General features: G+C 37.4%; 3 protein-coding genes across 5 annotated transcripts; 1 reads left to right on the top strand and 2 right to left on the bottom strand.

Moving 5' to 3' along the window:
- Positions 1–25,108: 25,108 nt before the first annotated feature.
- FANCF (FA complementation group F) lies at positions 25,109–29,697 on the bottom strand. Its single transcript, XM_014882451.2, has one exon. It carries the CDS (start codon positions 29,627–29,629, stop codon positions 28,553–28,555), a length of 1,077 nt encoding a protein of 358 aa, XP_014737937.2. The 5' UTR covers positions 29,630–29,697; the 3' UTR covers positions 25,109–28,552.
- A 15,657-nt stretch (positions 29,698–45,354) lies between these two features.
- On the top strand, positions 45,355–112,683 carry GAS2 (growth arrest specific 2). 3 transcript variants are annotated; one of them, XM_088175599.1, is made up of 8 exons: positions 45,355–45,427; positions 53,944–54,105; positions 61,361–61,485; positions 75,971–76,112; positions 84,936–84,999; positions 89,133–89,277; positions 92,465–92,572; positions 111,350–112,683. In XM_088175599.1, exons 2-8 carry the CDS (start codon positions 53,964–53,966, stop codon positions 111,566–111,568), a joined length of 945 nt encoding a protein of 314 aa, XP_088031725.1. In that variant the 5' UTR covers positions 45,355–45,427; positions 53,944–53,963; the 3' UTR covers positions 111,569–112,683. The 3 variants fall into 3 exon arrangements, with proteins under 3 accessions (XP_088031725.1, XP_088031727.1, XP_088031726.1); XM_088175601.1 differs by having other exon boundaries at positions 45,391–45,476; XM_088175600.1 differs by lacking the exon at positions 45,355–45,427 and adding an exon at positions 45,719–45,858.
- Positions 112,684–116,529: 3,846 nt separating this feature from the next.
- On the bottom strand, positions 116,530–121,522 carry SVIP (small VCP interacting protein). Its single transcript, XM_014882520.2, has 4 exons — positions 121,326–121,522; positions 120,396–120,446; positions 118,069–118,182; positions 116,530–117,288 (listed from the first exon to the last, which is right to left on the bottom strand). Exons 1-4 carry the CDS (start codon positions 121,386–121,388, stop codon positions 117,274–117,276), a joined length of 243 nt encoding a protein of 80 aa, XP_014738006.1. The 5' UTR covers positions 121,389–121,522; the 3' UTR covers positions 116,530–117,273.
- Positions 121,523–123,106: the final 1,584 nt, after the last annotated feature.

The raw sequence follows: 123,106 nt of genomic DNA on the forward strand, positions 1-123,106 counted from the left end.
ATCTGGACTTTTACATTGGGAGCTCTTTCATGTTTATGAAAGGCTTTGGGAACCACAGTGAGAGCTCTGGTGGGATTTCACAGCCAAGAAAATGATGATTTCATTTTGTTGCTTTCCCTGTTTATCTGCAGATTCAGGCACCTTTGCCAATGTGTGCTGGTGTTTTCCTCCTGCAGTGCCTTTAATTCTCCCACCAGCAGCAGCCCTCCTCAGCTTCAGGGGCAGGCAGAGACGGCAGCAATCTGTACAAACCTTGTAAGCACAAAGTCCTTCACCAGAACATTTTGTTCTGATGGATATCCAAGACTTAGAGATATAAAACCTACAGGGAATAATCTGAACACATTTATCTTCTCTGCCCTTTTGTTCCACACTCCTCCTTGCCCGGGTTCTTCTCCTTCATCAGAATTTCTCAGCTTCTGTGCTAGTGTTTGTACCTCAGCTTTCTCTGATTTATGTTTGTTAGAAATTACATTAATTAATGTATGTTGTGCTTATAATTTCATTTTATGTGATAGACCTAATTTGTTTATTTCTAATTTCATAGTTTGTTAAATTTGTCTACTTTGGTTTTCCACAGTCCATTTTCACAGAACTTAATGAACCCTTTTGGATCCTGTTCAACTATACAGCACACTTACCATTACCAGTCTGAAAATATTTTCAGCTACTTCATTCAAGTTATTAGACCTTTTCACCAACTGAAGAACAGCTTGCTTGCTAACTTCTTCTTTCCCCTTGTGATTTATTCATTAAATTCTCTATTTTAACAAATAAGTCTTTTGTGAAACTAATAGCTGCATCTTCTAAATGTATTTTAGAAAAGTAGGAATATCTGTTGAGACTTTCCTTATATTAAACAAAAACCTGCTGAAATCTAAGTCAGTCAGTCACTGAAGTGACATTTATTTTCCATGACATGATGATGATCATGTTCCTAAAACAAGTTCCCAGCAATTTCATATTCAAAATCCAAACCCCATATCCTGTAATATTCTCTTAAGGTTTCTTGTGTTAGTGAATAGTTACGTCATTGAATTTCCTATAATAATCACAGAAAAGGAGAGCAGAATTTAGGTATAATAAGATTAGATGATTTTGATAGTTAGAATAATATATACTCACAGTTTCTTTTGCTTACATTTGGCTAAGTAAAAGCACTTCTGCCCTAAGCTACGAATTATGTGAGTGTCATTAAGCAAACTAAAGAAATCAAAGGCAATGTGCATTAGAAAGAAGATATTGCAAGTTGTTCATACCCGACACCTTGTTCAGAAAAAAAAGTGAACAGAGTTCAAGATGTCACCAAATTTCTTCTTGAAACCTACACAGACTGGTATTATGACTCTTTAAAAAGTAAGTATCTAAAAGCCAGGCCTTAATCACAGGCAAAAGTACAACTACTCACTGTGAGAAGGAGAAGTAATAATAAAACCTTTTAAATTCAAAACATTATATACCTCAATCAAAGCCCATCTTGTTTTTTTGCTGTGTAGCTACTGAAAATTGTCACAGCTAAAATCAGAGCATGTTTTCATGCTATTCTAAATGGTTTTACATGCAAATGTTTGCCAACAGCAGTAAAGATTCCCCCTACAAACAGAAATTTTCCTTGCAAATGACACCATTGTACCTGCTAGTTTATACATGTGTACTTCATTACTTCAAACCAGAATGAAAAAACAATGCAACTAAAATATTTGAAAGGTATAACTTGAAAGTTTTAAACTCAAGGAATTTGAAACAGTTCTGTTTTGCACTAAAGTAGGCAATTCATATTTTATCACAACATCATGAAGTGATTACCACCTATATCACAGCATCAAGACAATAAAATACTCTAGAAGTAACATAAGTGTGTGCTACAGCCAAGTTTTAGACTGAAACCTCTTAGCAGTTTCAAGGCTTTAAAGACTACCTTCTGAGAAGAATGCTGCTTGTAAAATTCTAAGGTTTCTTTCCTAAGCAAAAAGATTTTGGCAAAAAGTCACACAGGATTGTCTGTAGATTACTTTTCTGCACTGCTCACTAGCTAGAACATAAGATAGCAGAACAATTTGGGTTTTGGCCTCATAAAATCTGAAGCAGCTGGGGCAGGAACCTCAAAAAATCAGTTTTTATAATGAGAGAAGCATCTCTGTTTCCATTATCAGTGGTACTTCTAGAGCAACAATTGCTTTTCAAGATGTTGGTAGTCTGATCACATAAATGACTTTTCTGAAAGTCTCAGACAGTCTTTGAAGGACCTGAATTAATCTTGTGAATGCAGGCACACAGCCCACCTCTGATAAAACCAAACAAACAATACAAAACAAAAAGCTCTTGCTCATTCTTTCCAATAAAAATGCTGCTCCTAGATCTGTCAGCCACACAAAACAGTCCCTTAATACTTTCTAATAACTCTTTTTGAAATCATCTTAGATTCAGGCTAGAGGGTTGGGAAAAATACCTTTTTCCACACTCCAGCAGGACAAAATGTGCTATGTATCTGGATTGCAGTGGGTGTCATCAGAAAAAGAAAGGCTCACGAGCTTACATTAGTGTTCATTATGCTGGACTTCCACTATTCTGAATGATCAAGAAACTGTAAATTTTGCCAAGAAATGTTATGATATATCTCAATGAAGCAGTTTCATGATGGGCAGGATCTGGGAAGAAGCCCACATCACCTCAGAGACCAGAGGCTGCCCAGTGTCACAGAGTGCCACTCCTCCCTGCTGATAAACATCCACTGTGAAATGGAACAAAGCTCCACTGCCCATTGATTCACATCCAAGAGATTTCTACAACGAGTGCAACATTTTTGCCAGTCAGCAGGTGTCACAGAAGTCGTCAGAAAACAGCTGTGAGTGTAGGAATAGCTTCTAGATATGCTGTACAGACCATCATGGAGACATCAATATTCTGGATGATTCCTTCATGCAGGCATTATGACCAGCTCTGTGGAAGCCTCCCATAACCTGTAGCCAAAGTATGCATGCCCTGACAGATTCAATTGTGCTAAAAGTAGCTCCTGTGCCAGTGACTATCATTGTAGGGAGCCCCAAATAATCCCTCACCTTCTATTTCACCCGAAGCCTGTGCCCAGCAAAGCAGCAACTCCATACTCAGCACTTGCACTTTAACTTCCTGCCAGTCACCTCACACCAGAAGTCAGTGAATTTCTACAGGTCCTAAGGCAGATGAGGTGCCACTACATTATAAGCATATATTCTGATAAAAGAACTGTGTCAGGGCAGCAGAAAACATTACCCAGAGCACTAGCACAGAAGTCTGTGAGTACAGAGGAACTGTGATTTTGAATCACCACCTCAAGAAATCACTGGGATTTAAAATCTTAGCAAAACATAGTAACCAAAGTGCAATTAGAAGGCAAGTTTATTTCTTAAGTACTAACAATAAACTAGTGGACCAGTTCAGGTAACAATGCAGAATCATTAGTGAGCTTAAACCAGATGGTATCTCATTTTTAGCTATAGGCAAAATGCCAAATGACATGACTAAATAGAGAAAAATCCCTACAGTATTGAATTTTTGCGCCTATTGAGCATGGAGACTGAAAGGCAGGAACATTTTTAATAACCTTTCTTTGACAAGCTTAAAGCCATTTACTGCTGAAGCCTGTCTTCGACATAAAGCCAAGAGAATAGGCCTCTAGAGAAAGCTCACTGCTGTACAGCTTCACCTTCCAGCAAAACACATTATGCAACAAAGACACATAATACTTACTTCCATTAATAAAACAGACTCTTTTGCTGCTATCACAGCAGTGACCTTTCCATCCAGGCTTCTATAGTATTTATTGGCTGGAAACTTATTTCTACGAATAGCAAGTGTCTGATTTTAAAATTGAAAATCTTTCCTCTGTTTCAGGGAGCAGCATTTGCAAAGGCAATGCCATTCTTTCAATGAAAAAGGAAAGGTAACCAAAAGTAATGAAGTGCCACATACTCAGTGGCATTTAAAAACAATACTGATACTGGTTTTACTGATACAGCAATTTTCATCAGAGAACTTTATTCAAATGCAAAGGTCCTCCACCTGAAAGTATTCCAGACATTAAGATTTCACAACACTTTGACAAATACTTATATGACAGATGGGTAAGTTAATTAAATAGCAGGCCAGGCTCTGGACTTCATTCTGGACTGTATTTTGTTCCTTTGACACTAGGAAGAGGCCAAAGAGCAGCTCAATATCTCTCCCTCTTAGGATTCATGTGTCACTGAGGTGTCTCCAGGTAACCTAAAACTGGCACCCACCTAGCACTCACCTGAAGCATGACACCATGGGGACACTGGAGCAGAGCTACCCTAGGGCAGCAATTTCCCAGCTCATTCCAGGCCTGTTCCAGGCTGGCAGGAGGAGGGCTGGATGAGAACACCATCAGGACTGCAATGATACAGGATGGTTCTCAGAACAGGCTACAATGTGCACTAGAACTTGAGATAATTTTTGTCACTTTTTGCTCTTATAAGGCCACTTTAGCAGATACAGGCAACAATTTCGAGATTTAGGGCAAAAAGATGATCTTTTAATCCAGATATATCCCTTCCAACCCAAACTGTTCTATGATTCTATGACTAGAACATTCTTGCACAGTGCTTCTCTGGTGGAGCTACAAGAGCTCAGCAGAGTCCTACAAAAAAAAAAAAATCTGACTCTTAAAAATGTATGCAGAAAAATATAAAAGAGAATCAACTGTGTTTAGGGAGTAAAAAGCTAAGAAAACCATGATGAAAAGAGGTAATTTTGTAGACCAGAAGGCAGAATTACAAAAAAAATAAGAGAAAGATTGGAGAGAGTCAAAGGACTGTGATTCTGCCATTTGAGGGAAGGCTGAGAGTCTTTAGAAAAGAAGGCTAAGAGACCATGTTCCAGTATTTCAAAAGTGAGTAGAAAGAAGATGCAGCCCCCTCTGTAGGAGGGGTAAAGGACACAAGTTACTCCTGGGAGATTCTGATTAGACACAAGAATGAAATTTTCACAACGAGAACAATCAGACATTGGAATAATTTCCTCAGGGAAGTGATGAGTTACCCAACATTGGACAATTAATGTTCAGCTGGACAGGCTGATGTGCCATCTTGTCTCAACAGTGTTTTTACCCAAAAGATTGGACCAGATGATCCTTGAAGTCCCCTTTCAACCTGGTTTTCCATGAAGTAAATTTTGAACAGCATACTAGGTTTTTTTTTGTAATGTCATATAAAGAAGGATTAATTTAATGTCTATTGATTTAACTGGAAATCAGTATTGCCAAGTTCTGTGATTTTAATCAAAAATCTTGAATTACTTAGTGATTCATTGTTAATTTGTTTCTATATTTTTAATAAATACTAAATTCATATAGTTATATCAAGTGAGAAAATTTGGTTTTTTTAAAGGACCTCAACCTCTGAGTATAGGGAAATATATCTAAGAAACAGAAGCCTTAAGGCTCTAGCATTGAAAGGGAAGTTGAAAAAAAGAAAATATATCAGTTTAAAATACTTCAGTGTTTCAGCCAAACTTATGACCATGAGTTTAGATTATAACCTGCAAATGCTAAAGCTGCAACTATTGAGCATTGTAATAATTATAATTGGAACAGAACTCTTTTTTATGCTTGGCTTTTAATGCATTTTTTATGTACTATTAATCATTCTACAAATATGGAAGAGGGAATCCTCAAAATTAATGTGGTAAAATTGGGAGGTTTTCCCAGTACTGGGTCTAGCATCACTCAAAGCAACATTAATATGCCAGCAATATCTTTGTTCCTTTGAGCTCCAGTCATCAACAAAATTTGCCAACAAATTGTGCTTGTGCTTTAAAGGTTTTAGTGAGGAAGGACACTCATATAAACATCGGGCATTTCCCTCTTGCATTGAGGATTCCAACATGTCTCAGCTCTTTCATTTTCCTTTCAGCAGCCCTGCTATAACATCGATGAGCTCCCAGGTGTTATGTTCCTTTCCATAAGGACACGAGGGCACTGAGGCTGCTTTCATTCAGTGAGTGAGTGTTTCATTTGACCCTCACTATGTTAATAGGAAACCCAAACTGTCCCCCACCCCCTGCCCCATTCACCTTCAAAGGAAGGAAATACCACTGTAGTAGTTATCTTTTTTTTTTTTTATAGGGTTGTTTGTTTCAGCTATACAGAGTAAGCTTCCTTGATTCTGCCAGCCTGGATCAGAAAGAGCAACACGTTCTGCTTTTCAACGTGAATGAAAGGGACTTAAAATACTATTAGACATTGAGGCAGTAGCACCTGATGTAGCCCCACAAATGTAAGTATGTGCACAAGAAGGATGGTGAAATCAATTCAAGTTTTTCCACTCCACTATGCTATTGATCACCTTCTGCAGTGGAAACTGTAGCAGAACATTTTCAGATTCAAATGACTCCTTTATTTTATTGCTACTGATTTGACTTTTGATTCATTAAACTACATAGGCACACTGAATTTCATAGGATCATTTTCAGAAAAGCTCTTTAAAGAAACCACCTTCTGTATTTAAAAGCATATTAATAATAAAAAGCATTTAATTTTTCCAAAAATACATATTATACCGTGCATGTTTATGATGTATTTAAATTTCTCAGTATTATTCACAGTATGTGTTAACTTATGTGTTCATGACTACATTGCCTTGTGATTGAGATTTTGCTGTACCTTAGCAGAATCTCAACATAATTTAGGTGAGAAGGTAAAAGAACCTTTACCCATCATCTAGTCCAGGCAATCTGTCATGGGCAGGGACATCTTTCACTAAGTCAAGATGCTCAGCAAACATTAAAACCAGAAATCAAGGGCAAAATGAAGCCTCTTTAACCTGATTTTGGATAAGCTAAGCTTCACAGGACACAGAATATCCTTTAACAGTGGAGTATCAGAACAAGTTTTGGCATTAGGTCTGAAAGCTCATCAGACAGCACAATAACATTGCTGGTATCCTAGAATGCAGAAAACTAGGTGTCAGCAATGCCTGACAGCAGACCAAACGCCCTCCCTACCCCAGCAAATGTCCTGCTCCAAAGAGCGTTTATTTGAGGATACAATGCTGTTCCAGAAAGCGAGCCTGCTTTATATAAACTCCTTTCTGGAGGCAGCACTTCACCAGTTGAAACTCGGCTCTGTTTAAATACAATGGGAGGTTTTGTCCCAGGCAACTTGCAGAACAGGTGAGCTGATGGAATGCTCTCGGTGCTTATGGGTTCCAAAGTTCCTCGCAGTTCTGAAGGCTCTGCTCTTCTGCATCTTTCCCTTTGAAGCACTTCCCAACCTCCATTAGCATTACAGCAGAGTAAAGAAATTATCACTGCCTGCTTTACAATTATAAATAGGCTACTGCTCTCCAGTCTTTATAGCCCTCTAAGATGCAGCTGCAGAATATTCCCCATCACATTAGGAAAATTTAAGAAAAATCATGTAAATTGAAGCCTTAAAAAAACCCAAAAAACCCAAATCCCACAACAACAAAAGAACCCCCCCCCAACCAACCAACCAACCAACTAAAAATTCTTGTACCTCATAGAACTGGAAGGAACATAAAGGCAGCATGGCTGTTGCCAGTGACCTCCTGAACAGTAGCTTTTAGAGAAAGAGCAGGAAAAAATAAGATGAAAGATGGGCCAGGCTTGCATCCACCCCAAAAGCTGGTTATTTGACTTGGCAAGTAAGAGGAAGCACGACACAAACTTTGCAAAAAATTTAATGCTTTAATCAGGAACTACATAGAAGAATTTTGGTTCCTAGGGAACCCCATTTTCTTGTGATCCCATCATCCTTCCTTCCAATATAGGAGAACATAGTCCTACTTCTAATGATATTAAAATTACAACACAGAGATAGCCCTCGTATTTTATCCAATTTTCTACATAACAGGCATTCAGATAAGAATTTCAAATATTAAAGGTATTGCAATTATCTATTTTTTCTTGGGTAATATTATAACATTTATTTTTCCTCTTATTTAAATGCCTCCACTCTGATATATTGAACTCCTGAGGTTACAAACAGAGCTTTTGCAGTAAATTTTATCTTTCCTCTTCAAAATTTAAAGGATTATTGAATTCTTTTATGCCTTGCTGGTTTTTTTCCCCAAATATAAAAATCTATTGGTAGTGCATTTCTTGGATAATGCTACAACAATGGGAAAGGCTTTAAAATAAAGGTATTTAACAAAGTGCTTCACTACCCTATTGTTCTGGAGGCTCCAAAAATTCAGACTGAAGAATTTAACAATATTAGAGTGTCTTCTCTAGAGGAATTCAAGATAAATAATTTTGTATTACTTGGGGAAAATGAACCTTTTTTATGTTCTTGGTTCCTGCATTAATTCTTTTCCTTCAAAAACAATTGCATGAGTGCATGCTGTCTAAGATAGTTCTCAGTGGCCAAGACCTGAAATGACATGAGTTCTGTTCTTGGCCTCCTGAAATATAAATCTGCATTAAAAGATCATTCAGTCTGTTCACTCAAAGTATAAGGTCTGTGACAAAGGATTCAGTTGTTTATCTGGTAACTGAATTAAATATCTTGTATTCCCTCAAAATGTCCTATTGAAGCTATTACCTTAGAGTGATAAAACACAGCTTCAATCCAAGCTTCAATATCATATTTATTTATCAATTCGATTATAGATGGCACTAAAACCCTCACGAATCTTGAACCTAAATTTTAACTTCAGTTTTTCTTTACTGAAAAATTATGTGAACTATTTCACATATACTCAGCGTTTTCCCAGATCAAGCTGAAGTTATGATGTACAGTTCCATTCTTAATATAAATTTGCTATTCTTTCCTCTGAAAAAGTTGAATTATTGAATTTTTAGTCACCTGCACATTTTACTATTGTGAAAGAATAAACTACACCTTTAGTTTAACCAACACACAAGATAAATCAGAATAGGAATACCGAAAATAAGAATTTTTTTATGCCTAACAAATCTTAAATGATCAGTTCAGAAAACTATAAACACAAATGCTAGCAAGCGGGTTTTTGTGGATTTTCTGACATTACTATGAATGTGTACTGAATCTGACAAGATACACCCAAGCCCACTTGGTGTATATAAAATATAAAAAATATTTTCCCCAATATTTTAGCAAAAAGGATTGTATCATTAATCAATAGTCATTTTGTAACACTTGAGGATTCTAAAGCATGTTGTAATAAATCAATTTGGATTCACAGCTCTCTAGGGAACATAGAACTTATTACCAACTTTTTATAGGTTAAGAAAATAACAAACCAACAGATATATTAAATAGTGTGTTACAACACACAACTAGTTCCTACAACAGCAGAAAATGCAAACTTCATCTGTATTTAAAACTCGTTTTTCAGGATATAATTCAGGCACTTTCAGAAAAGGGTTAGTGGCTACCACCCATGCTTATGTAAGCCTTTGCTCAGCTCTGCTGGTTACCATAAAGGCTTGCCACACAAAGTTATTTTTTGCCATGTGTCCACAGCTCTGGAAGACCAAAGTCCCACATCAAGAAAGAGCTGTCTGTGTAAAATGTCTCTGAACAATCACAGTTAATAAATTGCCTCAAACCAATAAGGGCACAGCATGAACAAAAAATGTACAGGTGTGGAACAGATCCTAGCACAGGAGGAGAATCAAACAAGTGGTGAGTGGAATTTTCTCTACATTTGGCAGAATGTTTATAGAGAAAACACCATGGAAAGTGAGGAAAAAGTCAGAATACTGAATGTATTTTCCAAGTACCTGTGCCAAGAGTAGTAAAAATTTTGATTATTTACTTTATAATGCTTGTCATCTGTGTAAGACCAATGGCAGGCCTAAGGCAATCATATTAGTTTTTAAGCATTATTATGCTGCAAGCATGAACCATTACTCTTTCTTGTTTACTTCAGTCTAACAAAGTAATCTTATCAATATGATAAATGATACTATTTATCTGTAAACTATTAATAAAAAATCATTATATCTATTAGTGGACCTATAAATTAATGAATCCATCAATAAATCCCTCCATTTAATTATAAACTATGGATATATACACAGAGCAACTTGAAATATTTCTTTAATTAATAAACATAATGTTTTTTTAAACCAGAAAACTAAAAACAAAAGCTAAATATGAATGAATATTTTTGGCTCTACACTTGTTCTTGGTGCTAGCACATTTTGTCTCACCAGTAAGAGGTTTTGGAAGGGAAGATAGGATGCTGGAGCAATGTCTACACAAGGTAAAACCTAATAGGCTGGGCTGTGTTTGAAAGTGTCCTATAAAGATAAGATCTACCTCAGAACTTTGACTAGCAATAAAGAAAAAACGCCCTAGTTTTCCTTAACTGAAGGAAATTAAATAAAAAATGAAAATAAGCACAAATTTGGGGTTATGAGACCTGTCTATTTGCATTGTCTTTAGTCAATAGGTGCCATATGAATAGGAGAGAGAGGTCTGTGATAAAGCCAGAAGGGAAAAATGACTATTTGCCAAAAGACTGGACATCTATTAGCAAAAGTGATGTGATGTGTAAGTTTCTGTAGGAAAATGAGCCAAATACAGTAAAACCTAAATGAAATTCTGCCTATATCAGGTGACTGACTGGCTGATAGAAGAAGGTTTTCCATATCTATATTGCCTACAATTCATTTCTGTAATTCTGCAGATGATATATTGTCAATATCAAGAATTATGAAGTAGCATTAAACCCAGAGATGAACGTTAGGTGAAGGAACAGCATTTGAGGGAGACAGGGAAGCAGAGTTTGCTAGCAGATATCTTGAGTCTCCCAGATGTCTGAAAAGAAAGAATACATCATCAGTCAAAACAAAAGCCAGTTCATGAACTGTTAAACCAGAAACTGAATGCTCTTGACTTCATGCCAGAGAGGATGTAGTTCATCACAATTCCACATACTTAATCTCTATCATTGCACTCAATACTGTGAAACCTTAGAACAACCCTTCTGCCCCAAGGAGTTGATTATTAAAATTAACAAAAAGCAAGTCAGGTAGACAATGAAGTTCAAAAATAACACACCATATTTTATGACATAGATGTATTAAATAAAATGTAATTTGATATTCAAACTGAGCACTAAATTATCAGGGATCTTAAATATGCAAAAATGAAGAAATCTGTGAAATATTAAGATTCTAAATATTTTCTGATGTAGAAATGTGCCAGCAGGCAACTCCAAGCAAGTGATACATGCAATTGCTATTGATTTCAGCTATGCAAGGAATAACTCACAGCTGCTTTCAAGATATCCACCCTTTTTTGCTTTTCTAAATGCACAAGAAGCCACGGTCTTAGTGTACAGAGACCTTCGAGAAGCATTCCCCATTTCGGGTGTTACCACTGAAAACTTTACCAGGCCATCCCGTAAGGAGAGAAATGATTTATTATGGTATTCTCTCGAAGAGGCAGCCATCCTAAAGGTTTCAATGAACAAAATCTGGAAAGTACTCTGTGCTATAAATAAGCCCACAGCTATCATTTTCTTGCTCCTTCATCACCTCTTGCTACAAATCCACTGCAGATATAAGCATTTTAGATGGTGGCTCTTTACAACTCAGAGAAGATGATGACACAAGATAGTTTCACAGATGTCAGACTACCAGCTATGAAAGGAAAAAATATGGTGGCAATTGTGGGAAAAAACCCCAATATCCACAGGCCCTACATTACTAACATTAGATTACTTCAACAAGTAAAGAATTTCAATCTATTCAGAAGTTTTCCTTGAATATAAACCATTTGTAACTGCATTCACCCAGCTGCATGCCAGTAAGCTCATAATTTTAAGATATTTGTAAAAACACAGTGCAGCTGGGAACCTTAAAATATTTATAATGCAGCCGAGAGACGAGAAGTTATGAACAGTTATTTGTAAAGCTGCAGCCTAAGCAGAGAGATGCCAGGCAAATATCCTCAGTGACTGAGTACCTGCCCAGTGGCTAAAGGAACGACTGCAATGTTTGACATCTGGAAGACAAAAGAAATTAGTCATCTCTTTCAAATAGGCTCAAAAGTAAAAATTGCTAGGATCTTAAAAATATTTAAGGCATTTTTTTAAATTAATTTTTGTTCATGATTTTATTAAACAAACCGCAAAAAGAAGAATGAAGTTAACCTTTTTTTTTTTTTTTTTTTTTAACTTCATTGACTCGTTTTAGGACTGAGTTTGGCCACCAGACTTTAGCAGAGTAGTAGAACAAACATGACAAGAGTCAACACAAAGAACGTCCTGCCATGCATTGCCTTGCTGGTTTCTAATATAAAAATATTGCTTGGAGTTGAATTGTGAATGGGACACACTTATGCCAGACAGATACATACTGAACCTCTGGTACTTTAGCAAATGATTTCATAGGAGAAATTACTAAAAAAGGGCTCTGAATTACATGGAATACTGACCACAGTACATCAATACTTATTTCTAATAGCCTACTAGTGTGATGTGTAATTTCTGACATAAATTACCATAAGCTTTTTCTTCCAAACTTTAAAAAAATGCCCCAAAAGCCTGAGCTAGAAAGTTAAACAACGATTTCCTGGAAATGGAGAATATGCAGGTAAAAATGCAAAATGACGAGGTTTGACAGGAACTGCACCACAATTTGACGTGCTCTGGTAAGCGTCCTCCCACACACATCCCCAGTGATTTAGCTCAGCAAGTCCCTTCATTTTTCACTTCCAAGTGCCAAACTACTACAGAATAAATACTACACAGATTTTCAATTTGTCATTTTTTTTGTGAAAGAGGGAAAGGTCTACTATGCAGCACATAAATGCCAGAATCTCAAAATAAAATCTCTGAATATTGCTGACATATTGCCACTTTTCAAAATATGAGGCACCCAAAATTCATCACTTGCTCTCAAAAACCTTTCCCATACGTGCTCATTAATTGTAATACCAATCATAATTTACCAACAGAACTGATGAGTAAAAAAAAAAAAAAAAAACAAACCAAAACACCTAGAGACAATAACATATCACAGTGCTGAAAATGCATTTCCTGTTGTTGAACAGTTTGGGACTACAAATTTTTCTGCAGAATGGTAACCAAGATATAGAGACAAGTGCAATTATCAGCTATCAATATATAAAATTACTTTCCAGATGGGCTAATAGTGTCTGACTGGTCTGGTAAATTGTCTTAGATAAATGCAGCTTATTTTTTTGATGAAAACTGCTGTGGACTTTCTATTGAGTAAAATCTCTTGTAGGATGAATATACAGATGCTTGTGTCCCACCTTTTTCTTTTTGTCTTCATTCATGTTATTATGGTACAAGTAGCAGAGGGGGCTTGTCCAGCATTATTCTTCCCTCAGAATATCTAGGGCTTATCCTTCAATTTTACTTTATTTTCAATAGATATTGAGCTCTCTTCCATTTACTAAAATCTCTCTTCACAGGACAGCGTTGTCACTTTTCTGATGTTCACTAAAAATCTCGATGCCTTTCACTGCAGGACTCCCATGTTGGCTCTACACCAGATCTGACTGGTCCTGGCCCAGTTTCTCTCACCAAAAAAGATGTTTGGGGAGGGATGATAGGAGAAGACTTTGGGGCAATGTCTACACAAGGTAAAACCCAGTAGGCTGGGCTATATTTGAAAGTGTCCTATAAGGATGAGATGTACCTCTGCAAACGGATGTTAAACAAGAAATATACTAAAAAGCATCTTCAGATATTATGTCACAGCAACCTTAATATATAAAAAATTATCTTTTATGATTATGTTAGCTCAATCAGGTTACCATAACACAATTCAAACATCCAATTAAAAGGAAGGTCAGCACCACTGAACCATACTGTTTGTCTATATGTGCCAGTCTAAACAGTTTTAAATAGCCAGTCTACTTTTAACTACATATTTTGATCCTATTAAATTTTATTAGAACAGAACAACAGAAAGAGAAATATTACTTCCAGAAGTAATGTGTTTTAATGCTTGTCCATAGAGGAGGTGCTTAGAGTGGTACTTCTATAGAAGTACAGCTAAACTTTTAAGATCATACCAGTGTAACTACCCTAGGTTAATATTTTGATTTCAAAATAAAAGTAGCTTGAAATTATATATTTTTTAAATAAGTGACATGAATTAGAAAAAAATAAGAATATATCTAAGGGAGAATGAAAGTATGTGAAAAGAGATTGTAACATTTAATTATACTGAAATAACTATACTGAAAATTTACATGTTGTCTTTAACTGCTGGCTTTTGTTCTCAGTAGGAGTGTTCATACTGTAAGAAATACTCTGCAAAAAAAAGTTCTTTTAATCTGTGCCAGTAAATGGGGTCAGCTGAAGATCTCCATGTAATATACTTCATTATCATCTTTTTACATGAGATTTGTTCTCATGAGCAGTATTAACTGTGCAAACAAAAGGCTTGTGGAAAGGGCCATGATTTCTCCTGGAGTCTGAACAGCCATTGTGCAATGAACTCCAGTGTTCTCCCTCAATTCAGTGAGTAGTGAATGTTACACAGGGTGTTATCAGTCCACCACTCACCAAGACCAGTTCAGACAAAATTAAACATTATTTTTTACTAATAAGTAGAAAAAAGGATACTACCTGAAGCCTACAATGGGCCAGATCATTAACCAGTACAGCTGTAGCCTACCTGTGTTTGTTGCATTAGGGGTTGTTTTTTTAACAGGTGAAAACCTCTTCCTGCATCTGTAATATATGATTTGTACATAGTACATTTAAGCAGACTTAAGTTCCTGTTAAGCCTAATTAATCTGCACCAAAGTAAGCTACATCTGCACAGCACAGCTCTTTGGGACAATGTGCATTTTTATTCTCAATATTGAAAGCACAGAAAGTTCAGTGCTTATTAGGTTCCTGTTTATAACATTTTCATTGACACTTCTCTACTCCATAGCAGCCTGGACATCCTGCAGTCATCTCATGCTGGTTTGTGTCCCAGCAGGACAGGCCTTTCTGAAGCCCTCCAGAATTCTGATCTCAAACCTGTTTAAAACAGCTGCACACTGCCAGAGCCTTCTCATCAAGGCTGCCCATAAAGCAAAGAGAGAAAACACTGCAGGAGTACCCTAAAGGCTCATTACATTATGGCACCTGCATACAAAGGAAATAATTCGGAAATTTTAAAAAAGCAAACTCTTTCAATCTGCCAATACCAGGAGGAAGCCAAAAGTTGTGATTAGAATTGAGGAGAGAAACTTTTTATTGTAGATTTGAAACAAATAACAGTGAATACTACCCACAAGTCCCACCCATGCCCAATGGGCATAATCCACCAGAAGAGAATCCATAATGATCCAGCATTTAACAAACCCATGCTGAATTACGGGGGCAAAAAACCTAACAAAATGAACATTTAGAGATCTCTTAGAACATGGAAAGAAAACACAGATGGCATAAAATGCATAGGATTCCTCTGGTGTGAGTAAGAGGGATTAGCCCCTCTGGCTCACTTTGCTCAGGAATTGGCTCAAAGAATACCATAAAATTATGAAGAAGTGCAGAGACTGTTTCTGAAGATCACCAACAGGCAGGCTGGCTTCATGAAAAACTCAGCAAAGACACACTCTTGTAGCAAAGCAAAACAGCTTCTTCAAAACATGATCCAGACTACAGCACTGAGGGTGCTAAACCCCTGCTTAGCACAGGCTGCTGCTCTCCTCCACTTCCAATGCAAACCAGCACCCACCTTCCCAGCACCCAAAATAAGCAGCATTCCAGCACAGATGGTACCTGTGACAGCAGCTACAAAAAGCTGAATGAGTTTCAGCTTGTTCATGAAGAAACTGCTCCTGACTTTTTGTTCATTTGTTTTCAAAATGCAATTCCTTTATGTTTGCACATCTAATAGTTAAATACTCTTCAGTTTTGGATTTGAAAAAATATTTTTCAAGTGTTGAATGCTTAATAAAAACTTAATAATAAAATTATATATACCTCGGTATCTTAATGTTAATAAGTGCAAAAATATTCTTTGAAAAGTTATAGAATTTATAAGGAAAATATTATGAGTTTAATAAAAGAGCATTTAATATTGCATAACTATATCCCTGTAGGCAGGTAGGAATATGCAGCACTGACTGCATGGTCCCTCCATTCTGCTTGAGGGATTCTCATGTTACATACAGCATTCCAAATGCCTTGGCCCTTCTGCTTCTTAACCACTGCTGAATACCTCTTTGTTTTCCCTAGCCAGGGAGAGGAGTTTCTTTTTAAAGTAACTAAGCTCTCTAAATTAGGGTATGGGTCTTCAGGAGTACAAAGAACTGTAAGAATGCTTGCATTACTATTTTTAAAAGAAACATGCAAATTTTTCAGATACACATTTTCAAGACAACATTTTCACATATCCACACAGAGAGAGAGATTTGTAAAGAGCTCCTGGGGGGAGCTCTTTATTTGGGCACTCCAGAAAAGCAGAAGGTTTTTAAACAGTAAGAGCAGTGCTCCCACTGCTACTACATCTCTTCTGCAGAGCAGCTCAGTATTATCCAGCTTTTCCTTTCTTCATCTGTTACAGATTCTGTTTGGAAACAGAATTTTTTTTCTGCTTCACCCTCTTGTTACATTACAAAGAGTGGCAACCTAGCACAAAGTCTTTAGTTTTTGATTCGTTATTATGATTCAAGTATCAAGTTAGGAATAAGATCTTGTCACAGAAATAATTTCAGGTAACATCCTTATGAAAGCCAAACTTCGTAAAACTTAGCTATCAATCTTCCAAAATACACACAGTAAAAGTTAATTAACTCTTTATGTCATCTTAAAACAAGCAGAAAAGGAAACATTTTAATTAAAGAACTTGAATATTCAAATTCACCATAGGTCTTGCAGAAAAGGGGGAAAAACCCAGCAAAATTACTGTTCTTGGTTAGGACAGCAAGGACTTAAACAATATTTAACAGGACTCAACTTTCATTTATCTTTGAAATAATGAATACTAGAATAATCATTGTCATAAAGATTTCTATAGTAGCTGGTAAAAGCAGTATCATGAATTGCCTAGTACATTTTTATTCCTTAACTCTATGTATGTTGACTTAGTGGCCTGAAATAACTGTGGTACCAGTCTCATTTTCCTGCCTGTATATCCACATTTGCCTGCCATAGGGTTCTGAGTAATGGGCCAGAAATTCTGTCTCAAAGATCTGCTGCAGCTCTGCTACCTCAAAATCCTTGGACATTCTGTGAAACCGTGCAGCTTTACTCCATTCTGCAGGTCAGGGCAGCCAACAGACAGATTACCATGACTCAACAGCATCAGGATTCCACTTCTTATTTAGGTCTACATATTATTGTTTCCTGACACACAAAAACAAAATACAGGAAATGTAATGAAAGTTGCTTGCTGTTATTGGGCAGAGGACTGGGAGGCAGACTCTGAACAATTAATTCCTTTCCATACTGGTCTATACCAGTAACAGCAGAAGAAACAGGGTTCATACTTAATATTTCTTTTCTTTGAAGCATCAGTTATTTTACAAATGGGAATTTCAGAACAGATAATAGTATGCATTTCCTATTAAATTAAAAATTTAATTAAAAATTAAAATTACAGCACAAAAGGAACTGATAAGCCTGCTTGCTGACTTACAAAGCATTCAGGGCAGGACAAGCAGGAGCAGTCAAACAGAATAAAAGATCTCAGGCCATTTTCGTGAAGGAACACTCAAGAAATCAGTGAAAAGACCACTAAGTTTCCATGAGGATTTTCAAGTACACTAGTGAAATGGATTATATTTCTATGTGAATGAATTATATTTCTATAGGTTTATTCTCCTTAGATCTCTAGCACCAACAATTCTTTGCTCTAAGAAAACTTACAACAGGAGTAATGGTTTAACTCCAGCCAAGCACCACACAGACTCTTACTGCCCCACCAATGAGATCAGCAGGAGAATCAGAAGAGTAAGAACTAGAAAATGCATTGGTTGAGAGAAAGACAGTTTACTAGGGAAAGCAAAAGCAAAGTAAAACAAGGAATTCATTCACTACTTCCCATGGGCAGGCAGGTGCTCAGCCATTTCCAGGAGAGCAGGGCCCTTCATGAGCAATAGATCCCTGGGAAGACAAATGCCATCACCCCAAACATCCTCCCCCCTTCCTCCTTCTTCCCCTTTTTCATATCCTGAGCCTGATGCCAATGTTCTGGAATATCCCTTGGGTCAGTTGGGGTCACCTGTCCTGGCTGTGTCTCCTCCCACTCTGCCAGGCACTCCTGACTTCCTCAGCAGCGTGGCTGTAAGAAAAGCAGAGAAGGCCTTGGCTCAGCAATAACAAAAACATCTCAGTGCTGTCAACCCTGTATTCAGCACTAATCTAAAACACATCCTCATACCAGCCACTATGAAGAAAATTACCTAAGCCCAAAACAGTACAATAGGATGGCAAAACCTGTCAGTGTGGTTACACACAATGTGAGCCTTGTTCCCATTTCATTTGTGTAGAATTGAAGGTTTGGGGTTTTTTTTCTCTAAGCTGACAGTTATTGCAGGAAAATATGAACAAAATATGCTGTTGCTGACACTACCCACTGACAGCATGGAAAAGTTTCAGATTCTGTTTACCTAAGAACTCTGTGTGGGGTGTGTTTGTTTAGGTGTGAGAGAAAGCTTAATTAAAACAGTCTATCAGCAAATGCATCTAGTGGTATTAAATTCTGCTACGAGTTTAAAACAGTTGTAAAGGTAGGAGGAGCTCACTTTCATGAGGTTACACCTCTTTCAGTTGTTATAGCACACTAATGGTCAGAAAGCAAATTTTAAAATATAAAACACATTTTAACATGAATTAAGAGTTATTATCCAAAAATGTCATCTTTTAACTAAGTTCTAAAGAAAGCAAATAATGTTGCTGAGTGAAGCACAGATAAATCAAATTGTGCAGAGTGATACAGGGAGTTTGTGGCAATTGTCCCCTTGATGCAGGTATTTATACTTCTGGGTTTGATTGCAAATCTGTCTTTGTTTAAATAGGCAATTAAGATGTTTGGAATGTTTCACGGAGGTTCAAAAGAAATTCTTAAGAAAAAGCAAATAGATATTACCAACGAAATTGTTCATCACATGCACTGTTGTAGACTTTATCTTGGTGACTTTCTTATTCCTTTGGCACCCCTGAGGTAAAAGGTAATTAACTTCATATGAAAAAATGGAAAATGGTAGCGTTTCCACCACAGTGAAATGCTGAAATCTGAATGAATGATGAAGCCTTTAGAATTAGTGGCCACATTACTGTAGTGAACTGAGAGAGTGACCTGCCCTCAAGGAACAGGGAAAAGCAGTAATGTTCATGTCCCATCTGTCAGGAAGGTGTAGGAGACATTTGTTACATAATGACTGTCCCATTCACTGAAATATTATGGGGATTAGAAAATATCTTGTATAATTTATATACACCATCTCTAATCTGGAACCATACATTACACTTCCCTCAGCTAGATTAAGCTGACATTCTGAACCATATGCATGGTTTATGTGGGTAACATAATACTTTCAAATCATATCTGCTATGAACCAATAAAATTAGTATGGGGTAGTTAGGCAATAGCCTCATAACAGCTAAGCAAACAAAGGTTTATAAAATATTTCTCTCCTAATTTTTCATGGGGAAGTCATTGGTTTTAATTTTTTTTCCTTACCTTTACTGATGAAAAGCAGCATTAAAAAACAGTTCTGTTACTACCCAACATGCTGGTCTTCTCAGGCATATATACAATTTGAGTCTCTGTCTTCTGCTCAAATATTGATTTCTATGCTTCAATAACTGAATTTTCAGCTAATATAGAATTCCCACAGAGCTATGGTAAGTTACACTGACTTAGAATTGAGCTTCTTGAAATAGAAAATGTGGTCATTTTAGACACACTTTCTGAGATGGCATTTTACTGTTACATAAGGGTTTTTTTCTGTATGGATATTTTTCAAAATACCTTCACTGATTGACTTCCAAAACAGTTACTGAACAGTTTAATTCCATTAAGGCTTTGTCTCTTTGGGTTTTGGGGGCAAGAGGGTGCTTCCTCTTTTGATAGTATCCCACTAGTACAAAACCGTTGGCACTCTGACTTCGAAGAACTATAAATCTATTAAAGAAAATGACAGGACAAGAGGATTGATTGTTTCTGTTATATTGGGATTGTTGGTTTCTGAGATGAGGCACAGCAGTGAGGAGGCCAGCAATGCACAGCTTCTTCATCCATTTGGGAATTGGCACTAGGTGGGAGTCAGCCTCACTGGTATCCCAGGTCAGGAAGCCATCAAGTGAAGAAGAGTTGTACCCCAACCCTAGACCATGGGAAGCATTTGTTTAAGTTGTGGTGACCCCAGAGAAACGTTTCACGGAGTTATGGGAAGATTTGATAGTCAAATATCACCACTCCCACATCCAGAATGTTCTCCCTTCCTTGTGTTCCCATTGGCCCCAAGCTGGTGCATTGTTCCACCCCACCTGCCCCACTGGACCCTGCTTTCCCTTACCCCACCTCTGCACCACTTTCCCCTATACCCATTGGACCCCACCTCAACCCCACCCCTCTCCTACCCCATATTTAAACCCTGCACCTCCCTTAATCTCTGTCTTTGACCACCAGCTCCTAAAGAGACCTCATGCCCTTGGTTGTTGTAATCGAATTTTCGAGCCTCGTCTCACTTTTACTTTCACTGTTATTAAAGTGTTTTATGTTACTAAGCCATGGTTGTCCCACTGCTCTTCTTTTATTTTGCCACTGATCCCCTGAATATCTGAGAACCCTAAAAAGGATTGTCAGGGATCACCCTGGACCCCTCTAGCCCTAGGTGCTGTGTTAGCTCAGAGGTGGCTTTGGTGTATTTTCTGCAGCCAGCTGTGCCTTCAGGAGGAGCAGCCTGGCTCCTCTTCTGCCACAGAGCACAGTCCTTTCTGTTGGCTCTGCTTCCAGCCCAGTAAAGCTGAGCTCCCACAGACCTACCAGCTGTGCTGCAGCTGCAGGATGTGGCCTGGCCTGGCCTGCCCATTCTTTGGGGTGCTTTTGTGGCTGTGTTTTCACCTGGGTGGGATGCCCTGCTATCCTGGCAGGTCTGATCTCGGGATGTGCTAGGGCAAAGGATGTGGGAACACACGGCTGAGGCAGGAGATATGTGCAGCCTTTTCTCGTGGCAACATCAGTGGTTTATGTTTTGTTCAAGTACAGCATTCAGTGTGCATTTTCTTTATTCCTAATCAACAGTTTAGAAAAGGGATATACATGATGATTAAATGAAAAGCATTGGAAAGGAATGGAGTTTTGCATTACTCCTTTGCTAAGATGCAGAAGATGGGCTGTCTTAGAGAATTATTGATGTAGTCATTTCAGATGGGTAACATCTGGACAGTAACTTTTAGTCCATTTTCCTCAATCAGCTTAGATTTATTCAAAAAACACATTATTGCAAGATTTCAGATAAGATGATACAGTTAATCCATTTCTTAGGCCAACTACATGGGATGTAATTTGGTATTTTTCCTCACCTCTGATACCTTCTAAAAGGAGTAAGAATTTGTTGACTTGTGGTCATCATACTCAGTGATGGAGAAATAATATGCTGTCATTTCTAGTGCAAAAGTCAAGCTATTTATCTATAAAATCGTTGTCTTGATTTGATATTGCTTATAATTTGTTGAGTCTTCTGAAATAGCAATAACCATGATAATGCAGCTGTGTCATGTGATTTAACTTTGCAAACTAAATGTAAAAAGGACTGAACAAAGTTCGTGGTGAAAGGCATTTGGAATCCATGAGCTCAAAGAATTTAGATCAGTGTATCTGTTAAATGGTGGTGAAACAAAAACACATGCAAGTGTTTAGAGCTCATGCTTTAGTACAATGCACAAATACCCAGAGAAGAGGGCCAGTTCACTGAAGCATTACAAATCAAAATGCAATCACTTTCTTGTGCTTAACGTGCTCTATAAGGAACTGAGAGGTTAATGAGCAAGGTGGCTTTAATTGCTTTTTTCTAAATACCTGGCTCATAAAATAAACATACCTGCCTTTAAAAGCTCCATATTCCAAAATTTCTATAGTAAACATTCTCTGTTGGAATTTTCTTTTCATGGAATTGGACTATAAATAGGGATATAATATCTTTAATACATTGCAGACACCATACTCTTTTCAAATATCCTGACTCTGCTAGAGGCTGTAATGACAACAGTGAAATATCTTAGATACCACGGGGACCAATTTGTCAGTGCCGTGCACAGGGTCCAGTATTTTCCTATTGTAATTAGTGGCAAGTGCATGCTCACCACTACCTGAAAGTTCCTGTAGTAATTCCAGATGTCCAGCGACTAGTGGAGTGTGCATGGACATATGTTTGGATAATGAACCTTCTTAAATTGCTCCTCTTAGTCCTTTGCAATTTATTTCATTTTTCCAACAGTCTTGAACTGGCAGTGTCAATAATAGATTTTGGACATCACTGAACACAGAGAAGAATTATTTTTCCCCTTCTCAGATTGAAAAGGAACAGCAATTGTTATATGTAGAAAGCCATAGGACAAAGAAAATCTTAGAGGGCTTGACACACATGCAAGGTGTGAAGATGAGAATTTTATTCACTTAAACAATTTTTTTTTTCACATAATAAATTTCTTTCATAGGAATGGATGGTCCCACACATTTGTATGGTCTTCAAAAAATAAGTCCAGTGTTTCTTCTTGCTTTGGAGGGGATATTGTCCATTACATTTCACACCAAAATTCATGCTCTATCTCATGCTCAATTACAGCCAGTGCCACAAATACAATTACTTTCAAAAGGAAGCACTATTAAGTCTGATCCAGATAAAACCTTTCTCACATTTACTGGATGTACTCCAGTAGTCTTGAACAATGATCACATCAAACTGCAGCTTTGTCATTATGAGCCACGTGCTCCACACTACACTCTCGAGTTCTACACTATGCTCACTGCTCACACATCAGGCTCACCAGCTGTCAACCAGCACACCAAATTTCATGGTGGGGAAGTGTACACACCAGCCCTTGCTTTTTCTTCCTCATATTTCCCTACCAGGCCATATGTTTAGTCCTATTAGCCAAAAAACCTTTGCTTGAAATAAAAAAGCACACTTTAGGAACACACAAAGTCTCTGCAAAGGATTGCAAGTAAGTAACGAAAACAACAAAAGGTGTTGATAAATTATTCCATTAACTTGACAATCTTATCATTACAGAAAACAGAATCTTTCTTTTAACTCTTTCAGGCTTTCATTTCCTGCTACTGGATCTTATTTTTGCTTTTTGGATTAAATGATAGTTTGATGTACTGTTTGCAGGTGGAGGGAGTTATCTCCTTACTGAATTTTGACTCATTGAAAAATACGGGACAGTCCTTGACTGCTTCAGTAGTACTAAGAAATTCTAGTTTTGTATTCTAGAAATTATTTTCTGCATTATGATCATCCTAGTGTTCCCTTGATGCATATTATCTTTGAAGTTGAACAAGATTTTGTACACATTTATGAAGAATAAAAGGGAAGGTGCTTTTGTTGCATCAGGGAGAAAGCAAACCTCTTAAAAAAACCCCAAAACACTGGCAAATTGGAGGCGAATTCAGTGCTCAAACTAGTTTGAAGTAAATAAGTGATGGGTCAGATTATTTCACTGGTATAATTTCAAAATGCCATCATCTCACTCAAAAGTGTGTAGAAGATCTAGACTTTAATAAAATTATGACATTTTCTTGCATATGACTTCCAATGCCTGAAAATCCCTGCAGAGCTGAGAAGACCCTTAGTTTCCTAAATATATTTTATATTTTTGCCCTAAACCCAAAGCTTGAACAAGGCAAATTATAAAATACCTGAAGTCAGCGACTTTCACCTTAACATTAAGAATGATGAGTCTGTGAGAGACAACAGTACACGAGTTTTTGTCAATAGCATAATGATTTAAAAGCCTTTTCTCCAGGGCATGGCATCCTTTCCTAGCTGAAAGGGCAAGCTTAGGCTATTGCAACCTTAAACAGCTGATGAATGACCTTGTTGTCACGCTTGTTTTAGGGATTGATCATGTCCAATTAATTCCTAGAAGAAATCAATTGTTCTTACCTAGCCCATTTACATTAATAAGAAAATATTAATGACTCCACTGCCTTTAAGTATTGAAAAGTGAGGCTGCATTCACATTTCAGCCTACTGATCATTAAAAAGAAGTCATTATCTCCTCATATGAGAGCAAAACAAATACAATTTTTTCCCAGATATTCAGCATCAAAACCAAGTATTTATCTAGGTATTTAACTGACAACTGAATCATATAGCAAATAATCTTGCATTGTTGGCTTATTTTTATGGGTGTAATATTTATTATGTATGGTAGAAAGAACATGATAATTTTCTGCCATTGCTAACTTCACTTTGAGAGAAGAACTATGCACAGGAACTCAAGACCACAATTATCACTTCCCATTCTGAGTCCAACAATGATACAAACGTGCAGGTGAAAGCAGTACACATTTCATTACTATTATTATTATTTCATTAATTTCATTAAATTATTCTTAGGAAAACATTCAAACAATCTTTGTAGTGGGATTTAAAAGTCACGATAATTGCCAAAAATCTAAATTGCACTTTATCAAATCCTGGGATTAGTGTGTTTGTGAGCTACACTACGAATAGCCCATGTTTGAGCAATCATCCTGAACATTCTTCCCAGAGAAGAAATATAATAGGAAGGTCTAGCTCAAGACAAGATTGAGAATTTGATTGCTACATTTTTCTGTTCAGTGCATACTGCTATGATTTCTGCTAAAATGTACTAGTTAAGTGTTACAGTAAATTGATCACATAATACTATGGAATTTCTAATGTAATAGAAAAGGAATTTAAGAGCTGCATACCTAATATTATTAATAAAATGGGCCTGTGGATAGAGACAGTTAGAGGATATGGTTTATATTATTACCTGATCCTAGATTACATTAAAGAGCTATTAAAATTAGAATTGCAAGGACAAAATAAACTTTCAATAGGAATTTTCAGCTGGGAACTTCTGACTAACACAACTATGGGTGTTTACTCCCTGCAGCTCTTCTGCTTCTAGGATGTGATTAAAATATTCTCCTACACATGAGAAGAAAAAAAAAAATCATCCTTCACACTCACTGAAAAGAACATTAAGCCTTTATTCACATTTTGGGAAAGGGCTGGGGGAAAGGAACGTGTGCAAAAAAATTCATGCTAATGCATTGGCACAAACAAGCCTTGCATATTCACCTGAATAGTACCAATTTGCTAATATTGTTTTCATAAATGAACAATTTATTCTACATCATTTATCTTTATTCTAGTTCTGCATACATACTGCAAAATACTAGAATATTTAATTTGCTTTCTTCTAGATTTTGCTTAGTACAAGGGAACAGACACGTCACAAGAAAAACAAGAAAAAAGGCAACTTTGTATCCAGACATCTTATGTAATTTGTGGAGTTACAGTTCTGTTTGACAAGGGGTAAATTGTTTCTGCTTTCTTAGACAAAAAAAAAAAAAAAATCAAACATCAATAGCAGGAAAATAGCTTAGCTGTTAATTGGGCAAGCAAGATCCCCCTGATGCATTCCACAATCCTTACCAATCTTCTAAAACACAAGCACAGCAGTTTCTTCAATCATCATTTAATAAATAGCAGAGATCTGCTTCTCCTTATTAAGAAAAAAAAAAAGGAGGAAGGTGATTATGGAAGAGGCCTTAGCCTGTCATTTACAGTATCTTGCTTCTCGTGATAGTTGAGATTGTCGAGTTTGCACATATGCAAATACACTGAGGGAGGAGGTTACAGACATCACACTTTTTCCTTTCCTGTTTACACTTTTATTAAAAATGGAGTTCCAGGAAAAATTCCTCATTTGCACAGCTACCTGGAGAACTCGACAAGCATGCTGAAAAATAGGGAATGTGGACCAGTGTATTTGTTCAATTAATACCATATGGATTTTGGAATTTGGTAATCAGGGATCTGGCATCTCTTTATAATGTATTTGGAATTGGAACATTTTTGTGTAATTGCTATAACCAGGTGTTTTTGTCTCACTGAGGTTAAACTACCTTTCACTATCCCTGTTTCTATAAGGAAGACAGAATTAGAAATCAGTATATAAGGTTCATACTGGCCTGTCTCTTGTCTGTCTATGCCCATGATTATTTTTTTACTTTCTTAATAAAGTCACTGATGGGCCTGTTACTTCCTAGCTATGCCAGTAAAAAATTCTGTAGTGGCACTTATTTAATAAAAGGTGTAATAAACATTACTTGAAAGGAAGACATATGTCTTCATGAACTGAATTTTATAACACAAAGCTTAAGTTTATCAAAAAGCAAGACTTGAAATGCTGCAAGAAACTACCTACAAGGATCTGAAAGAAATAATTAAGAGACTTAATTTACAGCGAACGTATATAAGTAGGAAGCATATCTAACCTGACAAACAAAACTAAGACTTAACTCTCACTGAAATTTGTCGCAGAGATTCAGGTAGGGAACAGTAGGTTTTAATAGTTGAGGTTTGGTTTGATATTATAACATTTGTAAGGTTATTGCAATATTTGATAATCACCCTTAATATATATCTGGGGAGAAGCAAGTAACTTTGACTAGTATCTTTGGGTATATTATTCATCAGGAACCTCTGATAGTAGAAAGTATTCTAACACACAAAAAAGATATTATGCCTGTTAAAAGCGTTAAGAGCAAGCTCAAGTGCAGAGTTTCCACACCAAATGCCAAAACTACATAACACAGGGAACTGTGGCTAGACAACATAAATTCAAACTTCATGCTTTACACTTCTAAGCAGTTTTAAACACTGACAGATTTCAGACAGATTTTTAGACAGATTTCTTTTTTTTTGGCTACCACAGAAATACTGACTCAGTCGGGAGGTCCACTGACATTGGTGTCTTTTAAGACTGACCACAAGTTCCAGAAGGGGCAATAACTCCATTTAGGACAGAGCAAGACAACTGCCACAGTTGTACTTTTAGAATATTTTCATCCGCAGACCTCCATAACTTCATTGTCTCACTGATGTGACATAGCAAGGAATACAAAGAAAACAGTTGTATTTTTGACAGGTTAGTAGCATGTTCTTCTAACTATATAAAGGTTGCTACCCCCAAGTATCTCTTCTGTTTTAGAGCAGCTGAAGAATAAGACCTTATCTATGTCTGTAATTATTTCCATACAAGTTCAAATAAGCATAATTTCTTTTCCCAGAGAAACAATATTCAATGCTTGTACTAACTGCTTCCATTTCAAAACCACAGGATTCTTCCCACTCTAGTTCTGCCATAGTTATACACACTATTTCTTGTCATAACACAGACTGCTACTCAAATTAGCTTCAATACAGTTTATACATTTAATAGCTTGTTTGCTTTCTTTAAGCTTATAAGCATAATTGAAGAATCTTCTAACCCCTCCTACACAGCTTTTGCAACAAAAGAAAGAGATGTCTCAATTGATCTTGAAACTGTAAAAATATGGTCTACAGGAACTCTGAAAGGTCCTCCATACAAAAGATTGAGTAACTTTTTGGCAGTAGTTACATATGTTTGCCTCATCTTCCTTGACTATTCTCTTTTTACAGTGCTCACTTTTGGTAATACTAGTTTACAGAGCTAAATATACACATTACTTCTGCATTACAGTACCCATTTTAATGAAAGTGGAAAGGTAGAAACTACACTGGTCAAGTTTTCCTCACAGAAACAGATAAAACATGACATAACAAAAGGGGAAAATATTATATATACAATACATATTATACATACAATTACATAATATTTTGTATATAGACAAAGTTTTATATATACAATAAATATTATACATACACGTAATAAAAAAGTTTGCTGTTCACTTTTTTGCTTGACAAAGCAATGAATCGTGTAATAAATTATGGAAATGGGAAAAAACCCACAAAGAACATTCTACATTTTACTGGCACTTTCTTAGGAAGTACCTGCACATTATCAAATAATATAGCAACTAATAGTTTTATTTCAGAACTTTTGAAGAAGCTTTCCAGTTGGTTTCCTCTCACTTTCTTCACTGACCATGGGGCTAAATCATGTGCAAGAGCTTTAGATGCATCGAAGTGGCCACCAGATCAGGCAGCCCAATGAAGACAACCACTATAAAGGAACCCTGAATTTGTGTTTTCCACATTTAAAACTCCGGCCTCCCTTTGAATTTTTGCTCAGCTTCCAACATTTAGAAAAATTACTACAATGACCATATCTGAACTGTCATATTTTCTAAACAGAAAACTACTCCATATTTGAAGCAGAAAGGATTTTTTCATTTTATTAGACAATTAATCAGCAAGTACTGAAAAGGAAGACCTTTACTGTGTTGGCCAAAAATGACAGCACAATTAGAAGAAAACACCAGACCTCCCTGAAAGACTTCAGAAACAGATGCAGTCAGAATCGTGATCAGTCTCAATTATGTTTGGTTTTCAACCAAGTGTAGTTGTCTTGTGTTTCACATCAAATAGTTAACCAGATTTGTTTGATTTTTTAAGTTTTCACGTTGCTTTTGTGCTCGTGCACTAGTAGCGTACTTCCATCAGTAAGTCAGTCCACACACTTATGCCACAGACATTAAAGTCTCCATCTTGTGTCCCCAGGAGTTTCAGAGCAGCTTGGGTCTGTTCTTTAAGCAGTGCGGATCCCTGACAGAGGCAGCTGAAGCGCTGCCTTAATTCTTCCCATGACAATTCAGCTTTGTCAAGGCAACTTTTAACCCACCGTCCTTGCAAGGGGTCATAGATCAAATGGCTTCCCCAGAGGGTTAAGAGGTCCAAATAAGCTCTGCTCAACTGGGAATAGTGACCAGCTAGGAAGGCAAGATGGGAAGCTGGGAGGCAAAGGCAGAAGGCAGAAAATCGCTCCTGGCTGTCCAGCAGCCAGGAAAGCAGGAGCCCGGCGGTGCATCCGTCTCCTGCAGCACTCGCCTGGTACCCGTCCAGGCTGCTCCCATCCCGACTCCCGCCTCCGGCCGGCTCAGTGCCAGGCCCCTGCTTCAGCAGAGCCAGCGCCGCCGCCACCACCTCGAAGGCGCGGGGCTGGGGCAGCTGCTCCAGAACACCGCACAGCCACCGCAGCTGCCCCGCGGCCTCCCGCACCTCCTGGCCCTCCTCCCGCAGCCGGCTGAGCAGCAGCTGCGCCTCTGCCCGCGGCCGCGCCTCCGGCCCGGGGGGACGCCGCGGCGGGCGGCGGGGCAGAGCCAGCAGGCAGGCCGCGGCCTTGCGGCGGGCGAGCAGCTCCAGGCCGCGGGGCTCGGGGCCGGCCCCCGCGCCGGGACACTGCAGGAGGCCGCGGAGCAGGCGGCGGCAGGCGGCGGGCGGCAAAGCGCGGTTCTCCAGAAGCGCCAGCCCCAACAGCTGTGGGCAGCGGCCCAGCGTGGAGAAGCCGAGCAGAGGGGACGGCTGAGACCGGCGCAGCCGCCGCCCCACGGCCTCCCGGAGCTGGGGCCGGCTACGGAACCGGTCATAAAGATGCTGGAAATAGCGGGCCCACTCTAGAGCCCTGTCCAGGGTGAGGGAGTCCCAGTCCCGTACCAGCGCAGAGCGGGACACAGCCAGCAGCGCCGACAGCTGCTCCACCTGCCCCAGCACAAGCTCCATGGCCCAGCCTTGGCGCTGCAGTTTGAGCGCGGTCCTGCCGGGAGCCGGGGCCGAGGCGAGGCGCGGAGGGACGGCGTTTGTAACTCCATTGGCTGAGCCGCACGTCAATCCGATGCGGATCGAGCTTTTGTTAAAGGACTCGTCACTCACCTTCCGGCCGATCACCCGGCCCGGAGCCGGAATTAAAATGATAAAAACTGAGCACGAATAATTTTTATTTTTTTTAAATAAAGTAAATCATTCTCCTCTAGGCCTTTCACCATCTTTGGTGCCCTCTTTTGGACGCTTTACAGTCGTTTTATTTCTTTATTATATCGTGTCTACCAAAACCACACCCAGGAGGCGAGGTGAGGCCGCCCCAGAGCAGAGCAGGACAATCACCTCCCGCGACCGTCCCGTCTGTCTATGCTAAGAGACACAGAACGATATGTAGCATAGTATTCCTAACCATCAAAATAAACCTCTTCAGGAGCAAAGCCCCCCTGCCCCATCTTTGGGGGTACATCCCAATTTCAGTGGTAGCTCAGGCCCTGGAAGGCAGCCGTGGCCAAGCTCAGCAGGGAACAGGGCTGCCCATCACTGCACACAGCTCAGCGTTGTGCCAGGGGCTGGGCTCACCGTAATGCCCCACCAATTAATGCCTTCATAGCTCATTAGCGATTCCCCAGGGCACCAGGCCTCCTCTGAGTACCTGCGCCAAGCCTCTGCTCGCCTGTTTTATGGTGTGTTTGCATGTGTGTTTCATGGTATGTAAACTATACAGTCTGTCTATTTTTACCGAACAAGAAGTGAAACTTACAATGATACCTTAAAGAAAATCATACAGAATTATCACTTCATTACACAGTCTGAAAAAATAAACTTTGTTATGTCTTATTGAAAAACAAAGAGGAAAATAGAAGAGAGAACAGGGTGTATTTTCAATGTTAGGCTAGAGCACACATTTACAATTGTTTAGATGTTTGCTATATGCTTCTCCTATGATAGTATATACCGAGGTGGCCAGTGTTTCTTGTGTTGTAGGTTTTGTTTCTGTTTTGTTGTTTTGTTTGTTTTTCCCCAATAAAGTCTATTCTGTGTTGTTTTGTTTGTTTGTTTGTTTTTTAATTTTATCTCCAAAATGAGCATTAAAATAAGAGTTTTCAGAGTATTCATCTATGGTTGTGTTAAACTATAGTAAATGTTCCTCCATTACAGCTTTTGATTGATAACATACATGGCAAAGAAAGTTGATGAGGAAGTAAGAGAAGTGTCTGTTAGATACAAAAATCTGGGAAGTAATTTTCACAGCTCCCTGAAAACAAGCCCACTTTTCAGTGGAACACTGCAAAACAGTTTCACAAGCCTTGCATTTAATATGAATTACTGTGCTGTTTAACTAAGCTGAGAAGTCAAGTAAAAGATTCATATGAAGTTTTATGGAACTAGTGAGTTTCTTCACTCTGCTTATGGAGCCAGTAAAATTCACCCTGGCAGGAAATATCAGTTTTGAAGCAAAATTGGTCAAGGTAGCCAGAAGTCTGGATTTCATTGTTATATTTTCCTTCCTCTCAGAAGTCATGTTGGCTATAAAATGGTTATACTATTTCTCCTGAAGATAAATTTAGGACATTGTCTGCTCATTCTAACTGGTATTATAAAACTCCATAATGGTCTTTCCTTAGATAAGGAGGTGTTACTGTAAATTATAATAATTGATACGTTGAGAGAGAGATGTATAATCATCTTCTATATTTCTGGCACTAATATTCACTTTCTAACTGTAAGGAGATTTGTTTAGCTGGCTCAAATTGTTTGTTAGGCACAAGTTTGCCACACTTGTTATCTTACATGTAGTGAAGACTCCAAACTTGTGAATCATTCTTGTAAAATTTCTTTCTATTTCTGCAACAAACTCTGTAGAAAATGGAGGTTATTAGTCAAGCCACTACCTGGTAGACTATTTCACCCCATCCATATCTTCTGGTGATATACTTCGATTTATTTTTTTTGTGTGCCAATTTTATCTCTCAAGATCATGAAAAAGAGCAAGGCTGTGGTGGGCTTTTGGTATGAGGACAGATCAAATTGTGTAATAAAGGTGTTGAACCTACTAATTTGTACATCAGCATGAACCTCGGATTGTACAAAAGGGATAGGTGTCATCAGTGGGATTTCCCCTGAAACCTTTGAGTCCTGCCTGTAGTGTATCACTGCATTAGTAGCAATGCCCATTTGTGATTGCAGTAACTGGTGTCAATGGCTAAGCATCAATTTTGCAATGCACTAGAGTGAAAATTGATTGAAACTCAGCATGTTGAAAGCATGCTATATATAGCATGTCACTGAGATAACCTAAACCTCACTCTAATTCACCTATGTCTGGCTATACCAAAACTGATTTGTTTTTAGGTATAAAAAGACGATTTTGCTGCCTGGCTTTATTTCTAGTTTTGATACTATAAGTCAGAACTATACTAGCAAAACTGCTAAGCTAGGGTATAGCTCTTCAGTATCATAGACTTAAACATAAGTGTAATTGAATAGCAAATGGAGCACCTTTTTCTATGTGAATAATCAATTAGAAGTTAATACAGACATTTGGAGTTCCCTTGCACCACATGAGCCTTGTTAACTGATCATGTATGCCCTCCAAAAAAACAGTTGCAATTGTTATGTGTGTATTAGCTACAACTAGTTTTGCCTGATGTTGTTCAAGTTAATGCATTTTTAACTTTTATTTGCTGTGGGATAAGAGCATGCATTAATTTTGCTCAGCTGATGAATGGTAAAGTATTGAGCTGTGTGCTTTGGTCACTTGCCTTTGTTTGTGATGCCCTTTAGAGAGATTTAATTTGCTGCCTGTTGTGGTGGGCTTGATAGGTCACAGCATGTAGAGATTAGTTTGCCTACATGCCTTCTTCTCCTTTAAGCCAAGAACACTCTTATCTACTTATCTTAAGTACTTTTCTTATAGGATCAGGTGCACAAATCCATCCTTCTGAACCATTCTTCCAGCTTGAATCCAACCACCTTTTTTTTGGGTACCTGTCTTAAAGAGCTATCTGTTTTAGAGATGATTTTATCGGAATCCTCTGAAAATAACATTCTATAAGACTTGAGGCTGGCTATGCTAAAGGTTTGGAATTTTGATAAGTAATACTTTAGTACATGTATGAAGTGAAGCATACTCTGACTAAGCTCAGTCTGGCATCACAGGTTTAATATTGAATGACAAAATGTCTGTAAGAATATTGGAAGAAAAATAATATGAATGTTTAAGAATAACAACTAAAAATTCTTTCCTACTTGTAGATTCTGTGTATTTCCATGACACTCCAATTGCTGTCGTGCACAGGAGTTCAGGGAGATTTCATAAACACATTTTCATGTTGTATTTGGTTTTATTTTTCATTTACATAAAAAGATATATAAAACTCTATGCAAGACAACTATGTATAGAGATATTTATATGTATATCTCTGGGCTCTAATAACAGAAGTAATTTGCATTACTCACTTTCATTGCCTTAATATCCTGAAAACATCTCAGAATTGTCAGATACCACTCCTTTGCTGCTCTATACAGTGTCTTTACAAATAATATGTCTGTGTATTCAGAGAGAGCTATACTGAAACACATATATGCACATGCTGGGTAGACATTTCTTTTTTTGAGCATTAAGGCTTTTACATATCTGTTGTTTCCATTTTCATGTCTCCAAAGCTTTTATGTGAATTTTTCCAGCACATTTCTCATTATTCTCTCAACTTTTACTCTATTGAATGGCTGTGGCTTCCAGACGTATAACCTTAAAAGTCCTGGGAGAATTTACATAAAGACAATAAAACCAAGGAAATGGAAACCACAGAATGTATACATGATTTTTTTTTCAGTCTTTGCTAAGAAGCTCATTGGTTAATATTTACAAACGAATCTGATTTTCCATTTTAACATCCTTTTCACTGTGAAGCAAATGTGAGAGAGTGGGACAGTAAGAATCATTCTTGAAGAGGAGCTTATATGTGAATCTCATTAAGGTTAAAAGATTTTACTTTTCTCCATCCTAGTATATCAAGAACATCCCATTAACTAAATCATATAAATGTTTGAATCAAGCACATGTTAATGAAAAGCTTTGAATGGATTTTTCTTCCTGTTTAAGAAAACTGTAAGGATTTGTTTGTTGGTTTATTTACGTAAACATATATAAAGGAATACTGGATTCTGTTATCTACACTCATGACATCCTCTAAAAGCAGATCATTGAAACTCATACAGCCACTTCTAGGATCAATAGTACAGTAAAACTGTTTTGGTTTCTATTGAGAGCTGCTTGCTAATAGCAAGTTGTGTACCTAGCAGTTGAAGTTTTTTCCTAACTCCAGAGTTTTAAACTTAATGGTGTTCTTTAAGAAGTTTTTTTCCACTTTTTACTGAAAACAAAGGTATTTAATTAGTAAGAAGGCCCAGAACCCCAAATGTTTTGGTGTTGCAGTTTCTATAGCAGTTAGGTTTGTGTATTTCCTGTTAATTGCATATTATTTTGGTTGACTTGATTCCTAGTCCAGTGCACTCTAAGGGTGTGTGTAATGGCAAAGATTGGAGCTTTTGTGTCTATCCAAAAAGCATGGCAATATAGGTAACATATGTATGATATGCTAGTGCATAGCTGGTCCTGAAATGTTGCTATTAGCTTTCTCAATTAACAGTGTTGCTTCATACTTGCAGAATAAAATAACAATGGGCTAAAGGAAAGGGCAGCAGAGGTGAGATTCTGGCACAAAGGATATTTGCATAGCACTATAAGACAGCAAAAGAAAATTATTGTGCAGTTTCTACCTGTGGATGAGGTGATGGGTGAAGATGAATTCCTAGAACTAAAGGAAAAGTCTAAAAGTCTGATTTAATAAAGGGTTTTTTAATTTGGGGTTTTCTGAGGGGGGGGGGGCTTTTTTTGTTTTTGTTTTTTTTCTTTTTTATTAAAAAACAGTAGCACTAGCACAGTATTAAACATGGAAATAATAAAATTCATATGAATTCCATTTGTTCTAACAAAAAGAGCAAAACCACTACTCTTAGTAGAAACTACTGTTGAAAGTATCCTCAAGTTTCTTGGTATTATAATAGCTTTTTGTATTTTGAGACAAATATTTTGGTAACTTCATCAAGGAATAATTTCTCAGAAATGCACTTGAGTTTTATATTCTGTGTGGAGAAAACGACATGAAGCAATGAAAAAATACTGTGTCTGGTTTTCTGTCTGTGAAATGCTGATGCTCATCAGCATTTGAAAGAGTGTGAAGTTCTGTTAACTGACAACTTACAACCCTTGAGGGCTGGAATTGGTTCCCTTGCATTTTGTAGAAAGAATTGGATCTAATAATTCTTAGAAAATGGACAATATGGATCAAGTCTTCCAGACAAAACTTGCCGATGATTGACTGTTCTAAACCACCTAAGGGAGTTAGGCACCTCGCCACAATAGCAAGTCAATGGGAACCAGATGCCTAAGGGTCTTGAGAGCTCTTGAAAATTTCTATATTAAGAGAGATGATTGTGTCCAAGTTAGGGATCTTCATTCATGCAGTGAAAGCATTTTGTGCATCTGGCAGCAGTCAGGATTTATATGGGAAAATCAACAGTTTGTATTCTGGGTGTAACTCACCTGAATTCTGCAGTGGATAGATGCTATGAACTACAGTACAGAAATTATTTATCCAAGGAAATTGGATAAATACTTCCAGAGCATTTCCATGGAAGTAATCTGAGTGATTTTTTAATTTCAGAATGCAGTGTGGTTCTATTTTCTTCAGTGGTCTTTGCTATGAAAACAATGATTTCTCTATGAATGATAGGTTAGAATTTTCTACTAAATGAAATGATGAAATAAAATTACTTTGGCTAAATCAAAATGTTAGTTTACATAAAATCAGTATGGTTTATCTACTCTATTCAAAGGACTTGGGAAAGAAGAAAGGGTCATGTCAGTCCCTGTCCTGTTGACAAAATTGAGATACATGTCCTGGTTCAAAACTACCATTTCTCTTACTCCTGTGCAAAGAACCACAGAAGACATTGAACTGGAAATGCAGAGACTACCTGCTAGGATGCAGTGGTTCCTCAGAGAATAGGCTTAGAATGGGCTGATATTCAGGACAGAAAATGTTTTTTTCTCCTTTTGCTTACAATATATTCAGGGTGGTTTGTTTATTTTTCTGGATTTCTGATAGAATTTTTTAAATTTTTCTGAATTTGTTATGACCTGCCCCAGAAGACCAGGGTAGCTCAAATTCTTGTTAATAGATCACTTGGGATGGATTAGAGTGAAACTACCCTGAATAATCAGTGTTCATATATTTTTCTATCTGTATGTGTGTGTATGTATGTATAGGGTTTATTTTAGAACAGTTTGGTTGCCATGAAAAGGAGGTATGTAGCTGTTTTGGTTATTATTATCTATTGTAATATAGCAATATAAAGATAACACTTCAAAACATGTATAAAGAAAAAAAAGAAAGCATAAGAGAAGAAAGATACATAGTCACCACCCGTGGATCAAGCAAGGAGGCTTGATCGTTGCATTTTCATTGTCCCTTGGTCAAAGTGATGGTCACAAGTTTGATACATCCAGAGTGGGGAAAGTCCATGAAATACAAAGTTCAGTTGATTAGTACAGGCTCAGATCCAGGTGGGAGTTTTGCACTGTGTGCTGTAACACTGTGGATCACAGGACACTTTGGGGTTTTTTACTTTATGACACTTCTAGGACATGAAAGCTGCCTCTCACTGCAGTGTAGGTGAGCCAGTTATGGCCCATCAGAGAGATAAATACATTCAGGTCTCTGTTCTGCATGTGATTGTGGTGGTGCTTCTCCCAGAGGGGTTTTCACACCTCAGCCAGTTATGTAAGGGAGCAGATTGGCATGATGAAAAGCACTATCCCACCTTGAAGGATCTGCTTCTTATCTCTTCTCTTATTTGGCACGAAACCCAGCTTGTAGCTCCCAACTTGTGCACCTTCTGTTCCCCTGGGCAGTTACTTTGCACATCCTCTGCAAAAACACCTGTTGCTTTTGTAAATGGCTGGTTTTTTTGAGTCATTAACTGATGACATTCCAGTCTCACAGCATTTCTTGTGATTTTCCTTTTACAGTATCTCGTGGAGAAGCAGACAGTGAACTTAGCCTATTCACAGGATAAAAAATATCATTATATATTCTACTTAGGCTACCTATTTATTGTTAGTTTTTATTATCTAGTTTTTATTATCAGAGTAATAAAAATTACAGTTAGCCTAAGAACATTATAATTTTTATCTCTGTCCAGGAAGACTTCATGTATGTTACAGCAGATGTGTATCACCAGTTATGCCATGATAGATCACTGAATAATTTTGTTTACCATACTTCTTTTTCTACAGATGAAAATTTCACATCCATAGCTATGAGGATGGAAATAGAGGTCCTTATGATGGATTTAGACCCTGGCACTTGTGTATATCAAGACTGCAGTATTTCACATTACTGTTTTTCCCTTTGTTGTTGTTGTATGAAGTCTGAGGGCCACAAATGCACAGTACTATATTTGATAGCAAATTCCATATGGAATTACTAGCATCTCATACTGTCATATCATTCAGATAACCATTCTAAATATTTATTCCTAGTTGTTTGGTCTACTTGGTTCCTATTTCTTCTCACTTGTCAGACCTACAATATTTTGTACAAGTGGGGTTTTTTATTGAATTATTTCTTGATTTAATTATTTTGTGGGCTCTTTGCATGGAATTGTGGCAGATGAAGAAATAGAAATGTCCTTAAAGATCACACAGAATAAGTTTTAATAATGGAATTATGACTAGTCTTATTTGTAAGCATGGCTATAATGTTCCCAAGGTTAAAAAACTACCTTTCTTCTCTATCTTTCCTCGTTGTTGGTTTGGGACACTTGATTCTGAAGTTTTTCTGCAATTTGATCTTACTAAAAGTTTCTCAATGTCATATGTCATTAATGTGGGAAGCTGGGTACCAGTCCCATCATTGCTTGTAATTCAGGCTGTAACAGGCAGCAGGAAAGTTTCAGCCACCTCAATTAGGAAAACATGCCCAAGGCATTTGGCTATAGCATAAAAAGAGATGCATCAGGCTCTCCCAAGTGGAAAACTAAATGTGTATATTGTTGAACAAAACCAACTCCTTATTTTGACATTGATATGGTTAACAGAATAAAGAGCCAGTCCCAATGAGGGAAAGGATAAACTGGAAAAGGATGATCTGTGGATTGCAGGTACTGAAGTAACATCTTGAAAATATAAACACTACTCTTTGTTAGCAATTAGCTATTCCCTTATATGTTTCATATTGTAACACTGTGAACTGGGAATTTTCTCCTGAAAGAAAAATGTCCTTACATGAAGTATGAAGTCACAGAGATGATTCTGCTATTGATCAGCCTCTTCACAATAAGAATGCTTGTAAAAGAGGTAATACACTAAAAAAGTAATATTTGTAATTTGTTGAATCTTCAGTCTGTGACATCAAAGTGTTTAATATTACCTCACAATGCTCATGAGATATACTCAATAATCATGTTATAGACTGTAACTCTGAAGCATCTGGAAGATTAAAATAATTTTCCCTTAATAACTTAAATATTTTGAGATCACACACAGATTTCTTGTTTTGGTATGACAGCAAGTGATTACCAGAGCCAAGATTATTCTCAAACTACCTTATTTCCCTTCTCTATTAGCATTTTACCAGATATGTGGCTTGTAGGATAAGGAAGAAGGAGAGACAGGGAAGGGAAATAAGTGCAGGGTGCTTCTATAAATCAACGTAATAAATCAAGGCTAGCTTTATATAATTTTTGGTGTCCACTGGCATCAGCCTACTTTATGAGATTATGTTTTATGAATGTCTATTTTACAGATGGGAAACCTAAAATAAAAAGTGATTTAGCAAAACTCATAGAACGGATATATTTGCAGAGCTGGGAAAAGGAACTGAATCTCCCAACCCCACAAGACAGGAATAACTTATTAAATGAGCTGGCATTCACCCTGTTTCACTTGGCAGTGTAGTACAGCTCAGAGGGAATGGTGTTCTTTCCATTAGGAATGCTTTGATGATGACACTGTAAAAGAAGAATGAAAAGGAATGCTGGACTTGAAGCATTCCTTAAGGTATAAGATTGCCTGTTTGAACTGTGAGTTGGAAAAAAAGTCCTAGAAAAAAATAGCAATAGAGGTAGTATCTCAACAATAGCTCCTGAGGAAAGTTAATTTGGAATGTTGATGAAGAAAGTACAGGGTTAAGGGATAAATGCTGAACAGCTGTGTCAGAAACACCAGGGAAAAGATTGGAAGGACTGTGAAGGCAGCATGAGAAGAAACTCAGGCTTGCAGAAGCTTAAGTGTGAACTTAATTTTCACCTGTAAAGATCATCCTGTCTGTCTTCCATTACGCTGCTAGCCAGGCAATGAATTTTTAATCTCCTTGTTACAATTGCAGGTTTATTACAAATTACATGTTTTGTGACTGTGCATCACTTTGAATAGGGTAGAATTTTTTGCTTCACAGATGTAGCAATGTGAGAAAAATAGAACTGAACTTGTGAGATAGACAAAGTATCTTCTGATTTATGGGGCTTCGATATGGAAACAGGATCCTAAATTGAACTGCAGAAATTGTTCCAGTGGCTAGGGTGGTGTAGTTTGATGAAATTGTTTTCATTAGGTAGTCAGTTTGAAGAAAGATATGTTTGTCTCACATAAAATACCTCTGTATGCCACATATTTCCTTTGGGATGGACCTTAGCATTTTGATCTAGAGATATCAGACCAGTACTTCTCCTATTGAAATAGATTTTCCCCATTCAGTAAAATATTACATGTCTGACAAGTATAGGTTGAAGTGGTCTGGGAAAATATCAGTGTGGTTATGATGAAGGTAGGAAGACTTTGAATTGAGTCCATATACTTCTCGGTAAGAAGAGATTTAAAACTATGCCTATAGTTATCTGCAGTTCTCTCAGATTTGGAATAACTGATAATTTTATTGTTATGAACTAGGCTCAAAAAAAAAGCCTCATCTAATTTTATTAACGGGAATTTCACTGTAAGAGATAGAATTGAGAATTGGTTAACTATAAACAAAACTCAAACTGTTTTCATAAAGGCCAATAACAAAGGGAATAAGTTAAAGGGAAGGAAAATTGAAGCAATGAATCTTAATGATTAAAAGGAAACCTAGATCCGTGTCAAGAGAAGGAAGATATTCAAAGCAAAAAGAAAAAGAAGGAAGGCAGGAATTTGACCATGGGGGAAGTGGGTGGGCAGGCATTGTTGCTCTGTTAGAACATTCTCTGTTTAAAATAATTTTTGAGTTCTTGAGAAACTGATTGGTCTTCTGCTATTCTTGGTCTGGAAATGTTGCGAGTTTCAGGAAACTGCAATGTGTACATCTGAAATCTTTGTAAATTGCCTCCCAAACACAGCATTCATCTGTTAATTGCTATGAAAAGTAGTTTATGTATTTTGATTCAGCTACTATAAAAGAAGAAGATGATAAAATTATTCTGAAACACTTACAAGAAGACAATGTGGCAGTGATAGCTGTTTAGATCCTCCTTTTCTCACTGCTCTTCTTGTCCTGTCAGCAGTTAAAATCTGGTGCTACTATGTGACCTCAGATAGCACCCTAATTTAATGATTTGTCCATTCCAAGTAGAGACCAACCACAAAATCTAGGTCACTTTTAAAATACAAGGAACAGGAAGAGAGATCATCACTTCATTTACTTTTGGGCTAGTTCTGACAGATATCTCAGATTAAATTGCTATATGTCTCAATCACTTTCAATTGCTTCATTGTCTTGTGAGGAAGACAGCGTAGTATGAGCTATAGATAGAAAAGTTTTGAGTTCTGTATGTGAAGGAATCACTGATTTCAGTCCAAGGAAGGAAGGTTTTATGAGGCCTATCCAACATACATAGGGATTTAAATCATCTTTATCAATGTAGTATCAACGAGGTTTTAAGAAAAATTATTTAAGATAAAATTAATAATAACTGTCTGCTTCATTTATGTTTAAGGCACTGTTTAGGGACAGATTATTGTACTTGGTCAAACAGAAACTTGGCCTCATAATTATTGTGCAGTTGTGCATATCAACTGCATGCTCTGTACCCATGGATAAACAGTTATGACAGCCAAATAATACCATTCTGTATAAATCAGAAATGTGAGCATATACCATAGACCTGGATCCTCTGAGCAGTCTATTATCTGTGTTATTGAGTCAAATTTCATCCCGTTTTTTTCCATGACACTAATGAGGATTACTCTAAAAGATTAGAAGGAGGTATGTTTTAGTAAGTATGATGCAGAGGAAACAGTTAACTTGTATTTGGACTTGCAATGATGAAAATTGCCTTCTCTTAGATTACAGCACTCAGTTTCATATTTGAGATCAAAACCAAAGTTTCATGAAAATTGTAATTTTTAGTTATATATAATTATATGGATAGAAATTACAGTTCTTGCATAATAAGTTTACAAGATGGAAGGATAAAATATACTACTTTTATGGCAATGGAGTTGTTTGAAATTTGTTCATGGAGCTTTAACCTGAGTGTTCCACTGCAGATCTGATAGAAGTTCAGTTGACTGTGAAGTCACTGTGTGTGTTGAACGGAATTAGAAGAGGATGGAATTAACTTACAGCTTGTCTTCTTTTCATGGCAATGAGAATAGTAAATGATGCATAACTGAAACAATTTTAAATTTCACACATTTCATTTTTTCCACTATTCTTAAAATTGCCATATAAAGAACACGTTTTAACTGGGATTTCTGCATTATATTCCAACTGTTTTAGAAAAAAAATTTAAAATAAGGTGTGTCTGACACCAGTTAGTCCAATATATTTTAGCGAGTTCCATAAGGTTATATTTATTGATCTCAGGCCTGCAAAGCTATTGACTACTCTCCCTTTATTAAAAGTCAAGGAAGAAATGGAAAGTTTTGGCAAAGTAAGTACTATAATATTGGGGCAATAGTGGATGATTTATGAAACATGTTCTGCACTCATTGTGGCTGCTCATAATCTACAAACTGACTCAAGTACCAGCAATTTTAGTCACCACTGACTCTATTTTTTTGAATTTTAACTTCTGTGGCATGTACTGAAAGAAAAAAAAAGCAAATCTATTTCTGCATTCCAAACTTACATGTGGAAGAAGGAGTGTTTGGGAAATTTGGAAGATTATCAGGCAAGTGGGATCAACACATAGGACAAGACAGATGCCTGCATGTCTGCCTGCTGAGAGCTTCATCCTCCACTCTATATTGTCTTTCTCTTGGTCTCTTTTCCTCCCCCCATTCAGTGACTGCTGCTGCAGCTCCCTGGGCATTGAGAAACCTTTGATCTAGGTAATTTTTCTCTCCCATTTATAAATGACCTGCAAGATACCTTCATAAGAAAATCCTGATAATGTCACTCACAAGTCATCAGGTGGTGATTAGAAGAGTTTTTAGAGAAGGGCTGAGGCACAGATAAAATGGGCCATTGTGGCCATCCTTTCTGACCTTGTGCTCTAGAATTTGATCTCCAAATATCTATGCATCAAGGTTTACAATGTGCAACCAAGTAAATCTTTCAGAATCTTTAATCCTGAATTTTTGTCCTAAATCATAGAAAGCTTATGACAACTTTAGACAGAATTTGTTGCATCTCAGCCACACACACCCGTCTATTATGAGAATTAATTTTAACAGTAGGAAAGGATTATTATCTAGATGACAAAGTATAGAACCATTTTGTTGTGGTATTAATATTGTTCAACTTTCCTACATGCACATAGGACTTGCAAATATGCTTTATCTTCCTCAGTCACAGTAAGTCTTCCTTCTCTCTCTTTCCCTATGTCTGTCTTCAAATAATTGTTCATTCATGTACCCGTTCATCCCCTTATTTGTTTGGAAGTAGACTGTCAAAAGTGTTATCAGAACATGTGGACACAAGAGGTTGAAAGTGTGAGGACCTAAGATTGATTATGTGGAGGACTAATGAAAATGATAACATTTCACTAGGAAAGTTTTGTGTATTTCCTCTGCAAAGGTAAGCAAGGCTTTCATTGAAATAACTTTATGTAGAAAATGTGTTTCTGTTGGGGCTCCAAAGTTATTGTGTCAAATTTGAAAGCTGAATTCTAATGCTAAAGGGTGGAGGAAGTGTGAATCTCAGTTTGTTCATAATTGTGATGTTGCTACTGAAACTTCCATAGCATTCACATGATGCCCATTTCAGATGCATACTTGGCACTGTGTTTCCATCCCTTTTGCTTGAGTAAGATTTGATCTAACAATTTTTTTTTTTTGTTAACTCTTGTACTGGATGTTGCATATTGCTTGTCTGCTATCAATCCTCAATAGAAAAAGATACATAGATAAAGTGTATATATGAATACTCTCATGTGATTGGATTATCCTTTGCTACAAACTCATATCAAGGAGCACATAACCAACTTCACCTTCAAAATCCCACAACTGCTTTTCTAGTCCTTCCCACTGGTACCTATGCAAATGCTTACCCAAGATTTACTGCATGGCACCTGGAAAAGCCTCAGCTTAACTCCTTGTACAGAACTGCTCCTAAACTTAGTGTAGGAATCTTGTGACTTCAAGAGAACGTGAACCATGAGAAGCTTCTAGTCAAGATGTAACTGTTGCTTAAGGGAATGTTTTTCAACTTCTCTAGAAATTGTCAGGAAGTATGAGGGACATTTTAACAAATTTGTCTTCTCATCTCAAGCTGGTTTTTATAGTGAGTTGACATAAATTGGATTTAAATTGCTGCTCCTTATTAAGTAACAAATAAAATCTTTCTCAAGATCAGGCAAAAAACCGTAAGATAATCACCTGTATGCAGGAATCAGCTCAGCAGCTCACCATTGGTTCCAACCCAGTGCATTTTTAGGATATATCTTTCAAAACTTTTTTCTCTTTTTTTTTTTTTCTGAGCAAAAGAATTGGATGAGCCAATGAAAACAGTCACACCCAGGGGCATTAAAATTTTGCTAAACAGATCAAAACTAGGAGGTAATTTAATTCTGTGCTGTTACTCACATAGTACTTGGCTAGAGCTTATCATAGTTAACTATATCAGCATGCTGATGAATTGCTCTCATTTAAGTAACATCACAGCAGTTAATAGTCCATCTGAAAAGCATAATAATAGTATAGGAATACAACATATAACAAGAGTGATTTGATTGGCCAGGAATGAATATCTGCTACTCAGAGAGTAGAAATTTACTTATAGTGCAATTTTTGAGAAATAGCCCAGCATTAATTACACAAATCAGGTTTTCCCACCAGTCAGTGTACAAAGAAATTAATGTAAATAAAAAATAAGGGTCAGTTTGATGAGTGTTTCAGCAATCGAGTTAAAACAACTCTTTCAGTATAATTATATATAATTAAATTGTTCTAGCCAAAACACATTAAGTGACTCTACACTGAAAGAGAAAAATAAGTGCACTGTTTGTCTGGAACACTTATTGAAAGTGATAGCATGATACCATTAAGAAACTCAACAAGACAATCTACATTCATACATTAAGAGAGGCAGAAGTCTGAACATCTGTTTCCCACTATTGAATTCACAAAAGGGGCTTTGCTGTGCAGGGAATAAGTGAACAAACAACAGTTGGAGAAGGTTATCTCTGACATTTAGCAAAATGTTGAAGTATCACAAAAATGACATAAAGTGAGAATTAAATGTCTGAAATAAAAGTGTGCTAAAAGTTAGCTTGGCAAATGAGGCACAGATAACAAGAACCAACCTCTACCCATCACTCTTTAAAATGTGTAATATGAATGATCAGTTTATGAACAGCATACTTTTTATTCAAGATGTACAAAGTGGCATGAAATGGTTTTGGAAAAATATACAATAAAGAAAGTTCTACAAAATATTTCTTTAGCCAGAAAAAGAAAAAATGTAGTGACAAATGAAAGATGTGTCTATAAGTGTTTAAAAATTCCAGAGATAATAGTCAAACTAAAGAGTTTTATCTTGGATGTGACATTTACTTTTCTTCTTTTCTTTCCATTTCCACAACCACGAGTATTGGAAAGGGAAGCAATAATGAAAGAGCAATGGAACCAAATCAACTCGCTGCCAAGGGCTGTAATACAATACCTCAGCATTTCAAGGGTAAATCAGTGTGAACTGCATTTGCTGTCTCTCTGAAAAAACTGAGTATTAAACTTCCGTTCAGTCAATGCAGACTGCTGAAGGATAGGAAATCGGTGTCAGAGAGAAGGGAAAGAAAAGGGAAAGGAAAGGGAAAGGAAGGGAAAAAGGAAGGGAAAGGAAAAGGAAGAGGGAAAGAAAAGGGAAAGGAAAAGGAAGGGAAAAAGGAAGGGAAAGGAAAGTGTGTAAAAACAAACAAAAACCAACCACACAAAGAAAAATCAAACCTTCCTACCTACCCCAGACAAGGTGAGAGCCCTGCCTGTCTGCTTCCCCCTCCCTGCCACGGTGGGAGCTCTGCCTGTCTACCTTCCTGCCCGCCCCGGCCAAGGTGGGATCCCTGCCTTGCCTGCCTTCCTGCCCGCCCTGGCCAAGGTGGGATCCCTGCCCGGCGCAGCAGCGGGGCTCGTTGCCGGCCGTACGGCGGAGCTCGCCACGCGGGCTCCTTTAAATTGAGGGCGTTTCGTGTGTCTTGCCGGCTGCTCTCGAGTTTAAAGAGAAAGGGGCCGGAGCGAAGCGGGAAGGTGATCTTTGCCCGGCGGTTCTGCAGTGGGGAGTAGGTGCTTTTGTTTCCTTCCTCCCCGCTGTCCCGGCGAGGCTGCGGGGTAGGTCGGGGGCGCCGCACGGCGGGGGCGGCTGCCGCCGCTGTCTGGGGGGGTTTGTGGGGTTTTGGGGTGGATGTTTTTCCTCCCTCTCTCTGACCGTGGGAGTTTGAAAGCATGGCGGAGGCGGAATGAGAGTGTGCGTGGGTGTGTGGCGGAGCTCCACGCGTGGTTCCCCCGGGGCTCAGCGCGGTGAGGCTGCGGGCTGCTGGCGGGCTGCTCTGGGAATCGCGCGGAGGGCCGGGGGCCGCGGCGGGTTCTGCTTGGTCCTGCCCCCGAGGGGCAGACCTGGGAGCAGCGCTTCCAGCACTCATGGCAAAGCCATTAGTTCAGCCTGACTACGGAGGGGCCCCGAGGAGGACAAACGCACCGGACTCCGCGCAGGGTGAGAGCGGGGCGGGTAAGAAGGGACGGGGGGTGGCTCTTACTCACTGTGCGCTCACCCCTGGCCCCAACCTCTGGTTGATCTTTGTGGCTTCTCTAGGCAGCCCTGGGGTGCTGTGCTGATAGTGCGAGAGGAGGAGGGCGGGTTTGTGTGTCCGCAGCGCCCGCGGGAAATGCGAGCATCCCTCCGCATATGCGGCTGCGGCAGCGGCGGGGCGGGAGGCGGCCGAGCTCCGCTCCGCGCCCGGCTCCGCGCCCGGCTCCGCGCCCGGCTCCGCGCCCGGCTCCGCGCCCGGCTCCGCGCCCGGCTCCGCGCCCGGCTCCGCGCCCGGCTCCGCGCCCGGCTCCGCGCCCGGCTCCGCGCCCGGCTCCGCGCCCGGCTCCGCGCCCGGCTCCGCGCCCGGCTCGCCCCTCCGCCGCCCCCAGGGACAGCAGGACGTGCCAAAAGCCGCCCTTGCAGGGCTCTCGGTTTGCTCTTCAGGTTCTAGATTCAAATCTCCGAGGACAGAGTTTCGCGTTTAGGAAGGCTCTGTTTCTTCACTGGCGCTCTGTGTGTAAGGAATGAAGGTTGCTGTCGTTATCTGGGATTGCTATGTGCATCCTGGTGCAGTGGTTTCATCTGAGCCTGCTGTCTCTGCAGTGGTTTCATCTGATCCTGCACGCTCCTAGGGGAGCTCCTGGGACACCAGGATGGATGCATTGCAGCCTCCCCAGTGGAGTTTCAACATACTTCTGACATTACTTGGCAGTGAAAAATGAACGAAGTGTTATTGGTTTTCCATGTACATTCAATTATGTATTTTTTGTTTCGTTGTGAAGTAGATGCTGTGCCAAGTGTAACAGTTTTATGAAGGTTTTGTGATGTGGATTGTGATTTAATAGGAAGTTTCTAAATAGGATATTCATAATTTCATATTGTATGGTGCCATGGGCTGTCTGATTAGGGTTATACCACCCTTGTTGGAACCATGCTCAAACCTATATGAAGGTGGTGAAGTGCTGAAGAGTCAATACTATCCTCAAGTTCTAGCTGCCACTTACTTTATCCTTTATTTGGTCACTTTATTTATTTTACCTGCAGTCTTATTTAAATTGGCACACTTACTATTCACAGTACCTCTTCAACTCCACTTTACACCTCTCAGTTAACACTAATTTCAGGACAGGATTTAGAAATTAACATCATAATTAAAAGCAAAGCTGATGATTGGAAGTCAGCTTGTAGTACTGTCTGCATAGTGTCCTTGCACCAAGAGACACTTGTAATTCTTGTGTGATGTGATATGTCAGTTTAAATACGTATTTCTTTTTCTAACTGGTGGAGGTTGAAACTTCTTTTGTACTAATTTTTAATGGCTATTTTGCTTAGACAAGCAGAAAAACATATAGTAAGAGCCAGGCAAAGAGGAATCAACTTCAAAGGTTTTGGACAGTGTTAGGAATCAGGCTCAGTTTCCAGAAGTTATAACTTTATGAGCAAGTAGATAGTGAATGTTCCTAAAGTTTTGTTTCTGTCTGTGTGAGAAAGACTTTCCGCTTTCCTTTTGGTAAGGGAGACATTATCAAGGCAATCAAATTGTTTCTACTAGGCATAGTCCTGAAAATGTCTAGGTTTCCAATGATTAGAACAGATTTTTAAGTGTAGTTAACTTCGTTCTGGTCTGGCCTCAGACCAAGGGTCATACAGGTATAAAGTATCGATAAGCTGTTGTGCCAGGCTCTCCATCCTCCCCTCACAAAGTGCTGCACACATTTGTAATGTATATTCATAATGCAAAGGACAAAGGCTTCTTGTGATTAAAACTTACTCTATCAGTGTAGATCACATTTTGATGTAAGCCATGAAAAATTCTAATTGATTAATGAGTTTCAGATGGTGGTTCCCCTTCAGTGCCCCTCCCCCTGCTCCTAATGTACAGTATGCTCCAAGTTAATCTGGGAAAACTCCAGAAACCTTGGACTAAATTGGTTGTGGTATGATTTATAAGGATAATAAAATAGCTAGAAAAATTAAATTTTCTTATAAAGATATGCTTGCTGCGTTTGTCAGCTTATGTTTTATCTGCTTGTTTATAGTAGTGAGAGAAGTTAAGATTACATATAAGGTAGGTGTATGATAATGCAGATAAGAATGACCTGTTTCTTACAGAACAGAAAGCTCTGCAAATAGTTCTTGAAGAGGAAATATGCAAGGTAGTAGCAGAATGACTTTAAAAATGATTGTGTTTGTTTTTACCTATGTAAAAGGGCAAAATGAGAGTGATTACTCTCCTGTAGTAAACTGGAAATTGAAGGTGGTAAAGATTGACTAAGTAACATGTAACAGTGAGTGACAAGTCTGGTTTTTTTTCTTACTGCTTCTTTTAGTCCATTTTTAGGATTTCAAGAAAGGGAGCTTTCACAGTTTCATTTGGGAAAGTCATTCCACTGTCTAGCTGATCTCACTCACCATAGGGAACAGTTTCCTGACTTTAAAAAATCAGAAGTTTTTAGTTATTTTTGTGGCTCTCAAAGGAAGGCATTCATATATTTTTTCCCTCTTTCTGCATATATGTGTATACACATACGTATATATATGGGTAAGGGGGTGGAAAAGCAAGAGCAGCCTTTAGTCTGTGAACTGATGTTATTCTCTCTCCAAATCTGAAAAATATGTCAACACTGGGACAGGAAAACTGAAGTTTTAAAATACGAATGTATTTATCCTTGGTTGTGTGATGTCTGTAAAACTGGCTCTTGATGATGTGAAGGTGATTATTGCAATATGGGTCCTAAATTGTGGGCAGCTTCATTTCTGCTTGCACAATTATGCATTTTGTTCTGCAACTTAATCTGTTTATGAACATTGAATCTTACACCTTTTTTGCACTCAGCCTGCTGTTACAGTTAGGGAATGCTCCACACAGTCCACTTAAGCTCTAGTAAAGTTTCAAAAGTTCTGTTCTTTTCCATCTGCTTGAGGTGATTAGAACTAGCAGGGAGATCCAGCAGAGACCCTTGCCAGATACTCATGAGCTCTGTTCTGGCTTTTGATCCTCTGTCTCCTCTCCTTCCAGGTTGGCTGCTTTCCAATAGCATTACCTTCTCCCTAAGACAGCAGGAGATTGTCTGCATTTGTAGCTGATACCCCTCTGTCAAAGCCAATGTACAGTCTAGTGCTCAAGTTCCAGTTCCTTCACAGAAAAACTTGCTGATCTTGTCTAAGTTGCTGTCTGTTTCCTCTATCAGTGACAGTAAAGCAATTGCACAGTTGTGTGTATGATGTTTAGTTTCTTCTACAACTGGTGGTTAATATGCTTCCTCAGTCGTATTATAACAGATCTCGCTGCACAAGCTTCAAGCCTGCATATTTAATCCTGTGAAGATTTATGGAAAAGAGTCTTTGAACCCAGGGTCTGAGGCAGAGTTATGCCAACTTCTGTTCCAGTTCTTCTAGCTTTGTAGAGCAACTAGGCCACTGAACTGGCATCTGTGCAGATCTTCAGTCCTGGATAACCCTGGCTTGGCTGCCAGCTGCACAGAGCACTTGCCTGCCAGGCAGCAGTGCCTGGGTGGCCAAAGCTGATGTCTGTGCACAGTGTCCCTGTCAGGCTGTACAGTGCAAAGGGCACATCGTGTGGGACCTTTGCATCAGAGGTGACTTCATTGATCACTGTAGGGAGTTCTGTTTGCTTTATGATTTTTTTCCCTCCATAGACACTTGTAACCTATTTTTATTCTAACTGAATACAAAGAAAAATGCTTGTTTCACTGGATACTTCTATGTTAATTCTTAAGTCAAGTCATGAAGAGCAAGTGATTCAGCAAGACTTCTTTATTCCTGACCTGCAAAGACTGTATGTAGGAGCAAGCTGAAAGAAATGGTTCAAGACCCTTTCTGTTTGAGAATTAATGCATGTTGTAATTGGGAACCAGGTTGAAGTGGCAGTGAAACTCGTGGTACAAAGAGCACTGCAAAGCCAACAGCTACTCAGAGTAAGCTGTTATTTATATATGCCGGAACTGGATAGGTAATTTGGAGTAAATATAATTAGGTAGCAGGGTGGAGCACATGTATTTTCTTTGTATGTATGTCTATGCATACATGCAAGCTTATATATATGCATTTTTCCTATACAGAATAGTTTTTTCCTCCCTTTTTATATTTGATTGAAGAAAATTATCACGATTTTACAGGTAAGGAGGATGGTTGGAATAGGAAAGGGAATTGAATCTGGGGATCTGCAACTATGCATGCTTCACTGGGCATCCAGTTTTATTTTCTAGATTAAACAGTCCTTGTCTCCTGTGTGTTTTGAGTACAGTGTATCATTCTTGATTCATTTTTTCCTACCTGTTAACCCCAACAAAAGGCAGTAGAGACACAGATGATCATTTGTTTGATTCTCATTGCTTTCACCTGATGATCTGATAACAAACATCAGATAGTGTAAGGTTACACTGCTGGCCAAATACAAGCAGTGAACTGCAATACACAGATAACTGAATGCACTACTGTAAAGCAAAATAAAAACTTCACTGTTCAGTAGGAGCAAGCGGAGAGAAATAGGAGCTTTTAGTGTGTTGAATCTGATACACATTTCTGGGTGTACTGTAAACCATCCCACGCTGAATTCTTCATCTAGACAATAAGGCTAAGAATTTGAGATGCCATCCTCTTATTGAGAAAGGTCGAAAAAAAGGTTGTGCCACATACATATGAACTGTAACACAACAGGATGAAAAGTAGTCAAAGACTGTTCCTTGTCTACATTCTGAATAGTAGGGGGAAGCAGTTGCTTTAAAGCACTTAGAGGTAAGTTTTGAAAATGCTTCTGCATATCACATCAGCCTCAGCAGTTTATAGAGAAGTGTAAGATTCTATAAAATAATTGACATGTTTGTGTTGGCTAGTTTTAAACAGTGTTTATATGATGATTTGATGTTATTGTTAGAAAGTAGTGAGATTAGGAAACCCAATATTTTTTGGCCACTTCGTTCCTACTTTGTCTGCCAAAAGGAAAGGATGAAATAGTTGTTGGAGACAGAGGCTTGCCTCAGCTGTGGTGATGTACCCTTGAAAGCTGCTGTCTACCTCTGATGCAAGTTAGTCCATTCCTCTGACCACATTCCTCACTGATAAATTGTCAACAAACTTTTCTTCAGTTCACTAAAAAAAGAAATATATTAAGACATGTTAAGGTAAAGATTTGAAAGTATCTGAGTGATGAAACAAGGGCCTGGCCTTCACCACAGGAAGAATCTTCAAACAAATCTTGAAGGAGCTCAGGACTCAGTTGCTGTCACCTTCATATAATTATCTCATTTTGGCTTCTTCATGCATCCCAGCTACTATGTGATGAAGTTCTAATATGTATGTACTAGTACAATAAAAGAGGTAGATTAACTTTTTACTGAAATTTGAGTATTCAGTACTGAAGTATTGCGAAGGCTTAAGTTGAATTTAACAGGTTCAGTAGTGATCAGTGTTTGCATGAAGAATAATTCAGAGCTTGAAAGTTTCTGATGCTTGCAGTTTGATAACTGATCATCAGTATCCCCTGTGGAGTTTGTGACAGGAGATACTCTGCTCCTTGAAAGATGAGTTTTAATGTCCAAGGTAGGAATTTTGTGAATTTTACTGCAGTTTAGGACAGTTTTCCAGAAAAGTAGTGGGGAAGTGAAAAATTTGGGTTTTTTTTGAAAATGAAATCAAGGAAAACTTACACAGAGGTAAGGTTGGCTTGTATGTAATCTGCTATATGTTATCTGTAATTCTTCAGGCTCTTCATCAGTATTAACTTTCTCATTCCCCAGTCCTCACTTTCCATGCCCACTTCACCAATTAGTGCATACATTATTTCATTCAGGGCTACTATTTCAAGCAGACCTAGTCCAAGTATAGATACACGTGCATTAATAATTTTCGTCTTCTAGAGACTTTTGTCACCTGTCAGTCTGGCTTTTGTGATCTTTCCAGTTTCTCATTCTGAGAATGTGTCTTATGAAAACTACCTTAACTCAGAATACCCTTCTTCTCTCTCTTTTTTTCTTCATACTACCACAGTCACTAAGAAACTGAAGCACCCTTGCATCCTCCAAAATCTATTTCCCCACTTTTCTTCCCTGAAGGAGTCCCAAAAGTTTCTTGGGACTTTACACAGTCTGATTGCTGAGTTAGGTCAGTATGAAGTATATTTAAAGACAATGCTGTATTTTAGAGGCAAACTGAAATAACATCCCTACTCCCCCAGTTCTCCACTCTGCAGTGCTTCTTCCACAGGCTGATGTGGAAACCCAGACTGCTTCCATGTAGCTGTTAAAGAAGCCTTCCTTCTGTTTTGTCTTGTCTTAAATGTAGCTTTGAGACCATAGAATTACTTCAGCCCCACCAGTGTCAGCAGCCTGTATTGTATCTGGCTGACTGTCAGGCATATCATAATGTTGGTGATTAATTAGCCCCAGGTTCCCATAGGGAACTTCATATGCATGGTTTTGGAAGTGATGAAGTAGGGTGAAAGAAAAGGGTATTGCCCACTGTTTGCTTCTTGGCACAATCCAGCTCAGTGTATGTGCCAGTTTTTACCCTTCTAGCAGGGTAGGGTGTCATGATTCATATTGCTCTGTGCATCCGTGAAATATCAGATAACAATAAGTTTAGGTTGGAAGGGACCTCCAAGTGTCATCCAGTCTAACCCCCTCCACAAAGCATGTATGAACTGTGAAATTACTCCCAGTGAAGAGGTGCAGGGTCTAACTGGTTCCTTTAGTAAAGTAGTTCTGCTTTTCCCGTTGTATTTTCCCAATTTGTAAGTAAAGAGAAACAAATTGCAGGATTTTCCTAAATTTTAGATACACTCAGGAATAAGAACTCTTTTTTTAATCTTTCTTTCTTTGTTTTTTGTTTTTTAATTACATTTTACCACTGTCATTGCAGAGGTAATTCAGGAGAACAAACTAATTTCAGTTCTGACTCTCCTCACTGTATCAGTGGAGGTTATAGACTCCAGAAAGTGGTCAAAGTTATTTGCTGTTTCTGGAAAGCAAGTAGGTGGTAGATACTTGATCTTTCCCATAATCTTTGAACAACTGGTGTCAGTTACCTGTCTTGCCTCTGTTTCTATCCAAAATGAAGCAGTGATTTTAAAGACTAATTCATGTGGTTCTGAGTATCTTAGAGAAAATTTAAATATACTGTCATTGAAATTCCTAAGCTGTTGGTAGCTTCTAGTCTGAATCAGTCTATTTTGAGAGTGACATTCCAGATTGATTTTGGCAGAGCTAACAGTCCAAGTCCTCTCTCTCCTCTCCCTTGCAGCCTGGCGTAAATGAACAGGTATGATTTGAATTTAATTAACCAGGAAGCCATAAATCCAAACTGACATTTTTATAAAGTCAGTTTCACAATAGAGCTGTGCATAAGTTATGTACTTTAGTCTGCTTTAAACTCTTTTGCTTTCAAAGAAACTTTGATACATAAGGGTTTTTTCTTTTTTTGTTAGAAAATGTGAAATATACGCATAATGCAGAAATGTGTGTTTATACAAGAGAATAAATCTATAAATATTTTTTCTTCTCCTCAACTGAAAAAAATTGTCTAATTTCAGTAAGAAGTATGTTTGTAGTGAAAGCTGTGCCTAATTCAAGGGCAAGCTAAACTTCAGGAGTGAGGTACTGTCAACAAGAGCTTTTGCAGATCTTTTTGCAAACATGGAATTTAGTTACAGAGTATGATAAAAAAAAAAAAGATTAAGAAAACAATTCAGTCATTGGTGTTTGCAACCATGTGTTAGGTCCACAACTGTTTGTCTGATTTCTTAGACTCATAATTGCTGTTGTAATTTTTGAATCATAGAGTGGTTCTATTGGGAAGAGACCTTAGAGACACCTCATTCCAACCCCTTCCCTTCCATGGCAGAGACACTTCCACTGGACCAGGCTGCTCAAAGACCTGTCCAACCTGGCCTTGAACACTTCCAGACATGGGAGTTATATTCTGGATGGGATTATTTTCTACAACTCTAAAAAAAAATGGAGCGCGTGAAACTTTATTTGATATAATGAAGACCTTTATTTTTATTTTTTTTCTTTTTGTGTAATTAAACAGGTACGAGGAGCAGATAAGCAATGTGCACTGCCCTGAGCCCCAAGGCACGTGGGCCTGGCCTCTCTGACATGCATCAGTACAGCCAGTGGCTCGCCAGCAGACACGAGGCCAACCTGCTGCCAATGAAAGAGGATTTGGCCCTGTGGCTCACAAACCTCCTGGGTAAGGTGCAGTAAGGTGGAATGCAGATCTGGGCAGTATGAGAGCTCCTTATGCTGTCAGCTGGGAATTCACATTTCTATGCACTTCAGAAATAAAGATATGGTTATGTAGCTACTGACTTATAGCAGAAATATTAGCAAGGTCAGGAAAGCTGATGAGTAATTTGCCTCCACTGTATTTCTGTGAGTAGCATAACTGAGCGTTATACATTCCCTGTTTAGTTTTCTTTCCAATTTCCTCTTTTTTTTTTTTTTTTTTTTTTTTTTGCATCTATTTTCTGTACTTATACCATTAAACTGAACGATGCTAATTACTGCCTTCACCTATGTCTTCCATTTTTATTGATAGATCTGCTACAGAGTATGGTGTACTGACTGTCTTGAATAGAAGGAGCTATTAAATAGTTATTCTCTCACCAAGCAGTCGAGTAATTGCTAAGTGCTGCCCAAGGCAATGCATGCTAGGACTTGTGATAGCCTGAGCATGGAGGGGTTTGACCTGGCATAGATGGGGCCTGGGGATTTACTGATTGCAGCTGAGCGTCTTGGTGTGTGAAGACAAGGCTTGTTGCTGTCAGAAGATGATGTAAACCAAAACTGAGGAAAAAAAAAAAAATCAGGTACATTTAAAAAAGAGCAAATGAGATCGTCCCTGGCAGGAAGGAAAGATACAGTACCTTGAGATGTACAAATTGTTCAAGGTGGAATTTAGAAACGATGAGCTAGGAAATAGTTATGTTGTTTGCTGAGAACACTCAGGGGAAAATGGCTTTGGTGTGATCTCTGTAAATACAGAGGATACTACCAAAGAAATAGAGCACTTACACAATACCTCACCCTAAGAGAGACATGTCAGTAATTCCTCTCATTAAATATAGAGAAGAAAAATATTTCAGAAGCTATTTTTACATGAAACTTTAGCTGATGGGGTTCTGGAGGAAAATTTGGATGAACACTTTTAAATTTGATGTGTATGGTTTTGGAGGATTTATTTAATTAAAAAAGAATTCTGAAAATCTGTTCTGGTGAGACATGGACAGTGTCTTGTCATGGTAAATGCTGTAGTTAAACCATCTCAGTGGTATCATACAGTAACAGAGTATATCCAGTGTCTTTCATCAGCACATTCTATATTGCTCTATTTCCTCTTTTTTAAGAGAAAGAAAAGGAAATATCACTTATGTTACGACAGAGGAAGTCAATAAGCACAATGCCAGTGGAACACAATATTTTGCAGGTAGACAATTCCCATTTTTGACTTGAGTTGTGAATCCACAACTGCAAAAGTGGCAGGTGTTTTAAATTGCATATTTGTGTGGTATTTCCATTGAAATTAGTATGTTTTGTATATAAAATTGTCTATGCAAAACCAGAACAAAATTCAGAAACTTTTCTTTCCAATTGCCACAAGACAGTAATCCAAGTGATTGTTTTGTGAATTGGAAGCCGCACATTCCATTAAGGATTCAATATATTGTTTAAACGTTTCAAACAATGAAGTTTTAGTGATCCACTCTAAAACAAATAGAAGCTTGTTTGCAGTTTGTAGCAGTGTTGTCTCAGTGATAAGTTTAGGAATGAGGTCACTCTTTGAGCAAGAAAGTAGCAACCAGCAGGAGGTTCCAAAATGCCAACTGTAATTAAATATCTGATTTTTCATATGGACACCAAGTCCTGCACTGCAGATCTAAATGGGCACAACCTTCTTTTAATTAAGCAGCATATCCAGTTCATTTGCTTAATGCATTCCCCCACACCTTCTTGCACCAAGCTCTCCTTTTCTCAGAGTTTGTGCTGATGAACTTGTAGTGATTTGCTAGACTGCTTTGAATTCTTGTGTAGACATTGTTATTAAAATTAATAATTAAATTACATTAAAATTCACATTGAAAATAAAGTGTGAATTAAAATAATTGTTATTCATAAGAGTAACTCAGAATTCAGATTTTGTTTAATTACTGCATAATTTGGATAAACTTTAAATAGAGAAGGGATGTGTGAGCATGCTGCTCTACAGTGTTATAGAAATGAATATACAACATGCATTTTTCAGCATCCAAAAGGATAGAAGAATATGGAAGGCTTTTTTGGTTTGTTTTGGGTTTTATCCCCTCTAAGTGGAAAAAATAATGTATTTTGCATTACTGGTCAGTAGATCCTTGCATGCATGGAGGTGCAAGTGACACAGATCAGATAATACTGTGTGTATCCATCCTAACTTGCTCTGTCTGTATCTTGTGTGACTTCATTCTAAGTGGCCTTATGGCAGTTTTCATGCAATAAGATTTCTCAATTTCTAAAGGAAATGAATATGCATTTCATTTAACTTTTGCCATTTTGGTTCATGTTTTGTATCATCTGTATTTTTGTCATTCATCTGTACGAGGACTCAACAAGGACACATAAACTTTTCAAAGAAATATAGAATTTTTTTTAATAGTATTTTAGGCAAGGATACAGCTGAAACTCTTTGAAGTAGTTTGATCAAGTGATGGTGTTTTAGGACATTTTTGTAGATAGACAATTAGGCATAGCTGGAATTCGACCTTATCCAATTGATAAATTAGAAAAGTGAGATACATGGTGCAGCTGGAAAATAATATTGAAAGAATTTTTAATCCTGAGACTTTGGATATTTAATTTAGCACGGACATTGTTGTGGGCGTTTTTGTTTAGTAATTGCTGGTACTTTTGTGTGCCCTTTGCTAATTATTTTTGGAACCATATCAGAGAAGCTCAGAGCTTCAGAGAGGACAGTTTGTCATTACAGCTCCATTGCTGAATAGATTTCAGTTTTCTATACTCTGGGGGATGGAAAAAGGACATTGCAGATGAAATCCATGTGTCAGATAGGATTAACTCATACAATATTGTACATTAGAGCATTTTCAAAGTGGGACATGTCAGTGTTGTGGTTTGTCTGCTGGAAAGGAAGATTGTAGCCATAGGTGTTGTGTTTCCTGTCCTTGCTTCTCTGTGTTGAGTTTGGTGTCTCAGTCACGAGTGGCAGTGATGAGATGTGTTAACCTAGATGAATTGCAAGTCGTGATGATCTCTTAGCCTTGTTTCTATTAGGTACAGAGCCAATGAAGCCTTTGGGAATGCTTTCACTGCTGACAAATTCCAAATTTTGTATATACTTAACTTTAGTAGAATGTTCTTGTGGATGCTGTCAAGTTCCATTCCACCCTGAGCAAGCTGCACATGGGAATTAGCACACTTGGGCCACAGAACTCTTCTAGCAGAGGGAAAATGGCAATTTGAAGAGTTTGCTTTTCTGCTTTGCTCTCTAGTATTGTCTTGGTTTTTTGTGTGTGTCTGCAGAAGTGAAATGGCTGACACGAGGAGTGAGCTCCTCACCAGCCTGGAGTTTAGGACAGGTACAGAGAGGTGGTTTCCCTCTTTCCTCTTCAGCAGTTTTGTGGACCTCTGATATTTTTCCCCATTCCAAGAGTTTATATACAAGCTGCAGAGGGTTATATTGTCTTTTTATTCCATCCAGCTTCATTTAGCACAAGAGACTGACTACAGCTCAGGTGTATGCTGGGCCCCAAGGTTTCAGTCCTGAAGAAGTTTCTTCTTAAGAGGAAGAGGGTTTCAGAAACTTATAGCTGAGGGGCCAGGGAATGCAAGGTGCTGAGGAATTGGACATGTAAACACTGAATATTGTTTGATGCATGTAAAAGTTGCTTGGGTGCAAAAGTGAAGGAGGCTTGGAGACAAGGAGCAGAGCTGAGGATGTTAGGGGAGACATCAAGTTGAAGACAAAGTTAGGTGTTTGAAAGTTTGTGGAAGGAGGTGTAAAGTTTGTGGTTGGAGAATGGTACATCTCCTGCACGAAAACTGTCTTTCTTTGATTCTGAATTAAATCTGTGTCAGCTTAGGGTTCTTGCTCACCTTGTTGCCTAAGCGTTCTGTAACAGAATATGTATTTTCAACATCAGTTTGTTCAGATCGAGCCAGTGGGAAATACAGATTTTAAATGTCTGAATATCAAGATATTCACAGTACTGATACCTCCAGTGACTCTGCTGGCACTGATACAGTTTCTTACTTAGTTGAGTTGTTTTATAGTTTCCTTTATTATCAGTGTGTCTTGGAATTTTTATATGTCCCATTTCAAGTCAGTAATAATGTCTCAATGCTTTCAAAATTATTTCTCCTACTGTCAACTATTGTAGGGAACAGAGTACTAACCTTGCCAGAAAAGAACCAGTTTTGTATATGCATAGTCCTTGACCTTGGTTTTCTTTATTTTTATCACTTTTTTTTCCTGGGTTTAGATGCCACGTGAATTGAGAGTGTCAGCAGCAATTGTTTCAGCAGTGCCTCAATATTGTAGGTGTTTCAGAGATTCACTTGAGTGAAATATTTCTATTTGTAAACTACTGGTTTTGTGTTGCTAGACAAAATGTACAATTAAAATAGTCCATTAACAAGTTGTGAGGCTGGAGTCAGTCCTGCCCTGTAGTTATTACACCAAGTGTAACAGAGGAGTCTAAATTTGGGGACTTGGGTCTTTCAGCCTCTCTCTTCTGAAGGCTCTGCTTGGCTGAGCCCTGTAAGGAAAGCTGTATCTTCAACCCCTTCAGTGTTGTTTTTTTTTTATTGTACTTAATGTTATTGCCATTCTGTAAAAACATTGCAACTGCTTTCTTGTAATTATAGGGGGAGTTGTACATTTTTAATGGAGTTTGATGTTTTTTCCATACAAATACAGGTTATGAACATTACTCTTACTTGAATCAATGCGTTTCTACTGTTAAATATGTCAGCGTGTCTGTTTTAGCAAAGAAATGCCACCTTATGAAGCCATAAAATACAGTGAATTGAAAGCTGACACCTAATATACTTTTCATTGGAGACAGATGTTCAATGCAAAACTCATTCTTTCAGGTTTCATAAAGGCAAATAGAACTCAAATAATCCAGTTTAGTGTAAAATATGCAGTGACCAAACTGCTAATGCAATTCAGTACTTAAAATAATATAAATATATTGTTAATTAACAGAAGAAGATAACTGAATTTTTCTATATACTTGTAAAAAAAAATCCTTAAATAAGTTTTAAGGGTTTTATAACATTCTATTATTGTGAAATTATGCATCTATAAATCATGGGACAGAAGAGATATGTAGAATGTGGGGGGGAGGTTTGTTTGCCTTTGTGAAAAATTATGTGTTGCAAATTAAAATAAAAAATTTTAGTCTTTTAAAGATACTTGAAATAAATTTTTTAGAGAAGAAGGAGTGTATTATAAAAAGTAATACTCAAGCAGTTGCTGTAGCATAGTTATTTTGAAAATTTTGCTTTCTAGTGGCTTTAGAGCATTTTATAAAAATGCTGATGGGGCAAATGGGAGAATATGTAGGCTAGAATGGTGGCAAAGTCTTTTGAGGTGTTGACCTGTTGAGGTTTTTTTTATGTCTGGGCTATTATAGTTTCAGTCCTGGCTTCATTTGGTCTGGAGATATGGCAAAAATATTATCAGTTAGGCCTAGGCTAACTCTGAATGTCTGCAGTGCTGCTGCTGCTCTTTTGCCTGGAGAAGTCATTTATGTATACAGGAGCTGTGAAGTGGGCTACATAGCAAATAGAATTAAGTGGGAATAAAAAAGGGAAAATCTTCATGTTAAAAAGATATTTCTGAGGTAAATGTGTGTTAGGAAAAACAAGTTTAGCTTCAATGAAGAATAGAATCTGCTCTATCTGAAGGTGGTTTACTGCAACAATCTTTATCTTTTTTTATCTTAGCTTAGCAAACTGAAAAGGCTCACATTTTGGGTTTTGCCCAAAAGATGCTAAAGTGCCTCAAAGTTTTCAGACAAGGGCTTAGAGAAATCAGCTTTCCTGTAACATTTTTAAAGTCATACTGCTTTATAATGTTGCTGTCTTCGATATTGTGATATGGAGTATCAGGTCACAATGTATCAGCAAGAAGTTCAGAAGTTCATTTTTGTTACTTTTAATATTATTTGCTCCTTCTTAGCAAAGAGATACAGGAAAGCTTTACTTTTCCAATTTAATTTGACAAAAACTTGCAGTGAGCCTGTTCTGAACAGATTAATATATTCAGTTTCAAGACATCTCATGGAAGCAGGGATGAGGAACCAGTCTCACTTCAGTTTTTAATTTTTTTATTAATTTGGCATGTTAGACTATTGTTGCTAATGCATGTTGTGTAACAACCTATGAAAAATGAGTTAATAGTCTCATTTCCTAAATGGCATATGTAAATACTGGGGAAAAACAATCCTGTCTTAATTGGAAGAACAAGAATTGTTCCTTGATGTTCTCTTGATATGAGTGGAAGTTAAAAGAGCTGAAAAATACAGCTGCTTGTCAACATAGTGTCCAAAGTAAAGGCAGATTTTTTCAGTCAAAATGTGAAAATGAAAAACCTCCAATAAGAAATTGGAATATTTTTACTGAAAATTATGTTAAGATCCCGGAAGTTTAGTCTAGGATGGTAAATAATTCCCTTCTCATCTGGTGTCAGCATGCAATCCTGTCATGGAACACATGATCCCCTCTTCCAGGGGATGGAATTGCACTGCTGGGTAAGCTTGTCTGGCCTGCTGTGGAAGGCACCTGAAGTGCTGTGTCATTTAGTGTGATATAAAAGTTGATATATTATGAAAGCAGAGTATTTTAGCTTTGTTCTTTTAGTGAAAATTTTAATCAGTGTGGCAAGCAGGTATATAATATGAAATTTCACTCTGTTATTTTGTTATGTACCTAACTCTACTTCTGAAAAAGAACTTTCATAGGAGCATTGCAGTCACTGTCTTGTATACTTGCAGGATCAAGACTTAAGTGTCCTCTAAAAATATACCACCCTTTTCTTTTTGACATGGTTTTCTATGTCTGTTACAAAATAAACTCTTAGCAATTCATGCTGTAACTACACATACTCACTGGTGTAAACCTGTAGCACTCTTCCTTTAAAACATTATGTTAAAGCCCTGGATCTTCATAAGTAGAGTGAAATATGTGGAGTTGGATATGCTAGAACTATATTCCAAATATCACATGCCTTCCCAAAGAAATCATGGGGTTTTTTTCATAATTTGCTGCATATCTACCAGTAAAGTAGTATTAAGGTTATTCACAAAATATTCAAAGTAATGCAAGTTTTTGAGTTAAAGCTTATTTCAAAATATTGTCCAGATTTCTTCTGATTTCTCTTTTTTTCACAAATGCAGTCTATACCATTGCATGCTTTCTGCCACGTTAACTTTCTTTTTGCTGTTCAGGTAGAGAAATAACAGCAGAAACCTTTATGGAGAAATTGGATAATGGTGCCTTGCTTTGCCGGTTAGCTGAGACCCTGCAGGAGAAATTTAAGGAAAACAGCTTTGATGCAAACAAGCCTGGCAAAGTAAGTGTTTGTCAACACTCTAGCATTTAATATCAGTATCTGGTGTATCTGACCATTTTATATGTTGAGATTCTTCAAATGGGTTGGGAGGTAATTGTTCTTTGTAGAAAAATTACAATATTAAATTGGGGGAAATAGTGCTTATTTGGTATTTCTTAAAGTATCTATGCAAAGCAGTTACTCAAAAAAGTACTTGTAGTATGTGGAGAATAAGAATAAACCATATCTAGCAGTGGAATGTGGTAGATAACAGTGAAAATATGATCCTTGTATTTATTTTCAAGGGGAATATTAAGTAGCTGTGGGGAGGTGTCTTTTCCTCCAAAAACAGCTCTAGGGAGACCAATAATAAAACTCTATAGTTAGTTTTGGTGCCTTGAGTTTAAAGATCCTTTACAGTTGCTGAACTGGAAGGGGTTTCAGTAAAGAGTTGAAGGAATAATAATGGAAATAATAATAAATAATAATGGAAAATGTGAAACTAGAAGATACTTAGGAGTTTTGGAAGGATCAGTTTAAACACTTGTTTGAAAACAACCTTGCTTTAATTTAAACTATTCTCATGGGACAATCTTACTGGGAAACATTCAAGAGTGCAGCAAGTTCATTTCTTCATTTCATTTCTTTGATGGTTGACACATTAACACATTCAGTGTGAAACTGTTCTTATTTTTCTGGTTGCATTCAGGTACATCTTCTTTGAAAGCTAAACCAGGCAAATAAAGAATGGGTAAAGAAGAGGACAAGAACAAAAATCACATAATGCATCTTCTATTCTTGATGCTTCATAACTTGTCTGTAGCAGAAATTAGGGCATGGCATAAATTTTATCAGCTGGTTTGAGAACTGACAGTTATCTGTCAGTTGTACCTGTGTAAGCTTTTTTTTTTGGTTCCAAGTTCATAATTGTTGTTGTAGAAGAAATTGTCATATTTCCTCGTTCAAATTATAATCAGGTCTTTGTTAGTAGAAGTATTGGGTGACTTTGGAGTTCCTCTTTGTAATGTGGTCTGACTTGTCTTCACCTAAGTGCCATGGTAGTTTTCAAGTGAGAAAACATGTAGGGCATTTGATTGAGCCTAGGAGCTAGGTAGGCAGAAGGGAGGGTTACTTGTATGGTTTTTTGTGTTCTAAGTTACATTAGAAGCAAATTAGACATTTGCAGTCCCATATGTGGTCATTATTTGGATTTCTTGGTCTTTATTTGTCAGGCTGGTACAACTGACAATACATCTAAAAGGGAAAAAAATCGACCTCACTGCTATTTTCTCAATGTATGTTATTTCATACTTAGTACAGTAAGAATTCAAAGAAGTGGCAAAATAGATTTTAATTTTATTTTATTTATTTTATTTTTATTTTATTTTTATTAGGGAGCTATTCATATTTTCATATTTTAATTTCCTGTACAGCACTCTTGGGCAATAGGACTAGACTTCATGGTGAAAAATCTGACTTTGGGATAGCAAGAACATTTATGAGGAGATAATGCTGTATAAAATTTAGGATAGAAAGAATTCCACCATCCTCCCCTGAAATTTTTTTTATGTTTTATTAATAATGTAAATGGAATTTTGAAGCCATTTGGCCCTTGCTCTGCACAAGAAAACAGAAACATGTTCTTTCACCAAGGTACCCTGATGACTTCATTGGCAGCTGGCAGAAGCCACTGATTTCTGTTGAGTTCAGCTTCTATCAAAATAGATAATCTATCCATATATGGAACTTCTAAATCTGAGTGAGGAAGGCAGGATAAAGATGAGGTTCATGGAGGGAGTGTGTGTAATCTTACTGAGGCCTTCCACAAGCTTGAAGATTTGAGCTGTTTTCAAAAGCAAAGTTTTTCCTTGTATGTGAACTTGTTCCTGTGGAAAAGCTTCATGGGTTTAGTTTTTTTAGTTCCTTAAAGAAAGATGGTATATCCTGCTCTGACTGATATGTGCTACCAGTCATGAAGTCATTGTGCAGTTCTTTGGGGCTGTCTGGCCAGTTTAGCAACTATAGCAACAGATTTAAGAAGGTATTAAAAGCTAATATTGCATGCACTCATCAGTCTTTTACCATAATTCCTTAAATTCATATGGCAATACTCCACAAAATAGCAGAGGTTAAATCCTATTGCTTCTGATTTAATAGCTTGTGCACTAAGTTTCAAGTCAATGCCAGTTTTGCAGTTTGCTTGTTAACTAAACTGTAACATTCCCTTTCTTATTAGTGAGCATTGAACTTCCTTCAGATTTCAGGAATCCCTTAGCATCAGCTATTTAGAGTGTAGAGTAAATTGGGAAAACAGAGTTTTCAAAAAAGTTCCCAACATACTGTGTTTTCCAAATCTGGAAGGAAGATTGTCACGTTGATATCAACGCTTCTTTTTGTGCCATGTGGAAACACTTGTGGATCCTGGGGAAATTTTCAAAATACATAGGAAACTACTAGTAATGTGACTTGGGGATAGAGCTTTAAGTGACTGAAAAGGAGATTAAATGGTGTGTGATGCAAAAGTAGTTTTCTTTCCTTAAGAGTCAGAGGCAGGCAAAAAAGACATAACTTTTTATGCATGAAGGAGATAATGGAGTTGCTTTTTTTTAGTGACTGGATAGGTTAGGATGCTTGAGTGTGGAAAGAGGGACATATGATGGAGCTTGTAAAATCAGGAATGATGTGGTAAATGGTCAGTTTCTATACAAAAACCACGGGATATTGAATGAAGCTGGTGGAAGCCAAACAAGCAAAAGGGAGGCCTTGTTTACATACAAGTTGAAAAATTCTTGTCAAGGAGTGTTTAAATTGACCTGGGTTCAAGTAAATACTGAGTAAGTTATTGGAAGAGAGATCTGTTAGAAGGCTGAATACACAGAAATCCCACACAGATGAGGAAATCCTTATAGCTGAAAATGATTAGAACTTGAGAAAGGATAAGAGTCACTCACATGTTCTGTGTTATTGTTTCTTGGGGATGAATAACCTGCTGGATGTGCCAGTGGACGAAGGGAAATCTGTTACTAGAGTCAAACTGCGAAGAAATTATTTTAAATTATATCTGTATTTTTTTATTTCTGTATAAAGCCTTTTTAGGACTGAATCCCTGCATCTAAAAATGCCCCCTGGGCCACACTCTGCTTTGGTATTTGTTTTTCAGGAGAATGATGTGGAATCTAGAGTACAGGAGTTTGGCAGTCTCTGCATGTTGCTCTTGAGAGCTTAATGCCCTAATAGGCACCTTTGGATACCACAGTGGGTACTCTGTGTCTTCATGACTCCAGCTACTTTGCTGTTTGATTGGTCAATCATTCACTAATAAGATATTAAAAGCATTTCAGTTTCTAAATAGGAAGCATTTAAAAATTGTTCATTTCAGAAGATGTTAGGTTCTAGGATTCTTTTGCAAGATCTAGAAGACAATGTTCTTCATTTTTTAAGCAGCTGAACCATGCTTCAAAACCTGATCGTTCTGAAAGCATTAATGTTGTGTCTGATCCTTTGCTGCAAACAGACAAAATTTTTGAGTTTTAGATGAAAATGGATTTTTTAAACAGAGAGGGCACTGTGAAGATATATTTTCTAAGAAGTAATTTTTTCCTCTTCCTGGAGATTTTGAGAGTCATGCCTTATAATGTACATTTATAAAATGACAAGGGGATGACTGGTATCAATCTTAATAAATGTTCAAGATTTGTATGGCTGTAAATTGTTGAAACTACCTGTGCTGCTGCCAATGGAGTACTATCTTGAAACTACAGACTTATTATTATAGCAGCAGTTATTCCATAAAAGTCATTAATGTTACACGATGCCATTGTGTAATATTCTCCCATTGACTTGCATTTCTTCATAGTCTTCTGTCACTATTTTACCTTTCTTGACAGATATTTAATTTGAGAATTTCACAGCTGTACAAACAAATCCAGAGCATCAAGGCATGTGCAGTATGCACAGAGCCCATATTTGATTTGGTTTGGCTTAGTTTAGTAAGACCATTAATAAAGATTTTTAAATAAACATAAATAAATTGTGTTAATTGTTGTTACCATTTTTGTTGGCAGGGCACAGTCTGCCCTCCATCCTTGAAGCTGCTGATATATTTACAAACACTCCACTTAAAACAATGGCTTCATGAAGCAGGTTGAAGGTGAATTATCTTTGGGGGCCATGTTGTGCATTTTAAGAGTTAGAATTAAAAGAATCAGTAACAATTATTCAGAATTAGATCTGGATTCTGGATCTTGCTCATAGACCCCAGATGGCCAAGCTGCAAGTCTGATTTAATCAACATGGTGGTTTTAATTATACTATAGGCTTCAGTTTCTCAGGATTATCTGTGTCCTGTAGATGGATAAATGTATGGTATTCTGTAAACTCGGTGCCTTGAACCTGTCTGCCCAGTGAAGAGATGTCAGCTGCATCAAAGCCATATTCAGGTGCCCTCTGAAAGTTATAAATCTGACTCTCCAGTCGAGAATTTCTTGAATAGGGCTGCATGAATTGTTAGGCTATGAACAGATCCTTTGTGGTCTGAAGCAGCAATTTGTTTTTCTGCACGCTTGTACTTTCTGTACTTTTATTTTGCAATAAAAGCTCACGGAGCCAATTTCTAATCAAATACATTATAGCTATGGCTCTCAGTTACTTGGAAGGATTAAAAAACTACAGCCTTGTCTCTTTGTGTGTTACTCTTTCTAGTGGCAGACTGATGTGGATGTGAGAGGAAAAGAATGATCTTGCAAAACAATTCACAAGTGCTAATTCATCTAGAAGGAAGAATTTCCACGAGACTGCAAAGCTGCTCGTTAGAGAACTCTTTGTATGTTTCTCAGACATGTCAATACTTGCTCATTCTCTGGGGTTGCTACCAGGTTTCTTGCAGTTACTGCAGGATTTGTCTGCAGCAGGTCACATGCACAAACCTTCTGTGCCTCAACAAATCCTCCTTCAACCAAAGTTTATGCTTGCAGGAGGATGCCATGGTAGGACAGAGTGCTGTAGCCCAGCAGACTATGAAAGCAGATTTCTGAACAAAAAATTCCAGGATATTATGTGTTTGCCTGCTTGGCATGTTCCAGGTGAATACATTGAAGAATGCTTAGAAAGGTCTTAAATGCACTTCAAGCTGTGCAGTCCTGAAGGGATCACCAGGACATCGTGGGTCTCTGCATTGTTCTTCTCATTGATGCTTCTTGTCCTTGGGTTTGTTCCCTTGTTTGCCTGAAGCACCGTGTCTGTGAACTGGCATTGCTCTCCTCAGTGAACCTGAGGCAGGCATTCTCCAACTCTCTGCTCCTGTTTTGCATTGCAGAAATAGCCAGAATTTGCAGCACAAGCTAATTGTCAGGGCAGATTTAAGTATTTAACTACTTGGTAGCTCAAACTTTGGAAAACATAATGATTCAGACTGCAGATCAAGTCAGGAGGACCAAATTTCGATTGCTAATAATATAATTTAACAATAAAACACCCAAGTTTTTTCCATAGATTTTTAATTAACATTGACTTTGTATGGATTGCTAATACTTAAACACTTCATAAAAATTATATTAAACCTGGAGGTTTTCATAACATTTTTGCCATTACTTCAATCTATGTATTAAAAATATGTATTTTCTGAGAGAAATTTATAAACAGCCATTTTTAGATTTGTTAGATTTTACATCTTACATGAAATGCGTTGTAACATTCCTATTACTTATTTTGTTAAGTACTTGAAACAAACTGTAGACATCTTTGTAACAGATCTTTCTATTTGACTTTTTATTTAGACTACTAGGAATAGTCTGGAACAGAAATGTAACAGAGCCTTGCATGGAAATTACCTTATAACTTGAGAAAACAACATAATTTAGACCAACTGTCTTCAGTGTACTGTGCAATTCTTAGGTCTAAGTTAGTGGTAGTAGTTCTTTGGGAGTAATGAACAAGGAAGAACTACAGAATTTGATGCAATTACCAAGAGTCTTGAATTGAAATATAAGCCAAAATTTCTGAAACAATGGGACTGGAGAACATAAGTGATGATTGCAATGCAGAAGAAGAAAACAAAAGTCCCTTTGAGGCGTAGATATAAATTTATAGCTATAATTATGTTTGTTTATTTAAATAAATATTCCAACTTGTGCTTGCTTATGTAAATCAGTCCCAAATGCTTCAAGTAGGCAGTAAAGCTTTGCTCTGACTTGAGGCTGATTTAGAAATTTGGCTGTACAGATAAACACTCCATCATGTTTTTCAAATAATGAAAGTTTTTAAGTTCTACACCTGTTTATAATTCCCTGGGCTCTAGTACTTTCCTTGTGGTTTCTAATTGGAAAACTTACAAAAATTTACATTATTTATCATAAAGACAAAGATGCATTTTTTTCTTAAAAAATTAATATCTAGGACTTTGGAGCATCAGATTTACCTGCAGTGAGGTACATGCTAAATTCTTCCTGAGTGTTTTCAGCATCTGCATAAAAATTTTCTTTGTTAAACATCTGGAAATTGAAAAAGCAAACAGATAAAGCATCTCAGAAAGTTCTGTACTTCTTTAGACTGTCTAGTTATTTCACAGTCTTCTTTGGCACTTGTCTCATGGGAGGTAAAGCACCGTTTGGAGCTAATCTTAACAGAAAGGGCTGGAAAACCCTCACCTTGCCCTGCACTTCAGAAAGTCACAAAATGTGAGATTGATCCCTGGGCACTTACAGGATGGTCAAGACCAGCCAGCATGCATTTAGGAGGGGTAAATTGTGTTTGACCAACCTGATCTCCTTTGATGACCAGGTGACCTGCCTGGTGGATGCAGGAAAGGCTCTGGATTTGTCTGTTTGCACTTCAGCAAGGAAGTGATGACATGGATGAGGATGTTGAGTCTTTCATTAATAAATTTGTGGACGACACTAATCTGGGAGGGAACATGTGTAGATCTGCTGGAAGGTAGGAGGGCTCTGCAAAGAGACCTGGAATGGTTGGATGAATTGGCAGAGTCCAATAGGATGATGTTTAATAAATCCAAGTGCTGAGTGCTGCATTTTGGCCACAATAACCCCCTGCAGTGCTCCAGGCTGGGGACAGTGTGGCTGGACAGTGCCCAGGCAGGAAGGGACCTGGGGACACTGATGGAGCAGCTGGACATGAGCCAGCAGTGTGCCCTGGTGGCCAGGAAGGCCAATGGCCCCTGGCCTGGATCAGGAATGGTGTGACCAGCAGGAGCAGGGGGGTCATTGTTCCCCTGTACTCAGCACAGGTGAGGTCACACCTCGAGTGCTGTGCCCAGTTCTGGCCCCTCAGTTCAGGGAGGACCTTGAGACACTCGAGCACATCCAGAGGAGGCAACGAGGCTGGGGAGGGGAACACAAAGCCTGTGAGGAAGGGCTGAGGGAGCTGGGGTTGTTTAACCTGGAGAAAAGGAGACTCAGGGGTGACCTTGTCACTCTCTACAGCTCCTGAAAGGTGGCTGTGGGCAGGTGGGGTTGGTCTCTCTCACCAGGCAGCACTGACAGAACAAGAGAACACAGTCTCAAGCTGCACCAATATAGGTTGGATATTAGGAAAAAGTTTTTTACAGAAAGAATAATAGAGTATTGGAATTGTCTGCCTGGGGAGGTGGTGGAGTCACCATCCCTGGATGTATTTTAAGAAGATTGGATGTGGCACTCGGTGCCAGGGTTTAGTTGAGGTATTAGGGCATGGGTTGGATTTGATAATCTTGGAGGTCTCTTCCAACCTTGTGATTCTGTGAATCACAGGGTTTTCATGGGTACTGTAGGGAGGTCTTTGCCTTCACTTACCCTAGTGCCTCCCTCTTACTGTCTCTGTTTTAAGATAAAATCTTAATACACTAAAAAAAAATTAATTGAAGTGTCTCTCTTGAATGCACTCTAATTGTGGTCACTCTATTTAATGCTATTATAGTATTAGAAAAAACCAAACCACCACTGACATTTGCATTTGGCCTGCTAGCATTTTCAGAGAGTAGGATTAATGGCTTTTAATTTTTGGTGCATACATTCCTGGAGTTTATAAGTTACTCCTTCAGGATTTTGAAAGATTTGATAAAAGTGAACTTGTTTGTAGGCATGGATATGTTACAGATGTAGATGTCTGGAAGCTTTAAAAGACAATTTATAAAATTTCCAAGTCTCTGGACTATAGTGAGCTAATCCCACCCTCGGGTACACAAGCTGAGTGGGCAGAAGCAGTGTCTGGCATGTTTAGGTTGGCTCTCTGCTGCCATCCCCCATGAGCTGTGCTCTCGAGATTCCTGCTTGTGGATCTCTGTGTGGACCCACAGCCAGCCTCTGAGAGATGGAACTCTAGCTCTGACAGACATTGGGATTTTGCCTCCATGTGTTGACATGCACATGTCCTTTGACTACATTTAAATTACTTATTAGTCAAATAATGAAATGTGCTTTAGCTGGTGAATGAAGCTTCTGCCTTGCTGCTTTCTGATATTATTTACTTCTGGGTATCAAAGTTGCACTGTCTGTGGATTGAATAGTCTCTTGTATTCCTTGGCTTTCTGCCACACTGCTAGAAGTAAAAGCTGCATTGTTTCTGTGAAACTAGTTTTTCATTACTATTAACACTGTCTTTTTTAGAATACCAACCTTGCTCTGTGATGAGTAAGCTGTGTTTTCAACAGAGCACTTGGAAGAAAAAAGACATTAAAAAATGCTTAACTTTTAAAGTTATATTGTTAAATTAAGTTTATTTTCTATATATGCTTACTCTTAAGAAGCTACAGCTAATGCCACATAGGAGAATGTGTTCTGCTTTGACACTTAATAACGTGGTTAAAGCATTCATTTAGTCCTGCATTTATTTGAATTTTATACTCTGTATATTTCTATAAAGCCTTGATGATGTTATTTTATTGACATATTGTAAATCTGTTAGGGATTCAAAGTATTCATAAATGCTTTCTTAGAATCTAGGAAGTTGATAATGAGTGACTTTTGGCTTTTGATGATCTCTCCAGTTATTATATAGGATAAAAATCTGGTCAACCCATGATCTGTAAACTAGAAATCCAATCTCCTATTCCATTAAAATGGCATGACATGACAATGTAAAGACTGTATTTCACTGAAGGACAACGTTTTGCTACTTGTTAAGTAAATTGCTTAGGGGTGCTTGCTTTGTTGTAAGTTCAATGTTATTTTTCATTAATCTAGAAGTTGTTCTTAGTTGGCCTTTTTTTGGTGCCTTCTAAGCCTTCAAAACTTCCTTGCTGAGTTTTTATATTCTAAGTTTTCCTTGGGGTTTAACATCTATTTTGCAGCTTTAGTAGGGCTGAGGGGTTTATATTTCTCTTCTTAGTTCTTTTTTTTTTTTTTTTTTTCAGTGGGAAATGCTTAATTTTAAATTCTGTGTACGTATTTCCATATTCTGTTTTACATGTGCATTTAGCACATTCTTTTGACTGTTGATCCAGTTGTTTAAGAGCACTTGAGCAAAATGGGGAAGGAATTGAAGGAGGAAAAGGATTGGCACTGGCCACAGAGCTAAGTTAAAAAGCAAATGGTAGAAAGTTTTGAAATAGATACATGTTCTATCTAGCTGATATAATCACATTTCAATATGAATTTATGCTCAAGTAACACTAAATGGCCTAGAAAGACAGCACTGCAGTTCGTTACTGCAGAGCATGATTTCCCCCATGCACCTCCCATTTTGGTTAATGTAGGTCACAAGGAGATAAAAGCAAATTTTTCCTAAGAGTACCTAGCTAACTGTAACCCTCCTTCACAGTAGACAAATTGCTTCTCTTTTTCTTTTTTTCAAGGATAAGTGACAGTTCAAAATGTCCTGAAATCATCTTTTCAAAGAGGGAAATATGATGAACAGTCTTCAAAATATGGCTCAAGTTTAAGCCTGCCATAAATAAATGGGGACTTTTGCATGTGTTCGTGAACTCATTTTGAAAAAGCAGTACAAAAAATACATTTTTCCATGTGATTTCAGGGCATCGATGTAAGTGAGTCCCTTTTGGATTTAGAAGTGAACCTGACAGCATTTTTCCAGGATTGCATCATATGTTTCACTCGCACTTTCACATCCTGTATTAAACCACATGCATGCACGTCAACAAGACAAGATTGTAAAAGGAGTGTGACTGGGGAATTGTTTTCCTGATACTTGATAGGAGTAATTGCAGCCACTGCTGCTTCAAAGCAACTCTGGTTATACTACACTATGTCAACAAAAGTCAGTTTTGCCATGTGGAAACCTAATTATTTCAGAATGATCTGTTAGAAAGCATTTTTGAAATAATCATTTATACAACTCAGTAAAAAATATTTGTGCATGAAACCTTTCTTGAATAAAAGCTTTCACGTGTTCTAGTTTGAGCAGCAAAGTGAGAGTTTTGGAAATATTAAAAAAGTAGACTTCTGTTTAAGAGGAAAATTTAGTAGGTGATTAGAAAATCTGAGTATTTCCCACTGATTTGTGTGATAAACCTGGCAGGGCTGTTACTGAATAGAAAAGAGGGTGGGGTTTTTTCTGTTCTCTTTCAGCAAGAGCCTAATATTGTGGGAAATGGGATGAAACTTTCATATATTTTAGTGAGATCATGTGATGTCAGGGATATTTGTCTGTGTACTATTTGCTCCAGAAAATGACTTGAAGCTTCTGTGGTGTTTTTGGTCATTAAATGATGTAGTTGTTGTTTGCAATAATGTGTTGTTTTTACATGTGTTGTTCATCACTTCTGAGCTGTTTAGGAATCTGTTATTCAAACATTTTTTCTGTCACTATGGAATTAAAGAATATCACAAATTTTCTTAGTTAAGCATGATGTTCTGTACCTAGACTCTTACTGTTTGCTGTGTAGCTCTTACTACTAAAAATGTGCTTTTGAAAGACACTGTAATCCTTATAACTGTAAATGAATGTTGCAAGTTCCATGAATGTCTAAGCTTCATAGTGAAGTTAGGTTAAATGATGTGTTTAAAAGTCTTAGTTGTCAAGACATAGAATTGTAATTTATGGATAGTCATGTGTATGAAATTTCAGGTGATTTCTGACACATAAACCATCTGTTCTGAATTGCACTTCTTGAAAGAAATTCTACATTCAGTCGCTGCAGTATGCATAAATCAAAAGATACAAAATATTTAGAACCAGATTTATTAATGTGCTGTTAGTACTGGGGACCTGGTACCCAAGGGTCACTGGAGGTTTTCTGCATTCCTGCCAGGCATTGCAATGTCATCCCAAAGGATCCTAAAAGGAGAGGCTGTGCAGGTTCTCCTGGCTGTCTCCTCCCTCACTGAAGGCTCTGTGCCACAGCAGGTCTTGGGCTCCAGGACCAGTGCTGGAGGCTCCTTGTGCTGCTGGGCTCAGGGCCAAGGAGAGCAGATGGGTTGTGCCCACACTGAGCCCAAATCTCCACTGATTGCCAGATGGCAGCCACCAGTCATACACACAACAACACAAAAAAAAAAATTTCTTTGGTTTGGGTTTTTGTTTGGTGGGGTTTTTTTGTTGTTCAGTAGTTCTAAGGTAATCTAAGTAGTTTATTAGAGACTTCCAGAACAGTGTTCAATATCCTTAACAAGACTTGAAAGAATATGGGCTATTTATTGTGGTTGTGTCAGCACAAAGCAGTTTAAAGGTACAGAATTGTCTGGAGCTGGAGAGCTGTGTGGAAGCAAACAAGCCCAGGATGATATCCTAGCCTTTCTGAGCTGTTCCTGGCATTAGAAATAGGGTTTTTTTCTGGGAGAAGACTCACTAGTTTCCTGCAAAGGCAAACCTGAGAACAAAGTAGCACGTGCACTCTGTGGAAAAATTCAGAGATGAGAACTGAAGAGGGAAATGAGTGATAACAGGATTTGACACTGCAGGTCTGCTCTGACATGTAAAGTAACTGTACCTTTATCTCCTTTCCATTCTCTCTGAAGTTTTTATGCACAAGTCTGCAAAGGCCTGGAATACTGGAGCTGGCTTCTTGACATCTTGTTCCTGTCACTGTGGTGCTGTTAATCCATAATAGATCATCCACAATTTGTGCTTTTAATTTGACATAACAAATCAAAAAATGCGAAGAGTATAGTAGTGTCAGGTATAGTTTATTTGGTTCCCTTTTGCTGACCATTAACTCAGTTGACTGAACATCCACGTGTCACTTCAGAGGGCTGTCAGTGGGGGCTGCCACTGCCTGTGCTGGGGTCACCCTTTGATCCTGGATTATCTTCCCTCACAGCTCTTGCTGCTCTCTGCCCATTTCCCATTTTGCTTTGTGCCAGTCCAATATCCCTGCCCACATTGCTTCTTTCTCTTTTGCACTGCAAGAGGTAAGGTTGGCTTGAACCTTCTCTTGGAAATAATTTTGAAGAAGGGACTTCTTTAAGGTTTCTGCAATGTTTTGTGTAAGATTTTCATGAAAAATCATGGAACAGAAGCCCTGTTATGACAGTTTTCCTCTGCAGCCTGGACTAGCTGACCTTCTTCCAACAGGCTGCCACAGGCTTGTGTGACTCCTTTAAAAGAAGTGAGTTTACTTTTAAGAATATTAGATTTGTCTAGTTAAAATCTCCTGGGAAAGGGTATAGGGAGGGACAGGGTTGGACAAATGCAGCTTTACTTCTTCATAAAGACTAAGTCAATGAGAGAAAATTCAGTGGATAAGTATTTGCCTTAGAAGAGATACTCATTGTTTCTTTGAAGAAATTAGTGTGATGTGACAAGAGTGCTAGCCTAAAAAATGTCTACTGCTGACAGCTTTTTACTAACCTTTTTTAAGAAAAGAAAAAAATAAATCACTGATCTGTGAGGAACTGAGCATTTTTTCCACTTTTTTTTACTTTTTTTTTCCCCTCCAGAAGAATAGAAAGGGGGCAGAAATAATGTTTTAAAACTTCATTGTATTCTGATATGTAATATTGTTCCATTTCTAGAGCCCCTTGAAAGAATTAATGTTTTATAGTTTTTTTTATTTATTCTGGATTAGAGAATAGCTCTTTTTTCTTCCCTGCTTTCTTCTTGTTTCTCCTTCCTTGTTCCAGGATGGTCCAGGAGGTGATATGGTATCTGTGACATAAGGTTTACCTGGATTTTTGTTTAAAATACCATGCAAAATCGGTCAGTGTTTCATATAAATTAGAGAAAAGTATTAATATCTCCTTGCAAATAGTTTGAACCCTAAGTTAATTTTTCCAAAACAAGGAAACATAAATTGTCTAATTGGAGTAAGAATCAGGGGGGGGATGAAAGCTAGATGGTGATTTGAGGAATAGATTTAAATGCATAAATCTGTGAGATGTATTTATATATCTAAGACAATCCATTAGTCCCCACTGCCATATTGATAAGTACAATGGAGTTTATGCCTGCAGTTGTTCTATTTTCAGTTTTTTTGGCTTATTTGGTAGATAGCAGTGAGTAGTTCTGTGCATGTAGATGTATTCTGCCTTACATTGCTCCTTCTAAGCTGTGTTTAATACTGATATTATTGTACTGCTAGAGGCTGGTGTTAAGGGGAAGCCTACTCCTATGTCTTTTTTGTCCCCTTCTCCCCATTTCCAGAAATTTTAAGGTAGTAATGAGTATTTTCAGTTTTTTATCTTTTAGCTCTCTTTTGATTGAGTAACTACTGACTCCAGAACAGAAGTAAACATTTCATAAATCAGCATTGGAAAAACAATGCATTCAAATCAACATAAGGTCTGAATTCCTCCATGATTTAGAGATTTGAAAAGTTACATAGCAGCAATGTTTCATTTTCTGTCTTCACTTGGCCATGTATTACAGCTATTTTTTATTTGAGGAAAAGAAGCCTTAAGTGAGAATTATGCTTAGGACTTCTTTTTTTATGTGTCTCAGTAAATGTACCAGTGCAGGCAGCAGGATTGCTGTGGTAATTACTCTGCTTGGTACAGATATTGATGTTGTATCAGATGCTTCCTGTCTGGTATTGAAATCCTGTAAATGGAACTGCTCTGGTGCAGGGAGAGCCTGTCTCTACAGACCTTGACTTTGTACCTACAAATTTACACTCCTGTGTTGTACACTGGGGACTTCTGTGTGTTGTTAAACAGGGGACAGTGACCTTGCTAAGTGTTGGTGCTCTTTGGGCCTCAAGACCCATTCCTTTACACTATGATGATCTCCTAACATAGAACTGAAAATAATTCACTCTTAATTGTGAGAAAGAGTTTAAAGTCTGTCTTTATAGGGGGTTTTTGTGTTTGGGTTTTTTTTTTTTTTTTTTTTTTTTTTCTGTTTTGTTTTGTTTTGTTTTGTTTTTTTTTTAGTTAGGTGAACTAACACTAAATCCAAAGCCTGTAGTTATTAATATTCCTAAGGAGTAGTTCATTGAGTGGACTTTTGGAAAGTCTTTTTGGTTGGGAACTCGTGCTTCTTAGTTGGAATTATTTAATGGCCAAGGAAATAAGTTGGTGGGAGTTACCCATCTATGCAAAACTTGCATCGTGATTTCGTAATACTTAAGTATAAAGCTAGCATGTCTCAAATAGCTAAATAAAGAATTTTTGTTTTTCAGACCTTACCAGTTCGGAAAATTCCATGCAAAGCCAATGCTCCTTCAGGGTCTTTTTTTGCACGGGACAACACAGCAAATTTCTTATCCTGGTGCAGAGATGTAGGTGTGGATGATACCTGCCTGTTTGAATCAGAAGGTTTGGGTATGTATTTCTTTATTCTTTATGTAGTAATTGGTAATTTAAAATAACTTCTCCTTTGTGTTTAGCCTTGAAAGACAGAAAGGCTTTTAATAGGTCCTGGCTCTAAATCTGACCTGTGTTTGACTGTGTTAATTTTGCTGCTTGTCTGTAGAATGAACAAATAAGGTACACATCACATAATACTCATTTAAGTCAATCTTAAGAGGAGCTTAAATGAGAGGAAAATCTTGCTACGTTTTCTTGCACACAAATGATTTTTCACCCTACACATAGTTTTCTGAGCATGGAATGCTGTTCTTAGTTCAATGTATAAGATGGTGCTTTTCTGTTTGGGAGATACAAGTGCATGCACAGTTCTGTCTGCAGACATTTGCCTATTTGTGGAGATTTAATGAATTGCACAGGAGGCAAGAAGATACAAAATTTTTCTGTTTCCTATGCTGACCATTTTTTCCAGCTGGTTCCTTTGTGCAGTTCTGGACAAAAATTATCCAATACTACTGCTTCAGCGTATATGCTTAGGAAATCACTGTTCTAATACTACATATTCTTCATTGTTTTAACTCTTCTCTCTTCAAAGGAAAACTTAGGAATCTCAACTTCAGAGATTTTCAGCCAAATCTCATGAAATTAAGAGAGTCCAATGTTTGTTATCTGAAATCAGATAAAAGTGTAAAGCAGCCACGATGACAGATCAGTTTCTGTGGCAGACAAATGAACACACTGTGCTGAATGAAGAAGCTTCTTTGTTCTGTTGCTCAAAAAGCCTTTGCCCTGTTGAAGCTCTTACATGTGTTGTGACTGATCTATTCCCATTCTTTTACAGTCTTGTTCTCCTACTGTAGTCTAGCACAAATATTTCTGAGTTTCTTTTTTTTTTCTTTCATTTATCTGTTCTTTTATTCTGGGAGGTTTTTAAATTTCATGACTTTCTATATCTGGGAGAAAATTCTTGGCAGAGGACAGATTAGTATCTCAAAGGTGACAAATAGTAAGTTGAATATATGTATTGACTCTATTATGTTTATTAAACCTTTAAGATGAAATTATTTGATATGGTAAATCGTGGAAAATGAACAATAATTGTAGTTTCAATTATTTAAATGGTGAAGAAGTTGGACATTTATCTAGGACCAAGAAGCTTTGTAAGCAGCAGGAGATGCAGACCTCCAGTGCCTGAGATAGGCAGAAGAACCTCTGGTTAAGGGAATACTTCAAGGTATTTGAAGTTTGTATTGCTATGGTAAGCCCAGCCATTTGCCATTGTTCCACAGATTTACTGTGCATTTGTAAGAAACTAGATCTTGTTTGGAGATGGAATTGACATAGCTGGAATACTGACATTTTCTGATCAGTTAATTTTCACACATACACAGTGCCTTGTCTGCCATAGTAAAGCACAGAGTGCAAATACACCTGGAAAGGTGTGTTCCAGAGAACTTCCTCTCTCAGAAAACTGAAGTGAAATATGGCTGCACAAACCTGGGCTCTATTTTGTTTGATTAGTTACTGATCTTCTTTACTGATTAAAAACTAGGTCCTGTTTTTTTTTCTTCCATTGTTATATAATGTACTAGTACAAAAGATTTAGGGTGCTTAAAATAGAATTAGGACTTGATAATATTTTGACCCATTTTTATGAACTTGAGGGTGTGGTAATCATGCCATTATAAAAAATAGAGATAAAAGCAGTAGCTATTATTCTCCCTCAGTTCAAGCACTAACTCAAAGTTTTGCTTTCTTTTGAGATTTTCCTAATGCATTAAAAATAATGATAAATCTTAACAGTTGCCAATCTAAAGCTTTTATGTTCCTCTCTCTCCCACAAATCACTTCACCAATGCATAGGAAGCAAAAATTCAGCAAAGGTAAGTAATATCAAAGGTTCTTTTCAAAGTAATGAGAAATGTGTATGAATGACATCTGTCTTTGCACTGCATTATTGAATACTGCCTTTTATATGATTATTTGTGGTGAAATTATGGTTACAGAGGTAACTATGTTCTGTATTTTTTTCTGTTTTTTCCCAGGGCTAATAAAATCAATAAATTGATGTGTAAATTGTTAGTGATAAAGCAGATTTTTTCTGTCTGTATTGAAGAACCTTATTGTATCAATGTTTTCATTTGAGTGGATTTTTATCCTCATTTTTTTACTCTTATTCGGCCTGCTTTATGGTATGCAAATACTGTGTTATTTAATTAAAGGCACATAGTGATATTTTTGTCATGCTACTGTGTCATATAAAGCATTCCTGAGGTCTTTTTCTGGCAAATATGTATTCTAGAACTATAAGAGTGATTTTGAAGATTTAGTGCATTGAAATATTCGAGCAATGGATTTATGGCAGTACTGATTTAGATTAAAAAAAAGTACCAATGAAATGAAATCTTTACTAGCTAAGAAATTATTAATTGCTATTATTTCTCATTACTTGAAAATACTATCTCGTTGTTATGAGTTCTGAAGAAGTCTTTGAAATCATGCAAGTATAATTGCACACAAATGCATCCAGCACTCCCAACTTTGTATCACTGAGACTGAGGTGATATGAAGGTATTCCTCCCTGAATTGGAACTGTCTCAGGCTAGAGCAGATAGGGGCAGCCCATGCCTGATGAGCATGCAGGTAAGTGAGATTAATGGGAATCTTGAGTATTCTTGGAGGTTTCCTTCTGCTAAGGGTTAACATTTCAGGGCTGATCCAGACAAGCAGGTGAGCAGACCTGCTCCTGTCATTTTGGTCTTGTCCTTCACTTGTGGACTAATTTAGCAATTCATGTAATTATTTTAAGTTAAGCACAGTTTCAATTGCTGTGTTGGATTTGGGCTATTCAGCTGAGCTAAACAAGGAAACAAGATTGAAGTCTTCAAAGGAAATAGAATGAAATCTAGAGTGCTTGATATACTAGTAGATATGATTGTGCTGTCTAATCACTTTAAATATCATTGGAAGAGAACAGTAGAAAGCTCAAAAGTTTGAAGATTTGCACTGCTAATTTGTTAGTGGTCTATAATATGATGTGGTTTGTCTTGCTGAATGTTACCATGCTTTAACATAGGCTAAAATGCAAACAAATTGGAAACACAGTTTCCTGTTAAGATTTTTAACACAGCCAGAGCTGACTGGTAGCAATTTCTCTCTAAGTGCAGAGACATGGCAGGAGAGTCTCCGAGTTAAAGTCCAAGTTTGCACAGAACAGGAGGCTGGGGCACCTCATGTACAAGCTGCAGCTCATACATGAACATCTGTAAAAACTATAGCAACACAGTACATGGGGATAATCTTGAGTGCTGCAAAAGAGAGGGACACCATGTGTGCTCCCTGCACTTGCTGCCAAATCTAGCAGGCTTGTAATATTTTTTTATTTTTAAAGTTAGTGTATTTAAAGGAGAAGGAATTAACTTTGTTACTACCAAAAATTATGATCCACAATCCACATTTTTTGATCATCTGTGCAAATCTCGAGATACAGTGTCATTGAATGTAATGTAGATGTATCAGACTATGTAAGACTCTGGACACGATGTGCTAACTCTTTGCAGAGTAAGGATATTAATACTGCCTTTAACTCCTCTGTTCCCATGAGTACACTTTGTAAATTTCCCTCTATAGGTTTTAGGGCAGCAGGATACCCAATGGTTATGGCAATTTTATATATGGAAGCATTCTAGGTGGAGATATTAGTAATTTTATTCATTTATTCAAGAGTATAATACTCAAAGACAGCTCTTGGACAAATAAGAATGGTAAGATTTTCTATGATTGCTTTAGTTAAGTAAACATAAATAAGTTCTGAACTCTTCATAGTAATGGAGTGTTGTTGGATGATTATAGGATTTGGAACCAATGAATATTCTGCATCTCTTCCATGATAAAATCTACCCAGCAAGAAAAGGGTTTGCCACTGAGTGTGCCAGCATGCTGATATGTCGTTGGTTTTGGGAGTTGTTGGATGCTGTTGGTGGTTAATGTTGTGTGCTTGTATATTCTATGCACCTGTACACACAGTATGTGACATGGACTTCTTTTGATGCAACTGATTGATAGAGTTTCATGGACAGTTTCCTAAATAAAAGCATTTAGTATTTTAGTAGAAATAGCAAACTGAAACACAAACACTTCTAATCTCTCTTCTAACATTGTTGGTTCAAAGGTTTTTATAAAAAATACTCAAATATTTTATACATGGGGAAAATATTTTTTAAATTATTACTGTAGTTTATCTGATTTCAAGATGCAAGTTTTTTTCTGTTCTTTTATAGTTACATCTACATATTGTAACACCATGCTAAAATTTATATGAAGTTGCATCAGAATAAGATTTTGTCCCATCTTTCACAACTCTTTACTAAACTACTCATAATATTACTGAATATGTCTCATTTTGAGGACTATAGAAGCATCCTGGACTTTGTGTTGTTACCACTGGATTTGCATGTTAAACTAATGAATTTCAGGAAATTGTTAGTGTTTAGATGATCTTTTTTTTCCTTCTATATGAATTCTTTACTATCCTTAGATCTAGTATGTTGGGCACCTTAATAGTTTTGAGATTCCATAAATGATGATGCAGAAGCAAGGGTAAGTTTGGGAGAAGTTAGCAGTGTGTTGACAAGGCAGTGTTGGGGTTTTTTTAAGGACAAAAAGCCTTCTGTAGGATCAGAATAAAAATTGAAGGAAAAAGTGAGAGACAATAGGAAGGATCACAGGAACAACCTTTTGGAAAACTCCCTAAACTACTGTGAGTTCTGATGGCAATTGGAAGCCTGTGATAATAAATACTAAGGCACTTGGTAAAACTCTTTGCTTCTGGTTGGCTAAGGAATGCTTTAGAAACATAAATTATATTTACTTTTTATGATTCAGCTATACCTGATATCTTAATCTTTTAAAAAAAAAAGTTTATGCTAGAAGGAGGACTGACTTCTTTAAAAATGGTTTATAAGTGTTAGGAGCCAAGATTTGAAATTTGGCAGGAAGTTGAGAGAAGTTTGTTTCTGTATTGTGATTGGATATTCTAATAATAAAAAAAAAAAAAAAGACAACAAAACCACAAACAAAACAAAAAACCTGAATGTTATTGTGAACTCTCAGTTTACATGTGCTCAGTAAACACATGGACTCCATGTGCATGATGTTCTGTCTCCTCACAGTCCCAGGTTCTAACAGTGCTGAAAGCAGAGGCTCTTCCTCCTCTGCTTCCCCTGGGAGCATCCAGGCACTGAGGGAAGGAGCCTGGGATAGAGACTGGTGAGGGATGGAAAAGTGTGGAGAACAGAAGGAAGGAAAAAAATGGAAGTACATGGAAGAAGCACAAAGGTTGAGTGAACAAAAGAGGAATACCTGTAAAAAGAGAATGGGACAGCAACGAGATGGGAGCAATGTGAAGAGATGTTATTGCCAGAGAGAAGTAAGGATAAAAACTACCAGGAGCTGAAAAGGAATTATTGTTAACAAGGAGTGGCTGGAGGTAGCATGTAAAGATGAAGGCAATGAGGACAGCAAATAAGAAGCATTTAAAGAGATGAGATGAAAAGTAAAAAGGCAGGACACCTAAAATAAGCCAGATTTGTTTGCATTATTTCTCTATCCTCCCATTGCATTCTTGTCAAGCAAATGCTATCAGTGAGATTCTCTAGAAAGATGGATATTTCCATTCATTTTATGCAGGAGATCTGCATCAAATAACATGTCTTGGTCTCTGAAGTCCCCAGATACATATGCTGTATAGTCCTCAGGAATGCTAATATTTTCTTGTTAGAAGCACTGTCTTATGAATGCCCTGATGTTTGTTTTTGGTGGTTATTGCCTGCACACGTCTTCATCATCTAACAATGATTTCACTCTGCCACAGTGTTCAGTGTGAAATGCATGAAATGTATTGTGTTGAGTCAGACTTGCTAAAGGTCTATGAATTTTGTTTGGGTAAATAATTTTTTTACTTTTTTAATCAAATTTTCTTCTGGCTATATTTATGGATCATTTTGCAAAGAGTAGTAGTTGAACCTCTCTTTTTCCTCCATTCCAAAGTCATTCAGATGTGCATATTTATGAATTGCAATTGACTCTTTTTGACTACTCCAAACCCAGTTTATTCCATTTCCATTTTGGGGGATGCCTTACTTCTTAAAATCAAGTTTCATTTTGGGGCTGTCACCAGCTTAAAATTAGAATAGCAGAATAGACTTCCAGGGTCATGAATGTAAGACTTTAAAAATACTGATTACTATTACAGGTAAATATTTAATATAATTACTGATTGTGGGAAGGAAGAATATTGAAAATAGCTGAATGTCCAAGTGTTCTTCATTTATATTCTCAGTAACAGATGGCTGAAGAATAAATATATTTTTCCTAGTGCAGTGCTTGTTTAGTTTTCATGCTCTGCACTTTCACTTCTGGAAATATATTTGGATCAGATTAGAGGACAAATTCATACCTCTCAAAGGGCTACACAGACACTGGGAAAAAATACTGGCCTGAGCATTCAACTCACACCACTTTCACTGATTGATGTCAGTGGAGCTGCAAGCTGAAGTCACCTCAGGGTGTTATTTACCTGGAGATGTTCAGGTCTCTGGCTTCCCCTTCTGGGTCTCATACATACATAGAACAAAGTAATTGCTTTCAGAGCTTTAACTAGACATTAAAATATATTTTTCAGGTGTGGTATTTTTTCTTCATGCATTTGAGTTAGGTGAGTCTTTAGATTACCAAAAGTTTATATAGCTGATGTCTTGACCTTAACTCATTAAAAACAAATTTATTTTGATGCTGTTCTTTTTTTTTTTTTTTTTTTTTTTTTTTTTTCTGATTTATCCAAGTAGTCACACAATTACATTTTGGTCTCAATTCAATCTGAAGTATAAGGTGCACATTTTTTTATTATTATTGTGGAAATTTTTAAAACCTGATTTTTACCCACAACATCAGGGCTTTAGCAGGTATTTCTGAAGAGTAGATTACAATGTACTCATAATTACTTTTTTCTTCTATTTTTCGTTTCTTGGAGGTTTTGGGGAGTTGATTATGTGAACAGCCACAGACCTTTCTACCTTTCTTCATTTATTGATTTTGGATTTTGCTTATATGCATTGCTGGAATTACCTATTCTGAATCGTGGAGGGAAAACTGTGTTGGTTTATGGTGGTATTTCATAATTGTTATGACTTGCCCCTGTAAGCAAGGGTAACTGAGGTTCTTGTTCTCATTCCTTTGAGTAGGAATGAGAGTGAAACCACACTGAATGACTAGTGTTTATATATATATATATGTGGTAGGTTTATTGTAAATCAGTTTGGTTGCAATGGAAAGGAGGTATGTAGCCATGTTGGTTATCATCTATAGAAATGCAAGAAAGTATGAAGATATCACTTAATAAAATACAGAGGGAAAAGAGAGAAAGGATAAGAATAGAGAGTGAAATGAGACTTAATTGTTGCAATTTCAATGTCTCTTGTTTGAAGTGATGGTCCCAGTCTTGATCCATCGAGGGTGGGGTAAGCCCATGGAGCAGCCAGTTCAATAATGGACAGTCAGGTTCAGGTGAGAACATCCAGGTCCTGCCCCTGAGGCAAGGCTTCTGCAGTCTGCTGTAACACTGCATCATGGGCAGTCCTCTGGTGGAAGGCCTCAGAAATTAGGCAGATTTTGGGGGACTTTGATGGTTGATGACGCCTAAAGCATGGCAGGTGCCTGGCACAGCAGTGTGGCTGAGCCAGCTGTGCCCATCAGCAGGGATGTATGCCTTCATGTCTGTGCCAAGTGTGAGTGTCCCGATGCCTTCCATGGAGGGGAATTTCACCCCGAGCCAGTTTTGTAAGGAAGGACCTTGCCATGACAAAAAGCACCATTCCACCTTGGAGAATCTGCTTCTTATGAGCCTTGTCCCTTAGCTGGCTCAAACCCCAGCTTGCTGCTAGGCAGAGCTTGGTTTGTCGTGATGCACAGCCCCTGTGTGCTGGCCTGTCTTACACAGCTCACACATTTCACCACCACACACCCCAAAACTCTCCCCTCTCCTCCCAACGGGGAGAGCAAACCTGGCCTCAGCAAAGCACCTGCTGCTTTTGCAAATGGATGGCCAGGACATTAACCCCTAAAATTTCAGTCAAAATAATGAGAAAATCATGCTGTGTCACAGGTACTTCTGAATCAGCAAAAAACCATCCTCTGTGGAGTGCAGACATGCAGACATATATTATATAATATTATTATTATTATTATTATATATTATATTATATTATATATATGTATGTATAGAGAAGAAACTGGTTTTAGTCTGTTTGGGATTTTTATACTGTGAAGAACTGATTCCTAAAACATTCTAGTTTCATATTTACTTTAAGAGTAGATTTGAAAAAAATTCAACACCAAATTTATAATGAGGTATATCTTTGTTAATGCAACTGTTATTTTTAAAATTTAAATTGGCTAAGAAAAGTAGTGATCTAAAGGATATTAATTCTCTTAGTTTTAAGAAAGAACAGGATCACTCTAATGTTATTTTTGACTTTCTACTAATTAGTGTTGTGCCAGATCTCTTGATTATTTTTAAATAGTTATTAACTGCTTGCAGATTACCAATTACCCCAAATAATTATTCAGTGATATAGATAACTAAATGGAACTTCTGAACTCTGAGAACCACTCATCAATCCCATCCTTTTTATTCCAGTAAAACTCTACTACAAGCCAAAGAAAACAAACTTATTGGAGTCAAGAATTACAGATGTTGATGGTTAGGTTCCATTCCATCACTAAGATCTTTAAAATAGCTTTTATTTATCAATGTTTTCCATCTTCATTTTGCTTTTCTAGTACTCCATAAGCAGCCAAGAGAAGTGTGCCTTTGTTTGCTGGAACTTGGAAGAATTGCAGCAAGGTAGGTGAAGATATTTGAAGACTGATGAAATATTTGCATTTTTGCCAGCAGGAGCTCTTGACAGACATATTAAATCAGCACATCTCAAGCTACCTTTGTGCTCATTAGGTTCAAATAGAATGCTTGTCTTGATGTCACTCTTGAGGGCAGGTGTTAAATATTACAAAATCTCTGTACCTCAATGAAGGTATTTTTTGGCTATCCTTGTATTAGCAGAGGAAGGGTTTGAAATTTATATTTTTTCTATAAAGCTTTGAGCTGTTTCTTATTAAAATCAGATCTCCAGATCTCTCTATAAACAATTGCAATTTAATTAAGTTTACTGGTAATAAGTTGATCTTCACATGACCTAAATCTGACCAATGTGATTCCAGCTGTGCTGGATCTTCACTATATTGTAATGTTGTCTTTGACATCAAGACAAAGACTTTTGCTAAACAATCAAAGTTACAGTAACTAGAATGTGATTTTTTTCCCCCCCTTTTTGCAGATGCAGATTTAACCAGCATAGGGCATGAGATTTATGAAAAATACATGAGCAGCAGTGCCGCTGCCCAGTCTTGCATGTAAATTGTACTTACATTCATCTGTGTGTGTCAAATTGGAGTACCTTGCTATTCAGATAGTTTCATTAATTTCAAAATTCCTTGTAGCAATGATCAAGGTGAAGGAGACTGCTATTTATTCCTAGTTTAAGAACTAATATTGGCTGTGTTAAAATTGCAACTTCCAGGTAATGAATGTTTGTGGTTAGGCAATGTTGGGTTCTGCTAAAGTTGGTTGAGTTACATTAATCTCATTTTGCAGTGAGATTTGATGTCTCAATACATCTACAAGAGAATGAAAATAGAATCTTATCCTTTTTATTTGTCTTAAATTTCCATGTCTCAGATGCTTTCTGTTCCAGACGTGAAAAGAAGTACTGAACAAGAAAATAAGCCATGTTTTCATTTATTATGCATATCTATCCCTTTACCCTTAAAATATTTGTATTTTATTTTTTATTTATAATACATCAATATTACCGTATATAGTTCATGATTATTTTATATACTGTGTTTCTGTTTCTGTATTTATGTTCCTTTATTTTAATGTTATTTATAGCTTAGGAGTCAAATAACACATCTGTCAACTATTCCCTGCTCTTGTATCTCTTCAAAAACAAACAAACCCCCATTTATGATCTTGTACGTTTCCAAGGTACACAAAAACGGAGGTAATGTCAGGTTAATACAATTGAAAGCCAGCTATATGATGCCCACTTTGCCTGAGCTGTGGGAAACTAGAAGTGTATGGGAAAGGAGAATTGATAATTGCCTTCATTAAGTGTAGGAAAGAGCACATTAAAGCGACATTACTGTGCTGCTTTAAACAAGAGAGAAGTCAGATGTGTGCTTTGTAAAGCAAAATGGGTCTGTTGGCAGTCTTAGGGATCTGCTTTCCAGAACAGGAGCTGCAGAGATCTTTGAAAAAGTGCCTCAGTCTGTTCTTAAAGAACAAAAAGAGTAAGAGACACTGAGGAAATTTAGAAGCAGAAAGAAATGTTCAAAGTGGCTTGAAGGACTCGGGTCCTTCAAGGACTCGGATTTTGGCACACTTTGCCCAGCTAGATTCCTGTTAGTCTTCAGGGTCTGTAACTCCTGTAAGTCAACCTAAGCTTTTTTATTTAATACAAATAGACTTGTGGCTGAGGCACAAATGAGGAACAATGAGGATTGCTTGAGGAGGGGTTAAACTGAGCTCTGTTCTGCTGAACTTGAACTTGTATTCAACAGAGAGTCTCTGGAGGAGGGGAGACAGGTGATAATTTAGCTTTGCTTTAGTAATGCTTTTAGCATGTTATCTCATAATGTCCTCTTAGAAAAATTAGAGACAGATGGTCTTCATGGATGGACTGCACAGTGAGTGGGAAACTGGTGCAGCCACTTGGCTCAAAGAGTGGCAGTTCAAAGATATTAATAAAAATACAGTTGCCTGATAAATTATCCTGAATTTCATTTTTTTATGAAAACAAAGTTCTGAGATCGTCTGCAAAACGTCAGTAGTTAAAATGAGCCCTTCTGTCACATGTTATGTCGATACAGTGAGATTTGTGAGAGAGGGAAGTCTCCTTACAGGGTGGCATTGACCACTGACAATGCACAGAACTATTGCAGTGGGTTGCACAGGTCCTGCATGCTCCCTAAGTATCTGAAGGTCAGAGATTTTACAGTGGAAAACAGCTAAATTCTTTTTTTCTGCACAAAGAATGAAGTTCTCGGATTACTGTTAAACTCTGCAGGGTTAAACAGCCCTCACTGCTCATTTGGAATTACTGTTGAGCAATTTCAAGATCTTTCTGCTATTGTATTCAATTTTACCTTGATAAAAATGGAAAGTGGTGCTCTAAGTCTAAGAGAGATCGTGTTACAGTCCAGTGCTGCTTCACGTGTAGTTGTGAGAAGCCAGGCTAAAAAGGAGCAGAAAAGGAAATGCTCAGCATACCTTCCCAGAATTTGCACCTCTACCCTCTCAGAAAAGATGTGATTTTTACAATATCAGCTTTCCAGCAACTTTGCTTCAGGTTCATACAGCATGTGGAAAAAAATGTGTGTGTGTGTGTTTGTTGTTGATTTTATTTTTCAACTCTTCATCAGAGGAATTCAGAGTACTGGAAATACAGGAAACTAAAAATCTGTCACAAAGACAGAATGTAGAAACTACGAAAAGTAGTAGAATCAAAGAAGGAACATTTCTTACAGTGGAAGAGTTTTATTTGATGAGTAAGGCTGTATGCAGGAGTAGGCTTAGAGCCCAGTGGGAATTTAATGATTTACAGCCTGTCAGCATCTGCAGACAGACAGGAAGTAAATAGATTGTATATAAGTGCTTGCTTCAATGTTGGCTGACTTTTCATTAGGCAGACTGTGCCAGTTAGAAGCCAATACAAGCACAGGTTTGGTTCTTGGTTTACTTTCTATTAATTTACTAGGCATGACTAAATGAAATATTTCTAGAAAAACACAAAAGCCAGCATATGTGCTTATACCTTTTCTCTGTACATTTCTAAGATCATTAAGGTATTTAGCTTAAATTTTCATGACATGTAATTGCTACTGCTCAATATTTTAGTGTTCAGATCTTTATCTGGATAAGTCAGTACAGTTTTGCATCTGAATTATGGACTTTCCTGCTACATAAGAAAATATGATTTCATTTGTGCAAGTAGTTTGTTATGAGAAGTCTACCTGGCATGATAACTTTTCCAAGCTGAAGTCATTCTCTGAAAAAGGAACTCCGGGTGTTTTTCTGGGGTTTGTTCAGTGTTGGCAGATTAAAAACTCTCCCAAAACCAGAAGGTGATTATCAGTAATTAGGAAAATGGGATGCACTTTTAGACTTCTGACTTCTGTCCAAGCTCTGCTGCTTGCTGTGAGATACTGACTCAATCACTTGCACAAAGCTTTCAAAAAATATTTCAAAAAGAACCTTGCTCTTCAAGTACTCTGTTTTGAGTTTATCCATGCTGGAATTTCATATATTTTGTTCTAGCTGGAGCTATAAGTGTGTTGCCACTGTAAACAGAGATCTGATGACTGGTCGTCAAAAATCAATTAGTGAAAACACTAATCACTTCTGAAGAGTGGTGGCCATGCCTCAGTTTACTTATATAAATAATACTCTATAAATTCAGTACAATAGCTGAGACCGGGAAAACCCTTAATCATTTTTCATTTGGATTTCTTTGAAAAATTCTAACAGCAAAATAGAAGTTGTCAAGTAATTTGAAAAGGTGCTGTTTGGAAAGAAAAGAAAGTGCAAACGTACTGAACCTGACTCTGTCCTGCATGGTATTGCAATTTTTGGGTCTAGTGTTCATAAATTATTCACCAACATATATGATATCAGACAGAGAAGCTGAAAAAGTACCTGTATTTCCTGTAAATTTGATTAACTGAGAGACTGCATCTGAATTATTTTTTTCTATTAGTTTGAAATTATGGCAGTAATGGTTGGTGTATTCTATACATGTTTATTAATGTGTGCTTCATTCTGTTATTGCACACAAAGTAGAAATTCTTTCCAATGTTTTGTTTTAAAATACCTAATACTTTATATGGACTAGTAATTTATTATTTGCATGTTTCCAAAAGGTTTGGTGTGGAACCTCCTGGATTAATAAAATTGGAAAAAGAGATTGAACAAGAGGAAACACTTTCAGCTCCCCTTCCATCTCCTTCACCATCACCCACAAAGTCTCCTGGGAAAAAGAGCACAGGGAAACTGTTGGATGATGCTGTAAGTTGTGGGAGGAAGCCTCTTCCCATCTTACTGATTCTGATATGCATTTATTTGCAAAACACACAAGCCTGAGTTAACATCTCACTCTGTTTTAAACATCTGTAGACTAATAGAGTTATTTGTTGTTTTGACCACAATTATTTATGTCTGAAGCTTGGAAAAAAAGTCACACTGTGTAGGAGCTCTGCAGCTTAGCCTAGCTTTGTGCTTAGGGCCACATTCCCTTCTTATTACTCTTTTGCTCCTTATTCACCAACTCCCACTTGGTGCTTTGTCTGAGGAACGACTGAGTCAGGACAAGATTTGGCTCATACTGACTTGTAGTGAATGTTAACAAACACTTCTAAGATATTTCAGCCTAATTTTTAAGCTGTTCTGCATGATTCTCACATAGTAAAAAAACGAGCATTGTTTTCCTCATTGTTAGAATCTTGCTTTGAATTTCATTAAACTTGTTGCAGCATTTTGAGTGTTCATGTTCCTGGTGCAAACCTCTAGGGGTTCATTTGAAATAGCTGGAATCAGATGAAAAGGACACGTTTTGAGACCATGAAGAGGTTAAACTGGAAAAGTACAAATCTAGCCTGTAAAAAGAACCAGTTACCATAGTAACTACTACACTGCAAGGTAGATGTGCCACCTGGGAGTTACAAAGCACTTCTTGAAAAATCCATGTGCCACTTCCCTGTTACAAAGAGCAGATGGAATATAATGTTCGTTCCTTTTATTAAAACACTTTTATTTGATGCATATAATTACATTTAAAATTTTCTGGTTTGTATTTCTTCCTTAACTTTGCAAAAGCATTTGTGTTTCAACAGAATTGAGAAAGAACAGTTACGTGTAGAAGGAGGCTGGTAAACTGCAGATCATGGAGAAATTGAACAGAGAGTGTGCAGGTTTTCTCTAACCACCTCCTTTAATTTAGAAAGCAGTATGGATAGAAACAGAATGGAATTCATCCAACTAGATTCCTGACCCGCACTGCCCCAGACACTCACACCATAAAATAGCAGCAGTTGCTCGTATGGTCCAGACACAAAATAAAATAGAATATAATTCCTCCCTCTGCTTCCTTATTTGATTTCCAAATTCCACTCAATACTTCTGTGTCCTTTGGGACAGTAAGGCAATGGAACCCTCAATAGCAGGATCAGCAGTGAAGATCTTTTTCTCTTCTGTTTTACACCAGAACAGATCTGTTGGCTTTCATTCCCCACAAGCTGAGGATGGATCTGTTTTACTTACACAGTTCAAAACAACCCTGAACTTGTTTAGGCCCAGCTACCCTTGGCTTTTGGTTCCATATATGAACTCTGCTGGACAAAGCATAGAGTTCCTACTACCTATTTTCAGCTATCAGGGTGATAAATGCCATAGGATATTATGTCAGGAATCCCTGATTATTGAGTATTCAGAGGCCATTGCCAAAACGTTCCCTAAGCACAATTCCAGTCTTGGTACCACATTCCAAGAAATACAAGAACACATCTTTTTCATCCCCAGCACCTGCACTTGGATTTAAGTCATCAACCACTGATTCCATGTAATTATTCCTATTGTACATTGTCTATCTAAATAGTTTATTCACCAGAAATGGAGGGTCTCATCCATGTTGATAAAAATCACTTGAGTAACTGATCTTAAAATTCCAAATGTGATTCATTCAAACTGAGGATAACTCACCTGATACTTGAGAAACACTTTTTGTGTTTAAAATACATGTAGAGTTCCTCTGTTAAGTGTTATTTTAGTTATTTTTCTTCATAAAAATATTATACCCTGATTAAAAAAAAAGAAGTCTTAAGAATACTTATAAAAAACTCTCCACAAGGTAATAAAGTTATTCAGATAAAGGCATTGAACCATTTCAGAAATAATTGGAAAGTCTTTATATCACTCAACAGGGCTAGTTTCAAAAATATAGAAACAATAATTGGTTACCTTGTAAGTTCTTTTTGGTTTATTAGCATAATGTAACTTAATCCTTAAAGCAGATCTGAAAAACATGTGTACTTCAGAAGCCTTATCTATTCATGATAAACAAAACACTGTATTAGAATGCTACAGCTTTGGCCAGGCATTTTTTCTTTTTATGAAACAATTTAAGATTTTAATTTGTTGGCTATTTTGAAAATATCCTTTCCTGGGCCTCAGACCATTTTTACAGGCCTTGGTTTACAAACTGGATATGAAAATGTCTTTGGAATGTTGTTTGAAGTGGATAAACATCTGCAAGTTCCTCTGGCATTTTGCATTGTTTGATGCTGACATGCTAGGTACATTCTTTGTCCAAGAAAAGCACAGTGTATGAAAATGCTGCATTTACTCGTGCTGCTCCTATATAAAAGTGCAATTTGAATGTCAAGTGAGAGTTTCACAGCCAGATCTGCTCTTTTGATATTGTTGCCTTTGCTGATTTGCCATCGTTGAAGAGTACAAAATATACTTTTACTAAACATCACTGCCTTCGGTAGCACATGCCAGACAAAGAGGCTGAAGTCAAGCTGATTCAGCTGATAACAAGCAGGAAAGTGCTTTTCATTTCTCAGCCCTTATTTTTTGGGGCTATGTAGTCAGATTTGGCAATGATAGTGTACTTGAGGTCCTTTTAAATTAACTTTGATTGAACTAGCCCTAACAAGGACATCATCAAAGGGCAGTTGAAACTACTGGGGACTGTCTTGGCATGAATTTTTAATCATGTCACAGTATTTTCTGTATATGCTTTTTTCCTAAGGTGTTAGTGCACGATTTTAAAGAGGCAGGGTGTCTTATTGGTGAGGAAGATACCTCTATATTTATATATATTTAGAAGGCAGGATGCGTCTTATAACATCTTCAATTTGTCTGTTTGCTCTATTAGCACTTCAATCTGATTCATCATAAAATACTGAGAATACATTTACAAAAATTTGATGCTAAACTCCATGTAACACTGCTTGATTTGTGATAGAGTGCACATTTGATGCTGAACTGTGACATTTTTAACTCAGCTACTAAATCATTGCTGTTGGAAGCACCATAGTGTGCTTTCTGGGGTTACAGAAGTGTTAAGAAAAACCAAGAAAAATATAATCAATTAAGACTTCTGTTAATGATACATTATGACAAGTGTAGTATTGAATGTTTTGCTATCCATGTTATTTTAAACAGTTCCTATTAATAACTTCTTGTTTTATAGGTCAAACACATTTCTGAAGATCCACCTTGTAAATGCCCTAATAAGTTCTGTGTGGAGCGTCTTTCACAGGGAAGATACAGAGTTGGAGAGAAGATCCTTTTTATTAGGGTAAAGATTTTATCTTCACTTTTTTATTTTTACTTTGTTTTTACTTTACTGCTCCCTTCCACTTTGAAAATTACATCACTGATTAACAGGAAAAAAATATTTTCTTGTTAACCAGCACTGATACATTTTTATGGCACAGTTGGAGAATAAATAACCTACAGTGTGTTAACTGACCCAAGGAATTATTAGTATGTGATAAATATCCTTCTGACTTTAGGTCATTGAATTTGCTCTCTATTTAATCAATTGCAACCAAAAGAAAAGTCTTCAGAAATGGACATGGTGACCTCTCAATTTGGCTTGAAAGAATATCCACTGCATTAAAGCAGCCTTTTTCCCACTCTCTTTTGACTGATACTATTTAACAGGCCAGGAAACACATCAAAGGCTTCATGATCATTGAATTGCCAAGTCATGACTAAGATATATTGCTAAAGCAGCATGAGCAAACCATTAAAATCCACAGTACTTTATTTCATTAACAGATATTTCCAAACCCAGTGTTGTATTTCAGACTTTGTATGTCGAGTATTAATTGCCATAGCACAAAGTTAATCAGGATCAATATTTGCTAGCATTATTATATGGCTGAATTTATCACATCTGTACATTCAAAGCTTAATTATTCTGATCCACTTAACCTTCTCTATATATGTCTATGGTAATAATAATTGAAAATATGCTAATCTTGTTATTCTGTAGTTCTGTGTTAAGAATTTGATTCATACTGTGCTTCTTTCCATCATCTTCTCCACATGCACTGTTCTGGAGTCATGACTTGACAAAATGATAGGTCTTGCTCTCAAATAACTGTTATCCCTGTTTTGCTAAAGGCACATAACTGTGACCTGGTAAAACTGAGCACTTGTAAACAGAAGAAGTCAGAGGGACTCCTTCTTATCTGCAGAAGTCAAGTTCCTTGTTCAACAAAATACCAAAGTGCTCATGAAGTCATAAACTTCTGCTTAACATAACTTACAGTGAAGTCAATGAAGTCAGATAAGGTTTTGGGTTTTCTCAGGAGTGTGAAGTTGGGAACATGTATAAGTATTGTGCTGAATAAGTATTGAGAACTTCTAATTTATTCAGTAATAGGTCAAAAAGAAGAAGAAATAAGGGATTTGTTAAATCTCACAGATAGTTTGAGATTTAACATGCTAGTATAAAGGATTAATAGCTTTTCTGGTTTGTAGCCAGTGATACTTTTTTTTTAAATTCTACAGTATATTTAGGTAACAGCTTTGGTACTAGTTTCAAACCACTTTGAAGAAGGTAGTCGTTATTAACCAAAGACCTCAGTAATCTGGCACAGTTTCATATTTACATTTTCTTCCTTTTGATTTTATTTTTAAAAACGTTATGGAAGTATTTTTAATCTTTTATTTTTGAGAAACTTGAGTTCTGCCAGAATGGTGAGTATCAAATTCCCTTTTGTTGGCTTCTTTATTATGCAATCTAGTCCAAGCCAGATTTCATTCCAAGTTTGCAAACAAAACACCCTTTTCATATCACACTACTGCATTCCAGGTTGAATTGTGCAAAAAAATAACAGTAATATAGATTAGGTATTAAACAGCAGTATTAAAGATCATTCCTACAAAACATATAAATAGAAACTTGCCATGTATTTCAGTGGGAACAAGTTCATGTTCCTAGGTTCTAAAAGTCTGTTGTCTTTTGGTTTTGCTTGTTTTGAACTTCATTTTGGAACACTTCACTGGATCATAGTAAGTTTTTACTCTTCACTCTACATGTTCTTCTGTACATAACTAGATTTATTAGCTTTCCTTTGGAATCCTTTGGACACTTATGAAAAAGCACATTTAAGATGTGTAGCTGATTATTAATTTTATTGGTATTTGGCACCCTATTTGATGCCACTGAGGTAGTTCCTCTATGCTGTATGTCCTTTACTCAGCATGACACAGCCAAATACATTCTATTTGTTTACAATCCAATGTGTTCCAGTTGAATTGGGATCAACATTTTCATTGTTTTAAGAAGGTTTAGTATGTCCACTACTGTATTAGCCTATTAGCTTTTTCCAGTAACCTCTACAAAATTTAAAACCTCAGTCATTTCAGTGATGCTACAAATATGCCATGTGGTAGGAGTTAGCTCCTATTAGTTGATGGTTAAGATTATTTTTTCAGAAGTTATTTAATAATATTATGTCTAATTTTTTTTCTAATTCTGCAAGTTTTGTTAGGAAGAAAACCCCAAACCAACATACAAACCAGAAAAGAAAGAGTCTCGAGTTCCTCTTTTTATTAATTTATATCCATATATGAAATAAGGGAACAAAAAAAGCAAAGCAAATTAAAACATGGCAGAACATAGATTTCATGCAAAAAATTACAGAAACAAATTACATGTGTCAATTTAAAGTAATTCTAAGGAAAGGAAACACTTTGGAATATGTAGCAGAAAGCATAGGGGTAATGATCCCATTAAAATTAATTATTTTTTTTAATACGGGAAGATATTTAAGTTCCTAATAGAAGTTTTCAATCTGTGAATTAAGGGAGCTAATGAAACTTCATGAAAACATTAAGATACTTAAATCTCCTGATAAAATTGCATGTCCCAAAAGCAGTTTTTTATGCATGAAGTGATTCCATAATGCATAAACTGAATATGGTTATCATAATGCTGTGGTGGCTTAGATGCTAAAAATTTATTTTCAATAAAAATGTATCTGCTTGTAGATTCTTTTTCCTTCCTTCCAAATAGGAATGATTCTAAATTCCTCTTACACAGAAAAGATGGAAGGCATGGTTTACAGAAATGGATTGTATTAATAAGTTGAAATAAACGACCAGCTTATTTAAAACTGAAACGTTGGTTTACAATTAGTGGGATCTCTGTACGTGTGCAACATACAATTAATCATTTGCATTTTCACTCTCTACCATCCTACCATTATGCCTTAATCTTTCAGAATGGAACTGAATGAATAAGCCTATTTTTAAAAATAAAGAATAACAAGTCATGAAAACTTGTACAAATCTTTGGTTTATAAACTGGGAAAGAGAGTCACAGAGTTTGAAGTGCTTCCTTCTTGCAGAAGGCAGAAAAGTAGTTATTAAGAGAGATTTTTATACTAAAAAATGGCAGTCACACCTTTACAAAAAGTACTTTTTTAACAGTTTCAGTGACAAGAATTCTATTTTCAAGGTACCTCATGTTGCATTGTATATGCATTAGCATGAACATTTCCCACAGACTAACCAGCTTTGTCAATAAGAAATAACTTATCGATAAGAAATAACTTTCCAGAGTGTTTAAAATGTCAAAATCATGGGCAGATCAGGAGTTTAAATCAACCTAACTCCAAAGGAGATGTAGTGGGATGCCTGGGATCTTGTGAGTGAATTCTGAAAACACATCTTGGGCCCCAGGGCATCAACAGTCATTGGTCTCTTTGGTCTTGTGTTTGTAGACAATGACAGTAATTCTCAATTTGAGACTGCAGAAGACCTGGGGAAATGCATGTCTGAAGTCCAGCCCTAGTTTATGCCCAGATACAAGGTGGTTTTGGAGACCTTTCAGCTGGACACTTCTTTACTCTGTGCCAATTCCTCTCCTAAAGCTTTACAATCACAGGGTAGATGACATTTCAGTCTTGTGCTACTGAGGCTGGAATTTCCTTTCTCTCAATTATTTTCTTGTGTTTCTGTTAAATAGATGAATCATTTAGTAAGAATCCATTTGATATTTACTAGACAATAATATATTCAACATTAATGATGAGACAGCAGCATGTGCTTGCATTTTAGAAAACAATTTAGTAAACCTGGTGCTTTAGAAATGGAGATGCTGCTATTTGTAGTGCTGCTCTTAAAGGAGAGCACTGAGCCTTACATTTCTTCTTTAAACTCCTCTTTGATGAGTTGACTAGGTATGGCACTAATGGGAATTATATTTAACAGAGTCAAGGTAAGGACGTCTGTCTTTTATAGAAGAATGCTAAAATATTTTTAGGGTGAATTTCAGTTAATATTCTTCCTGTAGATTTAGATAATTACTATACAATGCTAATTTAAAAGGAAAAAACCCACCTGATTGTTTATGACAGATGTTGTGTGCAGTATACATTTATACTGTAAACATAACCCATGGTGCCATCTGGAGAAAAGAATAAATGTGGCTGATGTGGTGGCCTCAGGTATAACCCAAGCTTCTGCACTGTTCATAAGGGATTGTCCTTGGACTTTTAGAGTTCAGGCATGAAAGTGCATTGAGTATCTATTGCCATATCCCTTAGCTTTAGTGAAATACTCTTAGAGAAATCTTAGCCTACATGGGAATTTCCAGTTGGACCTTATATCTTGACTCAGGAATGATGTTTCTGCATAGAACTGGTCTGGCCATGATCTAATGAAAATGGTATGTAGGCTTTTAAAATATTTAATACAGTGTAGTTTTACCTTTCTATTCCTAAAATAACAGGAGGAAGTTAGAGTGCATTTGAAACAATATTTTATTTCTTTGTCATTCTCATGTCAGTGTGAAAGCAAGTTTTTTCCTCTTGTTACATTTTGTTGTCATTCATGTTATTCACCAAAAATTGTATCTACTATATTTCATTTTCAAACTTCTCTGCACCTCTGGCAACATGCATGTAAAGGCATAAAGTACTTTTTGCAGATATCAACACAGCAAGATTTTATCCCATGTGTTCATTGATGACTTTGTCTTCTGTGATACCTTCTAGTTCTGACCAGAGGAAAAGTAGTAAATATTTCCAAATCCTTTCTCATGTTAAAATACAGAACGTTGTATTTTAATGAAAATAGTCATGATTTGCATGGCAGAGAACTTATCAATTAGTATGTTCCCCTGGGATTTTATCTTTGCTAGCAGAAGATGCCCACTCTTTCTAGAGAGATGGGGGAAGTTGAATTTCTATTTTTGGTTTTTATTCTCTTAAAAGGTTTCTTTTGTTTGTTTGTTTGTTTGTTTGTTTAAGAATCAGAGGGATATCTTCATTTTGCCTACAGGGTTCTTCAGTGGGGAGGAACAAGAAATTCCTCTCTATTTTCTATGATGAGTAATGGGATTGATAGTTAAACTGCAGAGTTACATAGCATTTCATATTATTCATCTTTCGGATTAAAAATGTAAAAAGTAAATTGTCAATTTGATATAGTCTTTGTTATAAATTGTGGGGATGTTTTTTACATTGACTTATTAAGATTCTATTTTGAGATGTTATGTTCCAATCTTAAAAGAAAAAAAACCCAAACAAAACTTTAGCTCCATCTGCGTCAGTCAGTAGGAATAGATTTATCTTTCTAAAAGTGAAAAGAATTATTTAACAAGAAACTCTCATGGTTGCAAAGGAATAAAACATTGAGACCTTTATCCATAACAGTTATATCTCAGTATACATGGAATAGTAGGACAAAGGCTTTTTGTAAAATGTGCAAGGCATCCACATCCCTTCTTTCAGACGGGTGAAAAGCAATGTTTGTAACACACTGACTGGGCTTGTGATGGTGCTCCTCTAACTCTGTCTGCCCTCTATTGTTTCCATTTAGTCCAAAAACTGGCCTGAGGTTTGAGGCAGAGGAGATGCCTGGAAGCTCAGAGCTGTGTGCTCTATACCATGGTGTCTGTGGCATGAGACCTTTGGTGTAGGAAATACGGAGATCAAGTGTTTGATTCAGGTCTGGCAGTGTGGATATATGTATATCTGAAAGGTCCGGCAGTGAGTAGTTTTTGAAGCCAAGACTCTGCCTGTATTTGGCTTCCAGCCATCAAGTAATTTTTTGCAGATTCTAGTGAATATGAATGTATTGACATTTAATACTTCAGGAATTTTTATGTAATATTCCCTTTTTGCTAATACTGAAGTAGAGAGTCCAATTCAAAATCTAAGAGTATCCTGATGATGAAAGATTATGTTGATGTGAAAATAGACATAATTACACTTTACACTATGATCTTCACATTCACGTTTCTTTAACTGTTCAAAATTCATGATAACTGCTTAGGAGATACTTTGAGAAGAAAGTTATGTGGAAAGAATTTCTCAGCACTGGTGCTTAGCATTAGCAAGGCTTGTCTAAGGGAAAGTTCTCTGTAGCTTTATCTCTGTTTAGAGCTACTGCTTGGGGCTATCCATGATGCAGTTAGAACTAAAAGTCTTGCCCTAACAATTAGTTTTGACCTTCAAGATTAACATAGCAACAAAAAGTGTTTAAAAAGCAATGTCGTTTTAGAACAAAAGCTAACACTAACTTAATAGACCCTCCAGTCTGAAGAAGCTTTGTTTTACAACATGCATTCATTTTGCTTTATTCATAATACACAAGTGAAAACAGTGTTAGGAAGATCTATTATTTAACACATGTGTTTGCATTTAGGAACTCTTGTCTGCTTTATATCCCATCTTACCTGGGCACAGGGTGTTTCATGTATTTTATGTGAATGTGTGTGTACACAGTTACACATGAGTGTGTACAAATGCACATGTGCTACACTATTATCTGTGAAACCATAGTCCTTTGGCTAAACATTTAGGTAATGTCAACTCAAAATAAATACATCAAGGAGAGTTAATATGTTAACTGGGTAATATTTAGACATCCAGGTGAATTAAAAGAGAGAACTACCCTGCAAGTATGGCAAATGCAAGAAGAAAATGTTGATTTTACCTTCTCCGTTTTGGCCCTGAGTTTGCAATATTTATGTCTGCATGCTAATTTTTAATCTAGTCAAACTGTTTTGCAGAACATATGCACTGTAATGAAAAGTATTAAACTGCATATAGGGAGAGACATTGTGATCAGTGCACAAAGATTCTGTAGAAATGACTTTCCTCAGTGCCAGTTGGGAAACAGGTTCCTCAATAAAAACTGAATAAAGCTTTAAAGATTTAACAGACCTGTAGACAGTCAACTGAAAATTTTAGAAACTGCAGCAGTGGTTCCTAGTCAGGTCTGTGTTTAGAATATGAAGTAGATACAATTTTGGGCACACAGGGTTTCTTAAATGTTCAGATGGAGTATGCAGCTGGAGTTGTTGTGGTGCCTCTTCTGTGATAACCTGAAAAGAGGAGAGGTAAGGTTCAAGAAAACCCTTGCCTTCTCTTGGATTAAGATATGGCCAGGGCACACCATGCAGGTGTGGAACATAGGAAGCTCTGTCTACCCCATAGTTCAGATGTAGCAGCAGTGAATGAGAGAAAATACTTGAGAAGGCATTTCAGACAAGAATGTTTCCATTGCTTTTTCAGGCTTGACCCAAGCATCAACTGATCACCTTAACAGAAAAAGAAACCCCCAAATCACAAAAAACCAAACCTGACAAAAAAACCTAAAAGCTCAAGCCCAAGAAACACAACCCCAAAAATCCTCCAAACCCTAAACCCCCCAAACCACCTCAAAACAATGTCATCATAATGTGAAGTCATCTTGTAACTATTCATTAAATTGTCTATCACATTACTGGCATATTTTCAAAGGAAAATTTGGCAATAAGTAAAAAGTACATCTCTGAAGGAAGTGAAATCTAAGGATGAAGTACTGAAGTATGCAAGGATACTTGCGTGCTTGATTCTTACATACTGGATTTGTCTAAACATAGTTCTTCCTTTTGTTACACTTTTAAAAATGAGTTTTACATAATTCTTGCTATATCAATCATGATTTGAAAGCATACATGCAATAGGAATACTGCTGTTCCTATTATGTGTGCTTGCTCTGCCTTCCTGTCCTGAAATACAGGACTAAATCTTAAAAATTTAATTCATGCTTCTGAGTAACTGAAAAGTGTTTTGTGTTCTCTAAGACAAGAGAGTCAATATAGAGCCTAGCTATACACAAATGAGCACTGAGGAAAACACCTTTGCCAGGAATCAGTTCTAAATCAGAAACAAGTTTATATATTAAAAAGGAAAGGCTAGAAACTCTGGGCTACTCTGTTAGAGTAATCAGCGTCTTTTTGGCAACTAGCACATTTTCCCTTTCCAAGATCTTTGCCAGAACCTAGAACGATCTTTCTTCTGGTATTTGCAGAAAGATATAAAACTGATGAGTGCAAAGAGATCCAGCACACTAGAATATATACAACAGGGAATTTCCATGTGACTGAATTGAAGTGCTGTCAGGTTACAGCTAGCAGCTATCAAAACTAAACTGAATTACTAATACTAACTTTAAACAATTCATTTCTGTGTCAAGAGAGTTACCAGAGTCATAAAATTATTAAATACCCCACAGAAAAATAGAACAATATGAAAAATCTGTGCATTCTTTAAGTCTGATTGCTTCTCCTTTTAAGCCCATCCATTTTTTATCTTTAAAATTTCATGCCAAGGAAGTGTGATTTTTTGGGTAGCATTCACTGCACTTTAACTGAGTTTCAGGGCACCTTAGTAGTCACCTGAGTGTGAGTAGTCAGCCACTCACAAGTGTCATGAAAGTACAGTAAACTCCTGGAAAGCATTCCAAAGATAAACTTGGAATTCCACAGAATAAAAGTGATAGTATTACCATGAATTTTCCTGGATCTGTCTCATGGAAAAGTGAGGATTATGAACAGAGTTAGTATCAGATGTGCTGTCAAAGTAGGGTTGTGGAGAACAAGACCATCAGTATTTTGTCTTTTATTGCCCACATTTACCAAATTGGTAAATTCTGGCAGTTTCATGTCCACGTAAAATATCTTGTCTTGGGACAAAGCACTTAAAAATTCAACATTAACATATCAAACTAGATGAGACTGATTTCAGCTGAAATTTATTTTGTGCTAAAACATTTAGAAGAAAAGCTTGAATAAAAATAAATTCTGAAGTGATTTATATGTGTATAGTTTAGGACATTTAGTAAGATATATTAATGTGGCTGAGAAATAAAATATATGTTTAGTATGTTCAGTATTAATGGAGTAATAGTGTAAGGATATACACATAGTGCAGGTAGGGAGATTCAAAAAATGGGTGTAATTACTGTGGTGAAGTAGTGATGTGTATGAAATGAAATAGTTAACTTCATTACATAAAATTCCTATATTTTTTAAGCTGAAATGCAGATCCCAAATTTCTCTATGGCAGCACAATTGCAGAGCAAACCTATTATAAGTTCAAATATATTAGAAATTTGCTTCAAGATGATGGCAAGTGCTAATCTGGGTCCAGAAAGGAAAGAAAAAGGTGTTGCAAGAAAATTTGGTGTCAGTGAAATATCATGCAGCCGTGTTAACTTCTGCTCATGCTATCCTTATAAATTCAACTAATCCACCTCTGACTTAGGTTTGAATGGCAATTTTTAGAAGCTGGGAGAGTGACCAGTTCTGGATCTTGCTTTCACACTGCAGCAAGAATAAATTTTATCCACTTAGCATGCTAGTTTAAATTTTCCAGCCATTTGTACTCTTCTCCAATTGATATACTTGGTTATGTAATTCCTAGTATTACTTTGGTCAAATTTGGCCCAAAGGCTTCCATGCTAGTCAAGTCACTTGAGATGTGGTAGATTTGAAATATGTGAAATACTAGAGATGGCATTGGGCTAGATTTGACTCTCCAGCCAAATCTATATGTGCATTTGGATCTGTAGTCAAAAACAATGACCACAGTCTTAGATAAATAGTTTGCAATCTGTACTATCTTAATTCTATTTAAAGTTTTTCATTTCATTCAGATGATTTTCACGATTTTTTAACACATTAGCATAGCTTTGGTTCATTACTGACAATGCTGGTTTCATAGATTTGCAGTGACGTAATTTCATTCCAACTTTGTAACATCATGCCCCATAGACTCAGACTGACATAATTTTGAAAACTTTGAGAGAATGCTTTGTACTATTTAAAGGAAATTAAGGCTAAGGATAAACATTATTGAAATTATGCCACCCTTTTTCTCCCCTCATTACCCCAGTGTAAATTAGAAGGCATTTTAATGAAACCCATGGAGTGAAATAAATCCATTTCATGCCTGTTCATTTAAAAGAATAACCTCTAGTCTAAATTCAAGCAAGATCTAATAAAACATTCTGCCTCTAGATACTTTCCAAATGTAATTTTCTTGCTTATGCATGTAGCTTTGTTGATTTAAAAACCAGGGAATGGAGGTAGGAGACAGTTTCCAGATTTCTGTCTCTTACTGTGTGACTGTTTTCACCATTTTGGTGTTGCCCTTAACTGTTCATATATAAAACTGGAAAACATATCTTGAGGCTTTTTTGTTCTTTGTCTACTAGATTTTATCTAAAAGCACATGGACTAAGGTTTCCAGCATAACTAGGAGTCATAAAACACAAGGCACTCTGTAGCCAGCCAACCAGGATCATGGGTTATCTGTGCTTTGCACAGGTTTTCTGAAGTACCTTACATAGTTCTGACAGTTCTCATTAATGTAATTGGTATTGGTTGAAAGAATATTATCTGAATATTGCCAGCTCACTGATGTTTTTATTAAAAGCCCTTTATCTCTGTTAGAGGTGCTAGTAACCAAAATATTCTTCACTGAAATAATTTTCCCACGAAAGCTATAGCTGCTCCTCTTCCAGTACCAGGTCAGTGGAAGCAGTGACACTGCAGGGTGGAGTTGGCTGGCAGTGTGCTCACTTGGGACCTTGGGTTTCTTAGATATTTCTTTCAATTTACATGGCACTATAAAGATTGCTTCCATTTATACTGTACCCTATATGTAAAGGCAAATTGAGCTGGAAATTGGCCACAGTGAGAACACAGTGTTGTTAAAAGACATAAGGGTCAAACAGTTTTTAGAGTGAGACCAAAGGACAATGACAGCAAAGACTTGCTGGCAGGACCATGATGAGGAGATAGAGTGAAATAAAATATATGAATGATTCATTTTTCAGAGATAACTGCTCTACAAGTAAAAAAAGCCATATGGAATCATAGACTGCTTTTGGTTGGAATGTACCTTAAAGATAATCTAGTTCCAACCCTCCTGCCATGAGCAAGAAAAACCTGGAATTAATAAAAAAATACCTGTTAGAATTAGTGTATAATGTACTGATATACAGTAAAATTACTGTAATGTTAAGTATCAATTGTTATTTCTGTCTCTTCATGAGATACACAACAAATAATGGAGCAGATACAGACATACACATTATCACCTTTAATCTTAAATGTTGATCAGCTCATGTTTTTAATCTTACCATGTCCACCTACAGGCTAATGAATGTACAGGGTGCTGAATCTAGGCGGGCATTTTTCAAAAGAAGAAAAGGACATCTAGTTCAATGAAGCTGTAGAAGTGGAATTGTATAAATATGAGTGGGGAAAAAAAAGTCTTTTTCTTTCCTGAAGTCTTCTGCCCACTATTTGTTCTTCTGTCCATGTACTATTCCTTCTTTTAAGGTATATATTATACAGTCCAAGATAAAGAAGGAGTGGCATTGTTCCAGCCCCAGAGTTCCTTACTGCTTGTGGTAAGCAGTGAGGGTGGTAGGTGCAGCTCATCAAGGGAAGGAGATGGAGTGTGGAGTGGTGGGAGCCTGGGAGCTCAGAGCAGTCTTGCTGGGAGGAGCTGGGATTAATCTGCTGCTGCCCTACACCATGAGGAGAAGCCACTGAAGGCCAAGCTGCCACACCGTGGTCCAGAACTTTTTGGAAGAGAGTCAGACTAGAAAAACTCTTTCAGTATATTGAGAATTAATTTACATTTCTGTAGAACTAGACCGTGTAACTTAGGCCTTTGGGCAAATTAACCAAATTACTTTCAGGAATGTGAGTTAGCAGCTACTTCTACTGCCAAAGAATGTTTTAAGCAGTATTTCACCTTAATGTAAATGTTAAGCAATAGTTCCTACTGGACTGATACTTAAATTGTACTGCATCTCTTTGAAGAGTATTCTGGCCTCAGAATGCAGGACAATTAGGAGATTGGAACAAGAACAGCTCCCTGTTTGCTCCTTGCCATTCTGCAGTACTGGGTTGCCATGGGGCACCTGTAAAGATAAGGTTTGCACTCCTCTGTTTCCCTGCTCATTCCTTTGTGCTTCTGTTCTTTAGGAGGTTTTAATTTCTCTCACCTGTAATGCAGGGAGCAGACTTCCATGAAGCTTGTGGGCTAGGTTATGGAAAGTATGGGAAATAAATATCCTGCAGAGGAAAGATGGAGGAAAAGTAGATAGATTAAATTACTGAAGTATAACCCATCCTTAATAACAATAAATTTATCTTAATTTTATTTCTTAATTGCTGATGCTATTAGAAAATATTCTTGTAAGCAATATCCTCAATATAGTCACATTTTAATGAGTCTTTTTGTAGAGGATAGTATAAATAATAGTTTCCTTCTAAAGGACCATATTGTTAAATATATTTACGATGACTAGACAATAGAATGTAATTTTTAATTAGTCAGAAATAAAGGCTGGATGAATTTATTTACATCTCTATTCTAGGATTGCTAAGCAACCAAGGACAAATGACTTTATGCCTGGCTAGTATATTGTATTGCTTTAAAAAGCTTTTTAAAAGAACATTTGTTCTTGAACACAGGGATAAAGTGATTGTAAGCATATTACAGCTTCTCTTGGATAATTTCTGGAATTTAGGCCATGATCTCCACAGGCCAGTGTAGTCATATGGCAGAAACTTCCCCAGTTTTGCATCTCACTGTAATTAAACTTTGTAACTACCATCATTGCCATGCATCATTTTGGTGGTGTTCTTTCATATTTGTTTCTTTATTTTTATGTGTTTATTTTAATAAGCTGCAGTCACAGTAAGGTGACTAGTGCACATTGAAATTGTGCACTATAGGTTCTTCATCTTCAGGAACATATAGACAGCTCAATAATTTTGAGCACAGAGCAATTTAATCTGCAAGCATTCAGTGAGGAGTTATGTTATGCATATGTTAAATCTTAAAAACTCCTAATTTCAACCATAGCTACCCTCTGACTGGTTTTATCTCCGTTACTGGAAACTGTACTTTTTAATTAAGTTGATGTTTTATCCACATATATTCACAGTTCCTACCTTTGAGTAGCCAGCAAGCCTGTACACAGATGAAATGGAACAAGTCTTGTTATGCCAAGCCTGGAGACTTGAAGTATAGAATTACAGTATATTTACTTGCTGAAGGACAAGTTAAAAATATGTCTTTAGAGCTTATAATTAAACCTACATCTCTCAAAAATTTAAGGAAGTGAAATAGTATTATAGTCATTGCATGTTATTTTCTCTTATGGGTTGGATCAGACACCTCAACACCTGCCATTCCTGAAAGCAATGCCACGAAGAAGTAAAAGCTTGAATAATAAAGGCATTATTGAACTTTTAATCCAAAAATATGTAGGCAGTTTCTGCATCTGAAAGTGTAAAGACTATTCTGAGAATGTCCAGAAAAATGCAAATCTTTCTGGTATTCTTTTGTTGGGATCTTCACTTTAAAATAATTGAATTTCCTTTTGCTTATTTGATAGTGTCAAACGAAATGAGGCAGCTGCTAATCCTGAATAAATTCGTAGAAGGCAGAAAACCATCTAAAGTCAAAGTATTTGTGACACTGACTAGTAGTGCAGAACACCTCTACAGTGTCATTTATTTTTTAGTTCTTCCCAAAGATAAATCTGCAAACATAAAATACATGGCATTCAGTTCCTTTTTAAGGTATCTGGAAATTTTTAACTTTTATTTGTGTTTATTGCACAAGGAAATTAAGAAGTCCTACCTATCCTTTTTGAGATCTTCATTTCTCTAGAATATACTTATTCCTGTTTCTCCTGCTTTTAATTGATTGTGGTGTTTGCCTGCCTCCTTGTGATTTTCCTTATAACTGCAATCCTGACCTGATGTGTTTGATGGTTTTGACTTTGTGGGGTTTTTTTGATTTTTTTTATTGGTTAGTTGGTTTAGTTTGGGGTTGGATTTTTTTATTGTTGTTTGGGTTTTTTAATAGACCATACTAAGCTACTGAATTGAATTGTGATGACTCTAGACATGCCATTTATTTATTTATTTGTTTATGTATTTATTTTGGACTTCACGTGTTAAACTGAAATTGTCAATTTGAGGATGTTACCATACCTATCTCAACTAACTTTGAATGTTGGGTGAATCCAAATACCTTAAACATTATTTTAAAGTTTATGGGTTATGATTTTTACCATTGAAGGACTGGCAGAGTCTTTATTTCAACAGGAGGCAAAGGATGGTGATCTGGGGAAAATGGCCAACAGTCACTTTTGTGACAAATATCACAAAGATCACTACAGGGAAGGTAGTGTTGGGTTTGCTGTACTGATATCCCAGAGGATGGGGATGCACAGTAAAGGAAACAAGTAAGCATTTTAATTCCAGCTTCTGCATTGATATTGCATACACTTGAAAGCAGCTGTTTGAAGCAATTTGGAAGGTAAAGCAAAAAAAAAAATATCCCAAAATGCAGACAAGGAAACACACAGGTTGCTGCAGTTGGATGTACGTGATAACTGGAATCAGTCTGTGCTGGACTTCAAACATCTGTCACTTGCCACATGCACTTTGCTTCCAGAGGCAGCAGTGAGAGGAATTCTGTCGATGAAAATGTGCAGATTTCGTTTAGTTGTAGGAAGTACTTTCTTTTATTTGGCTGTTTTGAGGCTGGAAATTAAAAGAGACAGAATGAGTCTTGATAAAATAGCTAGAAAACAGATGGCACTTCAGGATTCATAAGAACATTTTCATGTCCTTCTGCAGTCCTGTAACACGAGCATGTTCACATGCAGCCCACGCACGTTTGCATGATGAAACCCCAGATTAGCTGAATTCTGTGGCAAAATCTAAATAAATGATCACTCTGCATGAATATACTCTGTAAGTGACTCAGTATCCTTAAAGGAATGGAACTTAGGAGAATCTTGATAGTCTGGGTAAAATTAATTCCTTTTTGCATTTAGTGGGGTTTCTGTTTTAAATTTGTGCACAGTTTATACATAGAACTCATATAACTCATATTTTTATTTCTTATTAAATTCTGCTTCTAACTTATTCTGAAGAGTACCTCACTGCTCTAATACATTATTTTAGAGGCATTTCCTGAGGGGTGAAAACTTAGTTGACATTAGAAAATGAGAGAGAATTGTCTTTAGATATTTGGGGTTTTTTAAGATAAACTTTTCAGGGCCCCAAATGCTAATAGAAAAATTAATCATTACAATTAAGAAAATTAGTTGTTTGTTTGGGTTTTTATTCAAAGATGAGAGTAAAGTCTTTTTCATCTTTTTAAGAAATCTCTCATGAATTCATTTTAGCAACCTCATGCTAATGTTTGTGATTTTTTTCTTAAATACAGTCTTCCCCTACCCCCATTATTTGATTTTATTACATATGGTTTTCCATAACTCCATCCAGACATACCATTTGCAAGTTGACACTTTCACCTACTCTCATAAACTCTGATTTCTTTTTATGTATTTCATCTGTTTGCCATATCATCACTTCTGTGGAGTGTTGCATAAAATATTTCTTATGAATCAGTGTAGCTAGGAGTAACCAGATTTCTGCTCAATATCCCACATTTCAGCTGATAGGGACTAGGTCCTTCTTGTGGCTGGCCCAGACATATGTGTCTAGAGGGCAAGAAACAAGAAAGTGTCACCTAAATTCCCTCAGACCTCAACCAGGTGCACCAGACGTCACCCAAAGTGCCTGGAAATTCAGTCCCTTTACCTACAAACACCATTCTGAACGTGAATCCATTTCTAAATAATTTTCCTTGACACTATTAATCTTTGTCAGAGACATAAATGCCTTCACTTGTCAGAAATTCACTTGGTCTTAATGAATTGTGTTTACTTCTGCATCTGTGTTATTTCTTGCACACAGTGCTCACCTCTGCAGGATGCTGTTTTCACACAGTAAAGCAAGATCTAGTGTAAGACATGAAACATATGCTATTTCCAAATTCTATGCAATGGTATCAGACAGAAACTAAATATAAGGCTTGAGGGAGAATTAAATCAAGAATTTCAAAATGTCCAAACTGTCATGTTTGTCATTTAACTGTCATGTTACTTTTATCAGTACAAAAATGTATTTTAATTTCAGTTAGTTAGGCAGAAGTACTTGGAATAATTATTTCAATGAGTCTACTATTGTCTGAAAATAGAATTAAGTAAGATTAAGTAATATTTGGTTCACTGTAGATTGAGCTTAAAGACAGATTCAAGAGAGAAGAGCTTTAGTGGCAGCCCTGCTTCAGACACAACTGAAATCATGGAATTTATGGCAATCATGGAATTTATGGCAATCATAAACATATGTTGGATTTTATTTTCAGAAAAGATTTTCTTATTTTTAGTTGGCTGGATAGCAGTGTGAAAATACATATATGCCATTAATGTATTTAAATTGATATCAATAAACTTTATTATTATAGAATCCAACTTCTTTTCTTCTCAGAGATCTCATGCAATTGAAAAGGTGAATTGGATGGATTATTAAATCTCAAAAGTTTCATCTTCAGCTGAAGCATTTTGGGGAGAAAACTGCTTTTTCTGTTAGAAAGTAGAGCAAGAGTTTGCTTTGCATTTTTTTCCGTCCTTCATACTTCTGTGAAACTGGAGCAATTCTGATACTGGCAGAATTATTTTGAATTCATGCTGATGTTACTAACATCAAAATATGACTGTAGGAGTAAAATGATGCATTCGTGGCACAGCACAGCATAAACAGTTACTCCATTTAGGATGTAGGAAAACCCTGTAGAAAGAAAGCATAAATACATTTTGAAAGAGTATAATAACACAAAAAATTAAGATCAAGGAGGGGAAAGACAAAAGGTATGCATTTAACCTAAGCATCAGGAAATAGTGTAGTGTGTTTGCACAGTAGTCAGTAAGGGAAATTGAACCAAATATACGTTTTGCTAAATGTCCATCTTAATCAAAAGTCCAGGTACTAACTGCTCTTGGAACGTGAATCCCCCTGTGATAATATAAGAAAATTGAAACTTCAGGCACAGTCAACCCCTCCCCACCTCATGCTGTGTTACACCAGTTGGGCTCAAGTTGTTTTAATGTTGAAAGGTTTTGGGGCAGTTCTCAAATGCTTTTTAAGGCACCCAAAGAGAAGAAAGTTGTTAAATAAAATTCTCTAGACTGTCATGGTTCTATCGCCATTTGAACATCAATTTTCAAACTCTGTAGAAACCATTTGCCTCTTTCATGATATATTGTCCAGACTAAAGGCATCATTCAAATCTCATACCCTTGCCAGCTCAAATCAATCTTGAAACTAAAATACAAACCTTGAGAGGAAAAGTCTGACTCTGTTTTCACTCCCATAAATCTAGAGAAAAACCTCATTTGTGTACAGCTACTGTAGAAGCTAACACTCGTCCAACCCAGAGCAACAGCACAGACTCAGTAGCTGGGAGACCCTCATTAAACTGAGAGTGCTTGAGCATCTCCTTGTGATGGATCAGAAGAAACTTTAGTTTCAGTATCCATAATTGATTTCCCATTGTGTTTCACATAAAAACCAAAGTGAAGAAGCAAGAATTTCCTTGTGTAAAAATGTTTCGAATGAAAACTGTCAAATGAGATTTCTTCTGCAGCTTCTTATTCTAATGAAGAGTTCCTTTCCTTATAAACATAACCTCCTTTTCAAACTTCACTAAGTTGTACAGCTGGCCATGCTTTCTTCATGAAAACTCCAGTTCATTCTGTTTTCTTATGTCACAGAATCGAAACTATAGGCTGAGGTGAGGATTTTTTTGGTTGAGGGGTTTTTTTTAAGTTACTTTTTTGCCTTCTATTATGTGTGATTTTGTTTGATTGAGGGTGTTTCCTGTTCTGTTGGCTATGCTGTGTTACAAAAGGTTTATGTGCTATGTAAGTCTCTACTGCAAATACTGTCAGCTCTCAAGGACATGTCCATAGAGGCATCACAGCCATACATCCAAATTTAAAAACCTAGACGCTGTGTTGAATCTCTTCTAGATGCCTTTTACAGGACCAGTTTTTAATTTCTGGTACTACAGTTAAATGTTGTTAAGCATTTCATGAGATATCCTGATTAAAGCATTTTTCAGGGTGGTATTTGCAAAGTTGGTTATAAAATAAACCAATAAAATACATGTTTTATGATACATTACTGGTATTTATTTGCCTGTTCTGTGTGGAGAAACAAAATGGGTAATATTACCATCTGAACTCAAGGGTAGGCAAGGTACACTGGCACTTGGAGAAAAAATTTATTTGAATTTAGGCAGAAAATTCAGGTGTTTCCAAACTGTTCCAGATAAATTACTTCTGATGTACTTTATTGGATTATTTTAATTACAACATTAAACTATTTTATTAGATTGTATTTTCAGTAAGACTTAATTGTTACATTAAATGGAACTTCATTTTCTTAATTTTTTTTTGTAATTTTTCAGAGATAGAGGAAATTGTTTTTGTTGTTTGCCCTTTACTATTCCTATAAAGAAAAGCCAGTTTCAAGACAATATAAAATGGTGTCTTTACTAACATATTTTCAAAAAAATAATCTAAAAGTATTCATGTTCCCTGGCATATTTCTACTAAACACATGAAGAACAGAAAAACCCCATGCTATAGGACTAGAAAAACGTGTGGCATTTATTTACATAAAATATAAAAATCTTCAGTTTAAAACACCAGCTCATTTTCTTACACTCTGCTATTTCTCTTCCTTTTATTGTAAAGTGGACTACCGTCATACGTTTTTTATGTCATTTAAAGTAAGAGTTTTTTTACAGCAAAAAAAAAAGTGTGATTTCTTTGTGAATGGTTGCCTCTCAAGATTTATTATTTTTTCCCCCCTATTTAATTTCAGATGCTGCACAACAAACACGTGATGGTCCGTGTTGGAGGAGGCTGGGAGACTTTTGCAGGTTATTTACTGAAGCACGACCCGTGCCGAATGCTGCAGATCTCCCGAGTAGATGGGAAAACTTCTCCAATCCAGAGCAAGTCTCCAAACCTCAGGGACATGAATCCAGACAATTATCTGGTTGTTTCTGCCCATTACAAAACCAAGAAGGAGATTAAGTGAAATAAGCTTCTCGTGTAAGTGGGACTTCATGTATGTAGGTCCAAATTATTCTCCCAAGTGTAGTGAATTTAGTTAATGCTTTAAAAGGACTTTGGAAAATTTAACACCGACTGGAAATGACACCCCATTTTGAAGATCATTGAATTTAGAACTATTTATTTCTAGTACTGTATCTTTTATAGCAAATTACCCTTGATAGGCTAATTACTACAATCAGATAATAAATAGACATATATTTTTAGCCAAATTATTACTCTTTAATATGTGAATGTATACTTAGAGCTACATAAAGGAGTGCATCCTGTTAATGGAAGAAAATAGACAATGAAATATATTTGTATGAAAATCTTATTACTTTGAATCCCTGACTGTTAGGTTAGTTGAAATATATATATGCAGGTGAAAAATGGGTATTTGGGGAATTATTTGGAAATGTCTCTTGAAATGAAATAAAAATTGACTATTTCTATATTTTGCAATCTTTTCTTAATTAGTAGAATATAATGGCTTATTGCATGCCAAACAACTTCTCAAAGCCATTTCTTAAAGGAAAAAAAAAGCCCAAGAAACCCCTTCCCACTATTCCACTATTTAAAGCTGAACACCATGCTGGGTGTTCCATCTATGTGTAGATCCTTTCTGTTTTCAAAGTTGCCCAATATGGAAGCATGGAGAGGGGGCAGGATTGTCCCTTGCTGTGCCAGGCAGTGGAGCAGGTTGGTCACACGGTGAGGTGACATCCTGCAGCCTGTAAGGGAAACAGGCACAGGGGCACAGCCCTCACACCAAGGAGGAGCTGCACGAGATGCAGACACAAAACATGGCACTGCTCTTGGATATCAGCTTTTCCTTCCCCTTCTTTTTAATGTTGTTGGTCAAGTGAAATGTGAAATATTCATTACCCTGTAAATAGAGTGATTCACATTCTCATAAATCATTCACACATCTCTAATATAGCTAAAGGTGTATGTGGGCTTAGTTCATTGTTTTGGCTACTTTTCTATGTTTATATTTGGTAATTTATGTGCCTTGTTACATCCTAGAAAAATCATTTTATAGGATTGTTTCACTGACTGTATAAATTTAAAACTGAAATAAATTTTTTTAAATACTCATACATTTTGAAACTCTTATTATTTGTAATCTCTAATCTCCACTTTGCTGCTACTGACTGGATGCCTACAATACACAACACTGCTTGCTGCCCTAATAAGGAGTTGCACAAAGAAAGGGGCAAACAGATAACACAGAAATACCCAAATTTTATTGAAAATTAATTTTTCTTTGCAGGGAATAAAATTCAAAAACATCCTTGGATTTTTTTTTTTTTAGTACTGACTACTATTTTTCTCTATTTTCTGATGTTAAATTTTTTAAAAATGGTCTTGTGATCTGCTCCTGTGGTCTTTAAAATTAACAGCAAAATGTCTGTGGGCTAGAAAGAATCAAGACAATCTTTCATGTTCCATGCCTTACTAAAATCAGCACATTGTATCTCATTTCTGTGGAGGTCTACCTCACCATCTAAAACTACCTGCTGAATACAAGCAGTTCACAATTGCTTGGTGCAGCAAAGTAGCAGGACATAATTCCAAATGCAGCCTTTTATTCCTCTCTTGAAACACTTTCTAGGAAGATTAAACAAATATTCAAGCAATACATCTTGAAAAAGCCGTAGGAAGTCTCAGTTGTCATAGAAGTTGTCATATATCCTCCATAATGAAAAGGGAAAAACAAACACTCGTGAAAACGTGAGATGTTTATTTAGAAATAATGGCTAGTTATTTAAACATAATTAGTTGGATTTCACAGAATCATCGAGGTTGAAAAGACTTCCCAAGTCTTCAAGTTCAACCTTTATTTCCATCATCCAAGACTAAGTCTGTGTTGTTATTATGTTGTTTTTTTAAATATTTGAAACTGTTTACATATAAATAAATCAGAGCATATAATTATAAAAAAGGTATTCATAAGTTTATTTTAATAGTAAACGTTAGCACTCCCAGTAAATCAAAAGATTTGAAACTAAACATGAACCCCTTTATGTGCTTGGACTGTACCTATCAGAATAGTCTTTTTTTTTTGTTTCAGGGTCTTTAAAAAAATCACATTAAATCACTTCCTGACTTAAAACTTCAACTTTGCCAGTTCCAGAATGGGAGACTACAGGGTTTTATTTTAAAGTATTGCCAGTACCACCTGATGTGAAAAACATGCAGGTGGGACTAAACTGCTTTTGACTGCATTGGTGTGGGTGTGAATAACAGAGGAGGAAACGAAAGCATCAATAAAGTAAAGAAAAAAAGGCAGTAAACTGGTTAGCCTGGAAGGAGGGGTTGGAGGTGTCACTAATATGATAAATAGTATTTTCATAGTGTATTAGGTCCTGTAGCAATGTAGGAATTGGAAAATTTGTTAGGAACCTATGGCTCAATTATAAAGCTAAAGCTGAGCAGCAGTCTTGCTCAAAGGCACACAGCCCTTGTTGCAGTGATGGGGGCAGAACAGATTTAGGTCATTTTCCATGATGTAGTGATTTTAACTATTTTGCAGTGTAAATTGGCTGAATGTGAATGTTGAGGAGGCTGAAGTGCTAAAACATTTAAGTGATAGGAGCTGCAACAAAGCCTTTTCTCAAAGTCCTCGTAGACCAAACCCCATGGGAGCTGCCTGTGAATAAACTGTGCTTAATCTCAAAATAGATAAATTATGTAAAACTATTTACAAAAAACATCATTATTGTATAATGTCAAATATGACTCATCATGCTGGAAGCCATTCAAAATTATTTTGGAAATGTAACTGTGATATCTGTTACTGCTCATTATAGGAAGTGCATTCTGTCACCATGTCACCATACATTACCTGGAGATGTTTTTCCAAGTAGAATTATTTACATCATTGATAAAGGACAGGGTTTTTTCACATCTTTATTCCAGAGATAATTGCTCCTTCCTTTGCAGTACCACCTTTTTTTATCGAAAATCTATGGCAGCTAGTTAAAGGATTTTTGGTGGGGATGAGTGAAATAAGAAGGCAATATGTGTGGGAAGGTACAGCAAGCTTCTTGTAACTGAAGACTCAATCCTGAATTCATTACACATATTCACTTTAGAGCTGGAAGACAAGATGTTTGCCACACCACAGAGCTCCAGAAGCACATCCTAGAGATGCTGACAAGAGTTGGGTTCTTTTTGGGTTTAAGCATTGTACACAACACAAATGATGAGGCTGGACAGGCTTTCCCAGACTCTGGAAAAACTGCAGGCACTGCTTGTGCCTGATGAGCTGTCTCAAGTATTTAGTCTTGTCACTGTGCCAAATCCATGTGCTGAAGTCATCTGTGTTGCTTGGGGCCCACTGTGATGCTGCCCATGCTTGTAGAGACACAGCTTCTGTGTCTTCCCAAATTCCAGGACATCTGCTGCAAACACTCTCTAGCATAATCTATGTATTTTAACCATATGGAAACCATGGGAAATGGTTTCACTTTGTTACTGCAACAAAGATGATGCTATCACAGTCATGGAGAGTCAGCTTTTCAGTCCAGTTGACCAGCACTGGGCTTTGGCCTGCCAGTTTTTGAAGTGCAAAACTATGCTTTCAGAAGATGAAGAAAAAAAAAAGAGTCGTGCTGATGTAAACAAAATATCAACTGTCTAGGTAACTATGTGAAAAGGTGTATTTTAACAGCCTCTGAGGTGAAGTAAACATCTAGGATTGGGGGAAATAAGGACAAAATTCCTGCTGTGGTTCATGCTAACTTAGTGCAGCACTAAGCAATAAGAAAGGAAAAACATCTGTAAGGAGAGAGCAACACTAATGCACATGGTTCAGCCTTACTGTTTAATGCTACATGTCAGATAACTACCAGTTGTACACTACTGCACTGCAGTAGCTTCTGCTTTCACTCTCAACTGAAACAAAACTAACCAACAGTGGTTTTATTTACCCAAATAATTCCCAGTCAGTTGAGCCTGGCCATTTGGACAACTGGATATATATGGTATAGGAACATCTTTTAAAACAGCTTGTAGGTGATTCATAATCTAGAACTACACACTCCCACGTCCTCTGTAGAATAAATCCAACATTCAAAACTAGGTCTCTTAAGAAGCACAGGCAGCTCTGGCTTTACATAAAGGATGGAGAGAGAGAAGAGTGATTGGTTTCTCTAGGTTCTTTCAATGGCTTTAAATGAAAGTGTTCATAGCACTAATGCAAGCAGAGGCTTGGATGACAAGAGAAATGGTTATTTGCTTCCCTTGCAGTTTTGGGGGGAGCAGTATGACAGAGAATGAAGAGAAAAATGTTTAAAGTTTTAAATAGCCCAAGTGACAACTAAGTCTACGTGCTGCTTAAGTGTCTTGTAGGACACCTGCTATGATGTTAGATTGAAATTCTCACTTCAAATTGATGTCTGGGATACTTTTTTATAACTCAATGCATTTTCACTAGACTTTAAAAAAACTATTATGACCAGTTAATACACTGAAGAGAGCTACTGCCAGCAATCAAAGGAAACTGAAGGCAGTCTTCAGCCAAGGACACAGCTTTTTTCAGCCCAAACATTATGTTAATATTGAAAGTTCTCCCTTCTCAACTCAATTCTGAAGGCTAAGCCAGGAAACTGTGTCAAGAATGCACTCCCAGGACAACATCTGGCAGTACTGAGACATGAAAGACACAGTTCAAGGGGTGAAAAAAAAAAAAGCATCTATAGTCTTGACTAAGTCAGGAACGAGGCAATTGCAGTACTGAGTCCATGCATAATGTGCATAATGCTCTCTGGGAAAAGAAGATGTTTTTGCACTGCAAGTAGTCCACCTAAATAGGTAACACAGACACTTTTGGAAATTAACTGCCAAAGAGATGGCACAGTAACTGTTTTCCTGTTTTTCAAAATCCTGACGAGGGCAGCATTGCCCTCTTGTGGTAATAAATGAAAACAACTAATAACAGGATTTTTAATTTCATGTTTAACTTTCAGTATTCATTATACTTACAGACTCAAAAGAAATCCACATGAGAAAATGAGAACTATTATTACACACATAATAAAACAGCATTATTGATCTGAGAACACAGAATTTATAAAGGTTTCTATTTTTTCTTATAACTAGACACAAAATTATTCCATTTGTAAGGACCCACCATGACTCTTACTTTTCTTTTTTTGAAAAAGGCACTAAATTCCTAAGCAGTCCAAGAGTCATTAGGAAACAGAGAAGAAATGCTCTCATCTGCATATTCAAATACATGTATATATGAAACTTTCTACATGAGGACTTGGAGAAAGGCTTAATTGTAGAGCTTGAAATAAGCATCAAATCCAACACATGGGTACCTGAGCTTGCTCAGGCCAGTCCTACAGACAGACAGACATCAATTGAGCAGACAGTATACACATATCAACTGACTACACATAAGGAGGCCACTTCCAGCTGACAGGAAGTCTTGACAGGGAACTAATAAAACATGCATGGAAAACAAACAAACAAAATTGGCAAAACCATAGTGTTCTGAATTAGTTCTTAAGTTCCTTTGTGAATGTTTCCACATCCATTGTCCCACAATGGCAAAGTACTGCTGAGTTTTCAGATGTAAACAGCAAAAGCCACATGATGAGTAAGTGCCACTTGGCTGCAGAAACTGACAACTTATTGGCAGTAAACATCAATCATCTTCTCTTCAGAAGTCACGTGTTATCCAACCTGCCACTAAAGAAACAAAACACACCACAGGTTTGTATGAAGATAAAGAAAGGAAAAATCCCAAACCAAACAAATACCATAAGGTTGTCAAACTACAATAAATTCCCCATTCACCTTTAAATTCTAAATTCACCTTTTATCCCAGCAAGTGATGTACATGCAGTGTATCAGTGGCAACTTAAACTCCTGCATCCTGAGTCATATAAGGTAATGAGGGCAAAAGATGAAGGTTTACAAGTCTGAGTTTCAATGATATATCTATTGTTTTGGAGAAATTCTAATTCTTCATTAACTATCTGCCTGGCCTTCTGAGGTAAAGTTCACACTAGAATAGCAATAGTAGTAAACTTCATCCATATTTATGCCAACACGGTATATTTCTTTTTTAATGAGAGACATACATAAACCCAAAACCATCACCCTACTTAGTTCAAATGTCTTCTGTAAGCTCTGAAGGACAAGAAACACTCTCAGCTGGCACTGAAAAGGGACACTGAGTACAGGATAACACAGTGCTGAGAGATCTGTAAAACTGATTCATAATAGATGTACAAAAGTGGGAAGAAGAGGGGGGAAAAAAAGCTCTCTGCCATCCCTGCTGTCTTTCTGTCCTAGTGACAAATTCTCATTAAGAACACTGCATGATAATGACACATGCTTCCATTTCTATTCCATTTCCCTTCCTCTTGTTTTTTTCTCAAGTTATTCAATCTTCTACATGACAAAACAGGATTTTCACAGTGAATATATGGACAGTTGACTCATAGTGCTTCTTTTCAAACTTACTCTCAGTCCTCCTTCTCCTCCAGGACGTGAAGCTGCCATTCTTCTTTCTATTTCTTCCTGTTTCTTTTTCTTCTGCTCTACAGAGGAAGCATTCTTAATTCCTCGAGAGGAAGCCTGGAGAAAACACATTTGTGTAAGCCCAAGTTAGCTATTTTTCTGGAGAGAAACCAAACTGCAAGTGTTGGCAAAACTATTTTATGAACTGTGGTTTGCATTAAAAGACTGAAGCACTTAGTAATGCTACTATTATATGAAGATAGCCTTTTCAGGGTATTTCCTCATTCTGTGAAGTCTTAGTCCCATAGGTAAGTGAGGGTGTTTTTGTTTCACTTTGTTACTACATCCAGGTGAAGTTAATCCTCAGATGCAGAACCAGTTCCCAAAAGTCCACCAATTTTTAGTCCATAGTTTTTTCAGTGTCAGGGCCTACTTTTACCCTCACAAATGGGAGAAAAAGAGCTGTGTTAGGAGTTCTAGCCCAGGCTGTGAAGGTTCAACTTTTAAAGTGATCTGTGAGAAATACCCTGCATGATAGTCTACCCTCCAAAATGTTACAGGGTGTGTGGGTAGCAGGAGTACCAAATGACAAATCTGTCATGAACTGCCTGCTTCACATCCTTGAGGGAACTGTTTAATGATGATCTAGACTAGATGGGAGAGTATCAGAATTACAGACAGTCAACACCATGAAAAAGAAATAGGAAAAAAAAAAGGAAAATGTTTTAAAAACTGATTCTAGGCTTACAGTACCACAGCAGAAGTTATACAAAATAAGCTAAAATCTACCAAGGCAAAACAGCAATGTTCTCACCTGAATTTCAAGGTCCTGACAATAAGCTCAATTCTCAGTGGGTTTTAAGACAAATCTTACCACTAAATATCAACCTACTTAGACCATATGTTCTCTGCCTCTTAGGAAACTGGTCTTCCAAATGAGTCAGGTACCCAAACTGTCTGCAGCACCCAAAAGGAAGAACAGCTCACATGACATCAGGAGGGATAATGAGCAGCTAACAAGCCTGTACAGGAAAACACTAAGTAGAAGGGAAGGATATCTGATCTACTCTCTTGTCCCCTCACATAAGGGCAAAACTAAATATGGCTGCTTGCAAGACATCTCCATTCCCCAACATTCAGAGGCTAAAATGACCTCAAAGATAGTCCTGAAAAATCCTGGTAGATGCTTTATCTCTTTGTCTTCCAAGAAAACAGAAAGTAACAGAGAGTGATACTTTCATTTTTCTTTGTCAGCATAATGGGTCCCAAAAGCTTCAAGGACATCCACAACGCTACTGGCTTCATTTCTCCTTCCTCTCAGGAAAGCTTTTTAGCCAGTTAAGAACTAGCTATTTCCTACAGTTATGCTTAAAATCCCTTTGTGACTGAAACACATTTGTGATTGAAAATAACATGTGGATTGCTTTCACTACATAGAATGACACAAAATCAAAGGCTTTAAGGAGTCCAATGCAACACTTAGCTGTTGCTCCAATTATTTACCAAACTCCCTTCAAACCAGGACAACATGGTCCCACACTTACCAGTCAGTTCCTAAGTCAATATGTAATGTCACTAACATTCACACAAATAACAGTCCTTTCTTTTCACAATTCAGCTGTGGTCTCTAAGACACACCATTCAAAATCTACAGTAAGTAAAGAGTACATGCTGTAAGCCTTTTTCAGAAGTACGTAAGGAAAAAAAAACAGGCTGGCTGTTCTGCTAGAATATTAGTATTCTACCTCTTCTAACTTTAAAGATATCAAAGCAGTTAAAGCTTGGCAACCTTAAAAAGACAAAAAAAACTAAGTTAATACTACGTCTTTGCTGGAATCAGAGCTGATAAACATGTTCAAACTGTTGCCTTGTTGATAAACAGAACCTGCAAGTGCATACAACCCACATTTTTTAGAAAAGTACAGTACCACTTGAAATTGCCATTGCAACAATTGTTTGACCACTATGTTTTGAATACTTCGCCATCTCTTGTTTTCAAGTCTTAGAACAAGGAAAAAATAATGCTGAACTTGCTTTTCCAGTTCTTAGGTTGTTTTATAAAGTACTGTAAAGTATCTCCCATTCAAACAAACTCAGTTACTTTGTAATGGCCTTAGAGCACCTACCTAGCTGTGAAATTCTTAATACATATATATATATATATAAAAAAGGTATAAATGTACAACATTAATAATGTTAGGATAGTACTTAACGACAATTCCCACAATCCAAACATGATATCCAGTGTTACCAGAGAAGCCATAGCCATTCTCCCCATAAACCAGTTATCTAAAACCAATTTCAATAAATGACATTTTATCATGCATTACCTCCATCTGCCTCTTTTCAGCGGCTTCTGCTAGTTGTCTTCTTTTTATTTCCTAGATATAATGTTAGAGACAGTGAAACTCTACTTCAATACAATCTTTGCATTCTTTTTAAAGTTTTAATTTTTAAGCACGACTCAAATCTGTGATACCAACTCCCACAAAATGTCAACTTCAAGTCAATTAGCATCGTCTTCCCCTGCACTGCCAGCCTGCGAGAACGAAGCGTTTTTAGTGACTAATATGCCAGAAGAGCAGCTGCTGACATATCTACAGCCAAACCCCACGAGAAATCGCTACTCAGCTGTTCTGCACCCCCACACAAAAAAAATCCAGACTGGGGGGAAATGGCACGCAGTGTATACAATGTCCTTTTAGAGTCTGGAAAAGGGAATGCTTGCTCTCCGAGGCGAAGCGGGCTCCTTTCCTTCTCCCCCATGAAACCCTCAGATGAGGGGCACAAAGCGCACAGATGGGCTCTTACTCACCTAGGAACAACGTCATGCAGCCGAGGGAAGTTAGAAGCGAGCATCACTTACGCACTGGAGAAAAAAGCCCAGCTTTTCCTATTTCTTGTAAAAATGGGAGTCATATCGGCCACAGTCGTGCACTAACACATCCCACGCGAACCTCCCGGTCTCCACAGAACCACAGGAGTGATCTGTGGGGCAGAGCAGCGGGAGGCTCTGGGGCGCCAGGCCCCAAGCTCCGGGGTGACCTCGGCCCGACACTTCTCCCCACCGCGGGCCGGGCTTTCCTTTCCCCGGCACAGCCACAGCCACAGCCGGCCGGGGCACTGTCAGAGCCCCGCGGGCCGGTCTCCATGTTGAGGGAAGAAGAAGGTGACCGCCCCCCGCGCTCGCCCTCACCGCAGCGACGCCAGGCGTCACCGACAAACCGCGGGGAAATGGAGGGGGGACCGCCCACACTCACCGGGTCGGGCGTCTCCACCACGTCCTTGACGGCGCCCCCCATACACGGCAAGCACTGGCCCATGGCGAGCGCGGCCGCCCCCAAGCCCCGCGGAGGAAGCGACCCCGCCCCCGGCCCCGCGGAGCCGGCAGTGCCCGCCCCGGCCCGGGACTGCCGGGGGCGGGCGGGGCCGCGGCCGAGCCTGCAGCCGGGATTCCGGCACTGAGTTAGATGGAAGCTGTTCTATGACGGCAAAGGCAGAACGGTGCGATTGGTTTCCCGGCTGATGGCGGGCCCGGGGCCCGCTGGCTCCGTGCTCCGCCGGCAGCCAGCATTTCCCAGCCCGTGCCCCGCCCGGCGCTGCCGGAGCTCAGCCCGTGAGGCCGGCCCAGATCTAGCTCGGCTCGGCTGCTTAAAGGTGTTTATTTCTGGCTCTTCTGCTGTTTTTTTCATTTTTTTTCTTAAAAGAAAAGAAAGAAACCTTCTCTTCCACTTATGTATAGTAGACCCTAGCATTACCGTATTCAACATTTCCTGAATTTGAGTGTTGGTGCGTACATCAATCCCCAAGGATTGTGTGAGGAGTATAAAATATATTTTTCATAAAAAATCATGCGACATTTGCACAGCTTCTTGCCTTTCTCGGTAATTCTGAGCAAGGTACATCTTTTTTGCACCCGTGTTCTCGTCCTAGCGTTTATTTCATGACCTTGTGATGTCATACATTATTGTTGTGATAATTGATAAAAGATTCATGTTAATCACAAAAGTATTGGGGTTTGTATAAACTAGAATACTAAGATCTGAAGTGAAGCACGGGCACTATATAAAGGAAAATATGTGATTAAATCATTCTGTTTCAAATCACCTTGTTATGTTTTCCAAATAAGTTGTATCTACTACGAGCTTGCAAAATCAGACTTCCCAATAGCCCTTCCTGCCTTTGTCTGATCAGTGCTGCCTATGTCAAGGACAAGACTTCCAGATTTCACTGGTGGTTATCTACAAAGACCAGATGGATATCTGTGACTGACTATCACCCAGAGACTTCATGAATTTGGATATGGATGTTTATTCGACCACCACTGCTTACATGGAAAAATTATGACAGCAAAAAACCAAAAATTATTGATTACAACGAGAAACCACAGTATAAGAAGAGGCTGCAAACCAAGGTTCGATGGAGTGTGGAGTGGGTGGTGACCCCTCATGTTCCCCAGCGCTGCTTGATCCGTCTATATCAAATAAAGCAATCTAAATTTTGTTAAATATCCAGACTTTTGTTTCACATTTATAACATTGTGAAATACGAATTTAAGTTTTTGTGTTTGTTCCCTGCGTCTGTAATGAGGCAGAGAATCATGTGACTGGGGTAGAATCAGAGAGTGGGTTGGGTTGGAAGGGATCTCAATGTCCACCTAGTTCCAAACCATGGCTGGGGACACCTTCCACTAGACCAGGCTGCTCCAAGACCCATCTGTGCTTCTCTGGGCAGCCTCTGCCACTGCTGCACTACTGTCACAGTAAACACCTTCCTCTTAATACCTAATCTAAATCTACATGTACCCTCTTTCAGTTTAAAGACATTCCCTATTCTAAGCCAGTCTTACAATTGCACATTCTTGACTATCTTGCTCTCCTGTACGCAGGTGCTGAAAAGGGCTTTGAGGTCTCTCTGGGGTCTTCTCTAGGTTGAACGAGCCCAACTCTCTCAACCTGTTTCTGTACTAGATGTGCTCCAGCCCTATGAGGGTCTTCTGGCCCCCTCTGGGCTCTCCCCCAGGTCCATGTCCTTATGTTTG

The sequence above is a fragment of the Sturnus vulgaris genome, chromosome 18 (genome assembly GCF_052056855.1).
Source record: "Sturnus vulgaris isolate bStuVul1 chromosome 18, bStuVul1.hap1, whole genome shotgun sequence".
Taxonomy (NCBI): domain Eukaryota; kingdom Metazoa; phylum Chordata; class Aves; order Passeriformes; family Sturnidae; genus Sturnus; species Sturnus vulgaris.

What these genes read in the sequence shown, in the direction of transcription:
- FANCF (XM_014882451.2), bottom strand. Translation starts at nt 29,629, where the DNA reads ATGGAGCTTGTGCTGGGGCAGGTGGAGCAGCTGTCGGCGCTGCTGGCT.
- GAS2 (XM_088175599.1), top strand. Translation starts at nt 53,964, where the DNA reads ATGTGCACTGCCCTGAGCCCCAAGGCACGTGGGCCTGGCCTCTCTGAC. An exon ending in ATGCAAACAAGCCTGGCAAA is followed by an intron (nt 61,486 to 75,970) that starts GTAAGTGTTTGT and finishes TTTGTTTTTCAG; the next exon opens with ACCTTACCAGTTCGGAAAAT. An exon ending in CTTGGAAGAATTGCAGCAAG is followed by an intron (nt 85,000 to 89,132) that starts GTAGGTGAAGAT and finishes TGTTTCCAAAAG; the next exon opens with GTTTGGTGTGGAACCTCCTG.
- SVIP (XM_014882520.2), bottom strand. Translation starts at nt 121,388, where the DNA reads ATGGGCCAGTGCTTGCCGTGTATGGGGGGCGCCGTCAAGGACGTGGTG. An exon ending in TGGTGGAGACGCCCGACCCG is followed by an intron (nt 120,447 to 121,325) that starts GTGAGTGTGGGC and finishes CATTATATCTAG; the next exon opens with GAAATAAAAAGAAGACAACT. An exon ending in CTGAAAAGAGGCAGATGGAG is followed by an intron (nt 118,183 to 120,395) that starts GTAATGCATGAT and finishes TGTTTTCTCCAG; the next exon opens with GCTTCCTCTCGAGGAATTAA.